The sequence below is a fragment of the Ammospiza nelsoni genome, chromosome 7, assembly GCF_027579445.1.
Source record: "Ammospiza nelsoni isolate bAmmNel1 chromosome 7, bAmmNel1.pri, whole genome shotgun sequence".
NCBI lineage: Eukaryota > Metazoa > Chordata > Aves > Passeriformes > Passerellidae > Ammospiza > Ammospiza nelsoni.
Window position 1 is genome coordinate 8,453,807 of NC_080639.1, and position 144,179 is coordinate 8,597,985.

At 40.8% G+C, this 144,179-nt stretch overlaps 3 protein-coding genes across 3 annotated transcripts; all 3 read left to right on the forward strand.

Annotated features, from left to right (window-relative positions):
* Window positions 1-11,661: 11,661 nt before the first annotated feature.
* ZC3H15 (zinc finger CCCH-type containing 15) lies at window positions 11,662-22,169 on the forward strand. Its single transcript, XM_059475901.1, has 10 exons — window positions 11,662-11,887; window positions 13,724-13,825; window positions 16,462-16,573; window positions 17,267-17,419; window positions 18,357-18,448; window positions 19,486-19,668; window positions 20,354-20,500; window positions 20,702-20,806; window positions 21,030-21,156; window positions 21,379-22,169. Exons 1-10 carry the CDS (start codon window positions 11,810-11,812, stop codon window positions 21,570-21,572), a joined length of 1,293 nt encoding a protein of 430 aa, XP_059331884.1. The 5' UTR covers window positions 11,662-11,809; the 3' UTR covers window positions 21,573-22,169.
* Window positions 22,170-35,466: 13,297 nt separating this feature from the next.
* On the forward strand, window positions 35,467-83,461 carry ITGAV (integrin subunit alpha V). The gene is made up of 30 exons (XM_059475503.1): window positions 35,467-35,644; window positions 39,576-39,703; window positions 52,044-52,135; window positions 52,655-52,769; window positions 54,016-54,077; window positions 55,661-55,706; window positions 57,174-57,299; window positions 58,131-58,175; window positions 58,346-58,389; window positions 58,485-58,541; window positions 58,942-58,994; window positions 59,399-59,601; window positions 62,948-63,139; window positions 63,253-63,298; window positions 63,876-63,977; window positions 64,727-64,785; window positions 65,767-65,921; window positions 67,314-67,451; window positions 67,938-68,005; window positions 69,186-69,333; window positions 69,663-69,755; window positions 70,751-70,830; window positions 72,530-72,610; window positions 73,522-73,627; window positions 74,248-74,406; window positions 75,462-75,575; window positions 75,896-76,009; window positions 76,103-76,210; window positions 77,231-77,353; window positions 77,733-83,461. Exons 1-30 carry the CDS (start codon window positions 35,484-35,486, stop codon window positions 77,826-77,828), a joined length of 3,114 nt encoding a protein of 1,037 aa, XP_059331486.1. The 5' UTR covers window positions 35,467-35,483; the 3' UTR covers window positions 77,829-83,461.
* A 4,466-nt stretch (window positions 83,462-87,927) lies between these two features.
* Window positions 87,928-127,873, forward strand: FAM171B (family with sequence similarity 171 member B). Its single transcript, XM_059476012.1, has 8 exons — window positions 87,928-88,160; window positions 111,754-111,987; window positions 112,734-112,826; window positions 113,116-113,271; window positions 115,044-115,211; window positions 118,686-118,802; window positions 119,293-119,416; window positions 119,689-127,873. The coding sequence occupies exons 1-8, from the start codon at window positions 87,992-87,994 to the stop codon at window positions 121,022-121,024; spliced, it is 2,397 nt and encodes a 798-aa protein (XP_059331995.1). The 5' UTR covers window positions 87,928-87,991; the 3' UTR covers window positions 121,025-127,873.
* Window positions 127,874-144,179: the final 16,306 nt, after the last annotated feature.

The following is a 144,179-nucleotide window of genomic DNA, read 5'->3' on the forward strand; positions in this document are numbered from 1 at the left end:
CACCGTGCCCAGCACACCCACCTGCAGCCCGGGGCAATGCTGACACCGATGGCCGCTCCTGCCGGCGCCGACGGGCCCGGCACGGCCAGCACGGCCCCGCACACACTGACCTGGTGTCCAGCACAGAATTAAAACCCTCATTCAGCCCACAATGACAATTACAGAACCTTTGCCATACCCAAATTTGCCTGAGCTCACAGGGCTCATTGTGCATTTACACACTTGGCATTTCTCCTGGGGGTTAAGGAACAGAACCAAAACATTCAAAAACCATCATGGACATCACACAAAATAACTTCTCACTGGTCTTACCCATTCGTTGCTTGACACTCTTGTAATAATGGACTATTTGAAAAAGATTCTATGGCTCAGAGATTAAATGGAAAATGACAAATGCTACCAGTTGCATCCTTACCTTGATGGCCCCATTTATACAAGTCAAGCCTCTCCAGATGCCACACCATCTTTTTAGATGATTTCATTACAGCTGAAAGAAGACTTATTTCCACCTACAAAAATGCTAAAGAAATCTTTTGAGCAAAAACATGTCATTAGTACCAGAACATGTCTCAAGTACCTGTAATGTCATTTATAAAGCACATTGCACCATGAAAGCAATTGATTTCTAAAACACTCCCTTTTGATAGATACACTGGTATTGCATGAGAAATAACATTGGTCAAACAATGAGGTAAGTAGGATATTCCATTAGAGTTACAAGTTACAAAAATGCACAATCTCAAAATACCTCTAAGCACACCAAAAGAAAGCACATTTTAAATCAGAGCCTGATGGCTTATTCCATTGATTAAATACATTTGAAAACACTTTGCTTACATGGAGAAAGACAGGTATAAATACACAAAGAGAACTTGTTTCCCCATTTCGTTCAGAACAGGTTTACAAACACACACCTGATATTCAAGTGTCAGAGTTAATACAAACCTGCACATAATGTACAAAAAGCAAATAACAGTCTTTGAACTTACATGTCCCCTATCTTATGCTTAAACCTACCAGACAGCCACACAATTGAACAGGATTTAAAAGTACAGTAAAGTCAAAGGTATTCACTCCTCTCCCAAAATCAGCTACAAGTCCTTGAGATCCATTCCAACTGTGCAATGCTGCAAAGATTACAGAGCACCCAATGTCCATGGATGACCATGCTGTGTAACTGGAGACACAGCTAGTTTTCCTCAATGAGTTTGCAACATTATTGGAATAATTCTGAGCTCTAGGAACAATGCCCCACACTTGCCACGTATAAGACTTTGACATTTCTTAAGGGATATTCCGCAGCTGAATTCTGTTTTTCTTCATTTATAGAGTGAGAATCATATTCACTTCTGAAACCATCTATTTCACATAGAATTTATTCCCAACTTACTTCCAAAGTGTTTACATATAAGTACCTTACAATTTCACTAAATAATAGCCACATTTACCTGGGAAACCATTTACTCAAACTCTACTATAAATGTTATATCTTCAACAGATTAAAATTAGCTACAAATGCAGACTCTAATTTAACTAAAAATTTCCTGGAGAAAGACTGAAAAAGCAACTACATTATGCATACAGTTCTCTCTTAACTTTAGCAACCAAAACCAAACTCAAACCTTGTCACTGTAGCAGACCTGCCCCTCAGCAGAGCACATTTCCTCCATTTTTTGACTAGTCACTCTCTCTTCTTGATATTTTTGCTATTGCTTTCAAAATCCTTTCACAATGATTTGACCATTAATTGGGATGTCAGCAAATGAGCTCTTCTGTGCAAATAAACTCAACCTTCCCTATGATGCCAGAATCACTTGGGTTTGTTTGCCAAAAAGTCACACCAAATATCTACATTGAATTTTGAAATACTGATCAGCAAGTATCCTGTCACCAAAGAAAATCTTAAACCCGGTTAATCAAAAAAAGCTCTGGAACCAGGAGACTACAAACAGTCTAAGATGTCAACCTTAAATAAAAGCATCTATTTCATTCTTAATATTAATAGTTTATATAGGAATTTAAACTATCTCCTTTAGTTATTCTTTTATGTATATGAAAGGTTAGTAATTGTCCTACATTTCTATACCATCTAGAAAGAAACAAGTTGTTCTTTCAGGTCTAACCACAAGTTGAGAGTTTCACACCCTGCTTTGCTCCCAGGGCAGCAGTAACTCACCCAGCACAGCCCTGGGTGCACAAGGGCTCCCCTGGCACAGCTGACCCTGCCAAGAGCTTTTGGTGCCTCCAGAGCCTCCTCAGGGCTCCCCCTGCCCTCAGCCCCGAGGCTGCTCTGCCCAGGGCCAGGGCTCAGCACTGGCCACTCACCCCAAACACTGCCAGCAACCCACTGCTGCCCTGGCACCCGCCTGGCACCCCAAACACCCCCAGGGCAACAGCCCATTGTGAGCACACAAACAGCCTGGCACCCCAAACATTCCCACCTCTGCTGCCTCATGGCAACCAAGGGCACAACACTGAAATAGCATTGACATTATCTATAGTACCACAGATTTCAGCTATTATTTCTACCAAAGAAAAAGATCCAACCAAAATCCCTTGGATTTCCTTCTGAGGGCAACTATCTCTGAATCAGCTAAGAGAATCTTCTTCATTTCTATAGGATCTACTTCATAGACCAGTCATTCCCAAGTTGAATCAAAAAAACTTACATATATCTTATATACAATTTCCCTTAAGAATATCTACATGTACCTGGAAAAAATTAATTGCATCTCTACTACAAATGTTTTGTTTTCCATGGCTCCAACTCACTTACAAACACAGATTCGATCTTAGTTCTAAATTCCCAGACATTCCAAAGTACAGTTCCATTTGTAACCTTGTTTTCTATTTTTTATCAATACCTAGGACATAAAAGCAAGTAAAATGGCATTGAGTTCACTTTCATTTTTTAAAACAAAACTATTAAAATCCAAACAAAGCCAGACTCGAACTTGGTCACTGTTACAGATAAGCTCTCCCAAGGTGCACATTACCTCCAATTCTTGATTTTTTTCCTCTCTCCCTTTGATAACGCTTCCTGCTGTTTTCCAAATCTTTGTACAGTTATTTGACCATTTCAGTGCAACTTTAGCATTAGTGGTACCAAGTATGACCCCTGATAGAACCATATTCTACCCTTCCTATGCATCACTCAGGACTTGTTTGCCAAAGAGTCACACCAAATACATTGATTTTGGGAAGCTACAGTCAGAAATTACCTAGTAACACTCTTGCTCCCAGGAAAAAACCTTAAAATGGCACTGAGCAATATTACACTGCTCTGTATTAGCACAGATCACTAAAGGACCCAGTTATTCTGCCTAAAGGCATCAGCTCTCCATTTACCAAACCAGTCATTGTTCTCATCCCCAATAAATGTCATTGAAATGTTACCATTATGTCCAGTCACACAATGAACACACTCAGCGGTGCCCTGCTGGCCTGGGCAGGTGATCCTGTTTCCCCACACACACCTCAGCTTTTAATTGTCTATTAGAAAACTATCAACACTTAGGGAAGAGTTTTATAACCGTGAAGTCTTGGAATTTACCCCAATTCCCATGGCATTATTAAAATGCTTTATAAGCAAAGATCAAATACTGCTACTGTCTCTATCATTCATCAGCTGACAGAGAGCAGTGCTACAGAGAGCTTCAAAACCAAACACCACTGACACTGCTGCATCACCATTTGAAAAGCATTGGATTTTGTGCTTGCACTGACACTTGAACCTGATTATTCAAAACAACATGGGAACCAGATGACAAATAGTCTATAAGATGCAAAACTTAGATAAAACCATTATCTTATGCTTAATTGTTCAAAAACCTTTTAAAAATAACTCTTCATGTAGTTATTCTTTCATATTCAGAAAACATTCTTAAACATCATTTTGATAATAGAAGATTCAACTCTTTAAAGAGAAGCTCTCCACTTAGCTTTCTGTCCTTCATCCCTGTTAAGAAAAGGCATTTGGTTGAAAACAATGACAGACATCATACAAAATAACTTCATACAGGTCTCACCCCCCATTGGTTGCTTGACACTGCTGTAATAATAAGTCTATTCTATGGCTCAGAGATTGGTCTAGACCCAACACGATCTTTTTAGGTGATTTGATTACAGCTGAAAGAATACTTATTTCCAGCAACAAGAACATATTAAAAAACATTTCTGGAAAATATGTCATTAGTACCAGAACATGTCTCAAGTACCTGCAAATGTCATTTATAAACCACATTGCACCATTCAAGAAACTTCATTTTAGAACTGTCATTTTGATAGACACACTGCTATTACAATAAAATAAGGAAAAGAGGATACTCTAACACAGATACAGCTTACTGGAATTGGCCAACATTTCGACATCATCCAGAAAGAAACAAGTTGTTCCTTTAGGTGTGACAGCAAGTTGAGAGTTTCACACCCTGCTTTGCTCCCAGGGCAGCAGTAACTCACCCAGCACAGCCCTGGGTGCACAAGGGCTCCCCTGGCACAGCTGACCCTGCCAAGAGCTTTTGGTGCCTCCAGAGCCTCCTCAGGGCTCCCCCTGCCCTCAGCCCCGAGGCTGCTCTGCCCAGGGCCAGGGCTCAGCACTGGCCACTCACCCCAAACACTGCCAGCAACCCACTGCTGCCCTGGCACCCGCCTGGCACCCCAAACACCCCCAGGGCAACAGCCCATTGTGAGCACACAAACAGCCTGGCACCCCAAACATTCCCACCTCTGCTGCCTCATGGCAACCAAGGGCACAACACTGAAATAGCATTGACATTATCTATAGTACCACAGATTTCAGCTATTATTTCTACCAAAGAAAAAGATCCAACCAAAACCCCTTGGATTTCATTTTTCTGCCAACTTGCTCTGAATCTCTTCATTACTCTCTGGATGCTCCTCTTCCAATTTTGTTTTCTATTTCTGTATTAAGGGAAAAGAGGATGGCTTCTTATTCATTAGGAGCATTTGCTGAGCTAATTTCCACAGAACAACTCATGATTATTGTCACCTCAATCCCACCACACTGTAAAATGTCATCTCCAATTGAATAAATTTGCTACCAATACTAATCTGCGCAGTCCACTTCACAACAATCTGATTAAGAAACCAGTATTACATCTACTTGTTTTATCATTCCAACAGTGAGAATAAAGAAGTCAGTTAAGAAGCTATCTGCTCAAAATTTCCTGTTCTGTGTCAAGAGGAGTGGCATACTGCAGCTTACCTGGAAGGGTGGTTGCTGGTTACCCTAATTCATACTCACAAGTAAGCTCTGAAAGCTCCTGAAACAAAACACATCTTAAATGTGAGCCTGATTGCTTTTTCAAATGTATCTGAAAAATATTTGTTTGCATTAAGAAAGAGAAGCATAAATACACTAAGAGAAAGGGAAATATGCACAATTTCTTTCCCATCTGGTTCAGAATAGGCATATAAACATAGACCTGATACACAAGTATCATGTTTAATATACAGACAGTTATATCATATAATATACAAACAGTAATATAAGACAGTTGCCTGGATCAACCTGCAGAAAAACGTAAATAAATGTTAATTGCATGTTAGACCTCTCATCTTCTGTTTAAACCAACAAGACATCCACACTATCGGACAAGATTGAAAAGTACATCAAAGTCAAAGGTACTCTTTGCTTTCTTAAGTCAGCTACAAGCCCTCGAGATTCAATCCAGCTCTGTGCAATGGGACTGCAAAGCACTCCATGTCCATGCTGTGTAACTGGGGACACTGCTCATTTCCCTCAATGAGTCTGCACCATTATTGGAATCATCCTGAGGCTGAGCAAACCATTCCCCAAACTTTCCATTTATAGGAATCTGACCTTTCTTACCTGATCTTCTTCAGATGAGTTCTGTTTTTTCTTCATTTACAGCTAAAATAATAATCATGTCTATGAAGATAACAACTACTTCAGATACCATTTATTCCTTACTTAAATCCAAATAAAAGTCTATAAATAACTATAAGACTGATTAATAATGTAAATGCCTATTCAAAGTACCTTATTTATTCTTTTATGTTTAAGGAATTTTAACTTCAAATACACTTTTGAATTACTAATATTCAATTCTATAGAGAGATTACAACTCTTTAGAATTCTTCTGTAGGCACAGAGCAAGCTCCAAGAACCCAAATCCAGATTAATACCTAGAGAGTACACTTAGAACACCACATCCTTGATTGGGCAGAGGTACAAAATTCCCAGAGAACAAACCCTTTAAAAGCAGCACCACACATTATAGCATTGCTGAGAAAATCCAGACTAGCACACAGAGAACTCCCAGAAGGATGTTGGTGCTATCACACCACATCACACACCACACCAAGAAAATCACACTCTTATCTCTGGATACAGCTTGTCTTCACATCTCCTTATGGACACCAGTCCTGTCCCAGATAGAAGAAAATGCTGTTGGAAGAATATGACACTTGAAAAAGCCCCTCAGGGAGTAAAGTGCACGTTTACATCCTTTTGGCTCTTCCTCATTAAAACTCTTCCCAAATCCTGCAGCTGTCAAAATTACTTTCTTACACTCTACCTTATTTATACAACCAGAAGTATTCCACTTTTTTTTTTCTTTTTTGTCCCTTGTTCCTGAAGTGGAAAGACCTTTTGTAAAGCTTAATTTAATTTTAAAGTTGATATACATATACATGGAAATCATACATCTTTTCAGCACCTTGACTTACAACTTGTGAACATTCTGTAAATAACAGCAGAGTTTGAGTGTACAAATTACAGTTTTCTGGGACAAGCACTTAGAATGTGGGGCAATTGTGACACCTAATGGCTGTTCCTGAAATGACCTCGAACATTTTAAGGGTAAACCAGTGGAAAAGAGAGTTAGGGGTTTTGAGTTCTGGTTTGGTCACAGGGTATGAGTAACTCACCCACCACCACAGCCCTGTTGGCAGGAGAAGTTCCTCAGCACAGGCAATCCCACCAAAACCAGTTTGTGCCTTAGGAGCCTCCTCAGGCCTCCCTGTGCCACAAGGATGCTCTGCAGAGTGCCCTGAGAGAGCAGTCACCCCAAACATGCCCAGTAAACCACGGCTGCCATAGCAACAGGCTACGACCCCAAACATTCCAAGGGAGCCAGGGACAGCACCTGAGTCTTCCCACAGCAACATACATGTGTTAGCATCTCCTGGACTCATCATGATGGACTCAAGTAAATGCAGTCCAGCCTCTTCTCAGGACATTTTGCCTATAAAAAAAAAAAACAAAAAAAAAAAATACAAAAATTAACAGGCAAAATACCACAACAATACTCACCTTCTACAGCACTTCCAGCACAGATTTAAGTCCTCTACTAGTCCCCGAGAACATTACAAATACCCTGCCTTACCCTCAGGATATGGATTTATCCAGAATGTTCTTCAGGTGGCTCTCATCATTAGTCACAATGTCTCCAGCTGACTTAAGGTAGGTTTGCTCCTATAAAACCCTCCACTGGAGATGGGGGCAGCTTGAGGGAAAGTGTAATGGTTTGGGCAGATCACTAGATTCCTTTTTAAGGGTAAGTTAGAGACAGCCTCTTGAAAAGAGAAGTTTTGTTTTTGTTTGTTAGACTTTTCTCTAAGAGATTTGGAATTTTATTTAGTTTAGCAGAATGATTTATGTTGGAAAAGACCCTTAAGGTCATTAAGACCATTATTAAGCTCTGTCCTGAATATCTGTACACTTTTCATATATTTTCAGGGTAGGTGACTCTTCTGGGCATCCTGTTCTGGTGGGGAAATTCTTCCTAATATTCAATCTAAACCTTCTTTGGCACATTTTGAGTCTGCCTTCTCTTGTCCAATTGTCTTTTTTTTTTTTTTTTTTTTGGGGGGGGGGGAGAAGAGATGAGCCCCCCTGACTACAATCTCTTCTCATGTAGCAGCAGAGAATGATAAGGTTCCCTGAGCTCTTGTATTTTTTTTCCTCCAGGCTAAACATTCCTAATTTCAAGAGCCTTTGTCAGAGGGCTAAAGCCTGAGAGTGTTGTTTCATCACAGATATGAAAACATGGAGCAGGGGAGATGAAGAAGTGAGTGTCCTTACCTGTAAAACTCAAATGTAAAACAAATATGGAGGTGAGTAGGAGTTACAGCTCTACAGCTGGTTTGTGACAGAGAAGGAAGGATCTGGAGACTTTGCTTTTTGTTCCAATTTGGATGCAAGCAGCAGCTCTTTGGCTGTGTCTTTGTCGGTTCATACTCAACTTTCTCACTTGGCAGAGACTCAAAGTTTGGTTTTTGTTTGTGGGGGAAGAACAGGAAAATGTATTAAACTGGGATTATTTTAATTGTGGAAGATGCATGCACACCATGATGTTAGTAAACCTCAATGAGTGCTTGGACTGCCCGCTTGTCATTTATTCAATTCTGCATAAAGCAATCTTATGTTCATAAGAAATAGAGTAACATTTTCATCTCTGAGGTACAGCAAAGGAGGTGGAAAAAAGTTAAGAAGCTCGAGTTATGTTAAGCCTGATATTTCTGTGGTTACTTAGGATTTTTTAAATGAAATATTGTAGACAGTACTGACTTATGTTAGCTCATAATTCTAGCCTCAACTAGTTCTAAATCTAATGCTGGATGCAAATTAGAACCAAGTTGCATAAATTTCTAGAAACCAGAAATAAAATACTGTTTTTCAGGCTTGGATGGATTAATCTTTTAATTATGTGTTGTATTTATGATAATCTTTGTGTTCTCTATTTTTTTCAGATCACAATGGAAAGAGGCAACAACATGGGAATAATTTTTCCTTCAAACTGGAAGACACAGTGGCTTATGCCACAAATGAAATAAATTTCACAGAAGAAAACGTTATGGCCTGCCTCACCTTACAGTGGAATCACAGTGATGTTAGCAGGAGTGTGACTGACATGAGAGCAAGTTGTCCCAACAGCTCAATCAAAATGGGCTCAATTTTAGCCTGAATTCCTCCTGTGTCAGGCTCCCACCACTCTGTGCTGCTGTGTCCTTACTGATGGATCAAGAAATGATTAGTTATTATAAATCTGACTCAATGTGAACCAGTATTGCCTGGTAATCCAGGAACCTCCTAGACCTTCCTTTGGCTCGTGCTTCTTTGTGACTCTGAGCCCACAAACAAAATCTGGAATTGTTTCCAGTAATATGCAGACTATGTAGATTGCAAACTGAAGAACCAAAGGGTCGCCTGCAGCAGGTGACACAGGGACGCATCCAGATGGATTTGGAATGTGTCCAGAGACGTGGACCCAGCCATGCCCTTCCTGGGAAACTGTTCCAGTGCTCTGCCACCCTCCATGAAGAGAAGCTGCTCCTCTTGTTGAGGTAAAACTCATAATGTTTTACTTTATGCCATAAATGTGCTTCATCATGTCCCAACTCTTAGCCTGACACAGGCCACCTTGGACTCTGCCAGGCCTGGGGCTGTGAGCCCTTCCCTGGGGAAAGATGCCCCTGCAAGCGGCTGAATTGGGATTAATTGTCACCTAATGGCTGTTTGTCTCCTGACATTTAATTGTCTGGTTTGTGTGTCCTTCAGGATCCAGCCAGATCCTGTTAAAAATGACCAGATAATACTAGCTTTCATATTAATGTATTAGCTTTTGGATGTTATTGATTGTAAGTATTCTTTTTAGCTGCTTGTTAATATGATATAATCAGCTTAAGTATTGCTCATAGACAGTAATGTGATGAATATAATATCTACATATTGCTTATAGAAATAATAGTGATGAATGCATTGTAATACTGACCTTAGCAAAACATAAGCTGTGAAAAGGCTTTTGTGGAACTAAGAACAGTGTCAGGCCATCCACTGACTGACCCCTCCAAGTGATAAGATAACCATGACACAAACCAGAGGATAATTAGAGAATACAGTGTTATTTTTAAGGAGAACACACTAAATCCCTCTCAGAGGATGTGAAACAGCAGGATGGAGACACAAGAAATAAAATATATTGACCTGATGCACAGGATGTCATGGGAGTGTGAAGAAGCCAAACAAAGGAATTCCCAAAAGTTCAGATGAATGTTTGAATAATATATGAAACACATGAATATGCTGTGATGTAACTGTATAAATATAACACTGTCTGTGTGTTCTTTGGCCAGGAGCACCCCAGTGCTGGATTTTTCTCTCTTATTTTATCCCATTTTAAGCTTTACAAAAATTCTTTATCCTGAACTCCATTTCTCGCAATCCGAAGCATGTGAAAAATGATGCTGCACAAAGCCAGTGTCCTGGAAGAAGACAGCAGAGTCCTGCAAGATTCAATTTATTGGAATAAAGGGAGAGAACACACTGCACCATTCTCCCGTGGAGTCTCTCAGAGAGCATTAATCCCAAACTGCTGGCTGCATGTTGCCTTCTGTCCTTTCCCCAGTGGCCGAACCACTAGGAAGGTACAGCCTTCGGCATATTCCTACCTGAACTTGGATCCTCCTGCATCGTGCATTGCATGACCACTAAAATTAGCTTGAAGCCCCTCCCTAGATGAAGAAGTTAATACTTGTAAATCTATTAAGCCTGCACATTTTTCCTAGAGTTGAAAAGCCCAGGCTGTCCTTGATTCTGCAACAAACATGGCCTGCACGCCCATCCTCCCAGAACCTGCCAGGCCAGTTCAGAACGAGTCGCTGTAAGGACACTCGCAGCCCTTTCCCTTCACATGGAAACACCAGCCTATGACCAGCCGAGCACTGTCCATTTCTCATCACATGGAAATCACTGCCGCTGACCAGCAGGACAGGACCCCTTTCCCCTCCCTCACATGGAAACCACAGCCTCTGATAAGGAGAGCAGTGTCCCTTCACAAAGAAACCACAGCCTCTGACCCACAGAGCAGTGTCCCTTTCCCCTCACACGGAAGCCATCACCTCTGACCAGCAGTGTCCCTTTCCCCTCACACGGAAGCCATCACCTCTGACCAGCAGTGTCCCTTTCCCCTCACACGGAAGCCATCACCTCTGACCAGCAGTGTCCCTTTCCCCTCACACGGAAGCCATCACCTCTGACCAGCAGCGTCCCTTTCCCCTCACACGGAAGCCATCACCTCTGACCAGCAGCGTCCCTTTCCCCTCACACGGAAGCCATCACCTCTGACCAGCAGTGTCCCTTTCCCCTCACACGGAAGCCATCACCTCTGACCAGCAGTGTCCCTTTCCCCTCACACGGAAGCCATCACCTCTGACCAGCAGTGTCCCTTTCCCCTCACACGGAAGCCACCGCCTCTGACCAGCAGAGCAGCGTCCCTCACGCTCCCTCACACGGAAACTATCACCTCTGACAAGAAGAGCACTGTCCCTTTCTCCTCACGATGAAACCACAGCCTCTGACCAGCAGAGCACTGTCCCTCACGCTCCCTCACACGGAAACACCCGCCGCTGACCAGCAGAGCAGTGTCCCTTTCAACTCACACGGAAATCTCCGCCTCTGACAAGCAGAGCAGTGTCGCTTTCCTCTCCCTCCCAGTGAAACCACAGCCTCTACCATGCACAGCACTGTCCCGTTCCCGCACGCCCTCCCCGCTACCTCACACCACGCACCCTCCCGTGACGTCACGCGCCCCGCCCCACCCCACCCGTAACGCGACTCGCCCCGCCCCCGCCCCGTGACGTCAGGCGGCGCGCGCAGCCTGCCGGGAGGCGATTGGCCGGCGGGCGGCGCGTTCCCATCGTGCCTCGCGGGACCCGTTGCGCCTCCCCCGCGGCGGCGGCGCGGCCCGAGCCCGTCCCGGCCCTTCCCGGCGCTGCCCGGCCCGGCCCCAGGAGCCCCGCGGGAGCCCCGGCCCGCCCCGCCATGCCCCCCAAGAAGCAGCAGCAGCCGGCGGGGGGCAGCAAGAAGGCGGACCAGAAGAAGAAGGAGAAGATCATCGAGGTGAGCAGGCCCAGGCCGCGGCCTCTCGCTGGGCCCTGGCGGCGGCGGCGGCCCGGGGAGGGATCGCGGGGCCGGGAGCGCTCTGTGCCCGGGGAGGCGCTGATCGCACCCAGCTCTGGCCGGGACACTGCTGGGCCTGAACGTGAAGTGACAGCCCTGCTATGCTGTTTTGCTCGCCCTTTGCCGTGTGCATCCCGGTGTCCGTGTGTGCCCAGAGTCCGGCTGGCTGGGCTGTTGGTCTGTGCTCCTGGGCTACGACCAGATCTCTCCAGAGATCGCTTCACACCTTAATGATTCCTTGGTTCCTTACTCACATTGCCGTGGGTTCTGTTACAATTTGAGCGGATCGAAAAATAAACAAAACCACACCTGCTAGAGGGGTGTGCGTGTTTGTCTGTGCTGTGTGTCTGAATTTATGCGCACAGTACAAGCAGCATAGTTACAGAAATTTAAATATTTCCCTGAATTATTGGCGCGGAGGATGCTGCTCAGGTGAAATACCCGTGTGATGAGTGTGTTCCTTTAAATCTGGGGTTGTGGGTGGTTGCTTCTGTGGTTTTTGGAAAGGTCAGGTTAGAGCAGTTGGTCTTGTGTTTTCCTGATGTTGGAGTTCCTGAGGTTCTTGCTGAATGTAGCTGCCCTGGAAAAATTCTGCTTTTTATTACAAAGAAGTGTAGCTGAAAGGGGAGAACCTGGCATTAGTTGTTAGCAATAGATTCTTATATAAATCAAATACACAGGGATTATATTTTCCATACTGTATTTACAGTAGAAATCAAGTGTGTAAATGATAAATTTTCTTTCCTATCTAATTGTGTTGACTTATCCAGTTAGCACCAAGTAACACAGGGAGCATGTTGTAAGTGAAACCAGCATGAGTCTGGAAACTTGGACCTGTTTATTTTGTAATTAATTTGTAATATGCTTTTGGATTGTTTGACTTCCACAAACATATTTGCACTGAGCTGTTTTCACTGGATGAACATCTGTTACTTTTTCCTTCAAGGAGGAAAACGTTGGTATCAAATCAAAGGCATGGATAAGTTCTTAAGGCAGGTATTTCAGTTACAAAAAAATAATTTCTGCCTCAGCAACTCATGTGAAAATAAGCTGGGGTTTTGGGGTTTTTTTGTGAGTTTTTTTTCATAAGTTTGGTATAGGAACTTTTCCTTAACAATAAAACTGAAGATATAGAAGGATTGATTTAGGCAGTAAACAGAAATGTCAAGCAGTGGATTTTAGGAAGTAGAAACACCTGTGCAGACCTGAGGTAGGATGAAGACTTAACTTCAGATTAGTACAGTTGGAAAAGAAAAAGCTCCCAATACTTGAAAATAAAATGTGACATGTCACATGTGGTAATAGGAGAGTGATGTGTGTTATATAGATGCCTGTGTGAATAGTTGAAGGTAGAAGTAATGAGTGATTTCAGGTAGATAGAAGAGAAACCAGCAGTAGTTGTGGCTAATCAATTGTCCTGTTTTCCCAGCTGTTCCTTGGGTATCTCCTGTACCATCTGGTCCTGCTGCCTTGAGAGGCCTGAGAGTGCTGTGTGTCCCCTCTCACACTGATACCAGGCATGAGGAGCTCTGCTGGGAAAAACAAGAGCTCACACAAGGGCCACATTCAGCAGGGAATGCTGAAAAGCCACTTCTGAAGATGATATGAGAGTCCAAATTTTGTCCTTACTGCTTCTTGCTTCACTTGTGTTGCTTGAGGAAATAATCTGTGTTTACTGAAAGCCTAGAGGAGTGGCGAGGGTGGGGTTTCTGTTGTTTTGGTGGTTTTGGGGTTTTTTTTAATTATTAATATGGCTGTGTTTATCTCTTGATTTAGGACAAAACATTTGGCCTAAAGAATAAAAAAGGTGCAAAGCAGCAGAAGTTCATCAAGGCTGTGACTCACCAGGTTAAGTTTGGTCAGCAGAATCCACGTCAGGTAAGTGTTTATTGTGGAATGTTTTCCCACTGCACAGTCAAATCATCTTTCACTCTGTACAGATGGTCAGGAACTGAGGGAGGAGACAGTTGAGCTGTTCCTTGCCTCCTGTGAGTGGCACAGATCTTGCTAACAGTTGTTGTGCACATCTTGTCTAGCTGTAAATTATATGCCTGTGTTAAACTAGTACAGAGTATGGGGGTTTGTTGGATTTTAGTTTGTTGTTTGGTTGGCTTTTGTTGTGAAAAAAGAGCTGCATCCCATCCAAACTCAACTAGTCAAATTTGTCTCCACAGTGTTGTGATGGTAGCATAATTCAGTAGTATTCTGATGGTAGCATAATTCAGTTTAAGGTAAACCTGAAATGAAATTGTAGATACTGGCTGTCAGCAAAGTACAGTTGCACCTTCTTTCTGTTTTTAATTCCCACCTTATTTGAGAAATAGTGAGCAATTCAAATTAACAAGAGTTGTTCCTAAAACTAGAATTGAAGTAAGATAGAAGTATAAATCTATATGTTCTCATTCTTCTACTTATAGAAGTGTTTATTACAATTTTTAATGGACACAAGTCTGTCAAGTCTCCATCTATTTGGTGAACTCTTTGATCAAAAAACCTGAAATTTTGAGCTGCTGTGTGCAAGCTGGCTCTTCTGTACTATGAAATAAAATGAGTTACAATGTTTACCTTATACTCAGTCAGAAAGCATGGATTTAATGGAAATGATCCAAGTCTCTTACTCCTAGTGCAAGCTAGCTGTTACATATTTACACAGCTTTCTGTCCTGTGAATAAGCCTGTAAAATTATAACATTTGCATTAGCTCAGTTCATGATGCCATACATACATATACATTTCTTGCATAACAAGAATGAGCTAGCATGGAAAGCCCAGCTTGAAGAGTAAAGTTGGTATTTGGGTCATTAAATCTAATAGTTTTTATTTTTGTTGTAGAAAATATTCCTTGATGTCACTTCAAAAACATTGCTGTTATTCAAACAGTTCTGAAAGTTGTATATGAAATCCCTTGATCTGTGGCATGTATACAAATACCACTATGTAAAATAGCCAGCCTAAAATAATGTTATTTCTCAAATGCTGTTTGGGTGTTGGATGTCAGGACCAAGTCTTTAAATCTGATTATGTCTCTTACCTTATAGAATTGTTAGGATTGTTCCTGAGAAAGAACTTTTTAAAGCAATTTTCCTCATGTCATGAGATTAAAATGGAAATGCTGTTAGAGCTTTACCTTTGATAGTGAGGGGTTTTGTTTTCTTTTTTTGTTCCTTTTTTGATTTGTTATGGTTTCTTTGGGTTTTTTGTTTCCTGTATTTTGAGGGGGTTTGTTTGTTTGTTTTTTTTGGTTTGTTGGTTTTTTTTAAGACAAGCTTCATCTTCAAGCATTTAGAGCTCTGAAGAGAAACAAAAGCACTCTTAAAGTACAATTTTCTGTAGTTGTCATATGTGGGTTTGTGTGTTATTTAAAATAGCATTTGTGAACTTTTACTAGGAAAACTAGCCAAGCTGCTAATTACTTGTTAAAACACTTTGGTGTATTTTTGCCAAGTTCACCATAAGATCAAAGCTCCTTTTTTAATATTACACTGTGGTTTAGAAAATAAAACTACATCCTTGTTTGTGGTGTTAGTGTCACTGGCTTCCCATAAGGACCAGAGGCAAATAAGCACAGAATCCTTAAGGGCAGAGATGACCTCTAAGATCACTGAGTCCAGCCATTAACCCAGCACTAAACCATGTTCCCAAGTGCCACATCTACACATTTTGAACACTTCTAGGGATGGTGAGTCCACCAATGCTTGACACACCCTTTCAGTGATGAAATGTTTCATAAAATCTCATCTGAACATTGTCTGGGGTAACTTGAGACCATTGCCTCTTATCCTGTCACTTGTTACCTTGAAAAAGAGATGGAGCCCCACCTTGCTAAATCCTCCTTTCATATCTGATCTAAGAATGTTTCTCCCATGTCCTCTTTCATGTGTTTTCATCCCACTTTGGTATAGACACATGCCTGCTCTGGCTTACCCAAAGAAGGATGAGGCAGAGTAAGGTATCCTTTTGCTAGCCATGCAGTTTTCCTTCCCTGGATGAGCTTATTTTTCTGACTTGGTCCTCAGTTAAACAATGAAACATTATATGTTGAGTTGATCCAAATTGAAATAATGTTCTAAAAGCACTTCCAATTTCTATGGACAGATTTCCTGGAATTTCTACCTGTTGTATGGATCAGAAGAAAGTGTAAAGCAGCATGTAGGGGATTCAAGAGAGGGTTTTTTTGTGCAGATCTGGAAGTAGTTGCACTGCAAAAAGAGAAGTTTCAGTGCCTCTCAGTGGCTTTCCTGCCTGTGAAGGTGCAGTAGGGGTCACTGTGACACTGAAGGAACCTGCCAGCACTCTCCTCTCTGGCAGATTTACTTTGCTACATGCTTTGCTGTCCCTCCTGTGGAACAGGTCAGTAAAGGGCACCAGCTGCACACACAAGAGTAGCAATTCTGAGCCTTGCAGGCATCACAGATTGTTTCATTCCTGCCCTTGTAAACTGATTCTGAATTATTGGCTATTTTAACCTGCAGTTTGTGTCAAGTGAGTTCTGGCATCCTGCTTTTCTCTGTATAGGTTGCTCAATCAGAAAGTGAGAAGAAATTAAAGAAAGAAGATAAGAAAAAGGAATTACAAGAATTAAATGAGCTCTTCAAGCCTGTGGTTGCTGCACAGAAAATTAGCAAAGGTATGACTAACAGATTTCTCTTCATTTATGTTTTCTTACTCATATAACTACTTAAAGTATAATAACCCTTCAATAGCCAGTTGCTATTTTAATGAAGTAGATGTGACTATTTCCTTCTCCATCTAGTGTGCCAAGTAGTTTGTCAATCATGACATTGTTTTGAGAAGTCCTCTGGGGTCAGTAAATCATTAGAATATCAAAAGCTACATTGATGTTGGTCAGCACAGCTGAATATACTTGGCTGTGTTCTGATTCATCAGTTAGATACTTCTGGATGTGTGGCATGATTTTTGTGTGTGTGTGATGGTATTCAAAACAGCCTGTGTCCCCAGGGGAGTGTGACCAGAGAAAGGACATAAGATCATAACTGTTGTCTTAACAGAAGACTTGTACTCAAATCAGAGCAGTAAATACTTTCCACTTACTTGTATCTGACTCCATAATTAGCAGTAGCATTTGGTTTGGTCTCTCTTGAGGTTGGTTATTGAACAAACAAACTTTTTGATGTTACCAAGTTTTTACTTACCTGTCTTCTAGAGTTTATGTGCAATAATTTTTGACAAAATAAGTGTGATTTTCATATATTTCAAGTATATCTTTTCATTCTCTATTTATCCTTGATATTCTCAGGATTTCTAATATATAACTTTTGCTTAAAAACAGTATTAAAATATAAAAACTTCCTTCACTCAGGTGCTGACCCAAAATCTGTAGTTTGTGCTTTCTTCAAGCAAGGCCAGTGCACTAAAGGAGACAAGTGCAAGTTTTCTCATGATTTGTCCTTGGAAAGGAAGTGTGAAAAGCGAAGTGTCTACATCGATGCTAGAGATGAAGACCTTGAAAAAGGTATAATAATTGTAGACATTTACTGCTGAGCTATTCTGATTCTGAAACTGGAATTTTAAGATTAAATGTCTTCTGTATTATGATCCTGAAGAACAGTGACTATGGCAGTGTCATGTGTTCTGTCATACAATTTGCAAGTTGAGCAGTATTTGACCTTTTTGCAGTAGCTGTTTCCCTCAAGTTCTGTAGAAGGGAAAGGGGGAAGTGCAATGAGCAGCCAGAGTTGCCTTCCAGAACTGCTACTGGTGTTTGGCCAGAAGTGCACAGTTCTGCATTCAGGGGTACTTGGGAATTTTTTCTGTGACTCTCTCTCCCCAGATGACTTGTTGGCTAAGTACTCTGGATTTTACTTTTATTTAGCAGTGATTAGAGATTTTACAGAACTTGGGTTTTTTTTTGTATTCCCTTAGTTTTAGTCTTTTATTTGAGTTTTAGCCTCTGTCACCCTAAATGTATCTGATGGGATCCCACAGACTCACTGCTAATGTTGTCATTGGTGATATGCTTCTTTTGGTGGAAGCTTCTTTTAACTTTAACACAGATAATTTGGTATTATCTCTTTCAAGCCTGCAGTTAGATTAGCTATATTTCTGAATATTACCATCCAACTTTCTCTTTTGTTCAGTTGTCTTGTTTTTCTTCTTTTCCCTTGTACACACTCAGTACTGTATAGATGGAATGGCACATTATTGAGTGTTTAACTCACACTTTATGCATTTCAAAATTAAAATTTCTAGGGCTTTTGAGGTAATTGTTCTTAGAGTGGCATAGGAGAGTTTGAAAACGGTATTTTAAGAACCTAAATTTATTTTCCCTAGAATAAACTACTTAAAATGTAGGAATTGTATATTAAAGCTGTTAGTGGGCAGAAAAGCAGCTTGCTGGCAATGTTCAGTATTTGGATTTTTCTGTGAAACCATCTGTTGTCTTTTTCTAGATACAATGGACAACTGGGATGAGAAGAAGCTGGAAGAAGTAGTGAACAAGAAGCATGGTGAGGCGGAAAAGAAAAAACCCAAAACCCAAATAGTATGTCTTCTTTTATTTTTTTTATTACTTTTTTTAAATTGAGCTCTACTAGAAGGAATTAAATGCAGTGCAGTCTGGCATTAGATGTGTTTTGTCATGATGTAAAAATTTAAAATGGAATATTATAATGATGTTCTGAGTAGACAGCTGGCCTGATAGTATTTCTTGTAATATCTTTAAAAATTAAAAAAACAAAACCGCAATCCAACAGCTCTTTTCAATCCATAAAAAGTTTTCTCATCTACATTACAAATGGATAGTAGGTGAAGTGCTTTATAGAAATGCTCGAGGTTTCAGCAGTATATCTATTACATCCTAATTGCTTAGAAAATGCAAGTATTTTGATTAGTGAAATCTGTTACTGCAGTGACTGAACTATGTATTGACTTATCTATGTACTGGGTGACATACAAGCATTATAAGCTTTTGCATTTTCACCTAATTTATGAATTGGGAGTAATTTGTAATTTCTGGGCTCTAAGTTCAATGATATTTTTTAGTTCTGCACTAAATGGCATAGTGGGTTAATCCCTTTTTCCTTCTTAGGGACTATTTCACCTCATTTTTAATACCAAGTAATTAAATCCTCTATTGATACCGCCTAAGTTTGCAAAAGTTAAACATTGCTGTGGCTAAATATAAACTATGAATTGCTTGTTAAAGGTCCTAGGATGGCATCTTTACCCAAGAATCCAGAGCTGGAAGGTTTACCAACATGTGAGGCAGATGCAATTTGTGTTGTTGAAAACTGCACCAGTGTTGGTGAGCAGAAAGAGATGTGCTGCTGATTTTACAGAAGTGCAGAGTTTCCAGTCTTCTTCCATCTTGTCTTTTTTAATTGGGATCATCTTGAGGGACAAAAAGCTGTTGATTCCATGAGTTTTAGATACTCAGTTGCACTACTTTGTTTACTGTTTTTAGTAGCAATGTATTTCAGGTGTTCCTTCTGTTCTGGGTGCAGCTGACTCAGAATGACTGAACTTCTGACATGGAGTGGGAAAGAGGACACACTGCTAACAACCTCTGTTTTTGTGCAGGTCTGCAAATACTTCCTTGATGCCATTGAAAACAACAAATATGGATGGTTTTGGGTCTGTCCAGGTGGAGGAGACAACTGTATGTATCGCCATGCCCTCCCTCCAGGCTTTGTATTAAAGAAAGACAAAAAGAAGGAAGAAAAGCAAGATGAAATCTCATTAGAAGATCTAATAGAAAAAGAGGTAAAGTTGTTAGACATGTTTTGGTGGTAGTTGTTTTCATGACTCTGAAGAGATATGTAAAAAATTCATTGATTTATGATAAAAAACTATTAGATGTTTTTAGAGCTGTATGAGCTGGAGCAAAGGATGCATAGCATTGATTCATGGTTTTGTTTAGAAACTATTACTTAGTGAATAGAATTAACTAGAGCTGCATACTTAGTGCAGCTGTTGCTTACTCTTTATTAGGAGGCTTCTATTTCTTAACTGCTATTTCTCATTTATCCATTACAACTGCTTCTGTGGCTTTTCTCATCCCCAGCTCAGTGTCTCCTTAGTTCTCCCTTAACTCTCTAATGAGGCACTAACACCAAGAGCACAAGGCTTTCTGAAGGTGTTGCTGCTCTGCTTCTTTCTGTCACCATTGCTTGGCAGTGTCACTTGAGCAGAGCTGAGCTCTTGTCTTTCCTTTATTTTCTCCTCCACTTTTCCTATTGATTTTCATTCCAACTCATCTCACTAACTGGAAAATCCCATGTTGAGTCAAATGTTAAGAAAGTGATGCATGTTTAACAGTGTAAGAGTCTCAAGAGGGACTTGGAAAGAAATGTTTTCAATTAGTTTCTAGAAAAGAGTAATTAAATATCCAATTTGTTTTAGCCTTTGGAAAGAATTTCTAGCATTAATCAGTTTCTTTTCTGGACAGCGTGCTGCCTTAGGACCAAATGTTACCAAAATTACTCTAGAGTGTTTTATTGCATGGAAGAGAAGAAAAAGACAAGAAAAAATTGATAAGGCTGAGCAAGATATGGAGAGGAGGAAAGCAGATTTTAAAGCTGGCAAAGCATTGGTGGTAAGTTTTACAGTCCAATTCTTACTGTAAGAAGAGCGTTCAATAAAGTTTTGTGAAGAGGTAGCTGGCCTGAAATTGTTTTGCTTATTATTATTGTGTGTCATTTTTGTTTCCTTTTTTTGTGGTTGGTTTGTGTGTGTTGTTTTGTAAGCAGTATAAATTGCATGAAGTACTAACTGCAGGATTTCTTGCTGTGGCTAGATCAGTGGACGTGAGGTGTTTGAGTTCCGGCCAGAGCTGGTTGATGCAGACGATGAAGAAGCAGATGACACACGTTATGTCCAAGGAGCAGGAGATGATGATGAGGTAAAGGAAACAGGATTAAATCAAGGAATGTTTTAATTGCATTAAAGTTTGAAAAATGTCAGTTTGAAAGCCCTTACAATGAAATTAATAGGCTTGGTTTTTAATACTGCCACAGAGTATATTTTATCAGAAGGTTCCTGTTGAAGGTGTTGTAGACATCTTGCAGAAGCGAGGATTTTTGTGGAAAAGTAATTCATGCAGAGCATCTTTGTTTCTTTTCCAGACAGAAGATTCTGTGTGCATAAATGATGTAGATTTGAACCTGTATGTCCCCAAGGCAGTAGAGGAGACTGGTATTACAGTGGCTAATCCAGAGAGATTCAGCACATACACTTCAGTAGAAAAAGATGGTAAGTTGTTATTTTGTCCAGCCTGTTTTCATAGTTGATTATCCAGCCTTGCACATTAACCAGGTACATGCAATTTGGCCAGTATAAATCTTTGTGAATTTCAAATTAAGTAGCTTCCTCATAATTTCAAAATTTGAAGGCATGTTTAGTAGGATTGTGAATTCAGTTGGTGATTAGGAAACTTGTGACACTGAAATGCCTAAGAATTATGTTTATTTTCAGATAATAAATTAAATGAAGCTTCTGGTGGTGATATAAACAGCAGCGAGCAAAATGATTTAGATGAAGATAATGATGGAGATGGGGAATTGGAAAATGGAGTCATTGATGCAGTTCCAGTTGATGAAAATCTCTTCACTGGAGAGGACTTGGATGAACTAGAAGAAGAACTAAACACTCTTGATTTAGAAGAATGAACTAAAAAGCTCCAGTGAGGAATTAAACCTATGTGAAAACTGACTACATTTTTTTCTCCTTTTTGAATAGAATTCTTAAACAAGATGTTTATGGTTATGCAGCTGAATATGATGGGCACGTGATATACCAGGAATGTTTTCCTTCAATCTCATCTACTTCAGTCTTGGCTATGCTCACAGTAAAACGTTCAGAGTAGTTCAGAATTACCCAACAGCTGAATTTGCAGACAGTGAGATTAAAACTTCCAACTAAGAGTAGGAAGTGTAACTGCCTTGCCAGTATGCAAGTGGACAGTTTGACATCAGGTACAGTACAAAAATCCAAGTATACATTCTTCACAAAAAAAAGCATTTTTATTAGTGATTGTGTTGATTTAGAAACTGCCTGAAGTGGTTTTTAGGCAAGGTACTCTAATGGAGCTGATGCAGATTATGCTTCTTTAAGTGGTGATTAGCTTTATTTGATCAGCTGGATACTGAAGATTGTGAACTGATATTTCATACAATACCAGTACAGTGCCCTCTGTTTGAAATGTTTTAAACTTTCCCACCACCTTTTGCCAATAAATCTGTAAATAAAAATCATCAACTTTAAAATACCTGTGTTGATTTTTCTCTGCTAAGTAAGGATATCATACCAAACTGTTAAGAGCTGGATTTTTTAATAGAGTGGTAGATGTTTTTCTCTGCAGTCTTGATACAGAAGTGATGGTGTTGGCTTCATTACATTTGGGCTACCTGCCATTACAGCCTTTTTGTCTACTCTTGATGCAGTGTAAAATTCAGCAGCCAGCTTTTCTCCCTTGCTGTTCTTATTCCCTGCCCACCCATTAGCTGATGTAATACCTGCTATACACCACTGACTGCTATTCCAGCCTCATTCTCTCCCCACTGTCTTTTGTAGATTAGTGAAGAGCTCAGGCTCTGCAGAGCAGGGATGTTACAGTCCAAAACATGCCTGTCATCCCTTTGGTGTCCTCTAGATAACAGGAGGTTGTGCAGGGGTAAGTTGCCTCAGGTGCTGCACCCTGCAGACTGCACTTCATTTGAGTCAGTCTGTCCTTTTCCATTGGATTGAGTGTCTGCCACAAGGATTTCTCAGCAGTGGTGCTTTTCCAGGGGGCTGCTCCTGCTCTTCCTTGCCATACTCCTGCTGTACTGATGAAACCCTTTGTATTGATTTTTCTAAAGCTCTTAAATCTCTACTTCCAGACCAGTGAGAGTTATGGCATTGTTAGTGAGTTTTCCCAAACCGCTTTTGGGTGGTGATATTAGCTCTACTGGTTATTTCTGGCACTGCTGAATTGACTCTTGTTGCTATTTCTAAAATAGCAGACTTAGAATCGTTGGCCTTTTTTGGGATCTTTGTGGAATTCGTTTTTTCCTGTAGGAACAAGAAGCAGAGCTTGGGAGAAAGAGGCCTACTGAAATTAACTTCTAAATGTAAGTGTCTAAGGAAAAGCTGCACTATCAAATATAAATATTTATTTATGCAGATTTTTCTCCTGTGGCCATAAATAAACAGAGTTGATGGATTATTGTATTATACTGGCCAGCAATAGAATACCTGGCTATCAGGACACTTAAGAATGCAGTTCATTTGAATGTATGTTGCATAATTTTTCAAAGTTGTATATTTTAAATGGGAATAAAAGTAATTTAATCATTATCAAGGAAGAAAATGGCTATGTTTTCTGTCTTAGGGGTTGGTTTATTGTATATAATAACTCATTTGATAATACTTGTTTCACTGATTTAAATAGCTTAAATCTTTGCCAACACTTTTTCATTTTACTTGAGTTTTACAGTGGATGAATGTCAGGATGAGTTATTAATTAAAACCCTGATGGATGGGCCGAGAGTGCCTGTGTGCCCTTTTGGGTCTTAAAGGATGGTTGTGGTGCACAACTCCTTTGTACAGGTGTCATTCAAACATTCAGACAGTAACCTTGTATAACACTGAAACACACTGAATATCTGTAAGCTAGCTGAAGGAAACCTAATTTTCCTAGGCAGTAGCTGTTGACAGATGACTTCAGGTGGGCAAGAAACAATAGCTGTCCCTGTTTGGATTTCACTCTTTTTTTTCCTCTCCATTTACTCTGGCACAGCTCCTGGCTGGGCTTCCTCTGCCCAGATTTCCCACCATGAGAGCAGGGAGCATTCAGACTTCTGAGTGGAGAACCCTCTGCTGCTGCATGTTCCTCCTGCTTTCATAGGGCTGCTAGAAGTTCTTAATTTCTCATTTCAAGAACCTTGCATTTGTAGCTAATGGGGTTCCAGTCAATAAATGCTGAGTTGAAAATGAATGCCAAGGCATTGCTTGGAGAAGATGAATTATTAATGTTCAGGAAATGAGCAGTGATAGAAGGGAGTTCACTTGGATGTGACATCACTAAGTTGTTCTTACTGATGCACATTTCCTCTGATAAATTACTGATAATTCCTCTGAAATTTCCTCTGAAATTACTCTGATTAAAGTCAGTGAGTCACTTCTGGAAGAATGAGATATAATCTCAATGCAAAAATAATGGTATCTTCATTTCAGTGACTGCCCAGTCTGTATGGGTTAAAAATGCAGTATTTCACTGTTAGAGGAGCAGGCAGGCTCAGTGCAGGACTCTTGCTGTGTTGAGATCAGGCTGTAAAACAACATAAACCAGGTCAGAAACGCCTTTCAAAAAACTTGCTCCAGTGTTTGTATCGCCCTGTGTTGCTCCTAACTTCCATTTCTCACGAGGTGAGAAAAGCGGCTGTGGCCTGAGCAAACCTTGAGGGAACACATTGGTGTAGCACTGCCTTGAAATCACCTTTGGTACCGGCCATGTGTGTGGACAAAGCCAGTTAAAGGTGCTGCAGCAAACCCATGCCTTTGCTTCCTGCTCTTTGCTGTTTTGGGAGTAGAGTGTTGGTTGGTTTTCAATTTTGGTGTGTATTAAAATCCCATTTCAGTCACACAAAAACTGCTTGGGCTGCTGAAACTGGCCAGCTTTAAATTCTTTGAAGTTCTGGGAGGTTTTTAAAGCCCGTGTGATTAAATTTTATGCTTGCCACTGCTTTGTTACTCACAGCTCCCTACTTTTTTTTTGTAATGAACACTGCTCACAAAGGCCTGGAAAAATATTTAGAATTAACTGCCAAGACTGACCTTAAATATTACATTATCTGAGTTGTTTGTAATAGAAGTGTTGCCATTTCTTAATGGAAAGTGCTCCCCAGCTGTTTTTATCAAGAGGAGGTTTTATTATTGATGAAACTTCACACCAAGCAGTGGTACTTAACTTGGCAATTCAGTATTCTCATAATAGATGGTGTTTGTTTAATATGTTGGTTACAGAAAGAATGTACACATTCAAATCAGTATGTTTTTATTAATGCTTTCTTTCACAGTTTAGTTGGATGGGGAATTACAGCTGTCAAAAACTGTGTTCTGAATGCTGAATTCAAGACATTCTGAATGCTAAATTCTAATTCTTTTGCAATGCTAATGCCCCTTTTAAAAATTACCTGAATATAGTAAGTAATGCAGGCTTAATTTTGGTAAGCTGATATATCTTGCAAATAACATGCTTGGAGGTTTCATAAACATCAGTTGTTATCCCTGTTCCATGTGCTGCTTTGTAAAAACCTAGTGGAACTGTAGAATGTTTAAGCAGCTAAACTAAAAATCTTACAAGGCTGGGTCTTTGTTTTCCTCACATGAAATTATTACAGCCCTAAGCTGAGAGGAAGGGATTGTTCTCATATGCAAATCTCACATACATATTCACCTGAAGTGTCTCAGGAGCAATTACCCCCTGAATAATATGAATTAGAATTGGAAGAGAATTGGAAAAATGAGATGTGGGAAGTCCAGAGGAGCTGCAAAAACCCATGTGACAGCAGCTGTGCTGCATCAGACCAAGGGATTCTTTATGACACTCCCAATATGAGCCACCTGAGGAACAAAGAGGTGGCAGAAGGACAGGCCTGTGCACTTCTCAGGAGCACTTCTTTTACAGAGCTTCCAGCAATTCCTAATCTGGAACGTTTCCTCTGCTAGATGGAGCCTGTGGTACCTTTCTCTTCAGAGCACATTCCCTTGATTTTCTAACCAACTTTTGGAAACTCCTCTTACATCTTGTTTGGAATATGACTCCTGCTAGCTTGGGTTCTTCCAGGAAGTCATATCCTGTGCTTTGCTTTGACTTAATGCCAAATAGAGAAGGTGGTGTAAAAAGAGAAGCTGATGTATTTCACTTGTGAAAAACACAATATCTTGATGCACTTCAGTGCTAGAAACAGGGGTTTTTTTCAAAATTAGAAGCTTTCTCTTGACATACTTGATTTTTTTGCTATAAATGGGCTTCTAATAAGCAGAATCTTTTGTGAAACAAGTGTTTTGTGAATGAAGTCTTTGCTTCTGGTTAGGTACCAGGTGTATTTTTTGGAGCTATGATCACCTGAAGTGCTTTTACTGTGATATGTGCACATGACCCTTTTCTTTTTCCCCCACACTGGTATTGCAGGCTTGGAAGTGACCTTGGCTTTGCCTGTCACACTCACTTCTCCCTTTCAATGGATGCTCTGTCTTTTTACAGAGAGCAGCTGTTACTGGCGTTAGCAATAAGGCCAAGATGTTTTATTCATTTATGATGTTAGAGCCCTAATATGTGACCACAATAGGCTCCTTCATAGCACATTATTGAAATGAATGCCAAAAATAATCAGTTCTTTCAATCACAAAATAGCAGCAGCAGCATCTCATCTGTGTTTAGGGAAAGAGACCTTGGAGGTAATTCTTTATCTCACATTTGTGGTTGAAAATGTAGTGTTGTAATACATTTGGACCTAAATTTGAGCAAGGCTGGCTTAAAACTTTGGGTAACTCAGGCAATGCCTCTATCAGACTTCAGAAATGGGACAGACTCCTAAATTAAAGAAAGAAACCACAGAAAAGAAAGCCTTCAGAAAAGGAAAAAAGCAGAAGCAATACTGAAGGAAAGAGATAAGCAAATTACTGTAGAAGTTTCCCAAGGCAAAACAATGTTCTTTATACCGTGAGCCATTAGGGAAATGTGTTCTGTGGAGGCTGCATCCTTGTGCTTGAATGAAACTATCAGCACATAATATAGCACATCTCCAGCAGGAAATCAGCTTGTAACTTTTATTTCTCAAGCCTCTACAGTGCATTTTGACAGGATTGCTCTTCTAGGAGAATTTTGGTCCTCTTGGTGTTCCATCTCCACTTCTGTTTCGTTCCCTTGGTTTCCCTTCTTGTGCTCTGAACATAAGAGATGGGATCAAAGAGGATCTGGTAGTTTGGTCACTGTCTTCTATCAATCTTAGTGATCTCTGACATGACAGGTACTTTAGTTCTTTCATTTGGCAGCAGTAGACTGCTTCAGAAAAAAAAAAAATTGACTTCCACTTCAAAAATTCCATAGTTGCAACTTAATGCCTCCTTAAAATCAGATGACAGCCAAGTTTCCAGGTAAGAAACCTTTAATCTTCATTCTTCATCACTTTGTTTTGCTGTCTTTTCCCTCTGCTGAGTATAAACACAGGGGAAGGGAGGCTCTTCTGACTGACCTCTCTAATCCATATCAGCTAGACCCCCTACATAGGCCTGGAGCAAGGCATGGTGTCCTCAGCACTGTGCTTCCCTAAGGTGTCTCCAAACACTCACGGGGTTTGTTTATCAAATGGAGACAAGGAGGATTAGGAAAGCTGGTCAGAAGGAACAGAGCAAAAATGATTTCTTCAAATTTGACAGACTGAAGTCAAAATTAGAGGGAGCTATAACCTGTTAGAGTCTCACTGATGTGAGCTATTTCCTTGAATAAGCACCTGGGAGGTGGCAGAGCTGCACTTGGTCAGCACTATCAGCCCTACACCATGAGCTCTTCAGTCATTTCCTTGTCAATGGAAGTCTGTATTCTGTACATGGCAGCTCCCACACAGTGCCTTCCACACAGAAATACCAACTTCCAGCTCTGCACAGCAGTTGCTGCACATGAATAATTGCCCATTCTTTGTACGTATGGGCAGCCAGGACCAGTGGAATGAGGAATCTTCCCCCAAGAGGGCAAAAAGGGAAAAGCTTAAATGTGCTCTTTATTCAGGGCATGGAAGTGTCTGTGGTTTCCACCACTGATAACTGTTGTCAGCATTAACTTCTGTTTGATGGATGCAAAAATAGTTCTTTGACCAGCAGTGCCCAGCTGAAACTCTACTGGAGTGACCCCTGGCAGGGCAGGCTGATGGCTTGGAAGCAAATAGTACAAATGAGAAAACAAACCAAACACCCCCAGCCCTCACTGCCCTGGCCAAACCCTCTTTTAGAATTGTCTGATTATGTCTTGGTCTATGTTTAGTTTTATTCCTTGAGGGATTTTTTTTGTTACGTTACTCAGCAATGGCTTGGTCACCAATGTACAGTGTTTTATAGATAAGGACATGCTTTGGTTTAACATTAATGGCAGACAGGACAGTATTCCTTGGACACAGTGGATCAAAAGATCATGGCTTCAAGGTGAAGGGCATTTGGGTTCTTTGGGGAGAAAGGGGCATTTCTGTCAGGGAAGAGGGAGGAAGTTGGGGCATTCTGTAAGGTGGGAAGGTGTATTCTGAAGGCAAGAGGCTGGAGCTGGCATATCAATGTGGAAAATGCCTGGGCTCAAACATTTGAAATGCCTTTTGAGGGACAAGAAGAAGGAAATATCTCAGTATCAGTCATGTTATTACCATCTTTTAGAGTTTTTGTGTTTGAGTAAAACAATACTCAGAGTATTGGATACAAAGGAATTTGTTTCTACTTTATTCCTCCACTGCCTTTCAATCCTACTTGCTCTACATACTGTTATTATTTTGTTATCTAAGTCTTCAACACGCTTAAAGCCTAAGCTTGTTACTTAGCACAGAGCAGCCTGAAGAATTATTCCTTTCCCAGGGAATTTGAAAGTTTTCAACTTGTTTTTGTTCCAAATCCTTCAGCAGGAATGTGGAAGCATTACTGTAATGCAGGAGCACTGGAGGACAGATGCTTCAAGGCAGATGTGGCATTATGTGCCTGGAATGATCAGTTAAAAAACCAACAGACTGCTCTGTGAGTCTGAACTTTGTTAGATTCCTTTGAAAATGCATGATGAAAAAAATAATAGAAAAAAAACCCAGAAAGTTGACAGAAAAAAAAAAAAAAAACCTAGAAAGTTTGGGGGAAAGATTCCAAAGTTGTACATAAGAAGCTGTCATTTGTACTAAATAGGAGATGATTTGCCCTGAAGACAGGGATAACAATATCTGAGGGATACAACAGGAAGCAGTGGTCTCTGGTATTTCTATGTAATCAGAAGCAGTCAAGAATGCAAGAAACCTAGGAAATGCCTCTTGTCATCTGGAAATTTTCCATAAATGGAAATAAACTAGAAAGTGACCCATCTTCTGTGCCTATAGAGCCTGTGTGAGGGGAAGTGCTCTGTTTCTCTCTGTCCCAGCAGAATAGCGCTACACAAGAATTTCTGGCAGATGTAGGCACTTCCACTTTCTAAATAAAACCTGGGTGCACACTTGCCATGGATGATGGACTCAGCAGAAATGACAGTACCTAAAATAGTATGAAAACTGTGGCAGGCAAAAGAAGAAAAAGGTTCTTAGGAAGATACTAAGATGGTAGTAGAATAAATAAATCTCTTCCTCACTTCCAGGGAGCTGCATAAAATCAGCATGTTCTAGAGGGTCCTTGAGAATGTAAAAAGGTAAAGTTAACATTCATGGCATCCAGCAAGCAATGGACCTTCCTTCCAGGAAAGGAATCAAGAAGTGGAGGAGAGAGTGATGAAGAGATAGGAGGGATGGTTCTTTGTTTAATCAAGTGCACATTGTGACTGGTGTGTGTTTCCAAGCTGTGCTGGATACAGGCAGAAGGGTGGATCAGGAAGAAGTGCAGCTCCAGGTGCAGTTCTGTGTGATGGAATTTGCCTGTAAAGGAACAATCACTGCAGGAGTAACTCACATGGGAGCTGGAGCTTTCCATCTCATGGGCTGCTGTGCCAGGTGAGGCATTTCAGTGGGATGGGAGAAGCAGAAGTACAGAACTTTCATTCACAATACAATATTCCATGGGAGACAAGTGCACAGCCTGTTGATCTCAATGCTTCATCTCTTTTCCCACTCTAGGGGCACAAAGCCAGTTCCATCATGTTCTCTAGATTAGCAAATTCTCCCCATCCCCTTCTTAGAATTTCCTGAGACCTTTCCCACCAGAAGCCCCAAGAGCCTCATATCTCCATGGCTTTCTCCTGGAAGTTCCATCACTGTGATTACCCAAGGGCACTGCACTCCTTCTGGGATAGGTGCGGTGACTTCCCTCTGGGCTGGTGTGTTCCCACACCCTCTTCCTTAACAGGGCAGGGTGATATTTAGCTTTTGTCTCTGTTACATCTTCTACATGCACACATATTATGAAAACATTTTCAGGGAGATGGTGCAGAGATTATGGAGCTTGTTGTTTGGGTTTTGTCCTGATCCATTTCTCCCTTATTGCATTATTTCCTGTCAAAGTTTTGAGTTTTTTTTTTTTCTTAGGGGGGAAGTACTCTTTAAAAATATCTTCTAAAAATATCTAAGTCTTTGGGGGTGTTACTGTGCAGTATCTGGATTTGTTTGGTAATCTGCTGAAGTGTTTTGTAAAGCAAAAACTGAGTCGCATGTGATTTATAATGACCAACTTTGTCTGACTGAAGAAATATGAATCCTTGGGTAAATCAAGCAGTGCTGTCCCTGAATTTGGTGCTATGAAATCCTGATGTTTAAAAAAAGGCCTGGTGAGTAATGGGCACTCTGTAAAACACAAAAAGGGTATTGCAGAAAGACTTTGACTAACGCTGGAGTAACACAGCTATCGGTATTGAGCAAATCAGACAAAAACCTGCTACAGCTCACTTCCTTTTGATCTGGGAGATCTCAGACTCCGTGCTAGGAGCTGCTTCAACAAATGTAGCCATACCCTTGTTGTGAAAGCATTGCCCCATAGCCCCGGGCTAAGGACAGCTTTTGCTATCAGCAGAATGAGATATGGCTGATGTGAATTGCTCATACAGCAAATCAAGCCTAAGCATCTCAGTGGTTTCCTCGTGTTTCACCACTTAATGCTTCCACAGTTTTCAGATGTAATGTTTGATTTTTCTCGGTGGATATCAAAGATAATATTAAACAAAATAGAAATAAAAAGGCACAAACTGAATGAAGCAAATGAATATGTGAAGTCCATCTTTTACTTTGTTTTCTACTGCCTTGTTAGAAACTGAGTTACTTCTTAAAAGTCTGTTCAGAGCAACTAAGCCTCTTGCAAAGTCCAAATGTCTGGATGGCAGGAGAGCAAAATATTTACTAAAACTCTCACATTGATGAAGGTTTTTCTGGGGCACTAATGGTCATCTCCATGAACAAATGAGTATGATTGTTTCTCTGCTCCAGATATTCGTTCTGCTGGTACTGTAAAGCACTGGATCCACTTAGAAGTTTATGGCTTACATACAGGACCCCTTGCTGGACCTTTGAAGTAGGACCACAGTGGTTTGCACATTTGCAGTTTCTACTGAATTGTGGCACTTTGTCCATTTCTTGCTGCTGCCTTTCATGTCCTGAGGTGGAGACTCAAAGGAAAACGTTCTGAAATACTCTGTTACAGGCTGGACGCCCTGGAATAGCAAAAAAATAATACCTGCCTAACAAAAGTGCTTTACATTTTGTAAAGTTTAATTCAGTTGTGTTAACAGCTCATTGTCTGAATAAAAACTAACAAAACCAGTAACTTGTAACAGAAATATGAGTTTGATCTATTGGAGTCTTTAGACTCCAATCAATTCCAAAATAATTGCATTCTGTTTCGAATACAGGCAAAAAGTTTGGTGGCTTAGAGGGAATCTGGGCCCTGCCCACTTCTCAGTTGTTGCTTTTCACCCCTGGATTATCTTAGCCTGAGAACTGAAAGCTACAGGTAACAAGTAAATATGGAAACACATAATTAACTTGTTTACATTCTGTGCTATGATCTCATTGGCTGCTCCTTATCTATTTGTTAGTCATGCTGAGAGCTGAACCAACTAGGAAACAAAATCACATCCTCACTGTGAAGGGTCTTTGCTGCTCTACATAAAGAGCAAAGTCTAGGTTTGACTTTCACTCTTCTGTCCAGGATTCTGTCAGATACCTGAATACCTCTGTCAGACACCCTGTCAGCCAGGGCAGCTGGATGCAAGCAATGGAATCAATCCCTCAGCCCCTCCTGCAACAGAAAGCACTTTCCTTCATTTCCAGTAAGATTGGCTTTGATTAGAAGTGCATCCCAAGCCTGTACACTCCATTTTCTTTTCCCACGTGGAGGCTGGGGGCTGTGGTGCCTTACGGGGAGCTGTGGCTCGCCTCTGGGGCTGTCTAGACTGCCTGACTCCGACGGTGCTGGGAATCAGGGCCAGACAGCAGCGCCGCCGCTTCCGCCGTGACTCAGTGCCTGGGAGCGGAGCTGCGCTGAGTCAGGGCCGCGGAGAGACCTCGCCTTGGGCAGCCCAAAGGGGCACGGGACAGCTGCGAAACAACAACCCCAACAGAGGCAGGAAAGCCTTTGCGGTGAGGGACGAGTGCCCCTGACTCTGAGTCGCTCCTATGGAGCGGGTTTTGCAGTTTCCGACAACAAGAAGCGCTGCGGAGCCAGTGCCCAGGAAGCCAAAATTGATCATATGTAAAAAAAAAAAATAGTGTCTTAAAGATAACTTCATCTTCTTAATCTGCTTGTGTGATGCTGTGAGCTTATACAGTCCCTAGGAAGCCAAAATTGATCATTTGGTAAAAAGAAAAAAAAAAAAAATCTAGCATCTTAAAGATAACTTATCCTTTGCTGATTATGTGATGTTGTGAGGTTGTGTAGTCCCTAGGAAGCCCAAATTGATCGTATGTAAAAAAAATTCTAGTATCTTAAAGATAACTTATGCTTCACTGCTTGTGTGACATTGAAAGGTTATACAGTCCCCAGGAAGCCAAAATTGATCATTTGGTAAAAAAATAAGTCCAGTGTCTTAAAGATAACTTATCCTTCACTGCTTGTGTGATGTTGTGAGCTTATACAGTCCCTAGGATTTTTTTTTTTTTGGCAAAAAAATTCTAGTATCTTAAAGATAACTTATTCTTCACTGCTTGTGCAATGTTGTGAAGTTATACAGTCCCTAGGAAGCCAAAATTGATCATATATAAAAAAAATTCTAGTATCTTAAAGATAACTTATCCTTCAGTGCTTGTGTGATGTTGTGAGGTTATACAATCCCTAGGAATTTTTTTTGGTAAAAAAATTCTAGTATCTTAAAGATAACTTATTCTTGACATTATGAGGTTATACAGTCCATAAGAAAAAAAAATGGATCATTTGGTAAAAAAAAAAATTATTATCTTAAAGATAACTTATGCTTCACTGCTTGTGTGACATTGAAAGGTTATACAGTCCCTAGGATTTTTTTTTTGGCAAAAAAATTATTATCTTAAAGATAACTTATGCTTCACTGCTTGTGTGATGTTGTGAGGTTATACAGTCCCCAGGAAGCCAAAATTGATCATTTGGTAAAAAAAATAAGTCTAGTGTCTTAAAAATAACTTATCCTTCAGTGCTTGTGTGATGTTGTGAGGTTATACAGTCCCCAGGAAGCCAAAATTGATCATTTGGTAAAAAAAATTCTAGTATCTTAAAGATAACTTATTCTTGACATTGTGAGGTTATACAGTCCAAAAGAAAAAAAAATGGATCATTTGGTAAAAAAATAAATCTTGTATCTTAAAGATGACTTATCCTTCAGTGCTTTTGTGATGTTGTGAGGTTATACAGTCCCTAGGAAGCCAGAACTGATAATTTGGTTAACAAATCTAATATCTTAAAGATAACCTACCCTTCACTACTTGTGTGACGTTGTGAGGTTATACAGTCCTTAGGAAGCCAAAACTGATAATTTGGTAAAAAAAAATTCTAATATCTTAAAGATAACTTATGCTTCACTGCTTGTGTGACGTTGTGAGGTTATACAGTCCTTAGGAAGCCAAAACTGATAATTTGGTAAAAAAAAATTCTAATATCTTAAAGATAACTTATGCTTCACTGCTTGTGTGGTGTTGTGAGGTTATGCAACCAAGCGGAGAAAATCAATCCTCCTTTCCCCTTAGTTAGTTACTGATCAAACTACTCATAAACCACTCTTTTAGTTTATTGCCCTATTTACTAGTTTGGAAACTTATTAACTCATCTGCGGTTTTGCTTTGATCAGGTCTGCAGTACAAAAGTTCTGAGATAAGTCAGTAAATAACAATAAAAAAATGTGGAGTTTGTATTTGTTTGGTTCCGTGGTTGTTTTTTTTTTTTAACCTGTTGAGGCAGCAAATTTAGAAAAATTAGCAACAAGTATCAAGTTTATGTATAGGAACTCCCCTTCTTGATAGAATTTTTAAGAGGGTTTCTGAAGAAATGATAACAGCAAGAGCAAGCAAATGGTACACAGGAGTAGCTGGTGGTTCTTTGGGCTTTCCTCTGCTTATTGTGGAAATGTTTTGAGATTCCTGTTAAACTAATTTGGCCCCTTGGTAAATATGTAAGGATTTTTTAACTTTTATTTAGGGCTTGAAACGTCATTATTTGTTTTGTAACTTTTGATCATGCTCACAATGAGGAAAGCAAAAAGTTTAGACTTTTGGTGGCCGTAAACTCCCGTCCTGTTATGTTGCACAAATTAATATTCTGAATTAATATGAATTTGTTCTTTGTAGGTGTTCAGCATGTTTTCTTTTACCTGAGACACTGCTGTACTCAGCAGATACTGAACTCTCATAGGGGCTGAGGAGGACAAGGCTGCAGCTGACTGAGCCGGGATGATAGTGCTAAAATGTTATTAGTGAGAGATGATACAAGAGCTACAAAGTGCAATTGAGGAGATTGGGGCTGCACTGATTCTTCCTTAGGTGGGCAGTGCAGGGGTGCAACAGTAACAGAGACCTCCATCAGGGAGGATTTCCAGGTTCCCTCTTCCCAGCCTTGCGCCTGCTGCCGTGACCCTGGAATTTAAAATCACTTCATTTAATAGCCTATGTGTTTGAAAATCAGGGTGGTGGGGTTTTTTCTTTTGGTTTGTTTTTTTGGGTTTTTTTTTTTGTTTTTTTTTTTTTTTTTTTTTTTTTGCGTCCATGGCTGGGTCCACATTGGCACTCCCTTCACTTTTTGCTTAGCAGCTTTCCTGGAAGACTTGTTCAGAAACAGTCTTGGTAAGAGACTTCAGACGTGGTAAAAGACTGGTTCGCCAAACAGACTTGCTAAGACCACACACGGATGTCTCCCACTCTTCAAATTTCTAGCACTCCTTCATAGGATGGTACAATGGTTTGGGTTGGAAAGGACCTTAAGGACCATCTCATCCATCCCGCGCCATGGGCAGGAACACCTTCCACTATCCCAGGTGCTCCAAGCCCCATCCAACCTGGCCTTGAACACTTCCAGGGATGGGGCAGCTTCTCTGGGCAGCTTCCAGGGCTTCACCACCGTCACAAGAAATGTTTTCCTTGACTTCCCTCCAGCCTTCGGCTCGGGCAGAGATAAGAGCGGGATGCCTGGAGCGAAGGCAGCTTCGGGGCCGCAGTTCTGCGGCTGCCGGTGCCGGTGCCGGTGCCGTGCCGGGCCGGGCCGTGCCGGGCGCTCCCGGCGGAAGAGAGCGAGAGCGGCGTCCCGGGCTCGGAGCGGCCAGGGCCCGCCCCCGGCACCACATGATGCCGCCTCTCCTTCCTGCCGCCCCCGTCCCGGCCAGAAAGGGGAAGTGGCTGCGCTGCGCTCCCCGCCCCGCCGCGGGAAACGCGGGGCCGGCGCGTCCCGGCAGAGCCGCGCCCGCGGAGCAGCGCGGCCGGGCCACGATGCTGCTGCCGCCGCCGCCGCTGCTGCTGCTGCTGCTGGGCGCCGCGCTGGCCCCGGGCAGCGCCTTCAACCTGGACGTGGAGCGCCCGGCCGTCTACTCGGGCCCGGCGGGCAGCTACTTCGGCTTCGCCGTGGACTTCTTCGCCCCCGACCCGCTCTCGTAAGTGCGCGTCCCGTCCCGTCCCGCCCCGTCCTGCCCCGTCCTGCCCCGCCGAGCCCGGAGCGGCGCTGTCCCGGCCGGGAGCCGAGAGCCGGGCGGAGGATGCGGAGCTGCCCCCGCTCCCTCTGTGGCAGGCGGGCCGGGGCGGCTCTCGGGGGGACACGGCTCTGCTGAGGCCCCGGAGCGGGATGGAGCCGGTGTCTGTCCCCAGCAGGGACCGCTCCGCATCCCGGCCCCGCTGGGGCGGCTCTCGGGGGAACACGGCTCTGCTGAGGCCCCGGAGCGGGATGGAGCCGGTGCCGGTGCCCAACCAGGACCGCTCCGCATCCCGGCCCCGCTGGGGCGGCTCTGGGGCCGGGACGCCGCACCACTCCGGCGGGGCACGAACCTTGTCCTGCGGGGCTCTCTGCATAGCCCGGTCTCACGCAAACGGTGGTGGTGATAAATACGGCGTGGAAAGATGTAGTTATGGTGTTTTGGTTCCTGGAGGTGCGTGCCGTGGCGTTTCAGGAGATCTGCTGTTCTCTCCCTGAGTGTGCTTTGCGGGAGTGCTGTGTTTGAACAGTGGTGAGTCTGTGCGAGTCACCGAGGAGTCTGGAGAGGGAAAAGTTCCATGTAAGCTCTCTCCACGTCTGCTTCTGCTTCCTGAATGGGTTCCCGTTTCATGTTAAAGATTAGGCAGTGTGCCGTCGCTGTTGCGTTTCAGACCTTTGAATCCTGGCCTCGCTCACTCGGTGTTGCCAGAATGAATCAGGCTCTGGCTCTAAATGCGGGCTACAGTAACACCCAGCTTTTGTCGCTTCCCCCCCACTCCTCTCCCATCATAAGGGCTGGAAGATTGGAAAAGCTGCTGGCTTTCATCCTGCTGAAGGGATGTTCTCTCTCCCCCCTTAATCTTTAGCTTGTGAAACTTTATAAGCAAATTATACAGCTATTGAGCAAGTCTTTCTGCAGTACATCATCTAGCTTTGTTTGCATTTTTTTTATTACCTACATATATCAGAAGCCATCCTGTCTTAACTTGCACATGTTGCACCATCTTTCTCTGCTATCTTAAGTCTTGGTACTAAAAGAAAAAAAGCTTCTATTTTTGTCCCGCCCTTTATTTTTAAGTCCACATGTGTGGCTGCAGAGTTATCAAGAGACTGGTAAATGGATGTAATAAACTTTCTTCCTTGCTTTCTGATAAGGAATTATGTGACACAGCTCTCCATGAAATCACTATTTGGAAGCTTTCCATTATTTTTATAAGAACTATTGACCTCCAAGTGCACTGCTGTTAAAGAAAACAGTGTGGTTGTCAGGCAGCGTGAAAAGCTTCTGTATATTTCAAAGGGAATACTCTCCTTGTTTGTTTAGGGTTTTTTTTTGTTGGTTTGTCATCACTAAAATTTTGTTTGTACCTGCTAAGCTAAACACTTTATTTTAGATTAAAGTTTGTGTTTGAACCAAGGAGCTCTGCAGCTTTCACAGGAACAGGCTCTCGTGGTGTTCAGTTTTCAGTTTATGCCTATGGACACTGATATTTTGCCTCCTGAAATAGCCAGAAATACTTGTATGCAGTGTCCAGGCATATAGGGTGTCACGTGGTTCCTATGGCTTTCTTTTTGCTTTGGTGAGCTTTTATTCATCACCTGTTTTAGAGCTTTCATTCATCACCTGTTTTATACATCAGTACTGGAGATTAACTCAGTTTCCTTGGGCTAAAGCTGTTTGGATTGCCTAGCCTGACAACAAAGGCATGCTGTTAGTTCCTGAATGCTCAGGCTGCTGTTTCACAGTCTATTTTGACCTGCTGGATGCCAAACTGAAGCACATTTAGAAGTCGAGGGTGAAAGTCCCATTCCAGGAGTGGAAGTGGTGGTGTTGTGTCAGGGCGCCTGACAGTGGGCACAGCTTTTATAGGAGAAACAAATGAAACAGCTTTCTCACACACCCTCTGCTGCACCTGATAGTCCAGGATGCACCTCCAGGAGAGCCTCAGTTTCTTTGTTGCCCATGGAAATCCCTGGAAAGGCACCCCAGAGGTGCCAGAACACTCCTAGTGCTGCCCCAGCATTGGGGTGGGGTGGATGGTTCAGGACCATGATTCAGGAAATTGGCAGTATCAAGGCATAGCTGGTGTATTCCCATGGAAATACAACTGACCCTCTATTCCCTCTTTCCCAAAGTAGGTGGATTAGAGACTTCTAAGAATTTGGGTAATTTGCATATTCTTATAAGAGCTGTGACAAAATCTGCTTGCTTGGTCTCTGATGATGAAAGTGCATTTTTTTAATTTGGGGAAAATACCTTTGTGGAGCCACAAAAATGATTCCTATATTCCTGTTTAATAAACCTCACCACAAATATTAGCCTAAGAAAAATTTAAAATATATAATTAAAATGGGAATGAATGAATCTTTTAAACAAATGCTTCATTTGGGAGACTTCTCAAAAGTCAGTGGTACAAGAGTAAAATGGGAAGTAAGCTACCACTTGTTTAATAGATTGTAATTATAATAATTGATATGTTTCTTTACTTGGCATTATGATGTTCATTTTTAGGCATTTCTGTTCTATCCAGAGAGCTGATTTTAAGTGATTAAAATGTTTCAAATTCCTGCTCTAAAAATCTAGACAGTCTAAGAATGGCAAATAAGGAAAATAAATGGATTGCCAACTAGCCTGGATTTTCTATCAGGGTCCATGCCAGGACATTTTTAAGGTTCTGAAAATTCACACAGGTTGAAAAGTGGTATATCTTCATGCAAACCGAGCTTTGATGAGGTGCTGCATGTTTATACCTATGCTTATCTCTTTACTGGAAAGGAGCCTGGGGATGGCTCTGAAAACCAGAGCCAGTTTGATAAGCCTGGCTTTGCCTGCCCGTAGACATTCTCCCCAACCAGTCCTGCAGCTTGTTCAGCTATGCCAGCTTCCAAACCAGAGAACTGTAGTGCCTGACAAGACTTGCTCCTGCAGGCTGCCTTCCCTCGTCAGCAGTGCCAAGGGAAGAGCCAGAGCAGGCTCACCCTGATGAAAGGAAGCACTTGATTTTGACTTCATGCTTCACACTGACTCTCTCAGTCAAGTGCTGATGTGTCAAGTGGGTCTCAGAGGTGCTGGGGCTCCTGCAAGAGCCTCATTCAGTCTGTTTGCTCCTTTGGCAATTCTGAATTTTGCCACCTGTGCCGGAGCAGAGTGCAGGCAGTTCCTGCTGGGGGGGCACCCAGCAAGTGTCCGCAGAGGCAGGGATGCAGAAAGGCACAGCAGATGCTGACAGGGAAGTGATGAGTGAGCAGTGAGTGTGGGTGAGGATTCATCGGCATGCAGATCTGTGGCTCGGGGTGGCTGGCACTTGGATGTTGTTTTTACCAGAGCCCTCGCTCAGGCAGGGCTGACTCATCACGTTCAGGACATGCTGAGCTCCCAGCCCGCTGCTGCTTTGTTTGTACGTTGTTTCCATTTCTGACCTACTTCCCTGAATTACCCTTACTCACGAAATTAACAGAAATTATGCCACCTGATGGCTTTCGTAAGGTACAGAAGTGCACAATTTCCTCTTCTGCTGCGCACGTACATGTTTTTGAAAGGAAAAAAGAATAATATGAAAGGTGTTTCCCTCATTTAAAATATAATCCTAAGGAGGCCTGGGTACTTTAAATTTGTCATATCTTTTTTCTCTCTTCTTTTGGTGAATTTTTTTTTTTTTTTTTGCATGCAGAAAAGAGAACCTCATATGAATTTCTCTAACTGAGAGTAGTTCCAGTTGAATTTAGGTTAGAGCAGGCAAGACTTCTGCTTTATGTCATAAAGTTATAACAGCTGTGCCTTAGCTGTTGAAACCTTTTAAAATATATTTAAAATATGTAATTAGAGTGGGAATAAATAAATCTTTTAAACAAGTGTTTAAAGGTTTTTTGTGTTCTGCTTCTTCTTTTTCCTGCAGGACATATCTTCTGGTGGGAGCTCCCAAAGCCAACACTAGCCAGCACAACATCGTAGAGGGAGGGCAGGTGCTCAAGTGCAGCTGGAACTCCAACAGGAACTGCCAGCCCATTGTGTTTGATGCCACAGGTAATGTGTGGGTCACTGTGGGGGAGGTGGGATGCCTCTGCTCTGATGTGGGGAAGCAGAGAGGTTTCAGGTCCCTGTGGGATTTTTTCATGCTCAGTGTGAATGTGGTGGTTTTTGACTGGCAGCTAGTCAAGGCTTGCTTGTGCTCTCCTTTTCCTCTCCTTTCTCTTAGAATGGTTGTCCCTGGTATGTGCTGAAAGCCTGAGTGAGCAAACATGATTCTTCTTGCGTTGTAGCCTATTTATATTTCTCCTCTGTACTTTCCAGCAACCCTAAAACATTTGGCAACCTAATTCCCCAATGAACCCTGAGGGGTTTTCTTCCCATTAAGAACATGTCATATGAGGAAAGATGCTTTTCAATATCAGCAAAGGTGGTTTAGGCAGAAATACCCAAAAGTTTCATCTGAAAACAGGAATTTGGCCTAAAAGCTGTGAAAAATATATTTTTTAATTTTTTTCCCTTCATATATACCTCCACAGTGTTTGTGGTTTCTGTGATAGCAGCACTGAGGTCATAGGCACTCCTTACCCATTGCTGAAGCACATTTAAACAGCTGAGCAGCAGCAGTGTGGACATGAAACATTTCAGTCATTCCTCATGCTCTGGTGCACACAGTGATTTCCACAGGCTGTGGCAGGTCATGGGAATGCTCTGCATGTGCTTTTCTGCTCCAGCCCCTCGCTGCTGAATCCTGTTTTCCACAGCGTGTTTCAGGGCAGCGGAAAAACCTCCCCATGGCACGGCAGGGGATTAGCAAGACCCATGTGGAAAGGCAGAGGAAACACCTGTGCCTGAAAGGTCTGGTTGGTTGTAATTCATTCTTGCCCCTGCCAGCATTTTGACTTGGCAGCCTAAAAATTGCTAGATTGATGCAGCCTTTTTAAATAGTGTGCAATAGAGTGGAGAAGCCCTTCTTCCAATTCCACAGTCAATATATGCCACAAAATGTTGTTGCTGTTCAGATTTCTGAAATCTTCATATCTTTTTGTGAAAGCCACTATGTCACCAGTTTCCTTGCAAAAAACAAAAAGGAAAACAGCATGCAGTGGCACCCACAAACCCCAAGTCATTATCATTCTTTCACTCATTTATCATTCTCTCATATGGTTCTATGGGAGCATATCTGTCAGATTGCTAAAAATCTCTAATAAGCTGCAAAGTCTGACTTTTTTTTTCTGCATCAGTGTCTAGGCAGCAAAATCAGATTACAATTGTCTTCTTTTTGTTGTTGTTCTCTGGGCTTATTGTTTACTAGAATACAAGTGTGCTTTTTGTTAGTTTGGATACTTTTAAGAAAGAATGTCCCTAGTTAATAATCATCATTAATATCATAGTATGTAGGTTCTAAACACATCTTCTAATGGGAACTACAGTGTACTTATGAGTTTATACCATGATCATTTGCAGTTCCATGTGCCAGGTGGAGTTGATAGAGGCCACACTGCTTTCCTGCATGTCTGTGCTTAAGGGACGTGCTCCTGGGCAAACAGACAGTGTTTTGCTTGTCATTTTCCTGTAAGGTACAGCCATGTTAATTGCTTGAAATTTAACAGTAAAAATAGCAGGTCATGAAGGCTTAAGAGGATTTCTTTCAGGCAGGCTTTAACTCATTCCAGCTTTGAGGCAATGAATGGGGGAATAATGCATTTGTCAATTATTATCCTGGTGAAAAGGGGCATTGTATTTCAGCTTGATAAAATAATGAATGCCCTGAGACAAAAAAAGAAAATGTCTTTTTCTTTGTGCATAGCACAATGCTCGATTCCGTGTTCTGGTGACAAAGTCAGTGCCAGCACTGGGAGCTGCTGCTCCTGCCTGCCCCGGCCTCTGCCTTGTTAGGGAACAGGGATTAGGGAAGGCTCCTGACCCACTTTGGGAAACGGGAAGTGGAAGATCTGACCACTGACTTGTGGTGCTGATGCAAAGGGGCTTTTTGTGGATGACTAAATGCAGCCTCTGCAGGAATCCAGGCTCATCCAGCTCTGCTCATCATTTGTGCAATACCATCTGTAACTCCAGAGGTATTGCTTAGCCCTGCCATACCAGGCAGATTTTTCATTCCCTCCCAGATTCACTGGAAACACCAGGATCTGCATCATTACTTAGATGTGTTTCTTCAGAATTATTTTCTAATTGCTTACAGCCAGTGATGAATCTGACCTGTGAAAATAATGAGAATGCTTGTCCTTGTGGCTTTCCTCTGTTTGCCTGACAATGCCAAACTCTGTATGTGGAGCTGGATGCCCTGTAATTAACAGGAGTCATGACCCTGTTCCTGCTCCTGCTCCTTCTGCCAGGTAGCACAGCTGGAAATGCCAGAGCAGGCCAGAGGGAATGTGGCAAGGGAATGGAGGAATTGTTCTGACTGTGTAGGGTTGGTTTTTTTCCCTATTTTACATGACAAATAAATATGAGACTAGGGGTTTACAGGGGTCCAGCAAGCAGGGTTTCTTCCTCTATATGTTGTTCTATTACTATTAATTGGAGCAATTTCCTCTTAAACATTCCTTGGTTTTTTTATTTAAGCTTTTCTACAGCTTTATGGGTTCATTTCTCTTCCCCATCTGTACAAAAGCCATGCTGAGCTCACTGGCTGGACAGGGCTGGGGTTTATTTTCTAGCTCTTGCTTTTGGCTTTAACATCATATTTGCAGACCAGTGTGGCCATTTATGTGATCAAATGCCACAGCTCTTCTGTAGCCCAGGAGGGAAGGTACCAGCTCCAGGAGAATAACCTTTGGAAGAGCTCTTCCAGCCCTGGAGTTCAGCAGAATTGCTTGCTCACTTGCACTTACCCTCACCCCAGCTGCCCTGGAGGAAGGTGATAAGTCACTGAGCTGATGGTTCCTGTGCTACAGAATTTACTGCTTTGTGTTTTCTTTCCTGTGGGGGAACACTCAGCTCTGTCAGGAGTAGGAGTCCATTTGTACAATGTCATTTATGTAGCTCTCATGCTGAAATTACCTGTATTTCCCTCCTTTTGATATTTTCGTTTTCACCCTTCCCATCAGCCTGTAACATCAAAACCAAAATCAAACCAAAGCAGTTGTCATAATTTTTAAACCTCTGGCTAAAAAGCAATGTTCTTTCACAGCATATTTTCTCATTTAAAACAGCAATATATTTCATGCAATCACTGAATGGTTTGGGTTGAAAGGGACCTTAAACATGATGTAATTCCCACCCCCTGTCATGGGCAGGGAGAATTTGTGGAAGGGAATCTCCCCTTGTCCTGGATCTCTCAGCCCAGTGAAATTCACTGGAGAATATTCTCTCTGTGTGTTTCTGTGCACGTTACACTAATTGCTTTTGACATTCTGGTATATATGGCGGCTTTGGAAGGCAAAATGTTTATATGGCACATTAACACTTCCCAAATGCAACGATGCTTTGCTGTGGGGCTGCTCAGCCTTTCAGCAGTGACATCAGTTGGCTTTGATTTAACGCAGTTGTGACTGTGTGAAAGTGGCATAACAGACGTGTGTGGTGGAGCCTGCCCTGGAGTTCAGGGGTGCACGTGGCTCTGCTGGGCTAGAAATTAAAAAATAGATTTTTCTAATGTCACCAGGCAAGTGTTTCAGGCTGGCTTCTGCCCTTAGGAGCACCTCAGAGTAGTAGGTTAAGAAGGAACAAGCGCCACAGCAAGCATCCTAACCTGCACACCCTGTTGGTTCTATTGCAAAACTGAAATATGAAGCAGTGCTGCTGTTAATTTAACAGGTTATCCTGCAAGTCTAGATAGAAACAGGGCTGATTTAAATACCTTTTTAACCCTATTCCTGTTTACCTTGTTAATTCAGCGGTGAAGATGCCTCTTTCACAAAACTTTTTGGCCTTGGTTTTCTTCTCTATCTTGACTTTTTTTGACAAGTGACAAAGCATGACCACAGTTTCAATTCTATTGCTATGTGAAATACTTGGAATTTTTCCCTTCTGTCCCAGTTAACTTTCAGACTTTCAGAATGTGTGGGAGGCCCTATTTTTTCAGGACAAGCACTGAAGGGAAATTTATATTCTCAAGATAGCATATTCTTCAAAATTTTCATAAACACAAGCAATGATAATAAATCCTTTCCCCTCTGCAAGATGTTTTACATTCAAATTAACCAAAATCACAGGTTGTAGCTCAAGATAAATATTGATCTTCATTCATTCTTATCTGTTCTCCACACTGGATAATGTTGTGATTGAAAATTTAGGTAATTTTTTGTTTAAATCCATCGAAAGAGGGGAATGCTCTGAATTTTGTGAAGAAGTATCTGGGGAAGCAAATAGTGGAAAAACTGCTTTTACACCTGGCTGAGCCCTTTCCACCAGACTGACCAGAGATGTGGCTCCTCTTAGAAAGTTTAACACTTGGCTTTCTCTGCCAGCTGCTCAGTAGCTTTTTCCAGGAAAAACATATTTCTTGTGGGTAAACCCTGAAGGGAAGGCACTTAATAAGCAGCCCATTTTCTGTTTCTGATCAGTTCTGTGGCCAAGGCCCAAAACCATTTGTTTTAAAGCTGTATCAGTCTCCATCTCCTTTTTTCATCTCCACAACCTTCACAGCAAATTTTTCATGGACAGTACCAGATATTGCCAATAGTGTTTCCATAGTCTTCCTCAGGAAAAAGATTCCTGGAAAGTTAAAGGGTATTGCACAAGTGAAATTTACTTTTTGTAGTTGTTCATTTTCTGTGTAGAAAAGTAAACACATTTTTTTCTGTGCAACAGGAGGCTCAGAAGTTCACTGAGCCAGACAACAAATCCAGTGAACAGAGGGGCAGCCAAATGTGCTTTTTAGGAAAATCAACACATCATCTTTATGTTTTTACTTCTGTGTTTTACAGTTAGGCATGCATGGAATGGCAGGGTTGATACACTTAGCTAACTGTCTAAATAAGTGCCTCCATTATTTGCCCCTGGAGTTTTAGAGGATCATTTTGAGTTTTGATTTCAACAAACAAAAAATTATTCAGAGACCCATGTAACCAGTTGAAGTTAATCAGGCTACACATGTAGCAAATTAATATAAATCAAAAGTTTCCTATGTGCTTGCTTTCCAAAAAGAAACAATCTTCCTAATTATTTATATAGTTTTATTTTTCTTATTAGGGTCCTAGCTTGTCATCAGTCAAGAATAGTGGGAAATTGTTTGGTAGAAATAGCATTTCCTCATGTGTCTATGGCTTTTCATGAAAATTTGACCAAATTATTTTGTTACCTGCTGCTATTTTAAAAATGAAAATTTAAAAATTTAATTAGAAATGTATCTGCTGCAGTACAAGATGCTTAAAACTGTAGCTCTTTATGTCAGCACCAGAAAGTGCAGTCCTGACAGTGCCCCAAGAGCTGCTGCATTTTGAATCATCTGATGAAATGCAGACAGCTCTACGAACTGCTACAAAGGAAAATATGCTCATAAAAACCAATTTGAGCTTCTATGCTAATGAGTTGCAGATTTCTTGAGCAGATTCAGTGTTCAGCCCAGGAAGATTTGCTTGTTCAGACAATGGATTGTTTTGCTTTTCTGAGACCTGTGGCAAACCAGGGATGCGCAGCTGAGTGGTCATTCCTTCTCCTGGGGAAAGCTTTCCCTGCTGCTTTCATTCTCTGCAGCACAGCTCAAAATTCAGGACTGGGGGAGCCTTGCAGAGCCTGTTGAATACCAGAATCTAGGAGTATATCAAGTGTGTGGTGTGTTTTTGCTGCTTTGGGAAAAGAATTCAGTGTGGCCTCTGCCTGGAGAAAGTTTTATCACTGATCCTCGTACTGTCCCTCCTCTTCCCCCTTCCCATGTTTTGATGCAACAAAGAAATTTTAGAGAAATTGTTCATTCTTAAATGCTTCTGGATACAATTCTTTGGAGACTGGATATTTTGTTTTGTGCTAAAAGAGGAGAAGGAGACTTTACAAAGGAAATGCCCTTGTAAAGAACTCTCCTGATTACTCCTTACATTTGCAGATTTGTTTTTTTTTTTTCTATCCCCTGAGTGGGTGATCCAAGACAATAGGAGGCTTTGTTTGGCTGGATCTATCTGTGACCTATTTACTTGAAGTGGGTATTTTAAGTGCCTCAGGCAGCTTTGAGCTGTAGCACTGCCCCGGGTAAGATCTGCTGATGAAATTATGGCTGCAGTGGGTGCCGTGAGCTTACATTTCCCTCCTGGAGATTTTGATCATTTGTGCAAAACAGTCAATTGTTCAAAACTCCATCACTTCCACTTACAAAATAAGGACGTGTGGGATAGGTCAGTGTTCTTTGAAAATAGCTTGTTCTAACAAGTGCTGCTTTATTTTTGGCTGATTGCTTTATTGGTATCACCACGGAATCCACAGGGGAATTTCAATCCCAGAGGCCATTGATTTCATCAACAACACAGCAATAAACAAATCTTGTGAAGACCATGCATTGATTTGGAGTGAAATTGATTGATTTTTATCTGGCTAAATCTCTCATCAGCTCAGTCCCTCTGAATTTGGTTGTTATCCTTTTCCCTGTGCTGGGTGGCTGGAGCGTGCCTTGGGATCCGGGCGCTGCTCTGGATGCAGGAGAGAGCAGCAGGACCTATGGAAACTCCTCCCCACGCTGTCAGGGCTGACAGCAGAGAGCTGCTCATGCTTTAGTGATTAGGTAGAGTCCTGCCTGAACACTGTTGGCTCTGTCTGGATGTGGCTGGCTCGCAGGGGGATGACGGCTTGGAACAAAAAGGCGGCTCACTTCTGTTAGGCGAGGGAAAAGATGCTTTTGTTCCAGCACTGCCCGGGGGAAAACGTGGGATTCATACCCCAGGAGAGGGAAGGGGATAGTGGGAAGGTCTCTATTCCCCTCTGCCTGAGTCACTGCTAAACACAGTGGATAAACCAAGGTTGCTAAAGCATCAGCTGCCTCCCAGCGTGGGGAGTTTCAAGGGAAGATGAGCTCGGGTTCGCTTGCTCCTGCTGCATCAACTGAGGCTGAAATCGCTCAGATTTTGGTTGTAATGATAGATGGAAGATACTTGACACTGCATAGACTTCTCCTATTATTAAAAGAAGGCTTTTGCATATTTTATAGCTTTGTCTTTCTTTTGGCTAGCTGCACAGTTTCCCTTCACCTAGAAGGGCAAATTCATTTCCGTGAAGTCAGCATAGTTACAAAGAGGTTTATTTTAAGGAGAGGTCTGTGAATTGGATGGCTATTTACATTTTACAACTTCTTAAGTGTTTTTAGTGTGATGGCACTGAACCAGGTTGCATCAGTTCAGTTCCTCTTGACTCATGATTATCTCTGATAAGTCTGTCTGAAGATGGGGGGAAATGTTTTAGTTCAGTTTGTTCATTACCATAAAAACAGGCGGGCTGCAAGTTACAACTGGATCCACTTACTCAACAGCAGGACTTTCCTAGTAACTCCTTTGTTCCTGTAACTGATAATATTCACCTTGGGACAAGAAGGTGCCAGCTATCCAAATGCGATAGTTTAAAGAAATGCATCACTGGAAAAAAAGTGATCTTTTTATTATATTTGGAAGATGGATTTCTTTTCATTTTCTGTAATTTCTACCCATCATCTCTCCACATTAATTTTCATTTTTCAGTTCAAATTCTATGAAATTTGGTAAAGAGACAGTGCTCCATTGGTCCACCAGCAACACACCTTTTTTTTTTGTTTTGTTTTGTTTTAATTTTAATTCTGTTCTTGCCCTGACTACCCCATCCCTCCCCCTAGAAAGTGCCTTGTGAGACACAGCACTGTTGACTTGACATGTCAGCCCTTTTTCCCTATGGAAAGAGTCATGTAAAATCATCATGCGATGCCTGCTACAATCAGAAGGAGCAAAGGAAAGACCAGGGCAGAAGCTGCATTTACAAATAGGAAATAATACCCCATGGCCATATGACATAACCCTGGAATTAATGACCCATCAAGTACAAGTCCCTGTAGCAGTTGCATTTTAGTCTGACAAATGGCATTGCATAAAAACTCTGGATGTTTTCTGGAATAAATCTAGCCAGAATATAGTTTGTCCTGCCTAGATATATTTGTTTGAATGGCTTTTTAAAGGCTTTTTCAAGGCAAGGTTGGATGGGGCTCTGTGCAACCTGTGGAAGGTGTCCCTGCCCATGGCAGAGAGGTTGGAACAAGATGACCTTTAAGGTCCCTTCAAACCCAAACTCTTCTGTGATTTTATGATTAAAATGTACATCATTGGCTTAAAGAAATGTGTAGGGTATTTTTGGAATAATCTCAAATTTTAGGAGTACAAGATAAAGCTATAAGAAATACAATAAGGCTACGGGAACCCTTGTAGTAGTAAGGCTGATTATAATACATCAAAGCATTGGGCTGGATTTATAAATCCCTGGATGCTTAAATCTTACCTGTAATACAGTTTGCAGTTTGGTTCATTTAAGGTAGGTACTGTTTTTTGGGTTTATTATATGTATATATATATATATATATATATATATATATATATATATATATATATATATAAAACTACCACTAAAAGTTATACAAAGATAAAATAATAATCAATTCAGGCTCTTCTTTGCAATAAAACACAGAAGTGTTTTATTGCAAGGTCAGTGTTTTATTGCAAATGCTGAAGTCAGCCCTGTACCTTCCCATGACACATCTACTTTATGGTATAAAGTAGCTCAATATTTAACTGTGGTTAAAGCTGCTTCAGTGAGGGCTCACATTTAAGTGTTTTAATGTTTGTTTTTCCCATCATGAAGTAAAAACTCAAATGGTTTCTTGTTTAAAGCGAGGGGATTTTTGTTGAGTGGGTGTTTTCCAGAATTCCTCATAAACTTAGTTTCTCTTTGGATCTGAGAGAAAAGCTTATAATCTATTTCAGTTTTTCCTGGGGAGAATTCTGAGTGAGTATAGGTAAAAAAAGGTTTTCTTCTCTAATGGAGAGTTAACATCAGATTTAGCCTGTATCAATTTTTCATCTGAGACTTCTGTCAGTGTTTCCAATGTACATATTTTTCCACTTGATCTAGATCTTGTGTCCTCGTGCACTTTCCAATGTTGCAGCCATTCTTAAGCTGAACTCAAGGCTCTCTCCTTAAGACTCCCTCACTTAAAGCTTTAAAGAACCTAAAGAAGCTTTGAATATAAGAAAAACTCAATCTAAGGCATCATAGCCTTGTAGCACATCTTGGTTTGTTATGTTTGCACTGACACTGGGCAACTTGACTGAGATGTTTGCAGCAAGTTTCTACAATAGAGGTGCTATAAATAACTAAAATCCAGCTTGCCAAATTGCCTCACAGAACACATTTTTCTGTGGGGTGGTGGGGTTTTGTAAGAATTCTTCATTTGTTGTTCAGGCCTTCAGAAATGACGCTGCTGGCTTCTGAAGTCATGACATCTGGCACATAAACTCCATTTGGCACACAATTATCTCTGTGGTCATGTTCGTTTGCTTTCCGCTTTGGGGATTTGGGGTTTTTATGTGCCAGCTTCTGGTTGTATCTGAAAGCACAGAGATTTCTAATATTATCATCCTCAATTTAGAGCTGAATCAGGGCTTTTTTAATACTGTAAAAAATATTTTTGTCCCTTAAACACCAAGGGAGATGCTGTCCTGGGCACTGATCCTTCTTGGTAGCTGAAGGGTGCACAGGGAAAGGGCAGAGAGGAGCAGTTCTGGCAGCCTGTGCTGGTTGTTCTGCTGGCTCCCCCCTTCTCCAGAGCAGTCAGCATAGACCGTGGGCAGGTGGCACCAGTAACCAGGACTTGGCTTTCTTTTTATTGTATTTTTTATTCTTATTATTCAGCCCAGACTTCAAGGAACTAATTTCCTTGATAGTTGAGATAAAATCAGGTTGACAATGCAGAATGGCTGCTTAATCCCTATTACAACACAGCCTTTCCTTCTACTTCTTGCCTGTTGTTTTAAACTTAAGAGGGAGGTTTGCGTCCTAGACACCTTTATAGTATCTAGGACAATAGGATTCTGCTTTATATTATAGAGCTGCTCTGCCAGCTTTCATTTTTGCCATGCATACATAGTGCTGTATAAGTATCCAACAGAAAAGTATAAAATGCCACTCTGCAACTATCCCCAAGTTTAGCACTGTTTAAAGCTGTGTTTGGCAAGTAGAGCTGAGACATTTCTTTGCATTCAAAAGTGGCTGGACAAGTAGAGGGCAGAAGCCAAATCTGTATTTCCAGGCTACGTAACCCAGGGTGTGGTTAAAAGATGAATTAACCACTTTTAAATCCCTGTTGGTGTCAAAAAGGATATAATTCCCAGCCTTGTGTTGCTGTCCTCTCCCCAGCAGCTTAGCACTGCTCCCCTCCCCATGCAGCCAGCTGGGTTGGAACCTCATCCTGCTGAATGCTTTTTTAGGAAGGTTCATTCTTAGGTGGGTCATGATGTGAGCAGGGGAGTGCCAAGAGAGACACGGGCAGCAGGAATGAACCTGGGGACAGGAGCAAATGGGAACTGCTGCCCCTTTTGGGTGGCAGCTTCATCTGAAACTCACCCTGTCATGCCTTTGAGCAAAACTATCTGTGGGTGGATATCCATAGTTAAAGACAAGTAACAATAGATAGTTCCCTATTTGGAAAACATCCTGATTTGGTTTTGTTCTTCTGTGCCATTAAAATGTGGCATGCAGGTCTCCAAGCTACATTTTAACCTTCTGTGCAAGGGTGAGAGTATAAAGGTTCAATGTACATGATTCTGTGCAGATGTGCTGACCATCAGCAATGATTTATGTTCAATGTACATAAATCTGTGCAGATGTGCTGACTCTTCAAGCCCTTAGCACCAGCCCAGTAAGAGATGGAGGGGAGGTGACAGAGGGAGGTGGAGATTTGAGTCCCCTTTGATGACATTAGAAAAAACCACAATAGTCCTCTGTGTTGCAATGTGCTTGGCATTGGTTTCTGTGTAGCTCTAATCTGAGAGCAAAAATAGTCCAGATACTTGCTTACTTTGGCTGAGTCGGCAGATTAAAATCTCTTTTGTCTTTTCCATGGGACTTTCCTGAAGGAAGTAACACAATCTCTGCAGACAAAGCATTCTCTACAAGGTGTAAAACAAGCAGGGAAATTCTGGTTCAAGTGGCCACAGTCTCTGATTGATAGCAGGGCTGGGTTTGGGGATCCCCTGGCACTCTGCAAGTGATGTGTGGCTGCTGCCTCATAAATTCCTGTAGGTTTGGGCTCTCTAAACCAGCCAGTTAGGGAACTTTGAGCAAAGGTATGTTTTCCAAAGTGTTACATCGATTTTCTCGTTATGCTGGCAAAGTTTCCCTCATTTTGCCAATGAAAGTACACAAGAAACACCAAATAATTCTATTATTTTATGTACGTATATACACACGATTATTATTTATTATTACATTATTTGCTAAATATTTTAGATTATAATAATATATGATATACGATATACAATATATAATATATAATATACAATGTAATATAAATATAATATAAAATATAATATTTAAAACATAAATATCTATAAGAAATATTATATTATATTATATTATATTATATTATATTATATTATATTATATTATATTATATTATATTATATTGTATTATATTGTATTGTATTATATTATACTATGCTTTATTATATCTTGATTATATTATACTATACTATACTATATTTATTATATTTATTATATATTATATAAATAATAGTAATATGCAATAAATATTATATATTATTATATTACTTGCTGAATATATATTTGCTATATATTTTCTATTTTTATATTAGCACTCACACCTGCATAAGTACTACTTGTTTCTACCAGCCAGCATCATGGGACAGACACCACTGCAAATTACCCAGTCTTTACTTTGCTCTCATTCCCCATATCTTTTAAGCTTGCAGATTTCCTGCTTTGTGCATTGCAGTGACACTCAGAATTGAGATGTTACCACTTGGTGGAACTGGGAGAAGGATCTCCTTCCTGATTCTAGCCAAAGCTCACATGATTTAATGGAGGCAATGTTTCTTTTAGAGGCATCAGAACTAACAGGGCTTTGGCTCTGCTCCTTGAGCAGTGCTGTAATCTGCTTGGAAGCCAAATATCTCAGCTATGAGGTATTTACTGTGTGGCTGTCAAACATGCTATAAACTTTGAGCTCCTACAACTAATCAGCGTTGTACCAATGCTCTGTGTGCAAAAATAGCTGCTTTGGGCCCTTGATGTAAAAAAATACTAATAAATCATTTTTAAAGCCTGTTTCCATCAAAGTGTGATATTCTCCAGTGTTGCTGGTTTTCTCTGTATGCATCAAAACCAATGGCTTATTGTGGTTTTTTGGGTTTGTTTTTCATTTTTACTGCACAGGTTCCTGTGAAATTATGCTTCTTTTTTCTTTTCTTTGTAGGTAACAGAGACTTTGCTCCTGGTGATCCATTGGAATTTAAGTCTCATCAGTGGTTTGGAGCCTCTGTGAGATCCCAAAATGATAAAATCCTGGTAGGTCTTTGATGCCCTTCAGATGCATCAGTACTGAGATATTGCAGTGGAAGAAAATGCGAAGAGATCCACAAAACTTAGAATTTAAACATTTTAAATTTAAATCCCACATTTTAAATTTAAAATCCCACTAATCAGCATGAATTGTCTTTTCTTCAGAATTTCTTAGCTAGGCTTTACTTAACTCCTTATAAACAAAGCTGGGAGCATTTTTTCTAGTTTTAAGGAAAGTAGTAAGATTAGTTTGATGTAGTTAGAATGATAAACACATCAAGCTGTTGCTTAAAGAAAATATTATTTCTAAAATTCTTAATATAAATTAGCTATTTATAAAATACAAACTGATCATAATTCTGCCCCACTGCTGATAGTATAAAATCCTCTAATAACACAAGATACATCTGCTAGGGTGTTTTTTGTTGCTTTTCTGTAGACAATTGGAATTTCATTGTATTATTTGATACCCACCAGTATTCTGAAGAGGAGTTTGTTTCCCCACTGTTGTGTGCTCTTCCCTAGGCCTGTGCCCCACTGTACCACTGGAGAACTGAAACAAAACAAGAGAGAGAGCCTGTAGGAACTTGTTACCTGCTTGCTGGGTCCAAATTTGTGGAATATGCTCCCTGCAGGTCAAGTAAGTGTAGGGCTCTTGGGTTGCTTTTCTCTTTGGAATTCCTCTTGTGTCGCATTTTTTGTACATTTTGGAATGAAGTGTTTTGCAGTTATTTCTCTCCTCCATGTATAGCAATTAGAACAAAACTTAAAAGCTAGATCCAGACATCTGAATTCTCTTTCATTTGAGGTCCATGATGCAGACCTTGTTTTCTCTACTGTAGGCCAGAGGAAAATCTTGGGTCCAAGGATCATTGGGCTTGAAGACTTCTGTTGTTGGAGGGACCAATTCTGTAGTAATCACTCAAGCAAAATTATGTAGCAAGTGCTTTTTTAAAGACCAACTCTGGAATTCCCATGAAACTCAAGTATTTTATCATTATTCAAGTACATTAAGGTGCAAGCTCATTTTAGAAGACAAGGTTTTGCCAAAATATGTTCTGATGTCCCTGTGTGCATACAGATGTAGTAATGCATTGTTTAAAGTATATTACCTGTTGAACATTTGGACTCCCATTTTCCAAATGCTTTGCATTTATTTCCTCTAGTTGAGCTGATAGATTATTTAGAAGTATATAACCTAAAACTTGAATGTTGAAGTTAGGATTGACTTTTTATTTGCTGAAAATCATTTGTGAACAGCAGGAGTAAAATCCAGCCTGTTCCAACATAACAAGAAGTTAAATAATAAGTATTAAATTAAATCATGCTAGTTACAGAGTCACACTTTCAGATAAGGGGCTCCCAGCATTTCTATTCTGAAGTCGTATAATCCTGAAATTGATTCAGCCATAACAGTTCTTGCTGGGATGAGTCTCAGTATGGAGATATTTTTTCAGCCAGCTATGTTCTTTTTGTTTTAAGCCAATTCAGCTTTCTTTTCCTTGCCAAAAGTAAAACTTATCCCCTCCTTTCCAAATATCTCATTTCCTGAATAGAAATTGCTAATGTATTTTCCCCAAGACTTTCGAAGATTGAATATAAAGGAACATGGTGTTGCTGTTTGCTTTGAGTGTGCTAGGCTAGAACATGTGCTGATGTTACATGTCTGTTAGGCCAGCCCTAAAATTGTTACAGCATTTGGGTGGGAGTTTTGGATAAAGAGAAAATACTGATTAAGGAGAAAAGTATTCCAAGGTTCAAGTTTAGGAGTGCAAGTTTACATAGGGAGATGCATTGTAAAGTATCTGCAGTACTGCAGCTGATGGAGTACTGACAAAGAGAAAAATAAATTAAGTGTTCTTTTCTATCCTATTTTTCTTTGGTAGCAACTATTGATGCAGATGGACAGGGATTTTGTCAAGGTGGATTTAGCATTGACTTCACAAAGGTATGTGATTTTTTTTTTGGTCATTTCTGTGGGTCAGCAGGCAGCTGCAAGTTAGCAAACCCTCCTGATACAGAGCGCTTAGAATCACAGCTATTATGAAACCAAATGTTACTGTTCCTGGTGGGGAGCTAAACCCGCAACCAAACAAAATTTATAAATAAACAAAAAAATAACTTGAAACCACTTAAGGAGCTTTTATAGACCTGTTTCTCCCAACATCTTCAGAGCAGCAAACTTTCACCTCTTGCAGGAACCATGTCCTGAACAAATAATGGGCTTTCCCAGATTCCTGCCATACCCTCTGCTGCAGCTGGCCCTCAAGTGGATTCAGTGTGATAATCAGGATTTTTGAGACCTGGGATTAGTGTTAGTTAGTGTTTTGAGACCTGGGATTAGCTATTGTTATAGCTATTGTTATTTCTTTCGGAATGGCAACTCAGGAGCTGGTAAACAATGTGCTTCTGAATCAAATTTGATTTCTCATCAGCCAACAGAAGTACAGGGATGTTTTACTGACTTGTGTCTCTGCTGTGCTCTCCCTGCCTGTTCTAGCTCTTTTTTTTTTTTTTTTTCAAACTCACAATTACTTTTGAAATCCAAGCACAGTAAAACTGCGCACAGATCTGAGAGGGTGCTGTGGTGTTTTACGTTGTGCAGTGAAATGGTTGGGCAGAGTCAGGACGTGTTGAGACCACGCAAGCCCTGTTTGTGATGTGGCTCTTTTTTTGGGCTCTCACATCTCAGGATGAGGTCATATCCCATCACTCCTTGCCCAGGGCCACTCTTGGTTTTCCTCCAGAGGACACTGCCAAGTGCAGGAGAGGGCTGTGAGTGTTTGGGTTATTTTGCACACACCCTCAGGGTCACTGTGCAGATTCCAGGCCCAGTTAAAACCAACTTTGGGCTCTTATCCAAAACCTTAGAGTGGGCAGGCAAGGCTGTATCTCCAAATGTCTGACCTAGATTTTTCTGAGTGGTGAATACAGGAGTTTTTAGGATTAAAACCTGAATAAGTGGTTTAATTATGCAGCAAAGCCTATGGCCTAATTCAATACTTACTGAGCAAATTCCCAACCCTGGGATAGCTAAGGTGGTTAAAGTTTCATAAAATGGTTTTGTGAATTGCGGTTGTGCCAAGAAATATAGAGTGGGGGAATTACATCACAGTTATTCTGAATTAAGCTTTTCTAGTGATAAGTTACAGGAAATGGCAGAGGCAGAAGATGATACTATTTTGTGTACTGACCCAAAACCATGATGTAACACTCTGAGTTTTCTCCTAATTGTGTTCCTGTTGCCATACATTTATGGGGGAAGAAGTGTCTATTGAAATAAAAACAGTATTCTGCCTAGAATTCTAAATGGGTAAAATAGTCACTGAAGGTTTTTGTTAGCATTTTACAGGATGAATTTCTAATTAATCACCCCTTCAGAAAGGAAAATGTGTGATGGTCAGCAGAGCGACAGTGATGTACATACAGGGGATTACTTCCCACAAACATAGGATGTGCTGTCTGGCTTTAGATGTGCTTCATGTGTTTTTAATTTTTCTTTCTGTCTTCCTTTTTTTCTTCCTTTCCAAGGGAGACAGGGTGCTGCTGGGAGGACCTGGAAGTTTTTACTGGCAAGGTGAGAATATAATTTGTGTCACAGAGAAGATGGCCTTTATGATTTTTCTCATTATCCTCTCACTCATTTTGATCCACAGTCTTCCAGCTGCTGTCAGAGTCTTTGTCAGTAAGAAATCTGACAGAAATGTTCCTTTGTCCTTAAGAATATCTCCTGAATAATCAAGGCAACCACAGATAATGGTTGTAGCAATAATAGCATAGATGCTCTTTGTGTTTTAAATAATTCCATGATCATTATAAAAGTGTTTTCCTGGCACATGGGATTTGTTTTCATCAGCAGAATAAGTTTCCTTCTTATTCTGTTTTGCTATGTACATACTTTATAATTTGGCACACATACCAAGTGTACATTTTCAATGAGAAATATCCCCTCTAAAGAGAATTTCATTGTTTTCCTCTGATGGCAAAGATGTTTTGCATTTGTCTTAATTGGTTTGTGCTGTGGGGCACGTTTTACCTCTACCTGGCATTACCTGTGTACTTGGTTCCTGTGGGATTCAGGATTACTCAGCCTTTACCTGCAGCTCTCTGTTCAAAGGAGGTGCTGCTGTAATCAGGACACAGCTGCCAAACTCTGCTGCCTGCTTTTTAATGGAGCTTCTAACATTTATTAATAGATTTTCTGTATCATGCCAGCCTACATGTAGGTGCAGCAGCACAGGAGGCTTGCTCCAGTCCTGTGTTTTAAATTACAAACAAAATTGAATGATTAAAGCTAAACTGCAGATACCATATCATATAAATTAGGTTCCTGTATTCATTTTATTGATTTTTGGCAAAAGTTACAGTTCATCTGCCAAAACAACCTCATCCTCTTTTACTACTACCAAAAAAGCCCATTTGACTCTGAAGAGAAGACAATAGTATGCTTCTGAGAACAAGACTTTTCATCCTAAATTTTTATTCCACATGCTGAGCTGCTGGAGGAGGAGTTTTCCCTTCGCTTCACACACGTATAAATATGTATGTGAAGTGCCATTCTGAATGGGGTTTTTTGGTGATTCAAGCTTAAATTTGAACTTGAAGAAAAGGATGTAAAGGAGTCACCACCTAGTGGCTGATGAAGTGAAAATGGAGAACATGGCAATACGTCATGCTCATCTGATTTTTGTTCATTTTATTGGCTTCTTGTCTGCCAAAACAGGCTCTGCTGTTGTGGTATTTGAGCAAGGAGCACCGAAAGGGCTCAGTTCTGCACAACCATGATATCTCACCCCTGCCTTTTAAGTGCTGCCTTAGTTTAGTCTCTGTTTTCAGTGAAAACTCTGTGTGTGCCTTTGAAACAATGTGTGAACATGTTTTTACTGGAGTGGGATCCATATTTTCACTTGTGTCCTTCCTGGTGCTGCTGCAGCTGGCCCCTTTTGGCTGATATTGTGGAAGAGCCAGTGCTTCCGAGGGCAGCATTCTGTGAATGAGCTCACCAATTCTGGTTGTGGTTTTCAGCTCTTTTCTCTCTCCTTAGGCCAGCTGATTTCTGACAGAGTGACAGAGATTGTGGCCAAGTATGACTCCAAAGTCTACAGCACCAAGTATGATGACCAGCTAGCCACCAGGCCTGCCAGTGCTGCTTTTGATGACAGCTACTTGGGTACGTGGTGGGAAACCAGAAACCTCCCCCTGCGACACTCCCTGCCAACATCTAAATCACACAACTGGCAATTGCACATCTAACAGACAGCAAGGCAGTGAATTCCTGAGAATGCACTCATTTATGTATGGTGGACTTGTAGTTATTTATTGTTTACTCCCTGCCACTGCTGGTGCTTACATCTAAATCACACAACTAACACTTCCACATCTAACAGAAAACAAGGGAGTGAATTCCTGAAAATACACTCATTTATGTATGATGGAACTGTAGTTATTTATTGTAGTTATTTTGCCATTTTTTTGATTCAAAAAGCACGCGATGACAAAATAAATGGAAGCATTTTCATGATTTTACATGCCCTGTGATTCAGGCTGAATATGGGAATGGCAAATGCATGATTTTTATATGAGAGGTTTGTCACATAGGTGGTTGTTTGTTATTTAAAAGCAGCTGTTTCTAAATAACCTGCAAAAACAAAATAAAAATGTTAAAGAATTATGTTTTGGAAGGAAAACAATGAGGAGTGGGAAATCATCATTTTGCTTCATTTATGTCTAACCAGGCTCAGGAAAAAAAAGCAAGGATGTACCAGGACAATTCCCAGGATAATAATTTTAAAATTTTCATCTTCTGATCTCAAATTCCTGGATACTGATGAGTTACAGCCACTCCTGGAGTTTTTCATAGTCTAAGCTGCTGCAAGGCAATATTTACACCAGTGCATTTTAAGGTGAAGAGAGTAGGACTGTGCACAGAGACACTTGTGAAAAGTGTAAAGAGAGATGAAAGGTTCAATAAGGTTTTTAAAGCCTCATCTTGTCTCTGCAGGTTATTCAGTGGCTGTTGGAGACTTCAATGGTGATGGCATCGAAGGTAAGCCCCTTGCTTCAGTAAGAACATCATGGTAATAGGCTGGGCAGATTTTTCAAAACAATGGTACAGTGCACAGGGAAATGCATCAAGTGCTCGGAATGAGCTGCTCTGTTCAGCAGTCACTGTGCCTTGGGACCTGACTGCTATCTGTGTCTTGCTTTATGTTTCAGACTTTGTGTCAGGAGTCCCACGGGCAGCAAGAACTCTGGGCATGGTAAAAAATTTGAAACTTTAAACACTAAACTTTGCAATAAATAAAAAAAGGTGATTATTGCTGGTATGCTGTAATGTGTATTTCTTCACATGCAGGTGTCCATTTACAATGGGAAAAACATGTCCTCCATGTACAACTTCACTGGAGAGCAGGTGGGTGGCTCTGCTGGCTGTGGTGGGTGACCAGCAAGCCTTTCCTATGTTGCAGCAGTATTTAGGGTGCTAGATAATAGTCTGTATATTACTGGCTTGATTGCCAAAGTAGCATTTTATGAAGTCTGATGGAATTCTAATCTTATTTAAATAAAGGAAATGCTGCCTGTTTTGAGAGCTGGGAAAGGGTCTGGATACTGGATCATGAAAGGGGAAATGGGACAAGTAACCGACGGGTTTACTTTCTAACAGAGTATGGATGAGAAACAAAAAAGAAAGCAACAAAAAAAATTTGTGCATATATTATCATCACCCTGATGTATTTTGTGTACAGTTTTGTGTAAAATTGTTTGTTTGTATCACTACAACTCACAGGTTTGGTTTGAATTTTGTTTTCCAGATGGCTGCCTATTTTGGGTATTCGGTGGCTGCCACAGATATTGACGGGGACAAGTAAGTGTTCTCTTCTCCCTCTTCTCACCAATGCCACCCAACTTGCTTCTGGAAAGAAAAAATATCTTTTATTAAAAGGTGTTTCCCACAATCTGGATTTCTGTCTTCATTGCTGGTTTAACACATCTGCATGTCTCTTTTGCTAGCTCTCCACATTTGTTTTAACATTTGTAGGTTTGCTTTTGCATTTATCTGCATAAATACATGTGTATATTCACATGCTTAAGGCCGGCCCATTATTTTTTTCTATATTTGTGCTTACTTGGTCAATGAATATTCGCTTTCAGTTGAATTTAAAGATAGTTAGCTTTCATCTGAGTGTTGACTTCAGTGCTGAGTTAACAGTGCTGAAGAAAATGAATTTTCCTGCTGCTGCTGAAGAGCTCTGTCCTGTTTTGGTCCAGTTACACAGATCTGTTTATTGGAGCCCCTCTTTTTATGGATCGAAGCTCAGATGGGAAGCTTCAGGAGGTTGGCCAAGTAACCATCTGCCTTCAGCGAGCCTCGGGAGGGTTTCAGACAGCAAAGCTGAACGGCTTTGAGATCTTTGCGCGGTTCGGCAGCTCCATCGCGCCCCTGGGGGACCTGGATCAGGATGGCTTCAACGGTAGGATGTTGATTTGTGGCATTCACATTCTCTGAAAAAAATTCTTTTGCTAAGGGTTTTTCTTCTGGGAAGCTGAGAAGCTTCAGAGAAAAGGAAAACAATTATTAACTTTTTTGCCTTTCTTGTGTTTTGCTTATGTGGGATGTGTTTGGAGATGGTTTACGCAAAGGTGATTGCCTGATTGGATTCTGGTGTGAGCTGTTTTAACTCTTTGGCCAACTGGGGCCAAACTGTGTTGAGACTTTGGAAAGAGTCACGAGTTTTCATTATTATTTTTTTAGCATTCAATAAGTATCTTTTCTGTATTCTTTAGTATAGTATAGTATTCTTTAATATAATATAATATAGTATTATGAAGTAATAAATTAGCCCTCTGAGAACATGGAGTCAGATTCATCATTCCTATCTTCATCGAGGCATTCCCTGCTAATACAATATTGAATCTTGATCAGGATCTTCTGGTTGTGGAGGGTGATGCCACATGTTTTAGCTTTTATATTTTTCAGATTCTGTGCTGCTTTAGTGTGTAATTCTGAGCTTCATATTAGGGCATGGTAACAATTCTTTCTCTAGCTGGGGACCAAGGACAAATGATCCAAATCTCAGGCCCAAGAACATAAACAATGTGGACTGAAGAGAGAAAAATAAGGAGGATGGGACTTCATGGGCTAAATTAGTAATTGAACAATTAACTCCAATATGCAAATGGACCAGAACTTATAAAAGTGAGAGACCCCATGACCAGTTGTCCATTTTGTGACCATTTTGGTCCATCTTGGGTGTAGCCCTGGCTGGGCTCTTGTGCTGCCCAAGGTGCATCCATTGAGGCCTTTTAATAAAATCCTTACTTTATTCTTTAGCCCAGTCTAGCTGCTGTTCTAGGCCAGCCTGCACAGGGCACCAGGAGAGCCCAGCCAGCACAGAGAATGTGGATCCTGCTCACAAACCCTCAGAGCTGTAGCCGTGAGCGAGTGAGGGACGCTGAGGTTTAGACTCCCTTCGATGCTTGTGTGCTACTCCCAGGAATGCCAACAGGAGTTCCATGGATGCATCGAGCAGAGACTATACCACTGACACAGCATGGACTGCTCTAGCTCTCACAGTGACCATCTGATTGTTTTCTAAGCCATGACCACAATAGAAACTTCAATAAAATACCTGACCCTCCACTGTGACCTGTTAGGACATCTTCAATGTAATTTTCCTCCTTCCATTGTTTAAAGACCATTTTTCTCTCTAGAAACACAATGATGACGGAAAAGAAGGTTTGATTTCAGATTGCTGCTTAAAAATGTTCATATAAAAAGGTGCTTCCTGAGAAAAGAGTAGGGTTTGGTTTTATTAATTTATTATTCAAAATGGAAGAGTTTTGTGGAAATACTGCATAGCAGCTACAGCCAGAAGAGCTGAGTGTCTTGAGTAAGCAATTGGAAGACAAATTGGAAAAGTCTGACACAAATGGACCTGAGACTCTCCCTTGCTAAGCTTCTGGCTAGTTTCTGATAGGAATGAAAAACAATAAAGCAGACAAGAATCACGTAGTGTTGGGATGGAGTTTTTCAGGAATCCTACGGAGAACACTTTTTAGTGCCCATTATACTCCAGTGTTGCCTAAAGAGTAGTGAGAGTTTGAATTACAGCAAAAACCTTTATTTTTTCCATTCTGCTTGCAAGCTAAGTATTTCTATTAGATCAAAAATTACAATAGGTGGTTACTTCAAATTCCCAGGTAGTTCTAATTTATTTTTGATGAAGTCATAAATTCACAGTGTAGTTGAAATTGAAAGAGACTTTTTTAGTTGCTAATTGGATGTAGAATCAGTGTGAAAATGCAATATCACTGCAGCTATTTACAGAAGACATCAGAGAGCTGACAGCCAAAATTCCAGTCACTTGATGAGATTATCTGAAACGTTTTTTGATTCCACCATACTTACATTTGAAAATACACTGTAGGAAAGAGAATCATAGCAAAAGCTGCCTCTCTCAAATGGCTTTGCTGTTATTTGGTCTGTTTGTTTTGGGGTTTATTGTTCTGCCTCATTTTGGGAGTGTTAATTGAAATGCCTTCCATCACGGTGCAAGGTAGGAATTTTAACTGTCTTCCTGAAGTTTGTAAATAGGAGTCAAATATTCTTTTCATCAAACTTACCCAAACTTCAGAAAAGGGGAAGGAGAAACGTAATTATTCCAAGTAGTGCTTCATGTTTGCTTCTTGAACTCTCTGTTGAAATGCTGAAATTAGATCATATGTACAATTTTAAAGCTTTCCTTACAGATACGAAATAAAATGCTAATTAGACTACCATTTATTAATCATTAACAGTGAGTACTTTTAAATTTAAGAGATAGAATAACTGCACCAACTGTAAATTCTCCATAAAGCATGCTGCCAAGCTGTGGGATAGACTGGATTTTAATATTTACCATTGGTTTAGGATGATTTAAATTTTCCAGGATTATTAATACATCCCACCCTTTGGAGGAACATGAGCATGTAAAGGAAATGGGAAGAGAGTCACAATTAGCTTTGTGGTTTGGCACCCACAGTGACTAACTCTGCTTGTTTTAATAATCTCGAAAGAATCCCAAATGCATATGATTTCACTGCAAAAAAAGTCACCAAAGTGGAGAAGTTTTTGTAGAACTATTTCTCCCCTTGCTCTCCCCATAAAAGGCTGTGACATGTCATTGTTTAACATTTATACTTCGTCGAAAAAACCAGCATCCAATAATAATGAACAAATGGACAAATGAAAGAAGTAATAAACAAACAAATGTTGATGAGCATTTTAAAGGCTGGTTGCACTTCCTCCCTACTGACAAGTAATAGTTGCCTCTTTGAGCCTCTTATAAGCTTTTGGTAGTCTATTACTTACTCAAGATAGCTCAGCTACATTTGGAGGCATAAAATTAGCAAGATGGCTTCTGTTGCAGTGTTAGAAACAAAAAAAGTTTAATAAAAGGCAAAATAACAAATAGAGAAAAACTGAGTTAGGTGCAAGAAGTTTTTGCTCTTGGCAAAACACCTCACAAAAGCAATTAGTTTCTTTGTTCTCTTTTAATAGTAAATTGCTTAGGGAGACTTTTTGGCTTTTGTCTAATTAGCTGTCTTTAAGTTTGAGGTGAAGTCTTCAAAGTCTTATGAGGTGTCTTAGAGAGAAACTTCTAAGCTTCTTTCCTTTTTGAGAGGACAAAAGACAGTTTTGTCACTCCATCAACAAAGAGCACATTCCTATCCTGACACACACTGAAACTGTAATATCAGAAATTATTGATTGGTGTAAGCACAAACACGTTCTAATTTGTGTCTGGGGACATTGATGACTCTTCTTTTGGTTTGCAGACATTGCAGTTGCTGCTCCATATGGTGGAGAGGACAAGAGAGGGCTGGTGTACATCTACAACGGAGGAGCGAGTGGTTTGAATGCCATCCCGTCCCAGGTCCTGGAAGGGCAGTGGGCTGCTCGCACCATGCCCCCCAGCTTTGGGTACTCCCTGAAAGGAGCCACAGATGTGGACAAAAACGGATATCCAGGTCCTCTGCCCCCAAATGGCACTTTGCAATAACTCAGTAGCAGCCCCACCCTTGAGAGACAGCCTATTTCACAAAGCAAGGTGTAATGTGTGGTGTGTCTCCTCTCTTTCTAGACTTGATTGTTGGAGCCTTTGGTGTTGACACAGCTGTTCTGTACAGGTAAGGGTCCCTCTGTGCTTGTCCCTGAGTGAAAGCTCAGTGGGGTTCTGGAGCTACCAAAGAAAGCAGGATCAGGGAATTCTGAAAATCTGACCCTCCACTGTCCAAACTTCTGGAGGTGAAAAATCACTATGCTGCTTTTTTTACTGAGTAAACCTATCTGCTGCCTGAAATTCATCTTTCTCAATAATACGTGGTCAGGAGAAAACATAAATAAGCTGTCTGCAAAGCTTTCTGAGTGAAAGTTTTCTAGATTCTGACACAACAGTTTTCCAGATTCTGACACAGCAGCTGCAAGCTGTTACACTGCAATCCCAATATTCTCATCCCAGCTTGCTCATTTTGGGAGAACATGTTGGTCTGTGCTGTAAGTGGATAGGACTTCCTCTTTACACAGTTGTCCATGTTGTGGCTGATGGAAATGAAAGGGCACAGAAAAGCTTCATCTGGTCAATGGTTGCTTGTTTTTCTTGTGGTTTCACTAAATACTGTGTGTTTGTGTATATTGCACAATTTGATGGGGGGGCACTGTCAAACATGGTGTTGAGTGCTCTTCAAGAGGATGTTTTCTTTGCAGGGCAAGACCAGTTATTAGAGTAAATGCTGCCCTGGAAGTTAACCCAACCATTCTAAACCCAGAAAACAAAGCCTGTTCACTGGGAGATGTAAAAGTTTCTTGGTAAGCAGAGTATCTATGTTTTCCTTTGAGGGGAGGGACTTCTTGGGTTCTAATTTTGTAAATTTCCAATTTTGAAAGGTCTTAGGAAGTCTAGTCAGCTAATTAAAAAAGGAAAAGACAAACACAGATTTTTCTGAAAGAACAGACAGTACAAAATAAGAACTCTCTGACAGCAGTTGGAGGACCAGCACTGTCTTTAGTAGATGCCAGACTGAGTCCCAAAACCTGTCCTTTATTTATTTATTTATTTATTTATTTATTTTTTAATTTTTGATTTGATTTGATTTATTGCTGAGCAGAGTAAGGTCTTCCCAAGACATCAGCACATCCCATGGTATTTGCAGTGTTTTTACCCACTAACACACACTGGGGCAATGATCTGCTCTGTAAACTGATTTTGCTTCTGGTTCCCAGGATATTATCCAAACCCACTTTCCCTTCCTACTGCTAACTTTCTTTTCAGGGTCAGTATGATAGGTTTATAAATCAGACCCATCTGAATATAGAAATAAACATTCCAGTCCACAGGTGATTGTCCCTAGATGAGCCAAGACTCCAGAACTTTGTAGTTTCTGAAATTCTGCCTACTTGTTAATAGATTATAGTTCTCTTCCATCAGTAGAAAATAGCTTTTGGGAATGGGCTAGAGTCTCAAAAACAGGATACATCTGAAAATAAATAAATAGTGAGGAGTTTTAGAAGAAAATGAGAGAAAAATGTGTGAAATTAATTTTTTTCCTCCCAAACAGCTTCAAAGTGAAGTTCTGCTTAAAGGCGGATGGCAAAGGAAAGCTCCCCAGCTCACTCAGTAAGTTCTGCTCATTTAAAAAATGGAATTTTTCGTTGTATTGTTTGTAAACGTGAACACTGGTCGTTGTTATTTTCATGACAAACAGCTGGGTGCCCTTTGTAGCCACTGCTGCCACCTGGGTGGCATGTACACCCATGGGACTCTCCAGCAGGCTCTTTTGGCTGCACTGGTGTAGAAGTCATTTGACCGTATCTGAGACTTTAAACATATGTTCAACTCTGTGGTTAGTCAGTCTTGGAAAGCCCTTTGTATTTTACAGAATTTACAGTAACTCTCATTGAGGGGGTTTTCAGACAAGAATATTCGAGTATGTGCATTGCTGGGCCTGAGAGATAGAGACAAGCCACATCCTGTTGAGATTCTGACTTTCTGATTGATATCACTGACTTTTTTCATCAGATTCTCAGATCACAATCAGGAAAAGATTGCTTCAAACAAGTGTTTAAGTTGTGTCCAAGAGATTATTTAGTGTGCCAGGCAGGTAGTGTCTACTCATTGCAAAATCTTTTCCTTATTTTCTGTGGCATGTACAGAGGTGGTGTGATCTTGGGAGGCTCATATGAATATCTGTTGTGTATTGTAAGTTTTATTATCTATATAAAATATTTCAAGTAATTAGATTAGCAATAGCATTTAAAAACACAAATGTTATGTGCAACATTGCTTTAAATTTTCTAGGGGACAAAAATCTAACTCTAGTTCTTGCTGTTCTACAGCAATTACAAATTATAAATGTATCTGTGTTCTTAGATATTTCCAGTGTTTAAGGAAAAAGCAGAATCCAATTTAGGACAGCAACAGTGCTTGAGAACTAATGTAGTGACAGATTTTACATGGAAAGAGCTGGAGGTTTTAAGAGGGGCAAGCACTATGTTTGTGTTGTAGTTGAAATCAGTGTTTAGCTCAATTTCTGAGGGCATTCTGCACTGTGGTTAATGGAATGAAACATCCCTAACCCAAACCCTTTGTCTTGGGCAGATTTCCAGGTGGAGCTGCTGCTGGACAAGCTGAAGCAGAAAGGAGCCATCAGGAGAGCTCTGTTTCTGCACAGCAAACAGCCCAGCCACTCCAAGAACATGACCATTACTAAGGGGGGCAAAATGAACTGCGAGGAGCTCGATGCCTTCTTGAGGGTAAGCAGCCATTCATGTTCTAGGCAAATAATTTTTGGTGCTTTGCCTATTATAAGTTCATTCTGTAAGGTGTTTAAAAAAAAAAAAAAAAAAAAACAAGAAGAAAAAAATGCTAGAAAAACTCTGTTTTCAGTGGGTGGACCTGAAATTACTAAAACCATACATCTGTCCTGAATTACTGCTGCTTTCACAGCATGAATGATGCATCTTCTTGTGGCTAAGGTCCTGGTCCCTAAATGCATTGGAAATTCAATTCAGGACTTTTTTCTGGACTTCTTGGATAAGCCATCCAGGCACCAAATTAGTTATAATTTCCAAGGAACATGAAAGTCAATAAGCAGAGGTTGTCCTCTCTGCTTTGGAGGTTAAAAATTGAAGAAAAATATGGACCTGCAACTGACAAGCCAAAATAAGCAAACAGCAGAGGAGATGGAGAAAGTTGAAGTACTAAGTTTGCTTTTTCTCAGTCTTTCTTTTCATCCCCACAAATGTGAACAGATGCTAACACAATTTAAAAGTTTTAATCAGTAGAAGAAACATTGTGTGTAGCTATGTAAGTTCTATGCAGCTCAGATTTACCTCTGAGCACTTATAAATCACACATAAACAAAAATTGCTTCCCACCAAAAAAAACCAAATAAAAATGCTGGCAATCATTAAGGATTCATGGAGAGTAGGTAATACTTTCCTTTACCTGACTTTTGTGAATTGGTTATATACAGAATTAGACATCTCAGATCTCAGGGTTAGTAAAGATTTAACACATTTCCACCTGATATTTTCATAAAAAAAGTAATGATAAATGACCTACGTGAAATGATCATAAATGGGGTGCAAAACCAGTTTAAGACTATAGGTAATCAATAAGCTTCTGCTCACAGAAGGCATCTTCTGCAATAAGATCCTGAAGTGAGCTGTGCTAGAGTCAGTGGTTTTCATTACTCTCAGAAATGAAGCAGGGTTTACTGAGCAAATCTGTGGCTGATGTAAAGCTTAGAGACGGTTTGTAAGTTCTCTGAAAGGCAGGATCAACATTTGATAAGCAGAATGATTTCCAATGAACAGCATCAAAGTCAGCAACTTCCAAGTGCCAAGTAATAATTTAGGAAGGAAAAATTCTAAGTCCAAAGATGAGTATCTCTGAGGGATCTTAGAAGCACACTGAGGTTGGTCTGACAGGAAAGAGCAGAGCTGTGTAGCCTTTAGGCTCTACTGGATTTCCATGACTTAATATTTCTGTGTGCTCCAGTTTTCCATGTTTTAAACAGCCATGTTACTGCTGAAATTGTGCAGGTTTTCTGACAAGAGACATTCTGCTTTGAAAAGAGTTCAGAAGTTTTAATGTTTTGGTCTCTCCATTTGAACTGTGGTTGAAATGTTTGCTTTCCCCAGGATGAATCTGAGTTCAGAGACAAGCTGACTCCCATCACCATTTTCATGGAATATCGTCTGGATTACAGGACGGCTGCAGATGCCACAGGATTGCACCCTATCCTCAACCAGTTCACTCCTGCCAACATGAGCAGACAGGTACCCTGCTCACACAGCCTGGCATCAGAGAACTCAGAGCATTGCTCCACCTTAGGGAGAAAATCAGACCAGTCCTGAAAGAGTTAAAGTCAAGGCTTTCATCCCTTCTCATGCTATGCTGCTCTGTGTACATTATGTTTTCCCCTGTAGTTCTATTAAACTAATATAAATAGTTTTTCTATTTCTGCCCTTTTGTACAAATTTTACAATTGTCTGTAAAGAGCATTAATCCCTTAATATGAAGGGATTATTCAAAGTATGGAAAGATGGTTAAGGTTAAGTCCTAGAATTGCTGTAGGGCAGGATGAGGCACAGTGACCCCCACAAATAAAAACTCATTTGTTTTCTTCTGATACTAATGGCATGAAAACATTTCATAACCAGCTATGTGGAATTTCTTTTAATGTGCTGGTGAGACAGTATTATTGAAAATCTTAGAACAGATGAAGGAATTATTACAACAGTGTGTGTTTGATTTTTCCATAGGCCCATATCCTGCTGGATTGTGGGGATGATAACATCTGCAAACCAAAGCTGGAGGTGTCAGTAGAAAGGTAAATACATGACAAAAATACAAGGAAAAGCAATTTTACTACTCTAAAACTCAGCAGCTGGTACTACTTTTGTTTAAGGGATGTGTTGAAATAAGCAGGACTGCTCATTGCCTGCAATCTAAACTCAGGCTTATATGCTTTAAAGAAAACCCATTTTCTGCTTTGGAACCTAATGTCTTTAACATGTAATGCACCACTCCCACTCTCACCCCAGCCTCCACCATAAGTAGGCCATATTTATTTATTTATTTGCTAAGCTGGACACGTGCAGTGAGAATAAACCACTGCTAGCTGCCATTGTATCTCTGTTGTGTTGTTTAACGTCAGATAGAAACATGAAGAAGTGATTTATCCAGCAAGGGGAGGAGTAGGGCTCTCTTGTCACATCTATGAAAAAAAAAATTGTTGGTATCGGCAGTATCTTTTATCAAACCTGATAAAAAGAAACAATTTGTCAGTGGTAATTCATTCATGAGTCTGAGTTTTTTTTTTTTACTTTGTGTGGCCTAAACCCTCTCTTGCTGGATTATTTCATAATCTGTTTTTTAATGCATTATAGCATATGGACATTGTATGTAGATAGGGCACTTCACAAGCACTAATTCATGCAAACACCTCAGTAACACTAGACATCAGTGCAGATACCCTCATGTATGCTTGTAGCTGGTGAAATGAAAACACTTTGTTTGCTAAAATAATCTCTTTGTGTCTGGAACCAAAGGTATTGCAGAGGTCTTGGCTCTGTTCTGTGTAGCTGAGCCTTCCCTTGAGTTTTGTTATAAATATGTGCTTGTACCTCTGCAAAGTGGGCCTGTAATTCAAAATGTGCACAGGGATTTAGCTGCCCATAATGGTTTGTTCCTTGTGAGAAAGAGAGGTGTTTGTAGTTTTTGGCTTTGTGGTACATTTTACAGGCAAGATTCTTATAAAAGAACAGGTAATACTTGCTCCATTTGTACTTACTCGATCCATGTAATACTTAATCTATTTGATTATAGACAGAGGGCTTTTTAAAAATATTTTTGAGCTCCCTTGACACTCCTGAAGCAAAGGCACTGCCTCCAGATTTCTCTGATATCCTTCTGAAATTTCAGAATATCTCTCGTTTCTCCGAGTTCAGCCACTTCCCTGCAATGTGAAACCCCAATGCAGAGCTGATTTTCACACTGTTTCCTTGCAGTGACCAGAAGCAGATCTACATTGGTGATGACAACCCCCTGACCCTGATTGTCAGTGCCCAGAACCAGGGGGAGGGAGCCTATGAGGCCGAGCTCTTCGTCGTGGTTCCTCCCCAGGCGGATTTCATCGGCGTCGTTCGCAACAACGAGGTGAGACCCCAGCTGCTTCTCGGGAGTCATGCTTCACCCACCTGCTGCTCTGGAAATCTCTAGTGGCTCCTGTTATTTCAAAGCACTGAGAAATGATCCATTTTTTCAAAGCCCCTCTCTTTTATAACCTTGAGAACAGGTCTGTCTTGTATCAGAAGCATTTTTCTCCTTGGAGACTTCCACACTCAGATTTTACTTCATTTTATTACTTGGCTGAGAAATTATATTAAAATTAATACAGCATATCTAGGACTTCTCTCCAGCCTTTCATCCAGGTGCTCAGATGTAAAGAATGGCATTCCTCAGGGTTTCTTTCTGGTTTATTGCAGGCTTTGGCCAGACTGTCATGTGCTTTTAAAACAGAGAATCAGACTCGCATGGTGGTTTGTGACCTGGGCAATCCCATGAAAGCAGGAACTAAGGTAAGGTCTGGTCCAACAGGTGCCTGGTAGCTCACCCAGGGGGCATTTTCCTTAATCACAGCAGTGTTTGGGCAGGACGTTTTCTCCCAGGAATTTAAGATTACACCTGACATTTAGCTGCCCTCATTTGGTTCGTACAGCAGTAGTTGGTTTTAACTTTTCAGCTAAATTAAAGGCTGGAAGGAGTGTTTTATGTTTTATGATGCAACTCAAAAGGAGTCATTCATTAAATAGTGAAATTAATGGACTTTGGTCTCTCATGAATTTTTTTGTATTTATCTGACATGTATTTTTAGAATATAATCACGAGCTAGCTCACAACAATTTTTCTCATAGTTCATCTCTTTTCTGCCTACTTTCATGAGGAAGGACAGAGTTTTGCCTAGTTGAAACCTCTACAATTCCACCAAATGTAGCTGAAATTGGAAGAATTAAAAAAATTATTAGTGAGACAGATTTTAAGGTGATATTACATAGTAAGTCTTATTTCCTGAGGAAATGAAGTGAAAATCAGTCACAATTATAACAATTTCATGATGCTTTTCTTCCAAGAGCCATCTTGTATAGATGACTAAATACTATTTCCAAAATCTTTTGAAGTGCATCAAGCTGAACTGCACAGATATTAAAGCAAATATGAATTGACTTAGACTAAACCTTGGGAATTAACTTTGAATCATTAATGTGTTCCTACTCTTTAGATTAGAATATTTTTTGCAGCACATGGGGAGGATCAATTTTGTGTAGAAATGGCTGCAGTAAGGGTGGGGAGCAAGATGCAGTCCTTATTTTGTATTTTATGGCTGTGATCTAAAGAGAGAGCAGTACATTTCCAGCCAGGATGAACTGGATAACTTGAATTTGCCAGACTTGTTTGTATGTTCTCTCATCACCAGGAGTCTCAAGCCATTTCACAGTAGTCTAATAGAACTGAGAAGCCTTTATGGTGTGTTTTTTTGTGCTTCCAACTGAACCACAGTGGTTTTCTCCCCCAGCTCCTGGCTGGCCTGCGTTTCAGCGTGCACCAGCAGTCTGAGATGGACACCTCTGTCAAGTTCGACTTGCAGATCCGGAGGTATGGAAATCTCTGGGGATGGACCTCTTGTCTTTGCCTTGTAATGGCTTGGAAAATAACCTTCCATACCTCTTGTCTTTGCCTTGTAATGGCATGAAAAGTAACCACACTGAGTTAGGTTTCCTAAAATATAGGAAAAATTAGGAATATTTGTATGTGTGTATCACTGTGCTCTGCTGACACTTGTGGTGCCACAGAAGAACTTTGGGTTTACAGCCCTCTTTTAAAAGTGATGCTTGAACTCTGAATTCCTTCTGATGTAAAACCAGAATTTGATGTATTTAGAGTGTTTGGGGTAGTCCAAGCAGAAGCAACCTGCACTGTACCATCACATCTGGGGTGTCTGTCACCTTCCTTACGCTAACTGGGGTTTCATCTGAAAACCCCTGAAACCAAAGCTGAACATTCTATGGAATTTAAGTTTGTAATATGTGAACCATCACAGCAGCCAGCCAGAAAGAGCCTGAAAACTAAATTGAACAAAACAGTAGTGTTCCTGCTAGCTATCAGATGTCATATAAATCTGATATATAAGTCTGAATTTGTAACTTCTGCAGATGATATTTAAGTTTGGAGATGTGATCATTAGGAGTATCTTTAGCCAATGCAGTTTTATGTTGTCTTTAATGGACAGTATGAATACAGCTTTTTGGTTTTTCCCCATCGTGGACCAAAACCACCTTGTTTTTTCCATTTAAGGATTTTATTTTTTTAATGTAGTGAATAAATTAATCTCATCCAAATATGCATTTGTCATCTATGGGAGTTAGGAAAGATTAAAGCTGCCATTCTATTTTAATGATGGAGTGTTTAGCCACACCAACCAAAGGCCTTGGCACGTGAAATATCTCTTTGATCTCCCTTTGCTCTCTGTTGAGTTCTCCCTTCTCCATCAGCTGGTGAGGTGTTCTTTGCAGAAGCAATCTGCTCTGGGGTGTCTGTCCCCTTCCTCAGGCTGCCAGCAGCCACATGCTGCTGTCCCAGGGTCAGAAACAGTCAGGGAGGCTGCTCAAGCCATGCTGGTCTGCTGATGGAAGAGAAAGGAGGTTCCTGTAGTGTTTCAGGCCTTTTGTGGAAGGAAATTCCTTCAGAGACTGGTGGGTGCAGGAAGGGTGACAGAGGTGCCATGGGACAGAGTAATCACAGTTCCCGGTGACAGGCATCAGCGGGGATTATCTGGGACAGCTTTTAGGGATCACACTGCTTGGCTTAAACTCACCAAGCTGGATCTGCAGTGCTGGCTCAGTTCCTGGCAGAGCAGGTCCAGTCTCTAAAAAAAAGAATGAGGTATTTACAGGTCAGGAGTAGAGCACTGCTGCAGGTGTTTGCTGATTACAATCAGCACTGAAGAATGATCAGAAGATTCAGGATTCTTGGTAAAGGAAAATGTTTAAGGGGACAGAATAATTGGAGGAGATCAAAATTCTGCTCCCAGCACCATCTTGAAGGGAGAGTGTTCCCTGTATTTTCTTAGATGAGAGCTGCAGGACAGAATCAGCATTAACTCTGTGTCCTTCAGCATCCTCTCCCTGCTGGGGCTCCATGCATTTAGGTGAGAACTTGCTGGAATCTGGTCCTTAGTTTTTAGCAACTGTGCTTTCCTGTAGGGGCTCTTACCATTACTTTGAAGTGTGGAGGGTTTTTTAATTAAATGCTTTGCTTATTTCATTTAAGAATTTACCTTTTATTTTCCCTGCAGTTCCAACCTGTATGACAACCTGAGCCCAGTAGCATATTATCAGGCTGACCTTGCTATTTCAGCAGCTGTTGAAATTAGAGGGTAAGTGTATTTTAATACACACTTTTAAGTATATTTTAATAAACACTTTTAAGGAGCTTTTGCACATCTGCTTCTCTATATTCACTGAACTTCCTTCCAGGTCCTCATAAGTTTTTCAGGAAGGTTTAGGGAATTTTGAATCATAAAGACAATATGGTTTTTCTCTAGCCAGTCTTTGGACTTTCGGATCTTAAATAATTCTAAATCATTACATAGTTTATTCCAAAAAGGAATATTTTGCCTCCATTACTAGAGATATTTTTTAGAAGAAGAAAAAATCACCCCTCTTGTTTGCAGTTTTACATTTCTGCAGGTCACCTTTCTCCTCCACAAACTGACTGGGGTTTCAGAAAACCCTGAAACCAAAGTTGAAGATTCTATGGAATTTAAGTTTGTATTATCCTCACCTTCAGTCTTAAGCATAATATTAATATTGCAATGACTTGGTTACAGCTCTACTTCACACCTAAAAGAACCAGTTAACTTGGATTCCTGAGTCATAATTTTTTTTAAATTTTCCACTGCATTCATTATTGTGATGAATTTTTTCAGTATCTGAGAAGTGGGGGATGGCACACTGGAAAAGCATGATTGGTATCTTCACTGCTTTCAGGGCTGAATTACTCTTAGGATTGTACTGCTAAGGCTCTACATCACCAATATTTCTCATTATCACCATATTTCACACGGGTTTTGTTTGGATGACGTGAGTGTCCTTTATCTTTTTTTAATTTAAAGAACAGAACTGAACATTTAATATACAACCACTTCTGTTCTTTCAGGTTTTATATAGGGGATGAAGGAGTGGAGATTGTATTTTAAGCATGTTCATTTTTTCCTTTAAATGTCCTAGAGAATCCCATTTATTTTTTCATGCTTGCTAACAACACCTCCTTTGCTCTGCTGTTTAGTGTCTCGTCCCCTGACCACATATTCCTTCCCATTGCAAACTGGCAGCCCAAGGAGAACCCTGAAACAGAAGATGACATTGGGCCTCTGGTTCAGCACATCTATGAGGTGTGGAATTACTGCTGATTTCTGTGACATGGTTCTGTGATAAATGAAAATAAATAAATCTTTCAGTGTAGCTTTTCTCTGGAGTCAATTATGATTTTTTTCTTTTTTATTTTATTTTTTTTAATGCTGGGCCAATAACTGTTATATCCAAGAAGGGTTGGAATGCCTGCAATTAGTGCAACAGGGCTTGATTACTTACATAACTACACATATTTTATTTTATTGCCTTTTGAAATCTAGATAAAACATTTGAAGTAATGTGAGCTCAGGGAATGGCTCATGGCTGTAAATTATTGTGCTCTATCTGTTCTGAATCACTACCCTGAAGTCTTTAGCTGTGAAAAAAAATTAAGTATTTAAAGTTTCCTTTAAAGAATTATCACAGATTTAATCTGGATTGTTTAATTAAGCAAAACTTACCAAGAGAACTGTATGAATAATAATAGTTAAAAGTTTTACTACTTTTAGATAAAGTTTTGATGCTGTTGCCATAAGTGGTTGGGGTAGGGATAGTGGCAGTATCACATTTGTGGCTCAAATATAAAGTAACAATTATATGCACATTAACAGACAGAGTAGCTTTATTTATTTACATCTGTAAATTTTATTTTCATGATCAGCTGAGAAACAATGGTCCAAGTGCATTCAGCAAGGTGATGATGACTCTGCAGTGGCCTTACAAATACAAAAACAACACGCTGTTATACATTGTGCAGTATGAAATTGACGGTCCCATGAACTGCACTTCTGACATGGAAATCAACCCACTGAAAATTAAGGTAAGCAGGACTTTCCCTTTGAGTGGAATGAAGTATGTTTGGTTGTTTTGTGAGTTCTCAAAATAGCCAAGTCCCTGAGAATATGACAAACTGAGATAGTTTTTTATCTATGGCTGATGAATAAGCCTACACTTTTCCACACTGCCTGTCAATGTATGTAGCAGGTGAAATAAAATTTGAACAGCGGCTCAAAATTATCAACTCAAAGATCAATTTGTCTTGTTTCTTTTTATTATGGGGTTTTCTTCCTTTTTTTCCCCCTTTTTAACTTTAAGGCTGTTCTATATGAGTTCTAAGTCCAAAGCAATAGAATTTTAATCAATGTGATCATGAACTAAAACCTAAAACAAACCAGATGCTTCTGGACTCTTTATGTAAATTTTCTGCATTTTGTTTCTTGGAAGAAAATGGTATTTTTTTAATATTAAGTTATCTATTTATCCAATTGGACAAGTTCATCCAATTTGGATGAATTCATCCAACTGGATAAAGAGATGATAGATAATAATAGATTCATCCAATTTGGATGAATTTATCTATTCATCCAAAGATCACAAAGGACACCAGGAGTTAGCTATCACTGCCAGCAAAACGTGGGATTTACAGAGCAGAAGAAGCTCCTTTTTTTCTGGACTAGGAAAAGAAACACCAGATAGAACCCAGCAAGTTTAATTGAGTTTAAGGAGTTGATTTCTAGGATAGTTTGGAACAAGCAATAAAAGTCAGTGTGTTAGTTCAAGAAGTCGGTGTGTTAGTTCAGGAAAATGTCAGTATGTTAGTTCAAGAGCAAAAAAAGGGCTGAGGGAAGATATTCAGTGTATAGAACAACAAAGAATGCTTGTGTAACTTTGATAACCAAACAGAAACTTCAGTGAATATATAAATACGAAGTTCCTGTGCTTCTGCTCTATGGTTTGCGATGATTTATTTTCAGGCGGAATCTGAAGAAAAGCTAGGATAGAAAGAGAGAAACCCGCAGTTAGGCGTTTTCTTGGCCTTCAGCTTGAAGCCTGCAATGTGCTGAGCCGCTGTTTGTGCTCCCTTGGTGCGTGTAGGTTTCTGCTTCCAAGGAGGATGAGAGGAACGAGACCCTTGGCAGGGAGGAGCAGCGCGGGCACCGCGTCAGCCGGAGGGACGCGGCTGCCGCGGACGGGGACGTGCACACCCTGGTGAGTGAGCTCCCGCTCGGGGCTGCCGCCAGCGCTCCTGCGCTCCTGGCCTGGTGCGGGAGCCCTCAAAAACAAACGCAAGGAAGGCTTTTCCTCCCTAAACACGATGGGGGGAAAAATCTCTAAGAGGAAATAAACATATTACCATTTCGCTGCCTTTGCAACTGCAAGGTATAAGTAATTATCCAATACTGGAGGGTATTTAATGTATTTTAATAGTTTATGGTGGGTCCCAATATATATATATATGGGTAAAGTAGTGCCATTAAGCACATTTCAAATATTTTCATTCTTAGAACATCCTTCCTATTTATTCACAGGGCTGTGGAACTGCTGACTGTTTAAAGATTGTCTGCCAAGTTGGCCACCTGGAGAGGGGAAAGAGTGCAATATTGTATTTAAAATCACGCCTTTGGACCCAAACTTTCATGAATGTGAGTGACTGGGAATATTCTGTCGCTGTTTCTGAAATCTTTAAAGTGATTTTTGTACCCACATGCAATGCTAATTTTGTTTTTCTTACGCAGAAAGAAAATCAGAATCATTCCTACTCTCTCAAATCATCTGCTTCCTTCAGTGTTATAGAGTTCCCTTATAAGAACCTTTCCTTTGAAGATATTCACAATTCTACAGTTGTAAGTCATTTGCATCCATATACAGTCACTTCAAAATTAGTGCAAAGACAGTTATTGTTGAGTAACACTTTTATGACTTGATATAATTTTAATTTTATCAGCTATTTGTTTCATGTATTTATTTCAGTTGTGCCTATACAGCTGAGGGTAAAACAGACTGGAGCTGACAATATTTGTGGCTTGAAAGACTTAATTGAAAATGAAAAAAAAGATGGTGAACAGTTCTCATGTTCCCGTTAATGCCATCGTTGTTAGAGAAATATTTTACTTGAAATTTGCTTTCAACTGTAGTAGCACTTGCAGCTTGAATAATGAACTTTCATTATATTATATAAGGCACCATATGTGAACTTTATATGTGAGGGTGGAACAAAAAGACCTTCTGTGCCTCAGGGGGTTTCAAAGGGAAAGAGGAGACAGGGTGCAAACTCAAAGGAAGATATATTTGGGCTGGCAAATAGAAAGTTTTTTAGCATTATAGGATTAAGAGATCTTAAGGAAAAGTTAGAAAATTACTGTGATTAACTCATTTTTGGATATGGTTTCTAATACCTGTTATTAGCTGAGGTTTTCTTCTCTCAAGCCTCATGGACTTGATTTTTTGTTTCAAAGTATACTGCCTTTTAAGAAAAAAAAAACAAAAACAAAAAAGGAAAACCCCTAATTATTTTTCTGTAATTCCAAAATTTTTCTGGATTCCTACAGTTTTACTGAAAATCATCAAGAATTACAGAAGACATGTTGCCATGTTACCACTGATTGCAAAAAAGCAAACCCAGGCAAAACAATCCCCAACCCCCTACTATAATTTAACTTTAAAATCCTATTAAATTTGGGTCAGTGAAGTCTTTATGTCACCAAGAATCTATGGCTTTCCATTCATTCTGGAGAGAAAAAGTAATTTATACTGGATTAAGATCATAATCATGATAGGATAAAGGTATACAAGATTGAAAATGCATGGATGAACTCAGCATGTCACTGTGGTGCAAAATGTGATTTATTGTGTTTTTCTGTCAGGTTGCTACAAATATCACATGGGGCATTCAGCCCCAGCCCATGCCTGTGCCAGTGTGGGTCATCATTCTGGCTGTGCTAGCAGGGCTACTGCTCCTGGCTGTTCTAGTGTTTGTCATGTACAGGGTAAGTCCTGCGTCTGGGAGGGGTTTGTGTCATTTGCTTTTCCCTGCTACTGATGTATTATTTCACAGAGTACTGGCTCTTTGCAGAAATGCCTTGCTCCCCATATCATCTGAATCTGCTAAGTTTTTGGAATAACTGTAAAAGCTTTTCAGCTTTGTCAGGAAGCAGCTGAATAGAAGAGCGTGTCTGTGATGGTGCTGAACTCAGTTTTAGTTTTTTAATATATCAAAAATATTTCCTGTCTTTGGAGGTCAAAAATGGGGGAAGAGAGTGAAAAGACAGCTTAATCAGTTAAGATCCGATGATGAAGGAAAGGGAAAGGATGTGTGTATGTTCTGCAAGTCACAATGCAATTTCTTCCTTGTTCTCTGAATCACAGATGGGCTTTTTTAAACGTGTGAGGCCACCTCAGGAAGAGCAAGAAAGAGAACAACTGCAGCCACATGAGAATGGGGAGGGAACATCAGAAGCTTAAGCAGAGTTTTATCTGTAAGACATTCTCAAGTGTACACTTGCCTACATCTTGGTAACAAATATTGGCTTCCCCCTTCATGAGCAAACACTCAGCACTGCAGAGCTGCTGGTCTCAGATGTGCAAAACAAGGGTAAAACACTTAAACCCCTCTCCTGCATTAATGCTGTTCCTGCCTGCCACTAACACACCTGCACTGACCCCAGGGACAAACTCCAGTGGCAGCAGTGCTGGGATTCTGCTTGCTGGGACACAGGACACATCATCTTTTCTGGTCCATGCACTGACTCTCCATGAATTGCTACCCAGATTCTGCATTTGCCCTTGGAGCCAGCAACCTCCAGAGGTGCTGGCTGGATTCCGTGGTTGGTTTTGGTTGGTTTTGGTTGGAGTACACTACATTTCATTGCCTAGCTCTTGAAAGTCAGTTGCACAAAAAAAAAAAAAAAAGGTGAATGTAGCTTGTTTTACAGTACTGAAGAATGTTCTTTACCCATTAGCTCTGATGATGACTTTTTTCTCCTGCTCAAGAAATAGGAAATATTCAGTGGAATCATTCACAGCTGATACCTGTTCTGCACACCAGTCATCTGTCTTGTGGTTTCTCTCTAGATGTTACAAATACTGTTCTCCAGGTATTGAGGCTCTTACTGTAGGGATTGAGCCTGCAAGCACCAAGTGAGGGACAGAAATCTGGGGCTGATGTACTTTCTTTGGGACTTGGGGAAAAAATTCAGGGCAAGATCCCAAGACTCTGCTGTGTATTTCCAGAGTGCAGGATCCATGTGTTCCACAGAGTTCTTGGCACCATGGATGCATTCATGCCCTGCCAGGGACAAGATGCTGGGCTGTGGCTGCCAACAGACATGTCTGAGAAAACCCTTGATGCCCACAAGTCAAACCTGTGCAGGGTTTGAAGGCTGTAAATTACTTGGATGGTGTTTTGGTTCCTGGAGGGGCACTGTGTGGCACAGGTTACCTGGTGCACTGCAGGGAAGCTGTTCATCCTCACTTTCCCTGCTTGCCCATGCCCAGGTGCAGGATGGAGTGGCACAGGGGCTGTGCACACCAGGCTCTCTGCCAGCCACATCTGGATTACACCTGCCCTTCAGCCACTCTCACACCTCCCTCACCTCCTGCCCCCAGAGAACAGTGAGTCCAATGAAGCAGGGAAGAGCTGGCAGTGCACAAGGGTTCAAAAGCTAAAGGCTGATTTGGCTTGTTTCATTTCACTCATTCATTGTTTCATTGGATTCATTCATTGTTTCAGTCCCTGCATGTTTCATTGCACAAGACATTTCATTGCACAAGACATTTCATTATGTTCAATGCATTTCATTGCCAAGAAAAGACACTAAGTATTTGGATCCATTGCTGGTTTTTGAACATACCAAAAGGTCAGTGGTTTAAAGCCATGGGTTTGCATCACTCTCAGCTTATTTCCCTCACCATTGGTGTAGTGAAAGGAAACTTTTTACTCTGATTGAGACAAGAGCATTGTCTCTGCATTTCAGCAGACAAGGAACTGCAGAGCAGGAGGTTGTTCAGCTTGCAGCCACAGGTTGCACAGATCCTACAGTGGACATACCTGAACCATTACTAAGGTGCCTTCTATGAGATGTGTTTATTCTCTTTCCCAAAAAGAGAATAAATTACACTATAAATTATAAATTACACCACACTCCCTGTGTGCAGCCAGGCACACAAAGGAAGACTTCTACTGTTCTTACACCAGTGAGATTTCTATGCAGACAAACTCTCGAAAGAGCAAAAACTCTGGTTTGGTTTTGTACCTTGGGGTTTTTGTTCATAGCTGCATCTCCCCCATAAATACAGCAGTGCTCACTAAAGCCAGAACTTTCTGAAATGAGCAGTTTGTTTCAACTCTGGTTTCTGCATCCTTTCAGGGGGTAAAATCCACCAATGGCTTTTGTTAAATACATTTTTATTTGCTGATCCATGATGGCATCTGAGAGCACTGAGTCTAGGGGGGCCAGTATGTTCACCAGATATAGGCTTGCATATTTATCCATGTACATGGGGTGGGTTTAGACAGCTTGTTTAGATAAAATTAGTTCACATGAAAGGGTGTAGGGCATGATTCTGCTTTCACTGAACTTTCAAGATCTTCAGTGTGGCCAATGTTTTATTTTTGTCTGTATTTTTAGTATTGTTGCTAGTAATGTAGTAGAGAGCCAGGAGTCAGGCTTTGATCCTGGCCTCAAAATGTGACTTTGGTAGAGCAGCATTATTTTCAGTTTCTTCCATGGGCTTGTGGTTCTCATGCTTTGTCAGCTGATTATCTGTGTGCAAGGAGCTTGGTTTTACTCAGTCTTAATCTCAGTAGGGTAAGAGGTTTAAGAGCCTGCCAGACAGATTATAGCTCTAACTCCTCCATGTGTGCTTTCATTACATGTACACTCCATGGTGACTTGAAATTTATTAGACTACTTGCATGTGTAGGCTTTGTTAGGAGGTGAAAAAGAGTATTTAAATAAAAATCATGGTCAAGATCCCTCCTGCTCACATGGATGGGATACCATAGCATTGCTAATGTCAGTGCTAACTGCATCCTAATTTTACTGGAAACTCTCTTTTTGCTGATTTTCAGGATAAGAAGGTACATTTTATTGGTACAACTGCTGTAGCTGTAGAAAGTATCTTCCATTTTTGAAGTTACATAAAGTAAGACTTATTTAAGTGATTTTTTTATTTCTTGCCTTCTGCTGAAGGATGAAAACAAATAGTTGCTTCTTTCATGTCCATTAATTTCCAGTTAGGTTCAAAAGACCACAGTAGCATATGTAAATGGAGTATACAGGTTACTTAGCATAGATGTAACACCTCAAATTCAATTTAAAGTAGCATTTGTGTTTCAGGGAGATTCCAAACTGGAAATTTTCCTGAATGGGGGTGCAGGAAACTTTTGATAGTGTGTTCTAGATTCAGCAATAAGAGTCCAGATTATGTATGTACTTGTGTCAATATAAATTTTATACTGATTTAGAGGCATTGATGTATTCTTACAGCAAGTACTGTAGAAGGATGTTAAAGATTTTTAAGAAACTTTAGAAAAGGTATTTTAGAATGAAATTAATGCCTTTGAGTCAAGATTGGTATGCACATGGTGCATACTGGAAGCATTTAAAAAATACAAGTACAGTAACAGAGAATTAGCCTTCTTTTGAGAGCTATGTTTCAGGAGCAGATTTTTTATAAATATAAAATCAACAGCTATGTAATTATTTAGACAATAAGAACATTTTAAAAGAGCTATATCTTTTATAATGAAATATGAAATTATGTAAGTACTCCAGTTTGCAATTAATGCAGCATCTCATGATCAATACTGAAAAGTGATTTATATTACAGAAGGCATATTATCTATTACTATATTTGACAATATTTAGAAAATGTAAAGCAAGGAACCTAATTTATAGGTTTACATTTCTTTCAAGAAACTATGAAATTGTGGAAATAGCTTTTTGTTTAAGCATGACTGTAAAGTCAAATATGGCTATATTTATCAACATAATTTGAAACCTTTGAGTAAGTTTGCCAACGTTGTTTGCCAAGTTATCAGGATTTTTTCTGTTTTAAATCTTGATCTACACATTGATCTCCAATTCACATAATGCTTGTGGAAACTTTCTAAAGTTTCCTACGTGCGCTCTTTCTTTATAAAACATTTATTCCAAGCAAAGGTATCAAATATTTAGTTGTTTCTAAACCTGAGTCCACGCTTAAATAGTCTTAAAGGGTATTTTGAAAATATTTTGAAAATATTTCAGCTGTAATCAGCACGCTCTTGGTTATTTGATGGAATCATGCTGCAGTTAGATTTTTTTTTTTGCAGCATTTGGGTTTGTTGTTGGTTACCCTGACAGAATCCTGGAGTATTTTTTCCATCACTCTCCCAAACAGTCTCAGAGCAGCACTACACTGGTGAAAACCAGTTTTGGTCTTTGGTCCAGCCTAATGTGACCCTTTGAGCATGATTGGTTGTGTCCAGTGCTGCCGGCTGTTAATGAGTTGGGGAAAAAAAATAAATATTTTATTACAGAAAAACAGGACTCCAAAAATAAAAAGGGTGATGGCAGGGCCCAGAGGAGATGATTTTGGTTTGTTCCTGAGGCTTGCAGAGCTCTGTTGGCAGTGGCCCTGTCACAGGCAGATGCCACAGCTGGGACCATGGTTATTGCTGAGCTCTGTGACTCCTGTGGCATCTGAACCCCTTGGATGGGACCATGGTTATTGCTGAGCTCTGTGGGATCTGAACCCCTTGGATGGGACCGTGGTTATTGCTGAGCTCTGTGGGATCTGAACTCCTTGGATGGGACCATGGTTATTGCTGAGCTCTGTGGGATCTGAACCCCTTGGATGGGACCGTGGTTATTGCTGAGCTCTGTGGGATCTGAACCCCTTGGATGTGACCGTGGCTATTGCTGAGCTCTGTGGGATCTGCACTCCCTGGTACTGAGTTTTCAGCCTCCAGCCCCCTGGTGCAATATGCCGTGGTCTGGCCTGGCTCACTGCCAGTCCTCTGCCCACTTTTGCTGGCCTAAGAAGGGCCGTGCTGTTTCCCTTTTTTGTGGTGTTTCCTTTTTTTTTTTTTTTTTTTTTGTGAGGACCTTGCAGAGGCAGCGTGCTCACTGGAGGTGATGGATTAATCAATTAATGATGCTGTTGGAAGCCTTTGATCACCCACATTGGGTGAAGCTTGGTGTATATTCTAAGGTGTGTCCACTACTAACCCGTGAGTGCTTCAGAACTGGGACCACCTTCTTTAAGGCCATGGTGGAAAATTTGACTAAAGACTATAGAATAACGGGGTTGAGTCTGTAGTACTACTGCTGTTTCATGTGGTTGTGGTATTTAGGTCTGTTTTTTCCCAATGTGTAGAATTTTAACACAGCAGAGGAAATTTAACCTTTCATGCAATGACTTTCTCCAGATATGCTGCATTAAAGGTGAATAACCTGACCCTTGGCTTTTGCAGAGTAATGGAACATTTCATGTAGCATTTTGCATCTTAAAAAAAATCCTTGTACAGGTTTTGCTTTTCTAGTCCATGAAGGAAACCTGTATTTGCCATGATATAAATATGCTGAAAATGTAACATTTTATTTCTTCATAATGGATTTTTTTTTCCTTTCTTTTGTGTTTGCTTGTGCATTAAATCAGTAGAGCATTATTTGCACAAGCAGAAAATTAACATACTAACGAGAGTGCTGCATTTTATGTTTCTTTGTTGTGCAGTAAATACTTGCAGGATAAATGGGAATATTTTCAGTTACTATGAACTTGTTTCAAAGGTCTTCGGTACATTTAAGGAGAGCAATATACATTTGAAGTCACCTTATTTTGTATTAAATTATAAATTGTGCAAAGGAGTGGGTGTTGTGGCACAGTAATTTTGTACTGATATGAAACGTATAGCTATTAAAGCTATGGTTTGCTTTTTAACTCGTTCTTTTCATCCTAATGCAAATTTGAGTGTTTTTATTAGGTTGTATTTTTCTATGTATATATATACAATTTCAAAATACTATGATTGGGTAAACTGAAAAATGTAATTATTGATTTGATTCTGATATTTAGAATTTTGGAATAAAATACCTCTTAATCAACAGAAATTCTGTTGTAGGCTTGTTTTTGTTTGGGTTTTCTTAGGTGTATTTTAAAAATGCATTTAATTCACCAGAAATATTTCATAATATATGTTTGTACTCCACAATTATGTGCTAAATTCAAAAACCTTACATTTACACAGCTTTTAGGTTCGCACCTCAAGTGGCACCTTGAGTCAAAAAATCTTGTAATCACAAGCAAGAAAAATGATCTAGTCACAAACTATATACTATCACCATAAAACTGATTTCCAGCAGAAATTTCTGCATGCCAAAAATAAGTATTTTAGACTTTATAGGTGCCACATTGCTGTAGAAAATGGTGACATCTTGTCCTGAGGTTAGGAAAATTCTCAGAGAGGTGGAGTTTCTTTCCTTGTATTTTTATTCTCATTTAATCTCAGTGTTAAATTTTTTCTGATTACCAGTCATACTCACCCTGTGTGAGTGGGGTGACAGCAATATTTTGTGTCACAATAAAGGCACACATGAGTGGGGTTTACTGATAAAACAAACAGTGAAAAATAAATGTGATTGTGAACACTTCAGAAAAACTCCAAACTAGTGAGTTCCTTGGCTTGCTAGTAGAGAATTTGTTAACCTAAAGAGAAGGGTGATAAAGGAGACAGAAAAGATGAAAATCTGATATTTGTGGTTAAATTAACAACTTCCACTGCTGTCACAGTAGCTGTACCTGGTGTAAGAAACACAACAGCAGCAAACATGTTTGTTAAAAGCCAAACGTGGATTTTAGCCTTTGTTCCACACACCCTGCAGCCAACACAGGCCCGATTCCTGTTAAATAAGATACCTGCAGCTGGATAGCAGCACAGGGATCACTGCGTCTGCCTAGCAGCTCCAAATTAATGCATTATTATTGAGAAATTAGTGACAACAGCTGTATCCTTACAGGAACAAGGCAACAGAATTTTTCAAATTCCTACCTTACAGTGGGAATTACCTGAGGTAAGATGGTGGCCCATGTCCTGAGGTAAATTGCATTTACACCACTTCCCCTCTTTGCACACCTGAGTGATGCTTTACTATGTGTTTGGATCATGAGTTGGTTTGTAAATGAATTGCTTATGCATTAATTCTTTACTGCATATCAGTACATTAATATTTTTATATCCCCAGTTCAGGCATTCTCAAGAACATTGTGAACAATTGGAAATAAGGTGAAAAAATATTTACAGGAACTTCTCAGCAATAGATTGTCTGATCTGCATAAAGAATTGAGGTTAGTGCTGTCAGCTGCCCATCTTCTCGCAAGGTATTTCACTAGAATCAATCTGTTCCACTCCATGTTCCTGATAAACCTCCTGAAAATCTGGTGCTGAATTATTACCCCTCATGACAAACCCACAGGACATGCTAAGACTAGGTTTGCAGGACACAAAAGCACAAAACAGACCTTGAAAATGTGAGAAGAAGATTGACAGTAAAACACCTCATTGTAATTTACTTTATTTGTAATTTTACATGCAGTCCAGTCCTGTGTGGTACTGCTTTTGAGAGTTTTGCAGAGTCCATACAGATTGACATTTCTGTGTCATTTGTGCTAACATTTTCAGCCCTGGCAGAACAGCAGATGCCAAGTTCAGTGGTTGGTGCCAATGGTTGCAATTTGTTTGCAGTTTGATGAATGTATAACAACCTTTAAAGACTGCAGGAATTACTACTGGACACAATTCCTCAAGAGAATACTCAGGTAGTTGACATAAATTACTACAAACCTTCATTTCTTCAAAGAAAATTTGTTTAAGCAGAAAATCCTGATTGTGATTATATTTTTGCCTAAATTAATGTTATTGTGTACCCTAATTTTTTCTAGCAATTTTTCTAAATGCAGTACAGACAATTAATTTCCCTCTGTTATTGCCCATTTGGAACCATTTTCAAGAAAGCTTTTATCACCCATTTAACAGATTTCTTTCCCCCCAGAACTTTATAAATGAATAATCGTGCATATTCATATCATCAACATTAATTTAAAACGTTCCAGCTGCCAAGGTGATTCAACTATTCCTCTGCAAATAATTTATATCTTGTTAAAAGCTCACGTCCGCAAACATTTGGGAATGGATTTGTGATCTGCCGCACCCTCAGTCACCAGACAAATTCCTGAACAAAGGAAGCCCAGAGCAGCAGCACCAAGTTTTCTGCAGGTCCCTTTCTTCCACCTGGGACCACACAGTTGCAGGGAATCCAAAATTAATTCAGCTCCAAGAGTGTCTGTGCAGGAACAGACACTTTCCCTTCTCAGTGCCCACATAAAAGGCTGAAATAGGAAGCTGGGTGAGAGGACGTTAATTAAGCAAATAGGCACTGAGCATGTCTGCTACACTAAAAGGAGATTTTTTTTTTCTTTATGAGATCCTGGAGGAGTTTCACATCAAATAAATGATTGTTTTATTTGTCTGGTTTTCGCGGTCCTTTGCTGCCTTTCAAGAAAGGTCCTATAAAATGAAATCAGGTTTTCATGGCAAAGGTTTTTTTGGTGCTGATTAAGAAAAAGAGATTGACAGATTGACAATAAAGAACAGTATTGAGAAGTACCTGCTGAGGAGGATGTGCATTTCCCACTACCCTGCAAGCAGTGACTGCTCCAAAATGGTGCCAATGGACTATCAGCATCTGCAATAAAAGCAAATTGTATTTCCTGTGTCAATCCCAAATCTATTTCAAGTCATTGTTAATGGTAGTGAAGTAATTACATTGGACTGTACAGAATGATGTGGAGGCATAAGGAAAAGTGTATTTTTATTAGATTTTATAAGAGATACATTGAAAATATGCACAGTAACCTGTCAGTTCTTCCTTTCAGTATGGGCAAATTTATCCCCTGCTACAGTTTGTGACTATTCCTCTGTTTCTCTTTCAATGAAGAAATTTTCTGCGATCTGAAAACGACAGGATTTGGCCTAGTATGTTATAGTGTCTAAAACAAACCTTTTATTTGACTGATCTTTATTTTGTTAAAAAGCAAATCAAGTAATTTTATACTTCTCAAAGAAGTTTCTATTCACCATTTCAACATCCAGTGAAGATTTAGTATTAATCTGTTCTGTAAGTGCTTACAGAGAATGGGATGTTGGCTCCCTGGAATCCTGGCATGGGCAGGAGTGATCCCAGTGTGTGCTCAGCTCCCAGGGACACAGGTTAGGGTTGCCCCCCTGCTCTGGGGCACTTTGGTTTGTCTGGATGTGCTCCCTTTCCTCGGGTTTGGGGTTTTTTCCCCAGCTTTACCTCCAGTGAGCACTGCAGTGGTTTTCCATTACTCCAACCTGGGCTGTGTGGATACATCCAGCTCCCTCAGCCCCTCCTCATCAGGCATGTGTTCCAGTCACTGTGACAGCCTTGAAAATGACATTACACCTCCTAAAGCCTTGATCCTGCACACAGCCATTTCTGCCTTGTGTGCATGATTATTCCTGTCAGCAGTCCCTGATATCCAACACTGCACTGATCAGCAGTATAGAGAACAAACATTCTTAGCTCTCCTGAATGCATATTTTAGAATTAAAGATGCACATAAGTAAAATTGGAACGTGTATTCATGTGTTTGTGAGGCCAGAGAAGGGGAAGGCTCAGGAGCACAAGCGACATGAGGAGCAGCTGAGGGAGCCGAGTGTGTTTATCCCAGAGAAAAGGCGGCCCAGGGGAGGCCTCGGCGCTCCTGCAGCTCCCTGAAAGCAGCAGCAGCAGCAGCAGCCAGATGGGCTCAGGAGGAGAGGACACAGCCCTAAGCTGTGCCAGGGGAGGTTTAGGCAGAGTTTTTCACAGAAACGATGATCAGACATCGGAACGGGCTGCCCGGAGAGGGGGCAAAGTCACCATCCCTGCAGAGTCACCATCCCTGCGGGTGTTTCAGGAGAGCCTGGAGGTGGCACTCAGTGCTTGGCACGGTGCTCTTGGGCCACAGGGTGGACTCGGTGACCTCGAAGGCCTTTCCCAGCCCAGTGGATTCCGTGCTTCTGTGGATCTGTGGGTCACTGACACCGCGGCTGCCCTGCGGCAACAAGAGCGGGGCGCGATGCGAGCGGGGCAGCCTCAGGGCAGTGACATCCCGGGCACCTGGGGGAAGGGGGCAGTGACATCCCGGGCACCTGAGGGAAGGGGGCGGGGACATCCCGGGCACCTGGGGGAAGGGGGCAGTGACATCCCGGGCACCTGGGGGAAGGGGGCAGTGACATCCCGGGCAGGTGGGGGAGAGGGACGGTGACACCTCGGGCACCTGGGGAGGGGGGCGGTGACATCCCGGGCAGCTGGGGAGGGAGGCGGTGACATCCCGGGCACCTGGGGGAGACAGGGGGCGGTGACATCCCGGGCACCTGGGGGAGACAGGGGGCGGTGACATCCCGGGCACCTGGGGGAGGCGGCCCCGCTCGGCCCCGCCCCGGCACGTCGGTCGGTGGGCGGGCGGGCAGCGCCGCTGCCGCAGCAGCAGCAGAGCGGGGCCCGGGGCCGCGGGTGCGGAGCGCTGCGCCGGCCGCGCTCCCGCAATATGCCTCCGCTGCCCGCGGGCTGCTCGCCATGCCGGGCACCTGCGGGCGCCTCTCCGCGCTGCTCCCGGGGCTGCTGATGGTGATGATGATGGTGATGATGATGATGGGGCGGCCGCCCCCCGCCACCGCCGCCGCCGCCACCCGCCCGCAGCAACAGCGAGCGGCGCTGCCCGGGGGCGCCCCCGCCGCGGCATCAGGTACAGAACCCTCCTTTGTATGAGGTACCGACCCCATCCCTTCATCCGGTACCGGACCCTCCTGTGTATGAGGTACCGACCCCATCCCTTCATCCGGTACCGGACCCTCCTGTGTATGAGGTACCGACCCCATCCCTTCATCCGGTACCGAACCCTCCTCTGTATCAGGTACCGAACCCTTCCCTTCATCTGGTACCGGACCATCCCCTTCATCTAGTACCGAACCCTCCTCTGTATCAGGTACCGAACCTTCCTCTGCAGCCGGTACCGAACCATCCCCTGCATCCGGTACCGAACCATCCCCTGCATCCGGTACCGACCCCATCCCTGCATCCGGCACCGAACCCCCATGTGCGGTACCGACCCTTCCCCTGCATCCCCCTCCCTCCCTGCGGGATGGCCGCTCCCCCCCGGCTTCGGGCACTGACCCGCACCTCGGGCCACCCAGCCTGGCCTTGGCCATTGGGGCTCCAGGGATTCCTGCTGCTGGCAGGAATGGCCCCAGGGAGACAGCCGAGCGTCCGTGGAATAGAAATATATATGTGTGTGTCTCATAGTCGGGTGTTTATTTCCGTGTATGTTTCTGTGGATATTTCTGCGTCGCTTTAAAAATAACCCAGCTGCTACGTGTGCGAGCATCTTGAGCCTGTCAAATGAGTGATGGGGCTGCTGAGCTCGTTAGTTTTTGCAGCCCCTCTGCAGATGCTTACCCAAGACCAGGGAATAATGTGCAGGTTTCAGCTTCAGGCCTTGGTTTTGCAGCCGAATATTTTGGGGAACCCCTTTGCAGAACAAGAGCAAATAATGAGGTGTCTGTGCTGTCATCAAAAATACATGTATAGTCTGAAGTTTAGTGGCTCAAATGAGGATAAACCCAGTGTTTTTCTTGCCATACTGCCTTTCACCAAAGAATTTCAAGATGGTTTCAAGCATGAATTAAGACCTTTTAACACCAAGGCTCCATTTCAGCATATCACTGGAGCATATGTTTCGTTTTTAGCATATAGGCATGCAGGCTTCTCTTTCCAGCTGACTTCAGGAAGGTATAAAATGTGCTTAGTTTCAGGCAGATGGTTAATATTTTCCTGAATTCAAGCCAATTTGCAAAGCTGCCGAAGTATATTTGTTAATTAGGAAACACAAGCAAAGATATTAAATTGCAGTATTTGCTTGCAACTTCTTTAAGATGTAGGACAAGTAACTCGATTTGATAGAAAATGAACAGAGTCTTAAATTTTTTCTTTGTACATTCTTAAAATGCCTTGATTTGCTCTTCAGGTCTTTTTTGTGTGGGTTTGGGTATGTTTTTATTAGTATTTTCCAAACATTAAAACTGTAGCATTTTGAAGAAGGACATTTGATGAACATCTTGGTCCTTATTTTTTTTTTTCATTTCCACTGATGATTTTTCATTAGTTTGCTCCTTATCATACTTTTAGTAGGATATACCATTAATCACCAGCAAACACCACTTAAAAAGCATTGGCAGCATTTCTGACTTGGGCAGTGAACATTTTGCTCATTAAAAATTGAGTGCCAAAAAAAAAAAAAAAGGATAGTTTTTCTAATTCAATGATCCTCTTTGGTTTCAGGTATTGATTTCTTTTCCAGAAGCTCTGTTACCTTATCTCCTTCAGCTCTGGCCAAGGTCTTTGTTGGTGTCTAACATTTTGATGCCTGTTCTCTTGGTTTGCTGTTGTTTTTGCAGGCCCACATGCCCAGCTCTTGTTGCTTCTTTATTTGTTTATTTGGCATCACAGGTTCTGAGGTATGAGAGTCCAGAAAGTGATTTCTAGTCCACAGCTTTCATCATGATCACTCTCAATTTATGAATGTTAAAAATTATCATTTGAGTTGGTTGTCAGCATTTGTTTATGTTAGGCTTAAATATAGTTCAAGCTTTATTTCACTTGTTGGCTGGATTTGTAAATGATCTTGATTAATTTTTTTCTTTTATAAAAGCTGAAAAAAGCCAATGTTGGACTCTGAAAAAGATAAGCTAATTGCTGCTCTGAAACTTTTATTTCTCTGAAGAAGCTACCAAGCCCCTTTGATTTTTTGTGTGGCATTTCAGCAAAGCATGTAAGCAATTTTTGCTTCATTGACATTTTGGACATTTTTAGAAGGAGCAGGGGACTCCAGAGGTATCTATAATGGACACTAATGTCTTTTTGTGTTAAATGCTCATCGGGTGGTTCACAGCTGCCAGGTAGGAGGGCTAAATGGCTGCTGCCTTTCCAGCAGAGCCATCCCTCAGGGCAAGGGGCCCCTCCTGCAGCTGCAGGGGCTGGAGGCAGCTCTGCCTTCTGCCAGCCCGGAGGAGCCTGCCTGGACTTGGGGTTGTGCAGGGTGATGTGATGGGCACCAAGAGAATTTGGGTTTGTGCAGTGTGATGGGGACTGAGGAGGTTTATCCTGCCTGAATTTGGGTTTGTGCAGGGTGATGGGGACCCCAGAATGAGGAGCCTGCCTGTGTTTGGGTTTGTGCAGAGTGATGGGGAGCCCAGAGCAAGGAGGAGCCTGCATGAATTTGGGCTTGTTCAGGGTGATGGTGACTGAATTTGGGTTTGTGCAGGGTGATGGGGACCCCAGAGAGAGGAGGAGCCTGCCTGTGTTTGGGTTTGTGCAGGGTGATGGGGAACGCAGAGCAAGGAGAGAGTCTGCCTGAATTTGGGTTTGTGTAGGGTGATGGTGACTGAGGAGGAGAATGCCTGAATTTGGGGTTGTTCAGGGTGATGGTGACCCCAGAGTGAGGAGGAGCCTGCCTGAATTTGGGTTTGTTCAGGGTGATGGTGAGCCCAGAGCTGCCCAGCAGAGGAGGCTGATCCTGCCTGCATTTGGGTTTGTGCAGGGTGATGTGAGCCCAAGGAGGTTTATCCTGCCTGAATTTGGGTTTGTGCAGGGTGATGTGAGCCCAAGGAGGTTTATCCTGCCTGAATTTGGGTTTGTGCAGGGTGATGTGAGCCCAAGGAAGTTGATCCTGCCTGAATTTGGGTTTGTTCAGGGTGATGTGAGCCTAAGGAAGTTGATCCTGCCTGAATTTGGGTTTGTTCAGGGTGATGTGAGCCCAAGGAGGTTTATCCTGCCTGAATTTGGGTTTGTTCAGGGTGATGTGAGCCCAGAGCTGCCCAGCAGAGGAGGCTGATCCTGCCTGGGCACAGGGCAGGGCTGGAGCTCTCAGCCTGCTGCCCTTTGACGTCAGTGTGTTCCCCTATCGATGGCCCTGTTCTGTCGAAGCTCATTACAGCGTTTTACAGATCAATTCCCTCCCGGGTTAAGCGGCTCCTGCCGCTGGTGCTGGCTGAGGAGGGATGCTGGAGTCAGCACAGCTGTGTGCAGAGCCTGTGCTCGCAGGGAGAAGGCAGTGGCACTTCATGACTTTCTGTCCATCTCTTTCTTTTCCCCTGGAAACAGCAGCAAACTTGCCACTGCCAAGAGAAATAAGTTCTATAACAAAGCAGAGAACACATCCAAGAGGGACCCAGTCCATGGAGTTATTCTGACTGGTCTCATCTCACAGAGGCAGGCATGCTTCCAAATTAAAGAAGAAAATTTTAAAAATTGCAGAGTGAGAGAAACAGGTCTCTCTGGTTAGGGTGGTGATTGCTGGAGTGGAGAACCTGCCTTGGCTCTTCCTTATTCTTAGTGATTTTTTGCATTTTCCTTGTGGCAGTTTGGAAATCCGGGCTCTGGTGTGCAGGAGCAATTGGAGAGAAGCCTCTGGGAGCCTCAGATATTCATCATTGAGGTCAGCAGGCTTGAGCACAGAATTCAGTGAATTATAGTCCTGGCTCTGATCCAGGCCAATCTGGTTTTGTTTTCCATGTTCCCTTTTCTTTATCTTGAGGTGCATTCTTCACAGGAGCTGAGAGTTACATTTTTTAATGTTCATGAGACTATCCTGATGTGGGGCATTATTATTCCCTTTCTAATGCAGATATTGCTCTATAAATAGAGCAGAGACCACTAATTGAATAAGTGATGGTTATCTGTATCAGCTCTGGGGCAGGCAGGTCTGACATGCACAGAATGAGCAGCTGCAGAAAAAGCAGCTGTGTCAGTGGCAACTGTCACTTTGCACAGGGTCACATGCAGCATCTTCATCTTCATCTTTACCATGTTGAGACATTAAATTAGACTTGAGTAATGTTTTAAAATAGTTTGGGTTTTTTGTTTTTTTTTTTTTTTTTTTTTTTTAATTTCAAGTGTGGGTAGTCCCTGTGCCTTTTGTAATCCCAGCATGAACAAGAAAAACCTTGCCCTGTTATTTGTTATTGACCATGCCCAATCTGCCTCTTGGTCCAGAATTCAGGGGAAAAGGAGTTTATCTTGATTTTGTGATTTTTTTTAAATTATTTTTTATGCAGATGGCTTTTTATGCAGTGGGGAGATTAGCTTGGTTCTGTGGGGTGAAATTCAAAAGCTGTAGCAGCTAACAGCAGTGCTGAATAAAGGAGAGGGGGGATTTGGAATTGCTCTGTGCATTTATTTGTTAATACACAAACCCCTGTTTGTGGAGACAGATGAGATAGATATGTGATTGTTAACAAACCCAGAAGAAAATCAGAGATTATTTTTTTACCTGCTGCAGACAAATGCACTGCCTGGATGCTGCCTGTGGAATTTGGTTCTGAGCCCATGTCTCAGCACTGTCTGCCTGCATGTGGTGATCAGTGGCTGCCTAATGTGAAGCTGTGCTGTAGACAAGTCATTTCTGGCTCAGAGTTTTCTAAACTCTTTTCTATGTTGTCTTAGTTTCCTCCTACTGGAATGATCAGGAAGAATTTCTCATGCTTCCTTTTTATTTCAGACACCAAAAGAGAAACATTTCTCCAAAACAACATGTTTGTGTGACTAACTGCTTTTTTAATCATGGTGTTCCATGTTTCTTGCTGTAGAATATTTTGTATATTGGTGTGTAGCTGATACTAATACTTGGGTATTTAGAGGAGCATTTGGTTCTGATATCTTGTTACATGTGTCTGGGTTTGAATTTGAGCAATAACACATAATAATGCACTTAGCCCCATGGTGTAGTGTGTTCTTTGTCACTTGATGCAATAATCTCTGTGGTTTGCTGTCCCCAAAGTCACTAGATTGGGGATTAGTAGGGCAGCAATCAATCCAGTGTTGTTTTAGAGCTTTTGTTGCAGTCAGATACCAGAGGAAAATGAGGGAGGAATTAAAAGCTGTGTGGGAGATTCTTTAGCATTCCAGTAAGGAGGAAATTCAGTAATTTTCATGGCTCAGCAGTTATGTGGGATACAGTTCCTGCTCAGGGTGCCAGGGCTGTCTGAATAGAGGCTTCTGATCAGAGCTGGCATTATTTTTGTTTTATACAAGCAGCAACACAACCCTCTTATCCTGTGGATACTGGAATATAACTGGTGTCAGGGAAAAGGTTTATTTTCAAGTTAGAAGTGCTACATGCACACCCCAGCCAAATAGTTTAGTTTAGATTTAAGATAATTCCACCTATAGAAATCAGCTCAGAAAATGGCCTTTGATCTGCTGTTCATTTTTCTCAGGATTCCCATCCTCTGGTATTTCCAATGATGGCTTCTGAGCTAGGTGAGACAGAATGCAGGATTTGGACATGTCCTAATTTGTTGGAGATGATGTTCTTAAGGGTCTGAGCTTCCTGTGCTGTTCTAGGACTTGGTAATGCAACAAAATACCAGGGAAGGCATTAGGACACTAATGAGAGGGGATGAAGCATCTGCAGCTGGAAATGGGAATGAATAAGGAAAAAGAAATATTCATAGATGCACGTGCTCCAGGATGTAGGTCGCTCAGTTGCCAGCACAAGAAAAAGAGGAGTTTGGGGTTTTTCATGGTGAAAAACACATGAACAAATATGTAATAAGTTTTTTGGGGATTTCTTTAGGAAGAGAATCTGCATAAAAACAGGGATAGTGAGAAGCTCTGAAGAGTGAGACATCTCTCCTGAGCTTGCTTTCACTGAAGCCTGTAATACATCATACAGCATCATGCTCTATACCTCAGAAAGTTTGATTTAAGCAAACTTGCCTTGATTGTAGCTTTCTTTGTGAGGAACTGAGAGAGACAATGTCTTTTTGAGAATTGTTGAGAGACACAATGTCTTTTGGCATTCATGGAATCAGGGCCCATGGATTCATGGTCAGAAGTGGCAGGAAACAAGGGATTAATGATGGCAGGAAGGTACCCATTGCAAGGTGGTGGTTTCTGCAGCTCTTGTTTGTTTTGCTAAAGTTTGCTTCTTGTCTATGTGTTGGCAGAAAGTGCACCATCAAAGGGCAATTGCTATGTAAAAACATTCACAGAGTTGCTGTCAGGCTGAGAATTTGGAATGCAGCTGCTATCTGGGTCACTGGGGATCTGTAGCAAGCTTTCTCTGTGAACTAGCTCAGCAGATGAAGTCTTTGAAGACACAGGCAAAGATCTGAGAGGAAAGTTTATTCAAAATAAACTCAGTTCTTGGTGTGTCAAACTCAGCAAAACAGCACAGACTACTTTGTTGTCTTGAAAGTTGCATATTCTTACATCACTGTATCCATCTGTAGTGAATGGGGACTTGAGGCACAATGTGGCAGAGCAAATGTGTCCTCTTCATTACTCCTGATACTGTTTCATTCCTAATTCATAGGTTTTACATGTGGAGCACCCAGGTTCTGTGATCAACCATTCCCCTGAACCATCAGAGTTATTTTATTCTCAAATAACTCTCCTGTGTTCAGCAGGTTGAAACCACCAGGTCTGGTTTCTCCTGCCTAATCCTGGCTTTGCCAGGAGTGTTGAAGCCATCAGGTCTGGTTCCTCCTGCCTAGTCCTGGCTTTTCAGGGGTGTTCCAGCACAGCTCCTGCATGCACTGCCACCTTCCACACATGGCTGCAAGGAATTGCATTCAGCAGCTGCTGCATTTCCTGCCTTGCTTCTCTGGCACTGCTTGTGGCAGAAAACACGAGGCTTGGGAACACTTGTCCTGCCGGCACAGGTTTGAGGGGAGGGTGTGAGTGTGCACAGCTTGGCAACCAGCACTAGGGAAGGGGATCTGCTGGGAGAAGCTGTGCTAGGGAATTTGGGGTTGGGAAAGTTGAAGAGAATGGGTTCATCTTGCAGAGCTCCCTAAGCCTGGTGTTTAGTAGGGCAGGTTTCACTCAGGGTGTGTCCGTGTTCACAGGGGTCCAAGGATGAGGGAAGAGACGAGGATCTGACTCCATGTTTCAGAAGGCTGATTTATTATTTTATGATATATATTACAATAAAACTATACTAAAAGAATAGAATAAAGGATTTCATAGAAGGCTAGCTAAGAATAGAAAAAGAAAGAATGATAACAAAGGTAGCTGTCTCAGACTCTCTGTCCGAGCCAGCTGGACTGTGATTGGCCATTAATTAGAAACAACCAACATGGGCCAATCACAGATGCACCTGTTGCATTCCACAGCAGCAGATAATCAATGTTTACATTTTGTTCCTGAGGCCTTTTGGCTTCTCAGGAGAAAAAATCCTAAGGAAGGGATTTTTCATAAAAGATGTCTGTGACACTCAGGGTGTGCTCAGCTGGGAGAGGCATTCCAGATCCCTTCAGCAGAGCTGGGTTCCTGGGAAAGGGAAAATGAAAGGGCAGTCCTTCCAAACTCAGCCTGCAGCACAGAGCACATCTCCCTTTCGCATCTACACCAAGTTACAGAGGGCAACCTTTGGGCAGCTTGTTGCCCTGGCATTTTGGGGTATTTAGGTCAGGAAAGGATGACTCCTACATCTTCCATACAGGAGAGCACTGATGGACTGTAGTGTGAGCAGGTTCTTGCTCTAGACCAGCGCTGAGTGTGGAGCACCCTCCAAAGTGCCTTAGCACAGCTTCTCAGCCAGAGTGCAGGGCTGTGTGTGCCACCAGCACTTCTGACCAGAACCAGCACAAAACCACATGCTGTGAGCTTCAGAAGCAGCCGTGAGTGGTTTGTAGAGGATGTGGATAAAGTCTCCTCCAGTCTCAGCTGGACCAGCTGCCCTAACTTCCCAAATGACCCTGGCTGTAAGGACGTTGTACATTCTTGTAAACACCACAGTGACAAGTCTGCAGCTCGTGGCACTTGCATGGCATCACCCTGCTGATGTGTGCCTGATGTAGCTCCTGGCAGCCATCTGTGTGCCCTGCTGGGGTGGACAGGCCTGGCAGTGGTGTTCTTGCCTGTCTGTGTGTGTGCATAATTCCCCTAAGTCTCACCAAGGGCAGGCATGGACCCTTGTTCATTCCCCTCAACTTCTTGTCCTTCTTTCTCTTCCCTGTTTATACTTCATTCTGTGGACTCAAAGAGTCTCTGCTGTCTGAAAGAAGTCAGGTTCAGGGCACAATTGTCACAATGTGGAAATGAGGCAGTTGCAGAGTCAGTTCCTGCTGGATTTCCACATGACCCTTTCTCCAGCATTCTGCATTTACTGTTGACAGTGCCAGGTACATAAGAAACTGCATTTCTACCAAGGGAAGAGGCAAGAGATGGCCTCTCCTTGAGATTACGTGAAATGAAGTGTGCCTTGTGGTGGGTTAGAGAGCAAAAACCAGTTTTGTCCCTCTACCTTGTGATTTTTCCTCGCCCCATTTTGAGAAATGTGCTGGTTTTGGTGTGGGCCTTACCTGAAGCACTGGCAGCTGCATGCCAGCTGTGGTGGGGGATGTTGGGGGTTTTTTGTGTGTGTAGAACATGATGCAGTGCTTATGATGAGTGTGAGGCATGCACTGAGCCATGTGCACGAGGAGCTCATGAAACGGGAGAACAGAGAGAATCTCAGAGCTGCTTAAACTTGTCCCCAGCAGGCTGTGGTTGAAAGCCATTATTGATGTGAGCACTGCACCCCAAAAGTGCTCTGAGGTCTGTGGGGTGTTGTGGGATTGATGAGTGCTGGTTTCTCGGCTGTTTAGGTGACCTGGAAAGGCCCGGGGTGGCCTTGGACAGCCCGCGCTTCAAAGGACGAGAAGAGGCTCCAGATCTTTTCTTGGTCTCGGTGTTTATTAATTGTTTATCTAAAAGATTTTCTCTCGGCCCGACAGAGGTCTGCACAGCAGCCAGCCATGAGCACACTGAGAGCCCCCGGGGCGGTCACCTATCTTTATACTCAAAGTTTCGTATACAATATTTATCATTTCTCCCCAATACCTTTTACCCTTATTAACCAGTGCACTTTTAGTAATAACCAATCCCAAAGTGCCACCATCACCACAGAAGATGGAGGCCGAGAAGAAGAAGAAGGAGAACAGGACACGCCCCAATTCCTCCATCTTACTTCTTTAGACCCCCCCTGTACAGAAATCGTAAACCCTGTGTTTCACACTCTAATTAACTTATCCCTTCACCATTTACCCAGTGAATTCCTCCCAGTCCTCATACAGGTGTCGTCTCCTGTGTAGGATCAAAGTCCAGCCACCAGACACTTCTGGCAACATTCCAGGACTCCCGAGCCCCCCAAGGGTGGTCTCGGTCCCTCTGCACCTCAGTCCTGAGGTGCTGAGATCCCACAGATGAGGGCTCCATCCTGTGCCTTTTGAGTGTTGGTTTGGCTGCTTTCACTAAACACAGTGTGGCAGATCAGTTGGAGCACTGACTCATTGTGGTGCAGCTTATTGTGGAGGAAAGAGCTGAATTTAGGTGGGTTTTGTTTGTTTGCTTCAGTGTGGTCCTTAATAGTACCTCTGCCTCTTCTGGAATGTTTTCTTGTACCTCACATACTTTTATTCTTTTTATTTCTCATTTATCTTTTACCTGTATTTAATGCTTGAACTTTCCCACTGGTGTGTGCATGTAGCTTTCAGGGTTCAGGTTGTTTTAGTTTCAGGTCTGAGCAGCCCTTTCATTACTCAAACTGATTTTACTTTCAGAATCATTGGTATTACTGTTTTCACTAACTGCAAGAGTTATCATGTTATGCCATGCAAGACAAAGTATATCTTTTCACCCCATTTTCCATAATGAGGCATGGAACTTGCATCAGATTGTGAGCCCTAAATTCTCATAGGATGGTGTAGTCCAGGTAACACTTTCAGACAGATTTGCTAAATTATTGTTAAAAATTAAATACTAATAAAAATATTATTAGTATTGAAATTAGCAGCTGAAATAGGTGATGATGATACTTGTTGGTTTTATTTTCTGTGATTTGAGAGTAACTGAGGATCTGGGTGGATGTTTAGCTGGAGGGGCCATCAGGGGCATTCTTAGAACAGGGCTGGCACTGAACTCACACCTGGGAGCTCTTTCCTGTCAGGCCATGGAAGGCTGCAGGATTGGGGAACCTCTCTGGACAACCTATTGCTGTGGTTGTTTATCCTTAGAGAGAGAAGCAAATCCCTTGTCCAGTCAGATCCTTGCCTGCAGCTGGGAATTGTTGCCCTGCCATGCATCTCAACAGAGCTCTTGGCTCTTTATCCCTGGTAAATTCCTGGGAGAGGGAAGGCTGCTGTTTGGGGGCCCCAAAACCTTCCCTGTGCAAGGTTAAACAGGTTCATGTCCTTCATGTGCCTTTCCCCAGTGCTAAAACAGGGACAAGGTGGAGTTACACCCTCTGCTGCAGATTTGGGGCTGTTCCATAGATATGATGCATGCAGTTGGCTCAGTCTGCTGAAATGGATGCTGGTTATGAATCTTGGCAAAACACCAAATCTATTTATTATTAATGACTCTGCATGAGCAAGGCTCCCAAATGAAACTGATTGGAACATTCTCAGGGAACTCATTTGCTGTGAGGTAGCAAATCTGGTTGGTAATTTGTATGTGCTAATCTGAGAGAAGGTCAATGATGTCAAGATATTTGGAAATATTGTCTGTTTTGCTGGGATGAAGAAGGATGTGCTTGCCCTCTCCACCTATTATAGGCTCTAATGGAATTAAGACAAGCTTTTTCATGTAATTGTGGAAAATATTCTTTCTCTGTTTTGAAGCATTTCATTAAGTGACTGAACAGGAGAAATGAGTGGTTTTATGTTGGATAAATGCAGGATTTTGGTAGATTGTGTGTTTAGAACAATAAAAGCTGTTAATAACATGAATTATGGCTTGTGATAAATATCACAGATGCTTATTCTATTGTTTCTGGGAGCAAAGGAGAAAACTTACTCTCACTGGGCTGCAGTAGAGAGTTTCTTTGGATCGTGGAGCACTGAGGTTGAGAAAATCCTCTAATTAAATTCAGCATGAGACCCAGTGAAACATTGGTGAGACCCTGCATAGTTTGGGTGCACTGTTGGGCAAAAGAATCCGTCATGGCTGTTTCCCTCTTAATTAGTTGTCAGCTTCCTTCTCCCCCTCTTGTGGTTTTTTTTTTTTGAGTGTTTTTTTCTTAAGGACAGTAGAGAAAACCCGTCCCTTGACAAGTCTGCCTGCTGGATTCATCAGTGCTCCATGGCACAGATTGTCCCAAAAATACTTAAGGGGATTTGTTTCCCCCCAGTCCAGCTGGCACCATCTCAGAGGTGCTGAATGAACCTTGAGGATTTAGGGGGGGAAAAAAGAAATTGTGTACTGCCCTGTTCTTAGCCTGGGTGTCAACAAAACCATTTCCATCCTCCTGGAAAGGTTTCCATGGAGCTAAGTCGTTTTCCCATTGCTCCCTGCAGGACTTGGGGCAGCTGCTGGGCAGGGAGAGCTTGTGTTTGTGCAGGAGGCAGCACAGCTGGGCCCTCAGCTGGCTCTGGAGGGCTTGGTGTGGGGCTGAGCTCAGGCAGGCAGTGATGGCAGTGCCTGAGCCATGAGTGCACCCAGCTCTGCCACTCTCCTGCGTGGCACCCTTGGCCCTGAGCACTGGAGTTCTTGTGCTGCCAAGAATTCCATTGTTTTCCTCTATCCTGTGACCTGATGAGGCACAACTTTCTCTTTTTCGAAACCTTTTTAAGCCCTGAGCAATAATTCTTATTTAAAATGAGTAGGGATCTACAATCATTTTTCTAATACCTGATGCTCTGTATTCTTTCTTTTGTGTTTTTTCATCATTCACTTTATGAAACTCAACTTTAATGGACATTTCTATATGAAAGAGCTTGTTGGGTGCTCTTGCTTTGTTTCTGTAATATGGATTTCCCAAATCTTGCAATAAAAAATTCCCATTCCATGTGTACAGAGCTACCCTTAGGGAATGTTGTCCTGCAAACTTTAAATTCTATTTTCTCCATATATGTCTTTATACATTGGCCTTCTTCCAAGGGATTAGAGGATCTTTTCCTGCAGGTGAAAGACAGACATTGCAGCAACATTACAAATGCCTTTCTTGAAGGAGTGGTATGAGATTTTACAGCTTTAGGGGAAGAAAAGTATTCTCAGACAAGGGTAGTGAGCAGGTTGTTATTGAAAAATATCTCTGAATGCAACAGTGGTTGTCCTTTGCAATTAGTGAATAATGTGCACTGATGTTTGAATTTCTGGTTTGTGGGCTGTATTATTGCAGAGTCTGTGGATGCATGTCTGTCCTGGGGTTTCACAGCATTAAATGTCATGTTTGAACAGGTGCTGCTTTGTTTTCCTGTGATTTTTTTTCCCCTCCTTCTGTCAAATTGAGGGTATGTTTAAAATTGCACAGTTGTTTTTTTTTTTTCTGCCAATTCCACTCACAAGCCCCCACTAGGAATTCCAGAAGACAAATGCTGTACCTGACCCATTAGGATTAAAAAAAAAAAAAAAAAATTATTAATGTTGCGAGGGTACTGGAATATTCTTTCTGTCCAAGTATATTGACTGTTAGAGAGTAGGTTTGACAAATCATTCAAAATTCTCTACAAGAAATGGTCACAATTTGTTAAGATGCTGCTGCTGGCTGATTTATTTTTGCTGTGTAAAGGCTGAAGGTTTAATTGTGAAGTTCATCAGTGAGAAATCCACATTGTTGGCTTATCCTCTAATAGGCATTTGCCCATTTTTCTTGAAGGTGTATAATATATTGTGGGGTTTATATAAAAACTCCATATTTAAAATAGAGTATTATGAAGATTTTATAATATTCCCCTTTGTACTTTTCCTCCCAATATTCTGTAACAAACTGAATTTTTAATATTTTCATTCCCCCAGCTCTGGTGCAAGGTAAAATGATACAGGCAGTGATTTAAAAAAAAAAAATGAAAGAGCAGCATTACAGGTTTAATATTAGCCAGTGAGTAAACTGAAATGAAAAAAATAACCTTATAATGGCCTCTGAAATGCCTGGGCAAAGCTGTTTTATTTTGTGGGTTTTGGGAGCTCTTTCTAGTATTTGCTTGCTCATTTTAATCACTTTCACTTGCAAATTTATCTCAATTTGAAAGATAAATTTTATTTAAGATTTCATTCTTGTAACATTAATAATTTATCTTACTTATATCAAATTACAGAGGACGATATTTAAAATAAATGACTCCTGAATAAGTGAAGCTCTGCAGACTGCAGCATTTCATCTTGTCTGCTGTCTGTCTGCCTTGCCCCAGGAAGGTGAATTTCTGTTTCAGTCTTCCATAGTAACCACAGCTCTGAGAGCCAGGCTGGCTGATTCAACAAAATAGCAGCAAATCAAAATGCAGAGTTGCTATGGTAATTTTAATTCTCATAGGTTTATTGTGTCCTGTGAGTTCCCATGTTCTGGCTCGGGTGGGGACACAGCCTGGTTTTAATTTGTGAAGGAGGCACAAATGGTGAAAAAAAACATCTTGCAACTCCTCACCAAATGGGAACCTTGCAGCAGTACATGAAAATTATCCCAGTGAATGTTTTAAATGACATAAATGCCATGCAGTGTTGAAGGAATACAGGGGGGAAAAAATCCCATCTAACCTTCATGGCTGCTTTCCTGTCTGAATTTCATGGCTCCTGCTTAGGTAGCCCATAAAAATACATCAAGGGGAATTTTCCTTCTATTTTCTATTTCTTACCAGGAGCACTTCAAAGTGCTGGGGGGTGTGTTCCCACTGGATGGGAGGAGAGGGAGTGGTTAGCAGCTTTGTGGATTAGCCTGATGGCATTCTGCTGCACTTCTCACAAGCAGGATCCTTCCAGGAAGGTGTTCATTGATTATGCAGCAGTAATCATCAGGGATACTGCCTATGATCATCTGGCTTATTCTATTGATTTGCCAGGGCCTTAATTTCATCAGTATTTGGTTCCTGTCAACATTTGTGGGATGATTACTGTGCTTATGCAGCTTTTTTTATGCATCTGGTCTGAGACTTTGGGTGGAAGTGTAACCACTTCTAAAGGCAGAACACATCTGGTTGTGGAAAATGGCTATTTTTGTTTATTTATTCAAATAAGTAATCAGATCAGTCCTCCCATATATACAGCAGATCTTCAGATTGAAAAAGCTATATATGCCTATGCAATCATACAGATTTTGACTACTGAGGCCACCCAGATTATAAAGTAATCCAAATCCATTAAAATAATTGCAAGCATTAAAAGTTTGCATTTTTTAAAATGTTTTTTTGTCTTTTTTTTTTTTTTTTTTTAATGTGAACTGAAGGTAGTGCTGCAATCAGTACCTGCACGAGTGTGTCATGGAATGAGATGGATGGCAATTTAATGTCTGTTGGGAAGTACAGGCATAATTATACTGAGCAAATATCGCATCAAAATGTGGCAGCTCAAGTTTGCCAGAGTTGAATATTGGCCATATTTAGTCCTGATTAAATTTCATCTTGCCCTTCAGTTGCTTTTGAATTTGGAGAAACTGATAACAAAAGTTGTGAGGAGAGAGTTTATTGGTTTACCCTGACCTAATGCTTATTGGCTACTTTGGAAATCCTCTCAGTGCATAAGTACTAATGAGGCATAAATTAATATTTTTCAACAAGCATTCAAGGAGAAGATTTCTAGTAAGAATGTTTTGCAGTTTTCTTTACCACTCTCTTCAAAAAGCAAATCTCCTTTTCCTCTTGTTGTTTGCTTAAGATTTGTATTTATGTATGCACACAACTCCGTACAAAACATAAACCCCTGGATATAAAAGGAAAATAAAGTGAATGGAAAATGAAATGAAAAAATATTATTCTGCTGAAGTGAAACAAAGTTGTTGTCAGTAAGTAAATGCAACTAACAGCTTTTTTTGTGGAAACATCAGTAAAAGGCAGTGTTAATTCCATGTAAAAGTGGTGCCATGTCTGTGAATACTTTGGCTGGGAAAAAATGGACAAGGTATCACTCAGATAAACATTCTGTTTTACTGGTGTGTTGAGTTTTTTTCTTTGTTTATTTACTTTTGTTTCCCATCAAAATACCTTTAAGAAGGGGAAAAGGCTTTGTTCTTTTCTGTAAAATATATAACTGTGTGTTAGTAGGCAGTCAGCTTCTTCTTACTGTCTGATACAGTTTCATTATCGTATGAAGCTGCATTGGGGGTCTGTTTTGAACTAAATATATAATTAGTCTTAGACCTATTAATTTGCTGAGGACCTTGAAGTTTTCTCTGGATCATGCTAATTTCCCAGAGGCAAATCCCTGGCAGTTTTTCAGTCTGCTAGATTAGAAGTGTCCCTTTCAAGTGCTCGCCCTGATGGGTTTGATCCAATGCATTAAATTCCATGTAATAAATTCACCACTCTTTTCAGTGTGAGGCTTGCAGAAAACCTCCTCTTTAGAAAAGCCTTTTTTTCATAACCAGTGATCTCACTGGCTGAAATATTACAGGGACTCCTCATCACAGAGATGGCTCCAGGATGGATTGAGTTGTGGAGGAAGGAGACTGAGCAGAGCTCTGCAAAGGAAGGAGGGCATGATCAAAGGCAAGGGGAAATAGGAGGTGGGAAAGGGAGTTTTTCAGAGCACAGTGAAAGAGCAGAAATCAGGTGTATTTCTGTTTGAGATGACAGCAGGGTTTACATCTCTGCCTGCATTGTTCTGTTCAGCTCTCAAGAGCAAAAGCATCCAGTTGTTCCAAGAGATGCAGCCCCTCCTTGCTGTGGCACTGAGGAGTCAGAACAGTGTGTGAGAGGTGTTCTTATGCTCTATTTTTAATTTTCCCATTAAGGTGGGAGGAAGGGCCACCTGAACGCTGTAGTGTGTGCTGAAAATACAGTTGCCTGACAATTCTGGCACTGTGGGCTGCACATGCCTGTCACAGAATAGCTGTGATATTCTCATCAGAGAAATAAGGTGAAATAAGAAGTGTTTCTCTGTATCTGAAATAAAGCATTATTTGAAGGAAATATAAAAGAATTTGTTTGAAAAACTCTCAGAGTTAGAATATAATTGGTTTTTCTTCCCAGCAAAAGCTCACTTGAGTAGCCTGATGTGTGGTAAAGCTTAGCCAACAGTATACTAAATTTCCTTTTTTTTTTTTTTTTTTTTTTAATTTCTAATCTGTTATGCTTTTTCTTGACTGTGAAGCACTAGCTTGGTGGAAGCAGCTAGATCTGACTAGACTGGGTTAAACTTCCTCCTACAATAAAAATTGCTGTAACAATTTCTCTGTGTAAAAGGGACTGCCTGTTCCCCCCAGGATGCACCTTTTGCTCCCTCGTAATTGAGATTTTGTAGATGCCTTCTGTGAAAATTGGCTGACCAGAAATAGGGCAGTGGGAATACTGTGGTGTCCTACTTTCCCAGACCCTGTTTTGCTGCTTTGTCCTTGGAAATTGGTAATGTGCTTTGTGTCACTGCAAAGATGTTTGCCAAAGCGTCTCTTAAATATATATCCTAAAGTTTGATTTTGCATTAAAATATTTTAAGGGAGTGCAGGTGTATAGATAAGGTAGATTGGCAGTTCATATTCAAATGCAGCAAATGCTGATCACGTCCGTGCTTCAGTTTGTTTAAATATATCTTTTATGGTATCTGTATTGTTTGAAAGCAGTAAAACATCAATATCTTTTCTCCAAAGAGCATTTCAAGGTGCAGCCTCTACTAGCTTTAAAATGAGAGCCATAATGCTGCCACTTTGCCTAAAGATCAACCTAAATAAGGCAATTTTTAAATAAGGCAAAATTGCTGAAGTTTGTGTTTGCCTTTATGTACCCCTGTTCTTCACCCAGCACTTTGGGGTTAGTGTTGAGTCCCTGGCTGGAAAGTTTTAACTCCCAGAGTGATTTTGGAGAGGGTTGGTGCAAATTTAGTCTCATGCTAGGTGCAAGAGTGAGACTGTCTGTAGTTGTCAACATGCAAGTATTTTCTTTTTGCAGCCAGGTGGAATGGTTGTATTTGTTGTCCTAAGCATGAGTTGTTCTTATCTAAATCTAAGGTTCTCTTTTCCTGGTTTTTACAGCTGGTTAGGTATTTGCTGAATTTTCTCAGGCCTTTTGTGAACAGTGTGAGCTTCTTTGCTTCTCAGTTCAGTAATAAGTTGTAGAAAATGAAATTTGCAGATTGTGCTTACAACTAATTGATAAAGACAAAGTGAAAATTGCACAGGCCAAAACACTTGGAGTGTATTTTTCATTTTAGCAGTGTTCCTGTTCCATTTTAGGGAGGACAAATAATGCTCTGCTATTTATTTTCTGCTTCTGTTTTAAATCAGAGGAGTAGCACATAAAACATCCCTCTGAAGAATCACGTAATTAGTTTCTAAATGAGATCTTCTGATACCAATTTGGAACAGATAGAATGATTTGTGCAGAGTTGGAAGGATCTTTATACATGTACATGGCCATTTGTACTAGGGTCTATAAATTACTGCATGCAGTGTGACAGGATAAAAGAGCCCTGATAGCTAACAAATGAAGCCCACATTTGGCTGCAGTGGTTATTAATTAGATTTGCAGCTTATTTGATAGCTATGAGAGGCATAATTGAAAACCAGGCTGAGAGCTCACCCCAGCCTGACAATAACTCTCACAAGGCACCCATAAAAGAGTTATGGGAGTTTAGGGGTCACCTATTATGTCATTTCCATGCACTGTGCAGGGCAGCGAGCTCAGTGCTGTGCCAGTGACTCCAGAACAAAGGTACCCACCGAGGGAGGGGGCTTGGCCCTGCCCTGTCACCTCCAGCCCTCAGGGGCTGCACAACTGCCCCTCATCTACATGGATTTTTCATGAACTGAAGGGGGCTTCTATTTTTTCTATGTATCTTTTCCCCCATCATCATCTTCCTTTTCCCCCATCATCATCTTCCTTTTCCCCCATCATCTTCCTTTTTCCCCATCATCATCTTCCTTTTTCCCCATCATCATCTTCCTTTTTCCCCATCATCATCTTCCTTTTTCCCCATCATCTTCCTTTTTCCCCATCATCATCTTCTTTTTCCCCATCATCATCTTCTTTTCCCCATCATCTTCTCTCTTTTTTCCTCCCATCTTTCTTTTTTTTCCTCCCATTTTTCTTTATTTTTCCCCATCTTTCTTTTTTTCCCCCATCTTCTTTCTTTTTTCCCCATCATCTTCTTTCTTTTTCCTCATCTCTTTTTTTTCCCATCTTTCTTTTTTCCCCATCTTCTTTCTTTTTCCTCATCTTTCTCTCTTTTTCCTCATCTTTCTTTCTTTTTCCCCATAATCTTCTCTCTTTTTCCTCATCTTTCTCTCTTTTTCCTCATCTTTCTTTCTTTTCCCCCATCATCTTCTTTCTTTTTCTGCCATCTTTCTTTCTTTTTTCCCCCATCTTTCTTTCTTTTTTCCCCATCATCTTCTTTCTTTTTCCTCCATCATCTTTCTTTCTTTTTCCCCAACTTTTTTTTTTCTCCATCTTTCTTTCTTTTCTCCCATCATTTTTTCTTTTTTCCCCATATTTTTCTTTCTTTTCCCCCCATTTTTTCCCCCATTTCCCCCATCATTTTTCCCCTCCCATCTTTTTTTTCCCCCATCGCTTTTTTTTCCCCCTTTTTGTTTCCCCATGTTTTCCCCCCATCTTTTGTAGTTTGTCGCTGCTATTACTTTTAGTAGCTTTAAGGGAATTTTACTAGTTTTAAGGGAATTTTAAGAAGTAGCAATTGGTGTTTGTGGGCAGGAGGATGGCTTTGGCATGACCTTTTTTTACTGAGGCCAGGTGAGTGTTGGCTGTCTAGATTGTGTATTCATTGATTTCCACTCCCCATTGCAATATTGGATGTGTAGCAAAACCCTTTATTCTTATTACACATTGTTCCTTTACAGATCAGTGCACCTTTCATATCCCTAATTGTGCTAAGCCAAAAAATATGGTGTTTTATGGATGCAAAAGATGGAAAAAGGGTTGTTCAGCCAGCTAAAACCAAGGAAATGGCACAGCCTGGGATTTCTCTGCCTGGTTAGGAGGGAGCCACAGAGCCCATATCAGCTCATATTTTCTGCCATGGGTTTAAACACCTCTGGGCAAGGGGGAAAGGAGCCCCCTCTGAAGGAAAGAGATAAGGAATAATTTGATTATAATTACTTTTCATCCCATAAGATAATTGTTAACTGGGTAGCTGTCTGTGAGTTGGAGAAGAGTAGCTGCCTCCTTCCAGGAGCAGAATCTCTCTGGCTGTTGGAACTTGGTGATTAATAGAGGAAAAAAAAAGGGTTTAGGGCTGGCAGGATGTGTAGGAATCCCCCCTGGACACTGCCCTGTGTGTGTTTTCACCCCCACAGCTCAGTTATGTGGAGTTTGGAACATATTGGTGCCTGGGAGGGCTCTGGCCTTGACCATGGTAATTAAATCTCACATAAATGGTAACAAGATGACATGCTTGTCTGCAGAATTAAGAACAAATTACATGGACCATAACTGAGATTTGGTTTTTTTTTTTATCTTTGCACTGTTACATTTGTACCCAGCTTGCAATTCCAAGCAGTTCTTTAGCTTAATTCTGTGATAGGATTTCTGAGTTAGGACAGTGATATGAAGCCAAATACCAGGCATTAGATATCTTTTTCTCAAAGAAATGAGATTTCATCAATTTTACTGACCAGGACTGAAATAGCTAAATGTGGTAAAGGCCTTTTTTCCACTCTGTCTGAATAACTGCTGCATTTCTATGAAGGTTGATCAGAAACATTTTAATGCTGTAGGTGCTGGCATTTCCAGTGGACCTTGCCAAGAGAGGAATCCCTTCCTCTGAGGCAGCACAAATCAAATTAGCAAGGACTGAGTTCTTTCTTCTAATTGTAGGAGTTCTGTCAAATCTGTTTAATACTGAGATACAGCTGACCCACTTGTGTTTGGCACATGTCAGTGACCAGAAAAAAGCACAAGGTTCATCCATTGTTGAAGTTTTCAGCTTTGGTTTTGTTGCAAAGCTAACCAAGTGTTCATTATTTTTATGTGAACTGTTTTTTTCAGTGTATTTTATATATACTGAAAGGATACATAAAGGGGTTGAGTCTTATATGAAAGGAAAGGGGTTGAGCCTCCTTTTATAGATTTATATGTGATTAAAATATCCTACTGCAGTTTCCATCAGAGTTGAGACTGAAAATTCTGAAAGGCTTGTAAATCCTGAAAGGCTTGTAAGTTAAGGTATTTATAAAAAGAAAAGCAATATTTTCTTTGCAAATTAGGTGTCTTGGATGTTACTGTGACATTGTTAATAACTGAATGCCATTAAATTTGTGATAAGTTTGCACATTAAATGGATGTGGGGCTTGTGAGGAGGGAGCTGGCCAGGGGATGTGAAGGTTGGAGAGCAATGATCAATGCTGTAGGACCAGAACTGGATACAAACTGAGCTCTGGGCCCTGGGAATGTCCTGCTTTTCTCTGGGCTGCAACAACTGGCCTGAAAAACTGTGCTGAATGTGGCTTTGTGAGTGGAAAATTGTTACTGTTGGATTCTGGCTTTTTTTCACGTTATCATTTCACAAGCATTTGGGTAGAGGCACAATGAGGTGTCCTCATATCTCCTGTGCTGTTACTCTTGAGGAGTGCAAAGAATAATTCTTTTTAAAATGTGCTTCCCAAACCATTGTGTGGGAGTTTAAAGTGACTTGTTGGCAGAGTCGATATCAGCAAATCCAAGTGCAGGCAGGACACAACTCCCTCTTGTCAGGGAGATCCTTGTGTTAGCACAAAAGAAAAGGCCAAAAGCACCAAGAGCAGGGGGTTGGGTCTCCTTTAATCTGTGTCTGGATGTTGAGGGGCACAAAGTGAGCACTGCTGTGTGTGACGCTCACAGCAACCCCCAGGATTTCAATCCCTGGGATTTCAATTCTCATTTCCAGCCTGATGTCTGCATCTCCTCAATGCCCCTCCAGGCAGAGCATCACTTTGGGGAAATGCTGTGGCAATTTCCATGCCCATGGGACAGGGAACTAATCAAAGTTCAGCCTGGTTAAAAACAGGCAATGATATTCTTCAGCTCACCATCAGAGAGTGAAAACAGCACAGCTGTCTACTTTTTTTCTTCTTTATTTTATTTTTTTTTTTTTTTGGAACCTCAAGGTTCTAAGAAATTGGGGTTTAATCTGGCTGTAATTGAAGGAGATGGGAAGAAGAAATAGTTTTGCACACAGACCAACCTCTGAATTTACCAGCAGCTGCAGGAGGGTTGTGGCATTTGCCCTCTCCCCTGTGTTTTCTTATTAGGCTTTCTGTCAGCAGGAAAGGCAAAATACTCATTAGAAGTATGAAGTGATTGAAATAATGTGTCTTTCTGAGTACATTTTAGGTTTGAATTTTTTATGACTGCTTTCAGCTGTTAAAACTGGGCTCTTTCTCCTAACTTGGCTCCAGCTGTTAAAATACCAGTTCATAACAGGCATTTCTGGTGTTCCTCTTACTGCCATGAGCTTGAATTTTGTACCACTGTATTTCTTACTTTTAAATACCATTTCATGATAGACTCCTGACTTCCAAATGATTACTGGATAATAACATTGTACACAGCCTGTTTCCTCTCCTCTGTAGCCTTTTAGCTAGTCATTGCCCAGGGGCAAATGACCTGTTTTTCAAGTTTTGGCAGCCACTGGAATGATGCTGGTATCTGTGTAACTGGATCAATGCCTGGAGGAGCTGTTTGGAGCCTGTAATTTGCTGACATGGCATAATTTTTTCCCCCCATTATCACATGATTTAAAACCCCTCTAGCACAGCAATTTAAAGCAGTTTTATTCTCGAAATGTCTTACATATGGGAAATAAAAAAACAGATGACATTGTTCCAAGATTATTGTGCATTTTTTGATTAATTCTGTCAAATACATTTGAGTGCCACTGTGATTTTTTATTATTATTATTCTGAAAATATGTATCAATGTGCTAAAGGAGATGTAGATTTTTGTATAACATTGCAGAAAATCAATCTGGCACAGCTGGTAAGTTTTTGCTGTGTATGTGGTAAACATAAATGAGGCCAGTGTAGCTTTTGTTATGTGCAGGTCATTTTTTTTCATGAATAGACAATATGCTCCATGCATACAATAGATCTAAATAAATACTTATTTCAGAGAGGCCCAACTTGGAGGGCATCTCTACCACATACTGGGGTTTTCTTTGATGGATTGCACTGGGTTCCTCAAGACCTATTCATTTCAATCAAGGTCAGTGGCAGTAATCTCTTGGTGCAATGTCAATCCCAATTATAGTGGGGATTTCACAGTGAAATTGAAGTATGATTTTGGGTAGATACATGTCAAATAACTTAACTTGACATTTGACCTAAATAGAAATACATATTCATGATGAATGGATTTGAAAGTGTTAGGATACAAAGTAGTGCAGTGATATTGAATAGGGGTAGATCTGTAACCAAAATACAGGAAAATCTGTTATTGAAACTATTTTTAAAAGTAATATTTTAGGTATTTTAATTTCCAAAATGAAATTATTCTGGAAATAATGTGGAATTCTGTCCTTTTTCACGTACTGTGAAAAAACACCCTAATAGTTTATTTGCCATCAGGGTGAGAGAGAAATTGTGATTCAAAACACCTCGAGTCTGTTGTTCAAGTGGATTGATTATTTTCAACATACATTTTAGTCACTGTAATTATGATTTCTGCAAGACACTGGGTATGGCATGAACTATAAGATCTTCGAATTAGAGGAATACTGTTTAGAAGTTGCAATGTAGGAAGGTCAAAAGTAGCCAGTAAAAGTCTGGTGGGAGATGGTAGCTTAAAATAATGTCTGGATGCATTTATAATAATGTTATACATGTAAATGAAAATGTGTTGTCCCCCTGTGTGTAGACATCAGGTTCTCTGCCTTTACAGACTCAAGGTGCACCTTGAAATGTGTGTCCCAAGCCAAGGGCTGGATAAGAAGACCATCTGTATTATCAGTGTGATATTGCAGAGCACAGTAAATCTCCTGTTGTCACAGATGCGTTCTTCAAGCTTAAACAAAAAGGGGAAGATTGCTTTGTAATTTGGTTACAAATGTTGGTGTTTTTTTTGGTTTTTTTTTTAGTTTTTTTTTTTTTACTGGTTAGTTATTATATTTGCTAAGTTTGATAAACTTTTTGACACCTTTGTGCTTTGTAATTTGGTGTCAAATGTTGGTGTTTTGTTTGTTCTTTTTTTTTTTTTTAACTGGTTAGTTGTTATATTTGCTGAGTTTGATAAACTTTTTTGACACCTTTGTGCCTCATCTTAAGTTTTTTTTGTTTCCCCCTTCTCTGGGGTATAAATTGCATGGTTACCCCTGCCTTTGGCCAGAGACAGGGATCCACTGTGCAGTGTATGAACAGCAAAGACCTGAGCTCCAGGACTTCTTCGCAAAACCATGGTCCTTGGCTGTGATGTATCATCATGACCTCCTGTTCTTCTTTTTGTCAACAGGATCTGTTTTCACCCTAAAAGTTCAAGTAAATGACATCATCAGCCATCAGTACCTGCGCCAGGCGGTGGTCGAGGTGTTTGTTAACTACACCCTGACAAATTCCACTCTCACTGGGAACAATGGAGCAGTGTTGATAAAAGTCCCCTACAAACTGGGACTAAGCTTAACTATTGTCTCCTACAAGGATGGCTACCTGCTGACACCTTTGCCTTGGAAGACTGCGAGGATGCCAAGTACGTAAGCGTCTTACAGGCCTATTATTAAACTCTCTCTGGCAGTAATTAAATTTCTCTGCCAAGCTGTCTGGGTGGTTGCTGTCAGCTGAACACAACTCAGAGAAGTCAGTCAAGGGAGATGGTGCCTGTCAGTGCAGATCTAGGGGTGAACGGTCTGTTAAACTTGTCAAAATTCTGATTACTCTAAAGCAGAAAATGGCCCTTTGAAAATCCAAGTGGGTTATGTTGTGAAACACAGTGAATTCTTAGATTTTTTTTGTCTAGAGTTAGCAAAGAGCTGTTAATGTGTCCTGACAAAAATCCTGTTGACCTGAGTAAAAAAAAATCCTGAGTAATTCTTAGAATGCCAATGCTTTCTTTCCTCTAAGCAGATATAACCTGTTACAACTCTGCCTCAGCAGTGTTTCCTCACAGGATTTCTTGTTTAACTACTGCATGATCCTAAAAAGGCACATGATTTTTATTTAAAAAAAAAAAAAAAAAAAAGACTTTTAAGTCACTTTCTAGTGACTTTCTAGTCACTTGTTTATCCAAAGAAGGTATAAAACAGTAGCAAACATTCAACAGAACTCTTTCTGCCTAAACACCAAAATATCTGCTCTGGACAACAGGAGTAATTTATTTAGTCTTCATATGCTCTCTGGTTTATTAACTGCTCTGTTCAGTAGATCTTTAGATTTGGAGACCCTGGAGGATTTTTTTTGGTTGCACAGTGTAATAACAGATATTATCATTTTCCACAGTCTACTCATCCGTGACACTCTCATTATTCCCACAAAGTCAAGCTAATATATGGCTGTTTGAAGATACTGTCTTAATTACTGGAAAACTGTCTGGTAAGTTCTGTGCACGCAGACTGTAACTAAACACTTTGTGATAGCCATCTGCACCCACATGGAAAAAAAATTAAGCAGCATTTTATATAATACCTATCTACTTAAAGCCAGATTTTCTGTTAATTATGTAGCTGTACGAGGGGCTGTGACAAGTGCTAGACTGGAATTACAGAAATCATGGAGAAAATGGGGGAAAACAGGTTGTTATGCTAAGTGGATTGCTGTAGGGTAATAAAAACACTGTTTGTCTGTTTTACTGTGGCTAAGACAAAATATTACTCTTTTACAGATGCCAAATCCCAACCGAGTGTTCAGTTTCCAAAATCTTTAATGAAGCTTCCATCAAATCACATTGCAAATGTTACAGCCTATCTGACAGTGCCAGAGCAATTTTTGAAAGTGGACAGCTTTCTCTATACGACAGGAATTATTCTAAATAAATCAGGTATGTGAATATGATGGTTAGGAATTCCTATCAAGAAATATTATAATGCATATGAGTGCACAGTGTTTCAGAAAAACATATGCTTAATTTAAGAGGGCCTGAATCTGCTTCCATTGTATTGGATCAGAAAGCTTTGTTGCCCAGGAGTAAGCTATGAACACATCAGGTGAGTAATCAGTGTTACTCTATTTTGGTCCATGCAGCATGAGAACATATCTTGCTGCACTGAAATACAACTTCAGAGTCTGCTTTTTACATTTATATGTATGTATGTGTATTTATGTTCAGGATTTCATGAGACTGTGGAACTGGTTTAGTAAACACTTTAAAAATGCAATTATAGCCAGACTGTACAGCAGGCGAAGCTAAAGAAATCAGTGAAACAGCAGCAATGAGCTCCAGCTGTGGAGTTGCTGCATTTTCACTGGAGTGATTGGTTCTAGGGGTTACCCCCAGCACAGGGATTGCATGGGAGCCCCTCTTGGCTCAGTCAGGCTGGGCAAGTCTGGGACCAAGTGGTCCCTATGGGTACAGAGCACAGCTGGAATAATGTTTTCTGTGCATCTGTTTCACTGGAGAAGCACTAAGTGGTTTTATGGGTTGTAACTCTGCCCTTATACCATTGGATTTTGTTAGTATTTGTCATTCTATCAGATAGTTTTAAAATTTGCATAGGTACAGTAATCTCTGGTAGGTTGGACTGTATGCAGTTCAATCCTTCTTTTGTTCTTTTCTTTCTATTCCCAGTGGATCTGAAGCCATGAGGCTCTTAAATTCATCGTGGTGCAGGGAGAGGGCAATACATGGCTTATATTAAGTCATCATATCCTTTTTTTAAATTTTTATTCCATTAAAGGCAGCATGTATACTGATATTTTGACAAAGATATTTTAAAATCTTTCTTATCTGTGTTTCACGTCTTTAAATGGAAGGCAGAAGGAAAGAAGCATAGGAGAATAAGCAGTGTTTATCCTCTTTGAGTTTTCCCTTCAATCTGTCTGGCATGTGTTTTAAATTATTCATAAACCCCTGAAGGAATAAGCTTCCTTTTAGGGCAGGTGGAAGCTAATTGATATCTGATGTGCCAGGAGTTCTCTCACAACCAGCTTCTAACAGCCTGCATAGATTTAACATCATTCTGCTACTTAGTGATTCTGTTTCAGCTTCTCTCACCATCCTGTCAAACTGGGCTTTCTGGAGCATTTGCAAACTGGTGAAAGGAAAACAAAGGAAAGAAACTTGCAGGCTGCCTTGTAAATGCAACATTTCCTCTGAGTGCTTTGACAAGCCTCATGATTAACTATTCAGTTAATTCTGGCTGCCAAATTAGAAAATTAATCCTTACAGGAGAGGTTCCATATGCTTTCACTTTAATTCAATGTTATGCACATTGTGATTATACCAAAATTCTGGTATGATCTGTATTTAACATCAGTTAGGGGCTTTGCAATCTGATGATCTGAGGGGAAAAACCCTTCCTCCCCAACCCCAAACCAAGTTTTGCCTCATGGTTAGTTCTGTGGTCAGCACAGAGCCAAGATGTTGCAAATGTGTTTCTTTTATAGCTTTGGTATAGAAATGACTCTGTTTTGTTTTAATCACAAGTTGTTAAAAGCTCAGAAGAAAAGTAATGTTGATTTCTATTTGACCAAGTTGGTAACAGCTGACTGTGTGGATGAGGATGAGGACTTGCCTTTAGTAGCTTAATTCTTCATGTATTTCTTTTAAGATAACCTGTGAAAGGAGAATTACAAGACATTTCTTGCCCTCAGGTTTCAAAAGCATGGAACTAACTCCTCTTACTGCCATATGTGTAAATGTTCTGTTGGCTGGGAAAGAAGTGAACATAAAGGGTCCCATTCAGGTTACCCTTCCTCTTCCCACAACTGCTGTAAAATCAGGAGATGCTGTACCTGCCTGGACATTTGATATGAAAATTGGTAAGTGAGTTATTTGTTATTTTGCCTTCTAGCACATGCCTGTAGGTTTGGGCGCAGTGATGACATTATTCTATGAGGTGATGGTCAATAGGTGGTCATTTATTTTAATGGGCTAGCTTGAATTGTTCAAAGGTATTTCCCTGTTTTCATTAATTCAAAAAGCTTTGGTAAAATTCATTAGCATTCCTCTTGCCTGGATTTTTATTTTCATGGGATGCTGAGCATCCACAGAACATATATTTTAGGTGATGTTAAATTTCAAGCCTAGTAATTTTGTGAATTCCTTCTTACAAGAAAGCAAACCAGAACTGAAGGTTTGGATGCTTTGTCTACTAGAGTGTAGCTCTAAAGATCCTTTGATGCTAGAACTGGGATAGATATTGCTTCAGTTAACAAAAACAATTCAGAAAGTGAAATGAAGGGGAAATAAGAGTTATCCAAGGGAACAACATAGTTCTTCCAGTATGCCAAGAAGAGGCTGGGGATTAGTCATTCTAAACCTTTTGTCATCCCTTCACATCTAATTTTAGTCAGGAGTGAGTAATGAGCTATGTCCATGTAACCCATTTAGCTGACCTGTATTAGGTGTGGGTGCATTAGTGTCCTGATTGTCCTGCATTGCACCTCACAGACACCATCACCCTTGAAATGTGAATTTATATTGAATATACAGGCTTGAAATGTGCAACTGAGTGAGGTCACATCTTGCTCCTTATCAAGGCAAAAAGCTTTTGTTCAGTGTTTGGAAGTACAGGAGAGGAACACCAGCTCTAACAAAGTGTTGTTTACATGGTCAAGGAAGAAACTGATCACCTTAATTAAAACAAACCTGAAAAACATGGATTTGAATTAAGGATGTGCTAAGAAAATTTGGCTAGGCTGTCTTGTGGGGAAAAAGTGAATAGGATAAGTTTTGGCATAGAAGATTATCTGTCTATACAACTAGGAGACTTTAGAGGGGTAATTGGTGGAAAGAGATGGCATTTTAAAGGGTTTTAGTCTGAGGTGGTAAACTCAGGGTTTAAATTTCTTATTGCCACAGCCACTTTTGCCAGCTCCTGTGCTGAGCTTTTTTACCTCCCTAAACAAAGCTAAATCAACACTGTTGTTAAACAAGGAATTGACAGAACTGGAGCAGCACAGGATGGGTTAGAATACAAACCAGTGTGAGGTGTTTATGTGGGGGTTGAGGGTTCTGCTCAGCATCCCTACATAGGATTGTTGGCCCTGGGAGTAAAACTGGAGCCAGGAGCATGGCCTGCTGATCCAAACCCCAGTAAAACCAGCTGGTTCTCCCTCTCCAGTGGGATGTACTTCACAGAGATTCCATCAGGGCAAGCTGTTTGTAATGGGTGCTCTCTGAGGGGTACTGTTCACTGCTGCTTGCTGAGGAGAGGGACAGAAGGATGGTGGAAAAGGACAGCAGCTTTTGGGGCATAAATTACCTTGTGCTTTTTCTCCCATTTCTTCCTCTCTAACAATAAAAAATTGCTATTTTATTCACTTTCTGGGTGTTTATTCTTCAGTATGTTTCTTTTATTTTTTTACCTTTGATCTGACACATGCAAAATGACTTTTCCCCAAGGAAACTGAGTAATAGCAAGGTGTTTTTCAGTCAAGGTTCTGGTGAGGGAGGGCAGTGAACACCTCAGCTCTGCAGCAGGCATTGCAGAGCATCCATAAGGAGCAGCAGGCCCCCATCTGAGCTGAATGCTGAGCTCCTGCTGCACTCAGTAATGAGGCTCTGGCCTCCTAGGTGCTGCGTGTGGGATGTCCCCAGCAAGACACTGACACAATTTTTAACTCTGAAGTCCTTGGATAATGTGCTATGATGGTAATCAGAGCTCTCATGTCAGCATTGATAGTGGCAAGGGAGCAGGTCTGTGTGGGCTGACCCATATGCAGCAGGAAAAAGATAGAATCTGCTTTCACAGGTCTGCCTGAGCAGTGCTCTTGGGGCTTACTCCAAGTGGAGTAGTACTGAGAGTTCCTGGAAAATGAGCTTTGGTAATTGTACTCAGCTGCTGTAAATGCAGAGTTTGTTCATCTGTATTGAGTGTGGCTTCCTTTTTATGAAATATTTTGCTGCATTAGTGCTAAAAGTACTTTGTGGATTTTAATAGAATTACAAAAACCAGAGAGCTTGCATTCAACATTAAATTGAGAATTATATCCTTCTGCTTGAATGGCAATAAACCATAGAGAAAATGGGTTTACTCATGAATCACATTTTAATATTTTTTCTTAATACCAAGTATTTTCTATGTAGTATAATGAGGAAAGATGTAATTTGTTGAAAAGGACAGCAGACATAGTATAGCTTCTTATGGATTTGTTCAGTCAAACAAACAAAAGATAGAACTTCTGGACACCTGGAAGTTTTTTTTGCCTTTTATACAAGGTTTGCTGGTATTACTCCTGACTCTGTACAGGATTTCTCAGGTGGCTGAGAAAGCACTTTCAGAGCTCTGGGTGGTTGCTGCTGCCTTTCCCCTCTGCCAGCCATCACAAGCACCAGGAGAAGGCAAATGCTTTATTTTGTCTGCATCTGTGGCAGGTGTCCATCCTCATCATCACCTCCTAGCTGGGAGATATTTACTTTTCCTTTGCTGAAAGATGGGTCCTGGAAGAAAATCAAATTGAAATTCATATAAGTCCCAGCTTACATGAGTTATACTGTTTTCATTTGATTTTTTGAGTTTGATTATTGATGTTTTAAAAAAGCTGATGGTTCTATCTACTTAGTATTTGCAGGTTGAATATATAACGTTGGTTACATGAGGCTGTTTTCTGTCCTTAGAATTTCAAAAATGGCCCACAATAAACATATTTGAGTTAAGTATAGTTCTCTCTCTTCTAATGGATGCTTTATTAATTGTAGAAGCTGGCATACCATAATACCTTTCCCTTGCCTTGCCAAACAGATGGTGTGGAATCTGTGTCCTAACAATAGCACTTCCTCGGGCCAACTGAACTGTTACAGCCTCGGGGCACGGAGGAGGAGAGAAACATTCAAGACAAGCATGGTTTATCCTATTGTGGCTTAATAAGATTAAAATGTTTTCCCACCAAGTTCTGCTAGGTGATGTTGAACTTGTGTCCATATGCATCAGTTACCTGCTCCCTCATTTTTTAGTCTTGGCCTTCATGCATGCTGAAGGTCTTATAACAGGTTTTCTCAAATTATTTATGTGCATATCTGTGAAAGACAGTTATTAATAGAAAATGAATCATATTAAGTTTACTTCTGGTGAGTAAGGTTGATGCTTTTTTTCAAAGTAAATGGCTGCAGATGGATGTCAGGAGAGGAAGTTTGCCTGTTTAACTAAAGCTCTGTAATAAACAGTGGCTGTCAGAAGTTTCAACTTTTCCTGCCACCTTGTGTATTTCTGATAATGGCCTAATTGCTGGTGGTTTGAGGTATAGAAGAACCCTGCATAGCATGTGCAATGTTTTGTCCTTTTTTCCCCCCAGGTGCTTGGGTGAACCGTGGGCTGGGAGTGGTGAAGGAGGTGGATGGCCAGTCAGTGTGGACATACACTGCTCAGCACTTGGGCTACTGGATTGCAGCTCCACTGCCTGGAGCAAGAGGTATGGCAACCATGGCCAAACGATCCTGAGTGCCCCATGAGGCTGTCAGTTTGACTGCTCCATTTAACAGCAGGAAGGGAGAAGTGACATGCAACTTCACCACCTGGATAAATTTTGTTTGAGTCCTTATAGTGATTTTCTTGCATGTTCTGTAAATTCATAGGAAGGGATCTATCAGAGAAACAGTGTGGCTAATTGTTAAAACACAGCACTCTCTGGCAGAGTGCTAAGTAGAAAATGTAGACCACTTTTCTGAGTTAGTTTGGACAATTAATACAAATATAATTTGTCTGGAATGAAGTAGATGTCATGGCAAGCCTTTAGTATTCGAGATGAACCTGTCATTTTTACCTAGCAAGGTGAAAAGGCAAGGATGAACATAATGGCATTGGAACACAAAATCACTGGAAAAGTACTGTTCAGTTTATTAGCTCTGCACATCATTTGGCTTTAAGAACTAATGCTTGTCTGGTTTTGTTTGATAATCTAGAATCCATTATAAGTGCTGTTTCCAAGGACATAACAGCCTATCACACCGCGTTCCTTACGGCCATACTGGGAGGAACTGTTGTCATTATCATTGGATTTTTTGCTGTTCTTCTTTGTTACTGCAGGTAAGCAAAAGAAGTTCCAGGGAGCTCATTAAGAGTGGAATTTGAGGTTGATAAAATACTCTTTTGAGGTTAAGACTTGTTTTCTTAGCTAAACTGTAATGTATAGCATAATATTTTTTTTTAAATTACAGTTGTTACAGAATTTCATTTTAAGTTTGTGATGTCAAATTACATCACAACTTCTTAACTAAAGTCAAACCTCCAGCTTTGGTAGTCAACAGTCCAGTATTTCCTAATATGCTCTGCAGTCACCTTGCTTCTCTTTTGCATAGGGATAAATGCCATCGGACACAGAAGAAGGAAAAAAACTCAACCAAGCTGGAGGTCATAAAAAAAGACCAGACAACATCAACAACTCACATAAATCACATCAGTGCTGTCAAAGGGACTTTAAAGCTGGAGGATAAGTCACAGTTATATACACCGAAGATTTCTTCCTATAGCCCTCAAAGGAGGCTGTCCATGGACACAGAAGATGGAAAATCACAGGACAATTTTAAAATCTACTCAGAGGATGCTTCTTATCAGTCCTCCTGTCAGACTGGTCAGGCAGGAAATTCAGCCCATTCAGTGGAGCCCAGTGCTGGAGTGAGGCTTTTACAGCAGCCAAAGCACAGTAACAGTACTATTTCCCAGGCTCCTAGGGACATCCCAGACCAAAACAGGTACCTTTCACTGAAAGAGGAGATGTATGGGCTTTCCCATATCCCAGAACATCTAATGCATATTTACAATCAGCCTATTGCTATTCTTCAAACTTCAGACCTTTTCCACTCCCCAGAACAGCTGCATCCTGCTAAATCAGCAACTTTGCCAAGGAAAGGGCAGCTGGTGTACGGCCCCATGTTGGAGCCCATGAGTCGGGACAGTTACATGCAAACACTCCCCAAAATGCCAGTGCACTCTCATCCCCAGCCTTCTGCCTGCAGAGATGAGAGCAGCGCCCTGGATGGTGAAGAGGGCTTGCCTTCCCAAGCATCCAACTGGGGCAGGTACACCAACAGCTTGCTGGAATCTGTCTCTGTTCCCGGGACACTGAATGAAGCAGTGGTAATGACTCCTTTTTCATCTGAACTTCAAGGGATTTCAGAGCAAACACTGCTGGAGCTCTCTAAAGGAAAACCATCTCCGCATCCTCGAGCGTGGTTTGTGTCCTTGGATGGAAAGCCAATTGCTCAAGTGAGGCATTCTTTCATAGATCTGAAAAAGGGCAAAAAAACTGAGAGTAATGATACCAGTCTGGACTCTGGTGTGGACATGAATGAGCATCATCCTAGCAGGAAACTGGAGAGAGAGAAAACTTTCATTAAAAGCATGCCACATTCTAAGATTCTTTACTTGGAAGATCTGGATCTGAGTTGCAGTGAAAGCGGGACCACTGTTTGCACTCCAGAGGACCAGGCTGTGAGACACATCATGGAAGGAGGGAACGGGCCAGTCCTAGAACAACACAATGAGGAAGGTCTAAGGAAAAAATCTCTGCCAGGAAGTCATGAATCTGGTATCCCTTCTGCTAAAAAAAGGGATAGACCACCTCTCATGAAAAGAGATAGCAAAACCAATATCTGGAAGAAAAGAGAGGAGAGGCCGCTTATTCCTATAAATTAAACCACAAAAAACACAATGTGCTTTGTGCTGTTGCTCTCCCTGCTGGTTGTTGATCTCTTGCCTGCTTCTGTAATTCTGCAGTGTTGGGTTTACAAGGGAAATGTTGTTTTCTAGTATCAAAAAAAGTTTCATTTTTTTTAACATAAAGATTGAGTTACCAAACTTCAGCTGGGCAGCTGATATTCCATGTGAATTGAAAACAGGGAAATGCTACTATTAAACTTTTCCAGTTCCTAATTTTACTGGCGGTATGAGGAAGGCCCACATTTTACTTAGCCTGTCATTCTTGGACACACCTTTGGGAATGCACAGTGAGAAATGTAGGCACATGGTTAAATTTTTTTGTACTTGTTGCTAATGCAATGGTAGCCTAGTTAAAGCCATTCCTAGCCTTGTTCCTAACCAACGTGACCATCTGTACAGTATTTTATATGTGAACTTTTCTAGCTGTCTGTTACTACTCCTTTGTACAATGTGAAATGTTTCATCCCTTGGTCCCACGACACCAGCAGATGAGCTGTGCTGGATTTCTCAGCAGAGCTCTATAGCATTACTGCCCTCCCTGTGTGCCCATCCATCTGCAATTCCATACAACACTGGGGGAAGTGTCCAAGTGTGGCCACTGCAGTTCATGGTCCCCACTACCTTAAGGTGTTGCCCATCTGCTTTGTTAAGATGTGCTTTGTTATGGCCTGTGGGTGTTCATGGGCTGTGAAGGGTCCATGTCCAGCAGAAAAGGACTGGTTCTGGTAGCATTTGGAGCTGCAGCTACTCCTGATCCCAGTGTCTTCTTTTGGCTTCTTTGTCAGTGAACATCTTCTCTTCTCTATGCTGTTGGGCCAGCTGTGCTCCAGAATATAGCCTTGAATCTCTGCCTATTTATAAGTGAGGGTTTGGCCCACGATGAAGAAGTGTGCAGGATTAGACAAATTATGCCTTGGAAAGAGGTTCTTGAGCAGGAAAGCTGGGCACCGTTGCTTTTTATTTTATGTTTAAACCAATGGGAGATCATTTGAGGTTTATGTGCCTACATTTTGCCAGCCTGAGCTGCTTTTGTCTAGGTTTGCAGAGGAGTTAAACAGGCTTTAAAAGTTGGGGAGGGAGGGTTATGAGCATGAGACAGCAGATTGCAAAAATTTGGTCTATAATGCAATATAAATACTATTTATGACTCATCTTAGAGTTAAATTTACCAAAAGTCATGAATGCATGAATTGTAACTAAGATATGTATAGAGGAAGGAAAGGCCATCAGAATATTCTTTAATTTTTATGTTCATCTTGTCAAAGTGATCATTTCAACTTTGGCTAACAGAAAAATGGATGCATCTCTTAATGTGCTTCATATAGTGAACAGAATGTATTTCTGTGGCTTTGAGGCTGTTTCCCTGATGAAATAAGTTCCAGCATTTTGGCTTTGGCAGTTTGATTATAAATCATCCTAAAAAGGCTTTATAAATATTTCCCTTAGAGCTTGGTTAAGGGTCTGTACCAAGACCCAGACATACAATGCCTATATTTGAATTGTGAGGTGAGTGGTGCTTGGTTGTCTGCCCTGTAGTGCACTCAAGAGTTGGGAGCTATCCTATGCAGCTGGGCTTCTGGGAATATTTACTCAGGAAATATTACTGTGAAATATGTCTGTGGTGTTGGGATTGTCAGTTGTCTGTAGCTGTTTCTAGAAGAATATGGAAGATAACCAGGATGGTACCAGCAATGCATCAGTCCAAAGTGAGCATTTGCTTCATGAACAAAATGTTCCTATTGAATTCACAAGTATGAAAGTGCAAATTAAATTTGAGATAGGGGTGTGTGTGTGGTGGGTTGGCCTTGGCTGGATGCCAGGTGCTCATCAAGCTGCTCTATTGCTCCCTGTTCCCACCTGAATGGGGAGAGAAAATAAGATGGAAAACAACTCCTGGATTGAGATAAAGCAGTTTACTAAGGAAAAAGCAAATTTGGTGAGTGCACAAAGAGAAAAAAAATAGGTTTGTTCTCTACTTCTCATCAGCAAGCAATGTGTGGCTGCTTCTTGGGAAGCAGGGCTTCAACACGTGTAGTGGTTGCTCCAGAAGGCAAACCTTGTAAATAACAAATATCTCCACTTCCTCCTCCTTTCCTTAGCTTTTATATCTGAGCTGGTGTCACATGGTATGGAACATCCCTTTGGTTGATTTGGGTCATTTGTGTCCCCTGCCAGGATCTTGCCCACCCCAGCCTGCTGGTTGGCTGGGACTGTTGAGAGTCAGCACTGATGCTGTGCCAGCCCTGCCCAGCAGTGGCCAAAACACTGGTGTGTTCTCAGCACCTTTCCAGCTCCCAGGGCAAAGCACAATGCTGGGAAGGCTGCTGTGGGGAATGAACTCATCCTCAGCCACACCCCATATCCTGTGGGCATCACCATCACAGGTGGGAATCTCAGCTCCTGTGCCTGGAGCACCTCCTCCTCCTCCTTCAGCACTGACCTTGGTGTCTGCAGAGTTGTTCCTCTCACATGTTCTCGCCCTGCTCTTCTCTGGCCACAATTACCTCTGCACAATAACTCCTTCTCAAATCTGTTACCACACAGGTGTCACCATCATTTCTGACTGGCTCAGCCTTGGTCAGCAGCACCTCTGTCCTGGAGCTGCTGGCATTGGTTCTGCTGGACATCAGGGAAGCTTCTGGCAGCTTCTCATCCCTGTAAACCTCCCCACCCCCCACTAACAAAACACATGGTGAAGCAACCGTCCCCTGCTACAGCAGGTATCCTGGAATTACCTGTGGGGGACTCACACTGGAGGCAGGCTGAGCCTGAAGGACTGCACCTTTTGGAAGAGTGAACCATGTTGGAGCAGTTTATGGAGAACTGATGCCCTTGAGAAGGACTCAAACTGGAGAAGTTCATGGAGAGTGGTCTCCTGTGGGATAAACCCTGTGCTGGAGCAGGGGAAGGACTTCTGTCCTTGAGCAGTGGCAGAAACCAGATGTGATGGACTGAGCCATTCCTGTCCCAGAAACCAGATGTGATGGACTGAGCCATTCCTGTCCCAGAAACCAGATGTGATGGACTGAGCCATTCCTGTCCCAGAAACCAGATGTGATGGACTGAGCCATTCCTGTCCCAGAAACCAGATGTGATGGACTGACCCATTCCTGTGTCAGAAACCACACATGGTGAACTGACCCATTCCTGTCTCCCTGTGTCACTGAGGGGAGGAAGTAGAGCTGGGAAAGAGGGAAGGGTGGGGAGAAGGTGTTTCTAAGATTTATTTCCCTTGTCTTATCCTGCTCTGGTTTTGTCAGTAATAAATTCAGTTAATATCCCCAAGGTGAGTGAGTCTGTTCTGCCTGTGACAGTATTCAGTGAGTGATCTCTGCCAGTCCTTAACTCAATTCAGGAGCCTTTCATTGGATTTTCTCTCCTCTATCCACTTTGTGCAAGGGATTGGTACGAGTGGCTTTGGTGGGTGCCTGGCATCTAGCCAGGGCCAAACCACTACGGTGTGTAAATAAGTCTGTAATTAAATTGGCCTCAAGAAAAAAGATGTTTAATTCATCTATTTCAGATGTGAAAATGGCTTGTCATATCAGCATGCCTTTGGTTCTCTTTCTAGGTAACAGGAACTTTGTTGTCCAATACCAAATACTTTTTCACAAGAACTTTTTTTTTTTAATGTATGGTTGTACTGGATTTTTTAATATGACTTTCTAGGCCCAGATATTGATCACTTCATTCTTTGCTTTGTTGTATACATTAGTAGGAATCAATTTATATATGCACATTTCTTCTGAAAGCTGCCCTTGAGGTTCAATATTGCCCTTTTTGCAGAGTTGCATTGGTTCTGATGGCTCCCTTTTCAACAAGAGATTATTATACATTCTGTTGAACATCATAGAAAATCCCTGACAAGCTAAAGGTTTTGAGGAATTCATATCAAGTTCATATGTCTTTACTTGAAATTTTGTTCACCTACAGTAATATTTCAGATTTTTTAAACGTCTTTTTCATTGTATATACCAGAAAGACCTAATTTCTCAATCTTACTTGTATCATCAAAAAATATACAGACTCCTATAAATGGCTTTATTTACATGAGTTCAAAGGAAACAAGTTTGGCTCTCCATTGTTCTCATTCTCTGACAGAGTGGGTGTCTGGTTGTTAAAGAAAAAGGATTAGAAATCCAACTCTATAAATTATTATGATTCAAATTCGTACAGAATATTTCTAAATATATCAGTCTTCACATTCCAGCTGTATGTTGGAAGTTATGCACTGGAAAAACCTGTATTGCCTGCTAGAGATTAGAATTCTTTTTGGCTTTAGATCATTTAAAGAAGGAGTTTGACTACGCTGAGCTCTAAAAATTTTAATTCCACAAAACATTCTCTGTGATGTGTAACATGTAGAGAACACAGAATGTCACAGTGAAGTGTCACAAACTTATGGTTTTCCATATTTCTCTATATAATTTCAACATATGAATTTATAGGAGTCACTGAATTTATTTTTTAAGATTTTTTTTTAGTTGGCTCTTTGTGGCATTAACAGACTGTTCAAATGCTGCTGCCAGAATTAGGCCTATACAAAAATTAGCAAGCATTTGTGGCACACAGCTCTTGGAAAGGCTGGGGAAACATTCAGAGGTTTTTACTTCTTTGAATCTGGAGGTTGCTTACCTTGAGAATAAGAAGGGAGAAATGTCTGTGAGCCCCTTCTAAGGAGAGGGGAATGAGTAAGGAAAATTGGAAAGGATACAGCTTCTTTCTGATGCTAGTTTGCAAACTGATATGTGTTTGGGCTTTGGTGGAATCAATTCTTTCTGAAGAACACAAATGTTGGCAACACTTATGTCTCAGTTCTTCACAAGGCACTTCTTGAGCTGTCAGCTTTTGCAAGAAAAGCCCTTATTTATGTACATATAGTTTTAAGTGCAAGCTCATTGACAGTGATTTTTAGATTGTTACCAAATGCTAGATATTAAAAATGCTAGATATTAATTTTTTTTTTAAATTAAAATTTAAAAAAATGCTAGATAAAAAAAAAAGGTGAGGGAATCACTTAAAAATCACATTTGATTAAGAGAAAAAAAGTCCTTCTAGTGCAATCAGAAAATAGAGCTCTGGTATTACAAACCTGGAAGTAAAAAATATGTGTTGATCAGGGACATTTTTTATCACCATAAATCTAGAGGTGACACACCAAAAATAATCCAGGATGTAGGAATGTTTAGTTGTCTCCTTTGTTTTTATGCAGTGATTTGTACCAAAGAGGATGAAATGAACTGGCACCAGTACAGATTCTTGTTAGTTAAAGAGTGACAAAGTTTCACAACACTGCTGATCAAACGCTGTGCAAATGAAAAGGCAGTGCACTACATCTGTTGTCTAGTGTTTCACATTAGGAAAATCTGGAGATAAATTAGCCTGCTGAAGTGCCTTTCCCTTTCATCAGACTTATTTTATCAGTGGGATACCTGACTATCTGAAAGCACATTATGGTTTTATTTTCTGTTAGCCAAACCCCCCTGAATTCATATAATTATGTAGCTTTTATAATATTTTAAGAGGCAGATCTAGTGCTTTTTATGTTGGAATACTGACTTCTGCATGTTGATGATGATGGTAGTTGTTGTAAAACCTAGTTTTGATATTTTATGTTTGAAAAGAAATTTAAAAAATATATCTTTAGCAATCTGAACAGTAGTGTCTTTTAAAAATGCTCATATGGGATCTGATTCAACTTTGTGTGTCAAGTGCAAGCATCTTGAAGTCACTGGATTTACAGGTATGAAACTGACTGGGATATTAACTTAAAAAATGAAATTAACATATGTTTATATATAAACTATTATAACAATAAAAGTCCTTTTTTAGCTGCTAACTTTGCTTGTCAGTAGCAGCAGAAATTGTATGGAGATCAGTAGGTAATTCTTATTTTCTATAACCAATTTTCATCTCAATTTGGAGCCGAACCTGCATTGGTTTTTAATAGCTTTCTAATTTTTTTTTAATTCAGTGGTATTATGAAAACATGGTACTATGCCTACAGAGCTAAAGATGAGCATTCTTTTATAGTAATTTGTACTAATTTGTGCCACACTTCTAACAGTAGGCAGCTACATTTGTGTTAAAGAATTTATATGAAAGGTGATTTAAATGACTTGAATCTGAGCTTCGTTTCCTTTTAAAAGCAGTATTCATTGTGTTCTGAAAAAAATAAATAGCTTCAGGTTTTTTTTTAATACTGGTAGGGCAAATACTGGTAGGGCAAATACTGTCATTTCTTGTTTTGCTAGCACCCTCAGCCTGAAAACTGTTTTACCAAATGAATTTTTTCATTCAGTTTTAGGACTTTTAGGACTTACTGAACATTCCTATATTCCCCCTCCCCAAGACATCCTGGTACTTTATTCCCCAGGTAATGGATTTAGTTCCTTTGAAGCACTCGTTGCACTTCAGTCGACGTTAGAGCAGTACTATTTTTACATGTCACTGTGTAGAAAGGCAGTTTTTAGTGCTCGTTGGAGCATGTTACTCGTGCAAAGCCTGGCTCTGGGTGTTGCAAGGCAGGTGAACTCATGGCCCTGACTGTGCTCACCACCCTGAATTCTGGAGCCTCATATTCAACAAATGCTTCATGACCTCAGCAATTATTTTCAAAATCTCTCCAGTATGGATATTGTTTATGTAAAACATTCTTGATATTTGGCATCCTGGTTTTAAGTATTTCTACCTTTTTATATTTTGTCAGAGGTGTCTTTTCATCTCTGTATTTACTACAGTATCAGTGTATCTGTTGCTGAAAATGTAACTAAGGTTTGTAAAATGTTACAGCTTATGCAATATAATAAAAATTTGAAAAAGTTATCAATGCCTGAATTTTTATTTGTTTATCTTTGAAGCCCTATGTTGTTTAGGGGCATCTCTCAACACTTTCTTTCCAAAATTCATTAAGGGTATTTTTGTCATCACCATAATTCCCATGACAAAAGAATGTCATCCTCCTTCAGGTTACCAACTCTAATAGAATCACATTCTCTATTCTGTATCTTGTGAAGAAAAACTTCTTGTAGTCTTCAGCTGGACCTTGGAGACAATTTCCTTGCAAACAAACAAAAGCACATCAGCAGAATAAGGAGCTAGCTTAAAACACTTTCATCCCTTTAGGATAAATTCACAGCTAAATTATTTATTTGGAAAAGGACAATCCAAATGCATACCACAGAATCATTTGGAGATGTACTGCACTAACGGCAAGTTTAAAAACATTTGCTTTGATAGGCATGGATGTTTGTTTACAAAGCCTATGTTGTCTACTCTCTAGGTGAAGTTGATGCCAAGAAGGTTTTTATTTTTTCTACATTTTTCATAAATTTGTAGTTCTGTAGACTACCATTATATAGTTATATAGCTCCTTAACTAACTCAAATACTTTTCCTACCTTTTCTCTTAGATTTTATAAAAGCAAGCTAACTTTCCTGGAATCCTAAGTAGTCTTTCCTCTAGTGTGAACCAAGGACATTTTGTTTTTTTCCAGATATTGTAGGCATAATAAATGTGGGGCTAGAAGCTGGGATTGGGGGCTTCAGTGGGGGACAGAACCAAAAGAGAGGGGGTTACTTAATTAATTGTTCCTCTAATTGGATTATTTCTGTTAAGTGTGCTAATTTGTTCCAGCTTTAAAATTGTCAGAGTCCTGTATTGTATGCATTGTGCCACACTTGAACCTGAAGGACCTTCATTGAAGGTAACCCCTTTTTGTCATTTTATAATGCTTGGCTTGTGATTTTTGGCATCAAAGTTATTTACTTACATTAAGGCAGAGAAGTAAGTGACAAGCAATAAGATATAGTCAAAGACTATCAAAATACTGGTTTTAAAACATTTATTGTAAAGCTATAAAGTTATTATGAAGGTTTGCAAGATGGCTGTTCAGTCTTGATTTTTCTGTTGCATTTGCAAGTTGTTTTGTTTCTAAATTCTATTAGAATAAGAAGAAGAAGTGCACATTTTTTTCTGTAAAGTGGACACTTCACTGCAGAGCCATGCTCCAGTTCATCTTGGTGGTTTGTCCAAAGTTTTGGGTACTTAATGTGAACATTACCACACAGGTATCTATAGAAAATGAATTCCAATTCCTGTTATCTCTCCAAAATTAAGAAAAATCACATAGCAATACTAAATAGGCTTCCCTTTTTCTTTTTTCCTCCTTCCTGTCCACCCACCTCTCCAAGCTCCTAAGACTGCCACATTTTCCCAGATTGCAAAAGGGCTGTAACAATTGTCAGGCATCTTTTCTTGTGATTTTTTTCTGTCATTAGAAGTGCAGCAAGTCACGGAGCAAATTTTATGCCTAACCTGTACTAAAGGAACTGAAACACTTTGCTTAATAACACCTCCTGACATATGGGACAAACAATTTCTCTCTGATCAATGCATTTGTCATTATCTGCCTTGTAAGAATCTTAAACTGTTTAACAGAGCAAGTATTAATTGTGTGATTTTATGAGAGGAGCTGAGTAATCTTACTGTAGCAAATTCAGTTTAATAAATTCAAATTTTAGCGTTTACACTTAAATTGAGGGTCTAGTCCCCCTCCCCATTTATATTCCTGTCATTGATTTCTCCAGTGACCTAATCCAGGTCTCCAGACTGCCAAAAGAACAAACCTAGCCAAACCCACCAATTTTCTGCTGAAGTGGTGGGTTTTAATTGAATTTTTAGGCAGGTAATACATCTTTATTACTTCAACAGAGATGGTGCAGGGGCAGGAGCACAAATGTGATGAGGAGCAGCTGAGGGACTTGGGGTTGTTTACCCACAGATTTTATCCAGAGATTTTATCACTCTCTACAACTCTCTGAAAGGATGGCGGACGGACGTTGGGCTCTTCTCCCAGGTAACGAGTGACGGGATGAGAGGACACAGCCTTAAACTGTGCTGGGGGAGATTCAGCTTGGACATCAGGAAGAATTTCTTCACATAAAGGGTGGTTAGACATTGGAATGGGCTACCTGGGGAGGTGCTGAAGGAAAGACAGGATGTGGCGCTGGGGCCGGGTCCTAGGCTGGACTCGTTGGCCTCCAAGGTGCTTGTTTGGCACAGGTGGGACAGGCTGCACTCAGAGGTGTTTGGCACTGGTTGGATGGGCTGGCTCGGTGTTTGCCCTCAGAGGTGTTTATTTAGCACAGGTAGGACCAGCTGGGCTAGGTGTTTGGCCCAGGTAGGACAGGCTGCCCTCAGAGGTGTTTGGCCCAGGTTGGACGGGCTGCCCTAGGAGATGTTTGGCACAGGTGGGACGGGCTGGCCTCGGAGATGTTTGGCACAGGTTGGACGGGCTGCCCTCAGAGGTGTTTGTTCAGCACAGGCTGGATGGGCTGCCCTCAGAGGTGTTTGTTTGGCACAGGTGGGACGGGCTGCCCTCAGAGCTGTTTGGCACAGGTTGGACTGGCTGCCCTCAGAGGTGTTTGTTTGGCACAGGTGGGACGGGCTGCCCTGGGAGATGTTTGGCACAGATTGGGCGGGCTGGACTCGGAGGTGTTTGGCACAGGTTGGACTGGCTGCCCTCAGAGCTGTTTGGCACAGGTTGGACGGGCTGCCCTGGGAGATGTTTGGCACAGATTGGGTGGGCTGGACTCGGAGGTGTTTGTTTGGCCCAGGTTGGATGGGCTGCCCTCAGAGGTGTTTGGCACAGGTTGGATGGGCTGCACTCAGAGGTGTTTGTTTGGCCCAGGTGAGACGGGCTGCCCTAGGAGATGTTTGGCCCAGGTTGGACAGGCTGCCCTGGGAGATGTTTGGCACAGATTGGGCGGGCTGGACTCGGAGGTGTTTGTTTGGCCCAGGTTGGACGGGCTGCACTCAGAGGTGTTTGTTTGGCACAGGTTGGACGGGCTGCACTCAGAGGTGTTTGTTTGGCACAGGCTGGATGGGCTGCCCTAGGAGGTGTTTGGCACAGGTTGGGCTCGCTGCCCTCGGAGGTGTTTCCCAGCCAGAGGAAGCTGTGCCTCAGTAATGGACGCGCACACGGAGCCCCCGTTCCCGCTGGGCACACGCGCGGTACCGGCGGACCAGGCCCCGCGCGGCCCCTCAGGGGCGCCCGCCATGGCGGGCCGGGCCTCAGCCGTGCCCGCGCACTGAGGGGGCTCCGCCTCAGCCCGGCCTGCCCTCGGCCCCCGCCGCTAGGAATGGGCTGGAAACACCCGTGGTGTATTGTGTGCCTTTAAAGGCTGAACAGCCATGAGAACCTGCGCCAGCCGGGCTCCTGCTCTGCGCGGCCATCGCTAGGGGGAGGTGTTGCACTCCCTCCAGCCTGCAAAAATGCGTTTATTTACCGTCTCTCAAATATTTTTAACAGTTCTTCAACCAGTTAGTAACCAGATAATTACCAGTCTTTCGGAAATGAAGAGTAATTGATGTAGTTTTTACACTTATACACACCAGTACATAATAGTATATATATAATATATAGTATAGAAATATACTATATATAGTATTTAAATACTATATATATACTATATACCATATACCAGTGTGTGTATATATATATATATATATATATATACACTATATACTATATATACTATATACCAGTATATATAATTGGTGTGGGTTTTACTAGTGTGTATATATATATATACACACACACTCATGTATATGACCTATGTAATCATATATGACAGCAAATGTAATATAATATAATATAATATAATATAATATAATATAATATAATATAATATAATATAATATAATATAATATAATATAATATAATATAATATAATATAATATAATATAATAATAATATAATATAATATAATATAATATAATATAATATAATATAATATAATATATAATATAAATGTTTTATAACATATATAATAATATCTATAATATTGTGGAAATGATACATTATCGATATAATATTAGGAAAAAGTTGTTTCCTGTGAGGGTGTTGACACCCTGGCACAGGTTGCCCAGAGAAGCTGTGGCTGCCCCATCCCTGAGAGTGTCCAAGACCAGGATGGACAAGACTTGGACCGGCTTGGGGTAGTGCAAGGTGTCCCTGGCCATGGCCTTGAAGGTCCCTTCCAACCCAAACCATTCTATGATAACGTGGTAATGGAGGTTTCAGTCCCATGTATGTTTTTTTAAGGCGTGAGAAATTCTTCCTGCCCTGTTCTCGGCTTCTCTGAAATGCCTTTTTGTTTCAGAAGTGACTGAATGCAGCTGGAACGTGACAGAGATGGAGCTGAGCTCCCAGAGAGGCAGGAAGGGTCAGCACAGGGGATGCCAGAGGAGGTGGGATGAGCCAAAATGGATGAACCTTCCTTGTGCCAGGTGGTGAAGGAAAAGTGTTGATGAAGAAAAGCTGATCAAGCTGCAGAATCCAGATCAGTGCAGAGGTGAGAACAGGATTAGACAGAAAGGTTTTTGAATGCTTGGCTCATGAAAGAAAGAGGGGCCTGAGTGAGAGAGAACTGTGAAACACACTGACTGCACAGGGACTTGACTCAGGTGAGCTGGTCACAGCTGTCACTTGAGTCAGCTGAAGTGGGCACATCAATCTGGGGCAGCTGAAGTGGCTGTTTCTGACTAAGTTGTGTACTGAATAGTCCTCAGAGTTAATTATTTAATCTAATTTTAAATAATCTCTAAACTAACCCTGCCAGCAGAATGAGGATAAAGGGAAGGGAGCAGGAAGAGCATCAGTAGACAACATCCCTAGGTACAAAGCTCTTAAGCAAAGCCCTCAAGATACCATTTTTAGCTGGGTGTCACACACTTCTTGTAAAAACTCATGGATCAGCTTGTTCATTTTCCCTTCCTTGTCTCCATCACAGCATCATCTCTCCTGAATCCTGTTTTAGGAAATAAAAAGTTATTTTTCATTTTGCTTTCCCTGCTAAGCAAGAGATTTTATAGAGTTCACAGCCATGAAGAAATGTTTTGCACCTGCTGTGTGGTAAGAGGGATCCTGAGAGTGGATAATATCGATGCATGATCTTGTGATTTATTCAGTTCTTAATCCTAGGTTTGAGAATGGTACCTAACAATGCTGGTACCTTGCAAAACGTTTGAAGCATAGAATTACAAAGAAATTTAAAAGATTAAGTTATGGATTTTTTCAACAGGAAGAATTGCTCCACAGAAAGAGCTTCAGAAAAGAAGCTGTAAATTTTACAGATTAACCACTACACTGAGCATATTTTGGACATGTTTTTCCCAGGTCATTGTATAGGGAGCCCTTTTAGTGAGAACCCAGGGAATATTGTTTTTTTTTTTTTTTTTTTTTTATATATAATACATGTAAAACAGTTCCTTTTGCAGTTACAAAATTTCATGACATGGCACAAGATGCATCAATTTGCTCTTACAAACTATCTGCCTCTTGAGCTATTCCTGTTCCAGAGCTGGTCTGATATTTATTCACTTTTGGTTCTATCTGGTTTTACTAGCCTCACAGTACAAGTGTTCTTAACCCTCAGTCCGTTCTAATAATACAGAATTTGAAATTACTCTGGTTTATTCCCCATTAGAACAGATCAACCTGTACTGATTTTTGTCAGCAGAGCTTGAATAGCATATTCTGAGCATGGGCACTCTCATGATTTGTCTCAGGATCCATTTGTATTAATGGTCTTCAGAAATAACTGTATGTAAAAGTAATAACTTTTCTAGGTTTTGTCCCAATTTTTTTTGAGATGGCACATGCCTCTTAATTTGTTTTATTGCATTTTAAGGCAATGCCAGCTTCATCTTTAGTGTCACTGCACAAAATCTTCCTGAGCCCCTAGGGTTTGTTGGCTGTGGAAAAGGTACAGGTGAATGGCATCAGCTGTCTGTGTTCATCTCTCTGAATTGTTACTGTGAAGTGTCCAGGTAACAGGGGATTATTTTGTCCTCATGGGGTGTAATTTTGAATACTGTGGGATCCCAGTTCTGAATTTCATTTTGAAATAGAAAGTAGAAAAAAATTGAGTTCCTGCTTCTGTGGAAGGCCAAATCTCTATTTTCTGTGTACTTGGGAAGGCTCTGATTTCCAGAATTTAAGCTATGTGAAATAATACAGGAAAGAGAACTTTGCTCCTCTCTTGTCACCTTCTCAAGATTTATTGGGTCAGAGAGCAGAAAGTTTACTTTTTTTACCTTGCTACTTTATATATTGGTCTGTGAACACTTGGACTTTTTTTTGACAAAGTCTCTCTAGTAAACAAAATAAAACAGAATACAAGTAAAACCAGATATGAAATCCTAATATTTATGAAATCTCCTACAAATAATGAAAAGATAAGATATAACTCCTCTCAGAGATAGTGCTGAAAAAAGCTAGGTATTGTGAGACTTAAAAACTAAGATGACCTTGTGGTAGACCAGGACTAAGGAGAAGCTCATCCTGGTTCTTTTTTAGTCTTCTTGAGGGCTTTGAGTGAATTAGTTCAGTTTTATCTCAGGAGTGTTTCCTTGCTCCTCCTCCCTGCCTGGTGTGATAGAGTGATCCCCCTTTTCAAGAAGGGGGTTTCAGGGCTCTCAGTGTGTATTGGCAGAGACACAGTGGAGTTCTGATCAACAGAACCAACAATCTTTGCTTTACCAACAATCACTAAGCAGTGGTCCTAAGGTATTTGGGATTTGGATTTGTCCAATAGAACACTCAGCTCCTGAAACTGGGCAGTAGTTTCTGAGCAAAGCCACATGGGTACAGGTCTCTGGCTGACATCAGCCAGCTGCATTCTTTCCACATCATTTCAAGAGCTATAAATATAAGGGAAAAAAGCCAACAAAGACCCCATATCAGAAAAACCTTTTCCTCTCTACCAGAAACATGAAGCTTGCATTGTGACAGAGAGCTGGAACAGAGAACAGCGTTGATAAATTGGGGCAGATTTGCAATGCTGTCCTGCCAATAAACTTGCCTGGGTGGTATTTTTAAATAATATGGAGAATAATATTTACTCTTGCTTGCATTCTTATATAGACACCATCAAAATGATCCCCAGTGGGATTTCATGACTCCTGAATTAATTAATCATTGCTAAAGAGAACAAGTGTCCTGGGTGTGAAACACAAGGTTTTCTTATGTACTGTGCATTAATACTGCTATAGGGGCAACAAAAACCCACAGCAAATGAAAATCTTTTCTATTAAAAGACTGTGAAGCACTTCTATTGCTGATGCTTCACCTGACATCTGCAGATTTCGTTGTTTTTTCTTTCAGTTACCTAAATTGAGCAATGGGGATTATACCTTTTAATTTTTTCCCCCTACTGTTCATCTCCATTTGTGTTAACTAGAAATGTTCCCCAGTTATGTCAGTGAAGATACTGAAAAATTGCTTTTCAGCTGGTGTTGACACAAAGTGAGCACATCAAAAGGAAGAATTGAGTTTCCTGTATCTCTATTCGTAATCTTTTCAACCTTGTGATTGTTATTAGTATTTTGTTTGGATTTTTTTTCAAATATTATATAAAAATGTCCTAGTTATTTTTTTTTCTTCTACAACTTCTGTGTTTGTGCTGTTTAACTGGTTTTGTAACTATATAGTACAAGGTAAGTCACATAGGTGTTTTATCATTATAAAACTGCATGATTCATATGAAAGTTTTATATACTCATGCTACCTACAGTATCTGGCAGGTCAGTAAGGACATAACACTAGCACTAACCTGAAAATACATTTTTTGTTATGTGTGGATTTTTTGTGGGGGTCATTCCATGATCTTACTTTGCTGCAGTTCATCTAGAAGGCTTTGCAGATAAACAAAACCCCTGAATGAACTGTTCAGTGGGAAAAGTTGTGTATAATTTATACAGTACATGACCTTTAAAGCTCGACTTCTGAAAATGACCAGAGAGAAATGATCACTAAGAAGAGTTTATTTTGGCATTGTAAAATGAAGCAGTCTTGGTACAACTGACTACTGAGTACTATGTACTTAAGTTTAATGTGTGCTGTACAGTTCTTCCTCACCACTTTTACTTCAGTTCACTTTGAACAAATGACATTGTCTAGCAGGGACTGAGATTTGCAAAATTATGTTTTTAATGACATTTCAGAAAGATTAGTACTGACAGGTTTTTATATATATTTCCTATGTGGGGCCAACTCTTCCAGCCCATTTCCTTCAGTGATATCTGGAGAGGATCTGATAAGGTTTATACTGCTTTTCACAGTTCAAAGGGCATTGTCTTCCCCTTCACTCCAGCTGACAATAACAAAGTCAGACATATGTTATCACCATCACACAGGAAGCTGTGAGGCTGCTTGTGTTCAGCAAAGTACAAATGCAGGAAGAGCGTCGGGTTGGTTAAAAGCTGAGGGAGCTGTGCTAAGGTAGTAGGGAGCTGATAGTACTATAAGCAGCAATCTGTGTGCTGGGGATGTTTCAGTTCCAGGGAGGGTGGTTATCTACTGCTGATTGGTTTAATGTTATTATAGCATAACTGCAGCTATCCATTTAAAACCTTTTACAGGTGAGATCATCTCCAGTGGTGGGGCTGCATTGCATTAGAGGAATAATTGCTTAGGTAATAAAGAGCAAAGATGCAGTGGGATTAAGTGGTAAAGAATTGAACATGAAGTCCACCTGATCAGACACAATCTCACTCTGTCAGTTAACAAAAAAGTTGTAAGGTGCACTACATTAGTTCTGGATTTCCTCATTTTAACATACAGTGTGTCGTGTATCAACATTAAAATGATGTGCAATATATTAGCAAGCTCATCTAGTGAAATGCTGTGAGTCATGACAGCCTAGTTCTGGGAAAAGTGCATTTTCCACCCCTCTGTAATTTTGGAATGGGAAAGGTGGCTTGAAGGAACCTTTATATATCAGCACTGATATGCAGTATTTTGGAACCACAGCCATTAGTGCTAAATTTGGGTCTGTTTGCAGCTTCTCTTCTGCTTCCGGTACATTGTTTACTGCTTCCCAATAGGAAAGTCTTCCCAATACATTATATTAGTTCCTATCCTCTGGCTTTTGCTCAGCACAGAACAAATCAGCACACTGAGTTCCAGCTTCTGTCTCTAAGGACCACTTCAAGCTCTGCTGTGATGTACTGCCTCTACCTGGAATTTCTAGGCCACACCACAAATAACATACACAGATATCTGTGGGAATAGAGTAGAGTTATGTATGAAAGAACCAGAGTTAGTGTAAAAGAACTTCAGGTTTGTTGACTGCTTGTCCATGCCTTCAGGGGAGTCAGGAATGGGGTCTGTATGTGTAAATGTCTGGGTTTGCATCACATCAGAAAGGTTTGTCAGGATTTTGCTGGGGGAAAAGAAGTGGGAAAGGAAGTGGATTGTTAATACATAGAATATTTTCTACCAGTTGGGAAACAGTTGTGTGATCATTACAGAGCTCTAGGCTGTGTAGATATGATGAGTAGCTGTGCACCTGTACCAGTGACAAGCATGGCTAGAGGGAGGAGCAAGGGCAGCCTCCAGAACTGAAGACAGGGTATTGCATGAAAAATTAAATGGCACTTATAGCTTTAGCCAAGCCTATTGCCATGTCATTACACATCTGCTTTAAACTTGACTTAAACCAATACCTTTTCCCATGACTTCAAACTGAATTATCCATCACTACAGCAATCTGTAAGTCATATTTGTCATCCTTTTGTGTTAGCTGCAGTCCAAGTGCTGAAAAATCTGTGCTCACTGATAGAGTAAAAGATAGAAGGTCAGTGAGGAAATGACCAGAATTAAACAGATGGTGAAACTAGAGAAACAAGAGATGAGGCTGAGGGAAACCTTTTAGGGTATTCAGAGCAGATGGCTCACTCAGAGAAGGGGTACTTGGAGGACTATGCTTGTGGTTCTACAAGAAACATGAGTGATATTATTTTTCTTCTGCCATCATTGAATTTTTTTGTGTCTGTCTTTGCTCTGTCTTTGAGCAAAGCCAGTCAATTGAGTAATTTGAGTTGAACTGCTGAGATCTGGTACTTTAGTTTTGGTATGGTCTAAGGTGAGTAGGTAGCCTGTTTGTATGTACAGTTGATCATCTTAATTAATCTGAAGCTTTTAATCTTTGCCTATCTGCAGTTGACAGAAATGGCTTTAAACAATCCCAGTTCTGATATTCTAGAAGACTGATTCTTAGCAATTCTCTCCAAAGCTTTGTGCAGCTTAATACAGATTTCTGTAGCCTCCAGTGAAGCTCTGCACTGTGTGTGCATGGAAGCTGGAGCTACTGAGATGCTCTGAGCTACAAAAGTTTCCAAACACATCTGATGACTGCACTTTCCTGACTGTACATTTTGGAAATAACTAAGAGGGCTTTTCTGTCCTAATGGATGTGCCTTTGTTATAAGGGGTTATATTGATAACTTTGGAATGCCATCAGGCTTTGAGGGGGTGGTTCAGAGCATTTGCATTAGGAAAATTTTTAGAAAGTGGTTTGTACTTTAAACATTGCTGCGCATTGGGATACAATGGACTCTTTCCCAGGTATGCTCAGTGGAAGGTTTGTTATCTTGGACTAGTATGTGTGAACAGCTCTGAACATTGGTCATGTTCAGGACTCCAAATGTTTCTTCAAGTCTGCATAGCAGAGACAAACCCCTTCTCTACATCTGCAGAACATCTGCAATGTATTTTACCTACCTGTAGGTAAAATTCTGGACTAGAAATTGTATTATATATATCCAATCCTTTGGAACCATGAGAGTTAACCCTATGTTTGGGATCCTGCCTAAGCCCTGCCAGTTATAGCTTTTTCATACTCTCAATAGGTCTCTGACAAATTTCCTTTCTAGCAGTGAAAATGGCTGCTGCTGGTTTCCCAATACTCCATTTGTTGAGTCAGTCAGTGTAGTGCAGGCTGGTATTCTCTTCACTGCTGAACTGTAATTTCTGAGATACAAAGTAGTTTTATGTATGTATATCTAGACAGATGTATATCTAGTTAGACCAGGTCAAAAATTAGTGGGTATTTTGCCACATGTTCCTCTTTTCTTAGTCCTTTACCCTTTTGCCAACCATATTAATGAAGAATTTATGCAACAAGTGCCCTGATTAAAGAGAATTTGATAATGTTGTGGTCCCAAAAGCTGTATTATGCACCACTGGAACAAGAGGTTATACCAAAGCTACCTTTTATATCCAGTAGGCTTAACAGCCCTCAAGTGACAGAGAAGGAAGGAATTCATGCTTGTTGGTAAAAAAGCCTTCTTGTATTTGCTTGGTGCAATTTTATCTGAATGCTAGCTTTCTGTCTAAGTTTAGACAGAGAGGATTGTGACTGCAGGAAGCCAAGTTATCTCCTTCCAGCCTCACAATCTTTCAAAAGGAATTTTATTGGAGTGGGAACAGCTTCAAACTGTGGAGTGTCACACTAAGAAGCTGTGCTTGTCGTCTAATTTGTCACAAGAGGGGGCTGGAGTTCCTTGCAATGACTAAAAGCTGATCTGTTTTAACTGAATGTCTTTTAGTTGGTTGGTTGATCTTATTTTTTTGTGAGGATAAGGGAAGTCCTTCTCTTATGGGTTTTTTGTTGGATCCTACTGTTTTTCAAGGATAGACTTAAAAGTTATTGAAAAGCTTAAATTAAAAAAGGCACTTGCTAAGAAACCAATTGTTTTTATTTTGCACCTTGATGCCAAATACATACGTGCAAAAACAATGATGTAAAAAGGATTCTTGGGCATGGTCATAGTGTCTGGCAGTGAAATTCATAGACTAGGAGCTGTGAAAAAAAAATCTCTGTGAGAAACTGTATTTCTTTAGGGGAACCATAATGAGGTAAACCAAAGCCATGAGGTGTCCAAGCTAAAGTAAATGAAATAATGGTGCTTTGTAGACTTGAGACACTATCCCTGTTTTTACTGGTATTTTTAGCATGCCAGCATCCTTTTTAAAGGCTCTGTCCTTTATCTGTAATAGGGTGACAAATATCATTGTCATTGCCCTCTTTTGGAATGCTAACTTTGAGCAGGTTTTGGAAAAAGTAATAGTAGAGCTCTAGATCCAGTTTTATTTGGTGGATAATCTCTGAAGGATCTGGCAGTTTGGAGGATTCTATAAATTCTTGCCTCATTCATTCACCTTTTAGCATGCAGACCCAGAAGGAGGAGTATATTTCATTTATTAGTATTTATAGTGTTTATAGTCTTTTCAGCACACAGTGCTGGGAGAGTCCCCACCTTTCTCAGTGCAGGAGGATGATGTGACTGAGGAGGCAGTGTCTTTCATGTCTAATGAATAAAAGGTCTGGAAGGGTCTGATCTCCAGCTTCACAGCAGAAAAAAACTAGTCTGAAATGGTAAATGATTGCCAAGTCTTTGTTTGGCCAGTAGTGAATTATTATGATGCAAGAAAGGTAATGTAGAAGTTCTGTTTCTGTCTGTGAGTACCTCTAAACCTACTTGTTCTTTCCAATTCTGGGAAGAATTTAGTAATTTATTTTTAAAATATTGGTTTATGTGCCTTAGAAAACCTTTCTCATTCATATCTACATTAGCCACATTCTCAGTTTCTATTGTGTAGTATTAAATGCCTGTAAAAATCATGAGGTTTGGACCTTTCTCTAGAAAATCTCACCCTGCAGCAATAAACTGATTTCATATCTTGCACATCTGGCAGCAATTCAAATGTTTTAAAACACCACCAATGCTCCTGGAAGATCTCTGTACACAGCTGAGTGGCTTTGCAGGGTGGGGTCAGTGGCTTTTTCATTTTATGCCTTAATGGGTCAGTGTCTGAGAATATTCATTGTGTGAATTGTCTTTGAACTATAATAATAGAATACAAAAAATTCTGTATTTTTAGGAGAGAAATGGTTTTCAAAGCAACAGCACATATGCTTTGAGAAACACTACTTATAATTAATGCAAAATGATGAATAATTTTTAAACACTGTTATTAACACATGTGAAAGCATATAGGCAGCAGACTGCATGCATCTCTTGTGAGCTATAGCATAATAGAGGACTATTTTTTGTTCCTGAAAAAGAACACAACTTTTCCTTTTCAACTTTGTTTAGTTAATTTTGATATTCTGTTGAGAATGGCAACCAAAGAAGGGAAAGAAGAGAGAGAGAAAATAATAATAAAGTAAAAGAAATTAGGGAAAAAGAAAAGAATACAGAAAAAAAAATCTCTTGGGCATTGCAGTGGTAAATAAAATAGCTCAGACTTAAGTGGGTTTTGTCTTAGAATTACTGAAGAATTGAAGAGGGATTATATCCTCACTCTTTTCTGCTGTTGTTATTGAGTACAGCAGAGTTCACAAATCAAATGTAGGGCACCATAAACGGTTGCCACAATGCAAGCTGTGATTTGCTTTGTATTTACTCTTGGGAACTTTGAACAAAGGTCAGCACTAGTTCCATCACCCCTCCCATTTGTATTTTCCCACACTTTTCTTTTTCCCACAACTGAAGGAATCTATCTGGTGCTCACTTATGTCCATGGTGTTGTTTCGTGTTTGAAATGTGACATGTAATAATCATAAACTGGAGTTTTATGAGATGCTGTCATTAATTCTGTCATGTTTCTGTCAGTGAAATGAGGACTCTTTCCTCCTCTTGTTTTCAAGTCGGGAATACTTTTTCTTTCATTTGCAATCAATTCTCTTCTGTAGATTTTTTTAAAGTTTTTTCTTTATTTTCCCAACAATGTTTTTTTTCTTTAGAGCAGAGTCTGGACATGAAGATTTTTTTCAGCACTTCTTCATTGTGACCAAGAATTCAAAATCTAAGGGTAGGCACTGGCTGTTCACCAGGAATTGTAGAGTACACTCCATTTACCTTCTCCTAGCTTATTGTTTGTGCTGACCTTGATCCCCAGCTGAAAGATGTAAAGAAGGCTAAAAACCCTTTTTATTTTTGTGGGGATTATTGCTGCTAAGAATAGGATCCATGGGGACAAAAGAAAAAATGTGTTTTGTAAATTTTTGTTTTTAATTTCTCTTCAAAGCATCAGGTAGAGCCTTTTCATCTTTCACTTCACTAAGTAAGAAAATCCCAGTTCTTTGTTGTATGTGATAGAGTTTCAAATTGATACAGGTTTTAAAAACAGCTGGCAATAGAGAAGACTCTGTAGGTCATGGTCTTCCCATCATAAAGTCTTTGCACTGCTCTTCAGCTGTTCAAATAAACATACCTCTGCTTCTTGCCTTCCTGCTGAGAAATGAGCCCAAAGAAACAGGTGTCATGCTACACTACCAAGCAGAATAGCATTTTGTTTGGAAGACCTTTCTACTGATGCTGTTAGTTCACTTACTGTCTTCAATATTAAAGATATCAAGTTTTAAAGAGCCTCACAGGGTAAAAGTTACCAGGGAAATTTACTAGGCTTGTGTGTCTTTTAAGACAAATATATATTTTGCTGACACAGTTGTTTCTGTTGACCTTGCTTTAAGCAGGAGGTCTGCCTACAAAACAACCATAAGTTCCTTCCAGTTTAGTGACTTTATTATTTGATGCTGGTGACATTACTGCATGGTGTGAGTAATCCATTTATCCTAGACAGGTAAACCTGGATAAAACACCAAATGGGCCTATCAGCTGTTGCTCCTGTTGTGTCGTTCTTGTTTTCATGCTGCCTTTTTGTGGTCTGCAGACAGGAAAGCTCTTGCATTGGGAAATTCTGTTTTTCTCAGGTGAAATTCTTCTACAGTCTGAGCAATGAACCAGCTGGAGTGATAGTGGCACAATGAAGTGTTCAGCTCAGGAATACCAGAATGTCATTGGCAACAAAGCAATTTTGCCCAGTGATCTTGAATATCCTGTGGGAACAACAAGCAGCTCTGGAATATAATGCAAACTGCGCTTAAAATATGAATAGAGGAGTCAAGAGTGTGTATTTGAGAAAGCCCATTAAAAGAGTGCACAGAAAAAGACTGAGCATTCTGAGATGTGCAGAGTTAGCTGTTAACTCAGTTTATAGCTGAACTCATTGTTGGCTCTTGGTCAGTAATGGATATCCTCTCATATGCAAGAAATCAGACAAAAAACCCCAAGTTTTATTGTATCCTGTTCTGTTAAATAAACTTTTTTGCTCATTCTCAGCACAGCTGAGATGCCATTATAATAGCTCTAATATTTTCTTAAGTAAAAATACATTCAGAAGGAAGGGTAAAAATAATCTCTGAAATATATTTTAGTTCTAAAATGAAAAAAAGAAAAATCAACAAGCAAATCTGTCTATTGTTACCCTGAAGTTTTTTAGATCACTATTCTTCTGACAGCCAAAAGTAATGAAAAGAAATGGGTTAATTTTCTCTGCCAAAAACATAATAGAAATTGGACACTTCAGGTTTGGGGAGTTTTTTGGAGGGGAGTGGGGGAATCAATCAAGTCTTCTCTGCCAAAATCTCCAATGTTAATGATAATAAAAAATTAGTACTTTCTGAAGAAGAGCATTTAAGACAAATTTCCTGACCAGCTTTAGTTTGTTATTTTATTTGATAATGCTTGTAATACTGCAAAAGGGTTCTCTAGGAAAAGAACAGGACGTTAATGACTGATTTATTTGCTGACATTAGCTGTGGGAAAGTCACCTTTTGGCAATTATATTTTGCAAATGTGATTCTGGTAGCATAAAGATTGTAAGCACTGAGGTTTCTATAATTAAGGTTACCTTCACTTGCTCTTTATTGAATTAGTTCTATTTTTCTACTATAAGGGTGGTATTTCCAGTACCCTGTTCCCATGGGAAATTTTATTTATCAAGCCTCATCGGATGCCTTGTTATGAAAATGTATACCCAACTCTTTGCTAAGTTAGCTGATTAGTTTGTATCAAATATCACCATCTGTTCTTATTATCTGACAGAAAAGCAGATGATCAGGCTAGAGGTGCCTTAGGGCTGATGTGAGTTGAAAGTTCAGATGTTAGATACACTGGCATAAACTGTATCTTCCTTCCTACCATAGAATTGGAGTGAGAAAAGGATTAGAGGTGCTGCTTCTGTGGTTTGTTCCTGTTTCTTTGGGAAGGCACACCCTCAGAATGTGGGAAAGCAGAGTCTTTCTCCTGAGTGCTGTGATTATTCCATCCCTAGGCTGCTCTGCTGGCTGCAAACATGTGCCGTGCAGACACTGTGGGCCACAGTGAGAATGGAGTTAAAATCTGGGAGAGGAGCCTCTGCTGCTGCTCAGATTCCCTTTTACTTGGCAGCTGAGCTCTGTATGGTGCTATAAATCAGGTAGCCATAAAAAGAAA

Coding starts and splice junctions, on each gene's coding strand:
- ZC3H15 (XM_059475901.1), top strand. CDS start 11,810: ATGCCCCCCAAGAAGCAGCAGCAGCCGGCGGGGGGCAGCAAGAAGGCG. Junction 20,501..20,701: donor AAGCTGGCAAAGCATTGGTG/GTAAGTTTTACA, acceptor TGCTGTGGCTAG/ATCAGTGGACGTGAGGTGTT. Junction 20,807..21,029: donor GAGCAGGAGATGATGATGAG/GTAAAGGAAACA, acceptor TTTCTTTTCCAG/ACAGAAGATTCTGTGTGCAT.
- FAM171B (XM_059476012.1), top strand. CDS start 87,992: ATGCCGGGCACCTGCGGGCGCCTCTCCGCGCTGCTCCCGGGGCTGCTG. Junction 111,988..112,733: donor GAAGACTGCGAGGATGCCAA/GTACGTAAGCGT, acceptor CATTTTCCACAG/TCTACTCATCCGTGACACTC. Junction 115,212..118,685: donor GACATTTGATATGAAAATTG/GTAAGTGAGTTA, acceptor TTTTCCCCCCAG/GTGCTTGGGTGAACCGTGGG.
- ITGAV (XM_059475503.1), top strand. CDS start 35,484: ATGCTGCTGCCGCCGCCGCCGCTGCTGCTGCTGCTGCTGGGCGCCGCG. Junction 58,995..59,398: donor ACAGATATTGACGGGGACAA/GTAAGTGTTCTC, acceptor GTTTTGGTCCAG/TTACACAGATCTGTTTATTG. Junction 75,576..75,895: donor ACGGGGACGTGCACACCCTG/GTGAGTGAGCTC, acceptor ATTTATTCACAG/GGCTGTGGAACTGCTGACTG.